Source organism: Theropithecus gelada, chromosome 10, assembly GCF_003255815.1.
Source record: "Theropithecus gelada isolate Dixy chromosome 10, Tgel_1.0, whole genome shotgun sequence".
Lineage (NCBI taxonomy): Eukaryota > Metazoa > Chordata > Mammalia > Primates > Cercopithecidae > Theropithecus > Theropithecus gelada.
Window position 1 is genome coordinate 13,150,985 of NC_037678.1, and position 126,788 is coordinate 13,277,772.

At 56.3% G+C, this 126,788-nt stretch overlaps 1 protein-coding gene across 2 annotated transcripts; it reads left to right on the forward strand.

Moving 5' to 3' along the window:
- The first annotated feature begins 13,902 nt into the window (after positions 1-13,902).
- On the forward strand, positions 13,903-101,868 carry ELFN2 (extracellular leucine rich repeat and fibronectin type III domain containing 2). 2 transcript variants are annotated; one of them, XM_025399628.1, is made up of 3 exons: positions 13,903-14,089; positions 23,526-23,676; positions 66,185-74,172. In XM_025399628.1, the coding sequence occupies exon 3, from the start codon at positions 66,615-66,617 to the stop codon at positions 69,075-69,077; it is 2,463 nt and encodes an 820-aa protein (XP_025255413.1). In that variant the 5' UTR covers positions 13,903-14,089; positions 23,526-23,676; positions 66,185-66,614; the 3' UTR covers positions 69,078-74,172. The 2 variants fall into 2 exon arrangements, 1 of the variants encoding a protein (XP_025255413.1); XR_003121498.1 differs by lacking the exons at positions 23,526-23,676; positions 66,185-74,172 and adding exons at positions 99,803-99,902; positions 101,543-101,868 and having other exon boundaries at positions 13,904-14,089.
- The last annotated feature ends 24,920 nt before the right edge of the window (positions 101,869-126,788 follow it).

Consider the following 126,788-nt stretch of genomic DNA (forward strand, 5'->3'; position numbering starts at 1 on the left):
AGCGGTAGGAAATTTTGGGGCAGAGGAGGTGTGTTTCTGCTGCAGGGGTTGGGGCTTCCTCACGTGACAACAAGCCTCAAGGTGGGACAAGATGGTTTCCTCAGTGGGCTCTGGCATCACCACCAGCATTCCAAGCAGGTGGAAGAAAGGTGGGGCCCCACTGGTTGTGTCTCATATCTTTTAAAAGAAAAGGAAAAAACTTCTTTAGAAATGCACCAGCTGCTTTCTGGTTAGATCTCATTGGTCAGACTGGGTCACATGGGTATCCTTAGCTGCAAGGGAGGCTGGGAAATCAGGAACCAGGATCTCCAGACTGGCTTAGAACAGGGTGCACTGCCTCCTCGAGGGTTCCATTAAGAGAAAGATGGGTTCGCTAAGAGAAAGATGGGGGATGTGCCTGCCACCCAAGTCTGATACGTCCTGTTCACCAGCAGCTTTGCTCACCTGCTAGTGAAATAACTGCTGGCATGCACATGTGACGATTATGGACCTTCCATACTGTTTGCCATGAATTTCAAGCACCTCTCCACCAGTAGTGTTACTTGCCAATAGCCTAACCTGTTTTCTCTGACTTGTCACTCATTGTGTGACTAGCTTTATAAGTGTCTTGGCAATAGAATGGCTTGTACCTGGCTTTTCTACACGGCATACCACTTTGAATAATACCTCTGTGCTTTTGGTCGCTTCTCTGCCTTTAGTGATGGAAGTCATCAATTTTGTACTGGAAAGTTTTATTTTGTACTTGTTCTAAAAAAATTCCAATGGTTCCCTGGAGTGATACCTTGTTTTGTAGGGGAAAGATGAAAACATTTCAAAGGCTTCCAGCCATCACCAGCCACCTGAGATAAGAGAGCCCACACTGGCCAGAGGTATGATGCGTCTCCTCTTTCAGGTATTTAGGGTTGCACTTTCTATTTTTACTTTTCTTCTTTGTTTGTGCAAAATCATACATTTCTGAACCAGCACATTCCACAGGCATATAAAAATCCTACTTACCACTTATGATTGTGTTGTATTCCGAATCATAGAATTTTTGTTAATATTTTCATCCCCACTTTGATGTTTCAACAACCATTTTGCCTTATCCATCCATTTTTGTCATTTGGGGCTTAGCACGACAGGAAACACATAGGGCCAACTCTGTGCTGGGCACTATTCTAGGTGGTTTTTTTTTTTTTTTTTTTTGAGACAGAGTTTTGCTCTTGCTGCCCAGGCTGGAGTGCAATGGCACGATCTTGGCCCAATGTAACCTCTGCCTCCCGGGTTCAAGTGATTCTCCTGCCTCAGCCTCCCAAGTAGCTAAGATTACAGGTGCGCGCCACCACACCCAGCTAATTGTTTTATATTTTTAGTAGAGATGGGGTTTCACCATGTTGGCCAGGCTGATCTTGAACCCCTGACCTCAGGTGATCTGCCTGTTTTGGCCTCCCAAAGTGCTGGGATTACAGGCATGAGTCACCACACCCGGCTCTAAGTGCTTTTTATAAATACTGTGGTGGTTTTAAAACATGACCCCAATTTTGGACACTCTTCCTGTTGATGGGTGGGGTCTATGTCCCTTCCTCTTAAATGTGGGCTGGACTTAGTGACTCGAGTATAATCAATAGAAAACAGCAGAAGTGATGTTTTGTTGTTTCCAAGGCCGAGTGTTTTCCTCCTGGTTCTCCCGGGATGCTTGTTCTGGGGGAAGCCGGCTGCCGTGTAATAAGCCCGGCTTCTCTGGTTCTGCTATGCTGCAGATAGCCACTTCAGTCACCAGCTCCAGCAGAGCTGCCAACCGATGGCAGGCATCAGGTGCCAGCTGTGCGGGCGAACCATCTTGATTGCACCCATCCCAGCTGAGCTATCAGATGATGGCAACTCCAGCAGACATCTGAGGCCAACTGCATGAAGACCCTAAGCAAAAACAACCCAGCTAAGCCCTTCCATTCTTGACCCGCAGAATTTTGAGCAAAGTAAAGCAGCTGTGCCTTTTTTTTTTTTTTTTTTGCACCACCAGAATTTCTAATTAGCAATGATCACCAGAAGACATAGAACTCATTTAATCTCCATTTCTCAGATAAAGAAATTGAGACCCAGAGAGATTAAGCCACTTGCACATGTTCTCATGGAAGAGATAAGAGATGAGTACAGTTGATTCTAATATTCTGCCTCTTGACAATAATAAGGCGGAAAAACGCAAAGTTAACAAGTAGTTATGCAAAACATGTAAAAATGTGCCAGCCAGGCTCAGGGCTGTTGAGAAATCCATTGTTTTTCTTTTTGTTTTTGGAGACAGGTTCTTGCTCTGTTACCCAGGCTGGAGTGCAGTGGCACAATTGTAGCTCACTGTAGCCACACCTCCTGGGCTCAAGTGATCGTCCCACCTCAGCCTCCCGAGTAGCTGGGACTACGGATGCATACCACCGTGCCTGACTAATTTTTTTTTTTTTGGTAGAGATGGGGTCTTACTGTGTTGCCCAGACTGGTCTAAAATTCCTGAGCTGGATGATCCTCCCATCTTGGCCTCCCAAAGTGCTGGGATTATAAGCATAAGCCATGGCATCCGGTTTCCTTTGGACCCATTTTGGATGGGTGGACTGTATAGTACACACAGCACCTTTAAGAACTGAGAAATTCCTGCAAAAATCACAATTAATTTCACATTTCAAATTTGCAAAACATCAGTAAATGAAATTCTAACAACCTTTCTTCTTTCATCTGAAACCTCCAAACTGCCCGGGGATCATCACAATTTTGAGACCGCACAGGGGAAGCTCTGACCCCTTAACTCTTAGCATTTTTAGGTCATGGAAGCTCAGAAGCTTCCTGGTGAAAAATATTAGAGCCGTAAAATTAAAGGACATCAAATTTAACTGTTGGATGCCCCTTGGAGTCCATCGCATCTAACCTTCTACCCAGGGCAAGACAAGAAAAAAAATGTGTGAGTGAAGCAACCATTCAATGTGATGGTCTGAGCAGCTGCGGCAGACAACTTGTGATTAACAAGGAACTGCAGAGAAAATATGGACATCAGATCACAGGGCTCAGGTGGTCACTGAGGCCAGGGACGGGGCCAGCCTCAAGGGTATGTAACCTGCACAGTCACTCAGGGCTTCCCACCTGGAAGGATCCCATGCTTGGTTTAATGCTCTGCTATTGCTGTCTTGAAATTCATAATAAATTTTTGAACAAGGAGTCCAGAGTCCAGTATTTTCATTTTTTTTTTTTTTTTTGAGATAGAGTCTCGCTCTGTCGCCCAGGCTGGAGTGCAGTGGCGCGATCTCCACTCACTGCAAGTTCTGCCTCCTGGGTTCACACCATTCTCCTAGGAGCCTCAGCCTCCCGTGTAGCTGGGACTACAGGCGCCTGCCACCACGCCCAGCTAATTTTTATATTTTTAGTAGAGACAGGGTTTCACCGTGTTAGCCAGGATGGTCTCGATCTCCTGACCTCATGATCCGCCCGTCTCAGCCTCCCAGAGTGCTGGGATTACAGGCATGAGCCACCGCACCCGGCCTAGTATTTTCATTTTTCACTGAGCTTCATAAAATCGGCAGCTGGTTCATTCTGGGGAGGTCAGGGGCTGGTTCAGGAATGACTGTTTCAGACAGGGGAGCAGGACAGGCAAGACCTGGGGGCTGGAAAACCCCACCCGTTTGGGAAGCAGTGGCTTGCCCAGGATCACTGGTCAGGAAGCGGTAGCACAGGAGTTTAAATCTAGGCCTCTCGGACTCCACGGCCTGTGGTCTTGTTTTTTGAGTCCAGGTTTTGCTCTTGTAGCCCAGGCTGAAGTGCAATGGCACAATCTCTGCTCACTGCAACCTCCATCTCCTGGGTTCAAGCAATTCTCCAGACTCAGCCTCCCGAGTAGCTGGGTTTACAGGTGCCCACCATCACACCCTGATAATTTTTGTATTTTTAGTAGAGCTGGGATTTCACCATGTTGGCCAGGCTGGTCTCGAACTCCTGACCTCAAGTGATCCACCTGCCTTGGCCTCCCAAAGTATTGGGATTACAGGTGTGAGCCACCTTGCCCAGCCTGGCCTGTGGTCTTAAATACTTTACTCTCCTGTCTCCTGGGAAGGACCTCACACCTGAGCTGCTCTTCTGACTATTCTTAAAATTGTGGCTTTCTCTTCCAAGAAGCCTTCCTGGATTGCTCCAGCTCAGTTGTGCTCACCACTCCCTCTTTCCTTCATTCTTCCCACGGTCCTCATGCCCGCCCTCGTTTCCTTTCCCCACTCCTCTTGGCTGGCATCTACCATGACTTCCAGGCCCCCAGGCCCATTCTGATGGGGACTCACCTCCCAAAAAAGAAGTCTTGGGCTCAGTTCTCTTGCTGCATACCGAATACAGACTCCATGGTACAGCTTTTTTTCACCTTCCAACTCTTAGAGCTGGGCTTCTGCCTCAGTTTCCCTGCCTAAAACTCCAATGAATTGTGGGATGATGGGAGTCAGATGGGCCTGGTTCACCCATATAATGATAAGAAGGCATCAGACAAGCCAGGCGTGGTGGCTCACACCTGTAATCACAGCACTTTGGGAGGCCGAGGCGGGCGGATCACCTGAGGTCAAGACTTCGAGACCAGCCTGGCCAACATAGAGAAACTCCGTCTCTCTTAAAAATACAAAAATTAGCTGGGCATGGTGGCGCACACCTGTAAACCCAGCTACTTGGGAGGGTGAGGCAGGGGAATCGCTTGAACCCAGGAGGTGGAGGTTGCAGTGAGCCGAGATTGTGCCATTGCACTCCAGCCTGGGTGACAAGAATGAAACTCTGTCTTAAAAAAAAAAAAAAGGCAAGCATCAGACAAACCCAAATTGAGAACAGTCTACAACATATCTGGCCCTTCAAAACTGTCAAGGTCAAGCAAAGCAAGCATAGTACAATAAACCGTCCCAGGCTAGAGGACTAAGGAGACATGATGGCTAAATACAATGTCATGTCCCAGATAGAATCTGGGAACAGAAAAAGAATCCGTGGAAAAACAGGTAAATCTGGATGAAGGCTGGAGTTTAGTTAATGGTAATGCACCAATGCTAATTTCTTAATTTTCACAAAGGTACCATGGTTATATAAGATGCTGGCTTCAGGGGAAGCTGGGTGAAGGGTATCTAGGAACTCTCTGTGCTATCTTTGCATTGGTTCCATAAATCCAGAATTATTTCCAAATAAAACCTGTATTTTTAAAAAGTCCCTGCACTGCTGCTGTTGCTGTTGTCTGGCCAGGGTCCCTCCCAGTTCCTCTGCTGACAGGTCCTCTCCCTGGTTACAAGGGCGGGGGTATCTGACCCAGGCTGGGTCACCCTGGCCACAGCGATTGGTTCAAGGGATAAGCATGTGACCCATGCTGGGCCAATCAGAGTCCTTTCCTAGAATTGTTCAGCTTAGAATGGGAAGAGAAGCTCTTCCCACTCTGGCCATGAATCTGTCAGGACGTAAGTCTGGGCCTGTGGAGGCTCCTGGTTCTCCTGCCGCAGGGACAGTGGGCCAGAGAGAACTAAAGTACAAAGAGAGGATGTTGATGCATTCAAGATGGCCTCCTCCTCCTTCCCAGTCTTCCTCAAGGCACCCTGCCCTGTTATGGGAGTCAATATATCACCTTTGAGTGTAATCCAGTTCAAACTGGTTTAAGTTGGGTTTCTGTCACTTACAACCAATGAGTCCTGGGGACTGATGACATGCTCTCAGGTTGTCATGAGGACATGGTGGCATATCTACAACCTGGCACAGGGGAGCCACCCCTACATGGTGAGGGGTCTTGTTATCCTCTCCAAGGAGTCTGGGAACTGCCCCGAACTCCAGCCTGCATGGTTGTGGCCCTGACACAGGCTCCCCTCCTGGTCCTACTCAGCCCCTGGTAGGAAGGAGAGGTCCTGCTTCAAAGGAGCCCGCTTGGTTCACAAATCCCTTCCCATCTCCAGGCCCTGCTCCAGCCTCCTCCAGCTCCTGGATGTGGGGAGCTGGGGTCTTGGCTGTGACCAGAGCTGGGTCTATGGCGGAAGAGAGGGGAAGTCCCTATTACTGCCCTGGCCAGGCCTGGCAGAACCAAGGCACAGCTAGGTGTCAGATGCCAAGGCTGTGCCAGTGCTTGCTCTGAGAATGAGTTGTGATGAGCCGTGTGAGCTGGAGTTCCATGGCCTCCAAGCATGAGGGCAGACGGAAAGTAGGAGATGAGAGAAAATGGGGAGATTTTGGAGAAACCAGTCAGAACTACCAGAAGGATCTCAGTGAGACCAAGGCCTCTTCTCTGGCCCGCTCTCACTGCCCCCTCCCAAAGCTTCCTCCACACCTTGCCCCTTCCAGGCGCCCTGCCTGCATGCGCCTCCCACCTGTCAGGCAGGTTCCTGGAGTGTCTCTTCTTGTGTGAAGATTTCCTTTGCCCAGTGCCCACCCCCGGCCCCCAGGGCAGAGTCGAATTCACCGACCTTCCTGCTCACCCGTCCGTTTCCTCTCCTCATGCTCGCCACTCCCTTTTCTTTTCTTCCTTCATTTGTTCATTCAGGCATACACTTGATCATTTTCCTTAGCAAATATTTTTGGAGTGCCGTCTGCATGCCAGACCCTGAGCACGCAGAGGTGAATGGGACCCACCTGCCTTTGCCTTTGTGGCAGCGAGGGAGAGAGGAGGGCCTTGGTTTAGCAGGCAGAGCTGACAGGAGCCCAGGTGGCATCCAGATGGCATCCAGGTAGTATCTGGGATTTGGGCCTGAGTAACTTGGTAGCAGCCAAACAAACCATCCCTTCCGCATGGAGTCTTGGGAATATATACTATGCACCCCCCTCCCCAGGGACCGTCAGTCCCCCAGATTCTACACTGAGAGAACCTCAGGAAAGGCACGACTCTGGGAAGTGACAAGTGATCGTGGGGCTAAGAATGGGGCTTTGAGCCTAAAATATCCCCAGCGTCTCGTGGCCACAGCCTGGCTGCATCAGCAGGAAAGCCTGGGGGAATCATCACCTCTTCTTCACTGTGTGAGCCTGGTTAAATTGCTTAGCCTCTCTGAGCCTCCACAGTCAAATGAGAATAACAGAAGTGCCTCGTAGATTGTTGTCATTATTCACAGAGACTTTAATTCATGTAGAGCACATGGCACCAAGCCTGAAGGAGAGTAAACACCTCCTTTTTGAGCTCTTATTATGATTTTAGGAAGAGTGTGGCCAGGCTGCAGAAAACTCCAGATGCCAGTGTAAGGAGCTGGCGCTTTACCCTATGGAGTCAGAGACTAGGAGCTTTTGAGCAGAAAAAAAAGAACATGAAGAAACCAGCCAGTCAGCTCCTTTCCAGCCCCTGCAGCATCTGGAACCTCAGAGCCAGCAGCAGGTCAGCAGTGACAAGCCCAGCCATGAGGCCGGTGACCTCTAGCTCCCAGGAGCTGCCAGCTGCCCCAGTTCCGGACCCAGGCAGCAGCCTGCCCCCACCCCCAGCATCTCCCTGGATGGAGCCAGATAGATGGTTTAATAATGCAGGCTGCCGGGTTGACCTCGTGGCCGCTGAGCCAGCTGAGGCTCTCACTCCACTCCCTCTGCCGTGGCTCCCGCAGAATCCCGGGACGGCAGACTTCCAGAGCTCCCTGCAAGGGTGCTCAGATCCAAATGGCAGCCACACAACAGTGCGGGGTGCAGTGGCCTCTGGCTAGGGGACAGGATAAGTCAGGCAGATGCAGAGACCTGAGCCTTCCTCCCTCGTCCTCCAGCTCTCCCTGGGGTTGTCTCAGAGGAGTCTCCTGGTTCAGAGAGCTGGAGGGGAGGCAATCTGCCGTGGGGCCGTACACACTCGGCAGATCCCACTTCTGTTGGAGCAGGCCTCGGGGTTGGGGGAGGGGTGGACACTCTCAGTCTGGCCCTTGCACCATTGGGTGGGGCAGTTCACCAGGACCCTCTCCAAGCACCTGCTGTGACTGGCACAGATCTGGATTAGATGGTTGAACTGGCTGAAAATGGCTCACCTTCTAGTGGAGGCAGCCGGTATGTCAAAAGGGTTACCCCCTATTGTCCTCTTGTCCCCTCCCTGTCTGACAGCACACTCCGGGGCTGCTCTACTAAGACTGGTGGGGAGGCAACCTGGCAAACCTCACCATCCAGCCATCTCAGCCCCAAGCCAGGCAAGCAGGGTGCCATCAGCACCTCTCAAACGGTTCTCTGGGGTCTCTCCCATAACTGGGTCTCTGGACCAACGGGCATCCACCTGGACACTTCAAAGTATCTCCCAGAGTGTGACCCTGGCCTCTGGTCCTCACAGGCACCCCCTCATTGGGGCCACACCCTTGGCCACCCTTGACTCTTGTCCAGACCTAGGGTCTTTACGCACATTCTTCATGCATCATTAGCCTTGAGCTGCCCTTGGTCCATAAACAATGAAGACCACAGGCTCTCAGAATCATGGACTCCCCGTGTTGGCCGCCACTCCTCTAGATCTGTTTTCATCTTTGCTAGTCTGCATACAGAACACAGAACTTCCTCAACTTCCCCAGATATAATTGATTGATCTCAAACCCACTGGCTCTTGATGGTACCTCCCTCCTGGGCTCCACCCCCTGTGTGGCCCCTCACTACAATGAACGGGTCAGATCCGTGGAACCAACAGGAAAGCAAAAATGAGTGTTACTTCTGAGGACAGGTCATAAGAGACACAGGCTTCCTACTTGTTCTCACTCTGGAGAAAGCAGCCGCCATCTGAGTGTGAGGACACTCAAACAGTCCTATGGAGAGGTCCACGTGACAAGACACAGAGGCCGCCCACCAACAGCCAGCACCAACCTGCCAGCCATGTGAGCGAAGCATCTCAGAAGCAGATCCACCAGCCCCAGTCCAGCTTTCAGATGGGTGGAACCCCAGCCAAACATCTTGACTGCAAGCTTATGAGACATTCCAAGGCTGAATCACCCTCTCCCAAATGCCTGACCACAGAAACTGTGAAGTAATAGGCATGTCTCTTTGCAAATTTAAGCCACTGAGTTTTGAGGTAATTCATTACAAAGCAATAAATGACTCATAGGAGAAACGCGCAGACGTTTCTGAAGGGAGTGGGGGGAAGGAGGTGGTAGGGAGACTGAAGTGGGGGGAGGGAGCTCATACTGTACACACCACAGCAACAGAATGTCCAAATCCTTTCTAGAAATACACGTAGTCTTCGCAACTAGGCTTCCTGGGGTGGGGGAAGGGGCTTCCCTCCACCTCTCCTTCCTCCTGACCTGTGGTCTCTTCTCTCTCCTACTCATTCTCCCCTAAGCCCCAGCATCTGACAACTACCTTCACCCTTGCTTGCCCTGACCTGTCGCAGTAACCAGAAAAACAGAACTCCTAGATAAGAGGGCCCACCTTCCCCAGAAGGCAGCTCAGCCCCCATCTCTTCCTAGTCCACTTCGGATGGTTCCGCCGTGGGCAAGCACCATGCTTTTCCTTCCAGGCCCATCTTTTTCTTCCAGGCTCTGTCTCACCACTGGCTCCTGTCCTCAATGAACTGATGTCCTCAGTTCCAGCACTGGAGGCACAACAGAAATGTGATTTTAGGTCTGGATCCAAAGGAGGAATGTGACACCCCGCACAGGCTCTGGTGTGTGTGTGTGTGTGTGTGTGTGTGTGTGTGTGTTTCTCTGAAAGAATCACTTAACCTAATTTTCTTAGCATCAACTCAAAATGCCACGGAGACCAAGTGAAAAAAATGTCACCTAAGTACAAAGGGTAAATCTTGTTATTCACCTTAAACAACGTACGAAGCTTTTAGCATTTCTGCGTTCCTCTCACTCTTCCTCCTCTGTTCTCTAAGCCTTGAAAAAAGGAGGACTTTCTGGAAAAAATGTCCTTCTGGTGACATGGCCGGGGCAGTGGGGTCATTTGGATGTGGGCCATGCTTGTTCACCTTGAAGATAAAGGGCACTTTCTGGTGAGCTGTCAGCCAGGGGCAGCTCCTGTGCACCTCTGGGAGATGGCCAAGCAGATGGGGTTCTGGGATGCAGGGCAGGGGCCCAGCCCACCCGGGTCACCTGGCACTGACATTTCGGGGATGGTTCTGCTCTGGCTAATTTTCCTACCCACGCGTCACTCCACCCACAGTGCAATTAGCCCACCTAAGGGCAGGAAGAGGTACCTGGATTCACATTCCTCCAAGACCGTACACGGTGGTGGAGAGAGGAGAAATTGGGGTGCTGGTAGGAAGGGGGGTGGATGCTGTGTGCCTGGAAGAGAACCTCCTCATGTCTAGATTTGTGGCTTATTAATAAGAATAATGTGTGAAAATGACCCTGCACAGTGCCTGGCCCTGAGTGAGCCCCTGACACATGGTTGCTACTTGATAGAGGTGACCAAGTGAAGAATAAGTTGGGGGAGGTGGGCACATAGAGAATGAATGATGACATGATGTGATGTGTGCTGTCATTGAGGCCTCCGCAGAGTGTTCTTGGAGCCAGTGGAGAAGGAAGTAGCTCAGCCAGCTCAGCTTAAGAGTGGTCAGGGGAGGCTTCACCGAGGAGGTAGCCTTCAAGCAGTACCTGAGGATAGGTAGAAAGTAGACAGGTACGGAAGGGATCTGAGAGGAGGAGAGGCTTCCCACGTCAATGGAACAGGATCAAAAGCACAAAGGTGTGAAGATGATGCGGTGAGAGATTTGTGGCATAGTCTGGAAAGGGCAGATCTTGGTGTTGCTGGGACTCAGAACATTTGTGGGGTGATATTGAAGATGCTGGAAGAGTAAATAAGGACCAACTGCAATGGGCCTTATTTGGGCAAGTTAAAGAGTTTGGATTTTTGGTAGGGCGCTGTGGCTCACACCTGTAATCCCAGCACTTTGGGAGGCCGAGGCAGGCAGATTACCTGAGGTCAGGAGTTCGAGGCCAGCCTGGCCAACATGCGGAAAACTTGTCTCTACTAAAAATGCAAAAATTAGCCAGGCATGGTGGCATGTGCCTGTAGTCCCAGCTACTCGGGAGGCTGAGGCAGGAGAATCACTTGAACCTGGGAGGTGGAGGTTGCAGTGAGCAGAGGTTGCACCACTACACTCCAGCCTGGGTGACAGAGAGAGGCACTGTCTCATAAATAAATAAATAAATAAACAAAGAGTTTGGATTTTATCCTGTAGCAGAGAGGGCTTACCGCCCATCTCTGTTTATTCCTGAGGCAGACATCACCAATCGATCATGCCATTTTCTGCAAAGGGTGAGCACCTCTAGGCAGCTGCTGCCAATCATTCGTCATGAGAAAGAGAACATATTTGCTTCCCTGCACAGGCTCTGGGGAGCTATGGGAGGGTTTAAACAGATGGGTGATGAGGGAGTTTGTTGCAAGTATCCAGGTGACGGCAAGGCTGGCCTGGGACAGTGATTGTGGGAATGGACATGTTACTGCTCATGTTTGTCTCAGTCTTAACCATCCAGCTAAAGATTCCAGGCATCTCCTGAGCTCCCCACTTCCCGCATCCCCAGGTCCTCAGGGTTCCCTGTGTGCGTGTGTCTCTCTGTGTGCGTGCATTAGGTCTGTCTGGGCTTGATTTTAGCAAGGAGCTTGCTATATGTCTAGAGCTGCGCTATTTCACATGGCAACCACAAGCCACATTATGGCTATTTAAATTTAAAGTAATAAAAATAAAAATTAAAAATGTAGTTCCTCAGCCACACTAGCCACAATTCCAATCACTCAATAGCCACATGCAGTTAGTGGCTACTGTCTTTGACAGTGCAGACGTGTATCCTTTCCACTATGGTCTAGAGAAATCCCGATCGAGTGTCTAGATGGTGTGGTCCACTATGACCCTCAGGCCAGGCCAACTCCATCTTCTATATGGTGGCAGAAAGTGAGCTAAGAGCTGAAACTCTTGTCAATGCACATCTGCTCAGTAAAAGCAAAGTCTCCAAAGGGAGATTGTTAGACCGTTTTAGAGCTTCAAACCAACTCTGAGCGAATCCAGCCAGACCTGGAGGTCTCCAGGGAGAAGGGAGCAGCCGGCACTGTGCTGGGGGGACTGGCTGCTTCTGCTATATTCCTTTCACAAAGGAGTAAACAGGCGCAGAGAGGGTTGTGGCTTGCACTCTGGAAGATGACTGGGAACGTCTCGGAAACGGAGCCGTAAAAGGTTGTTTTGCCACTTGCTGCCTGGTATTCTTTGGGGTCATCACTGCTTAGTTCCTTGGGCAGGAGCGGATTAGGTGGCATCTGCCAGTGCCCATCTCAGAAAGTGTCTGGGCCTGAGAGCCACAGGGGGGCTGTTGGATTGGGGAGCACGCTCGTTTCTCGAGGGATCCGCCAGAGGGCGCAGAGGCCATTGTGTTCCGCCTGAGGGGCTCTTCCGGCAGGGTCTCGGAGCTGGGACCCTGCTTCTTGCCCAGCCTTGCGGGGGTTACAAACCATGTGTTGGACACCGCCCCTGCCCTGTAGAAGGGCTCAGTTTAAAGGGCAGAGACAGCGTATAGCTTGCTTGGGTTTGCAGCGAGGGACCTTGAAGGATAGGTAGGAATGTGCCAGGCAGCCTGGGGTGCAGGTGGGGAACGCCCAATAGTCCTTCTCCATAACCCGGAACAACCAGTGGCCTGTGACCCAGTGCTTGGTTGCCCTCCCAGCCCCATCCTGGGCCGTTCCCTGTTCTTAGTTGACAGGAGGGAGGAATTTCTGGACAGACCTTCTTTCTGCTCTACTAATACCCAACTCCGTGGAGTTCCCTGTACACACATACAAAGCTGTCTCATGCCTCTGTGCCTTTGCACATGCTATTCCCACAGTCCGGGACACCCTTCTCCTCCTTCTTCAGCTGGCCAACTCCTACTCATCCATCAGGATTCAGCTCAGGCAGTGGCTTCTTCTGGGGAGTCTCCGTATTCCAGACCTGCATGAGATGCTCCGACGGGGAGTTCCTGAAGCCTGGACTTCACTTCTGATGTGCAACACCTGAGAACAGGCGCTGGTGCATGCGGTCCTATAAAAGCGATGGAGAAGTACAGGGCCTGCTGGCGGCAGGCCTCCGGCATGCAGCTCGCAGGACCTCGGGAGGAGGTGCCTGACCAAGCACCAAGGTATAGGCCCCGGGTGCCAGAGCTTCTTGCATATTCCACCGCCTCCTCCTCCCCTCAGCATACACCCCTTTGCAGGTGGCAAGGGGCTTTAGGGTAAGGGGTGGGGAACTGGGCCTCTGGAAGGCTAATGAAGCTTCTCTAGGCTGCAGATGAGCCCAGTATCTCTTGGACCTACTCCTGGAGAGGTGGGGAAAGGCAGTGAGCGCCCTGGCACAAGGTAGGGGAGCGTAAAGTCTAATACTGTCTGCAGGTTCCCTGTGTAACCTTGGGGGAAATCACTCCTCTTCCGAACCTCAGTTGTCTGGCCTGTAAAATGGGAACGCAGCAGCCGCACTTCCCCAGTCGCCAGCGGTTGAACGCGGGACCAACCAGCAGGGCGCAGGCTGCGGGTCATGGAGGTACAAGGCGGAGAAGGGGCCCATCCGCGGAGGCGGAGTCCAGGGGGACGGCGAGTCCAGGAGCACCTCCGGCGGCCACGCCGCAAGTTTGCCCCCAGCTGTTGAATGCGCTGGCGGAGGCCGGACCCGGACCCGGACCCGGATCCCGCGGGGTGAGCAGCGCAGGGGGCCGGGGCGGGGACTGGGTGCGCCTGGCCGGGGCTCGGGGCTCCGCGGGGCCGCCGCCGCCTCCCACGGCGCTGCAGCTGCAGCGGCGGCGCCAGGCGCGGCCCCCGCCCCGCGGGCGTGTGTCTGCGAGCGCGCGTGTGTCCGTGGAGCGTGCGGCCGGCTCGGGGGCGGGAGCGGGCTTGCTGCGGAAAGGCCTGCTGAAGGCGCCGGGCGCGGGCGGGCGGACGGACAGACGGACACTGCCTGCCGCGGTCCCTGACGCGCGCCGCTTGGCCCCTCCCGGACGCCCTCCCCGCCGAGGCAGAGGCAGAGGCGCGGCGGCGGGGAGGAGGGGGCGGCGGCGTCTGCGCACACACGCGCGCTCCCAGACACACACACAGACACACGCGGGCCACCCCACGGCCACGCGCCACGCACCCCGCACCCACACCCGCGCTCACACTCACATTCACACACACACTCACACTTACACGCGCAGGCCCCGCGGCCGCCGCTTCCCGGAGGCGGTGCTTGGCCCGGATCCCGGCTGGGGCTGGGGTAAGTGAATTCCTCCGGATCCGAGCGCCGCGACCGGGGAGACGGTGGGAGTCAGGGCTGGAGCCGGAGAGTACCCCCTCCGTCAGTGGGGGTGGGGCTTGGAGAGGGGCACGGAAGGGGGGATGAGACGGGAAGAGCCACCTCCAGTGTCTCCTGGGTCTGGGGATCCCCGTGAGACCCCCGGGGGACCACCCTGCGCGAAGGAGGTGGTGGTGGCGGTGGGCGGAGGCGGTGGGAGGACACCGAGGACGGTCGGTGAGGAGAGCGTTTCTGGGGGTGGTGCAGAGGCTCGATGGTGGATGCTGTGCCAGCCGGTGCCACATTGCACCTCTCTGCCCTCATCTTTTCGAATCGGGGCCCTAATCCCCCTCTTTCACGGGGTGCTGTCGGGTCAAGGCATCTATCCTCTAACTGGTAAGAGGGGTTGACAGGGTGGATGTCTTCTAGGGAAAGGGGGGGCCAGGGTGGGGCTTGACGGCGGTGGGGTTGGTAAGACCAGAATTGGGGGGTGGGGACCCTTGCAGAGGCGCTGGCCAGGGACAAGGAGGGAGGCAGCCCCGGGAGGTGGCATAAATCGCAGAGACTGCAGCTCTGGCAGGGCCGGGGCCATTGCCGTGTGTGTGTGTGTGTGTGTGTGTGTGTGTGTGTGTGTGTGCTTGTGCCAGCGTATGTGTGTGTGTGCATGTGTGGGCTCCAGCAGCTGTCAGGGGAGGGGGAGCGGGTGGGTGTGTTGGCCGGTGGGGCGCCGTGTGCATGTGGGGAGGATTGTGCGTGCTGTGTGTGTGTGGTGTGTGCGTGTGTGTGTGGACAAGGGGTGGACCCTGCTCTCCGTCTGTACACACACAAGCGCACACACGCACACTGTCAGTGACCAGGCAGGATTTCCTCGCAATGTTTGGAGGGAAGAAAGCTGGTGGGTGGGGGTGTGTGTGTGTGTGTGTGTGTGTGTGTGTGTGTGTGTTCGCATGCACATTTGGGGAACTTGTGTCCAAAACAGAGGCCACCAGGCCGTGGTGTGTCAGGTGTGCCCAAGGAGGGAGACGAGGGGACAGTGGTGCTGACCGTGCACTCAGCTGAGGAGGAACGTGGTACTCGGCACTTTCTGCAGCTCAGGGCTCTGTGCTATGCCCCTTCCCCCTGGACTCCTCCCACCCAGCAGCTTTGGGTGGAGGGCACTGCCTTGGTCCCTTGCTGAGACACAGGTGTTGGGCTGGAGTGTGTGTGTGTGTGTTTGGGCTGCGGCTGTCGCTGTCAGCAGGCCAGGCTGTCAGAGGCAGAAAGCTGGAGGGAAGGGGGCGCTGGCAGCACCTGGAGGAATGTGGTGGAAGCTGTGGGGCACGGACTGCCCGGCGCAGTTACTGAGGGGCGTTTTAATATGCAAGCTGCATCACGAGACGGGACTGGGAATGTGTGCGTGTGTGTATGTGTATGTGCACGGCTGACACCCCTCTTCTCGTGGCCCGTGGACACTTGTGGGACGTGTCACGTCTGGGCCATCAGCAAAGCATGTGGGTATTCACATGTGTGCAAATGTGTGTCCCGTGAGAGGGGTGCACAGGCAGGTGCTGTCCTGATGAGCCGGGGGCCCTGCAGCTGTGTGGGTGGGGAGGTGGGTACCTCTGAGCCATCAACCCCTAGGCAGGAAGAAAGAGGGTTAATTGTGGGGACATCAGGAAAAAGTATGTATGTGACGTCAGTGAGAACCTCAGGTGTGACATAAGCTCCAGGCCGCAGGTGACATCAGCGGGACAGTTTTGTCGGGGGTCGCTCTCCCCAGCCAGAGTGTGTGAGTGTGATGTTAGGGGAGTGTGTGTAGCCGGGTGTGGTTATGTCCCCTGTGTATGAGGGGTGGGAAGGGGAGAGGGATGGAGGCTTAGGATGCGTGGTCCCTCGCAAGAGGCCCCCTTTCCCAGCGTCCTGAGTGGGCATAGGACCCTTTTTCTTAAGTCCTGCCCCCTGAATAGTGCACCTCACCTGCCCCGATGTGCTACAGCCCCCCCATCTGACCCCCCCAGTCCCTGTTTTCCTCTTCATCCCAGCCAGCCCACCACCTCTGGGTGCATGTGCTTTAATGAGTGTGTATGTGAGTGTGTCGGTGCATGTGACAGTAGAAAATGGCCATAGCCAGGGAGCCTGAAACCATTGGTTCGAATCCCATTTTGCTACTTTCTGTGTTTTGTGATTTAAGCATTCACGTCGCCTCTCTGATCCTCAGTGTCTCCTCTGTAACATGGGGTGGGGGGTTAGAGAGGTGAATGGGGGTTAAGGAGACCATGGGCCTTGTGGGGGGCAGGTGCTGGTGCCTGGCATATGGTGGGGACTCAGTCCACGTGAGCTCTGTCCTCTCACCTGCTATCCCCTCAGCCCAGAGCAGCTGCTTTCCTGTTTTGGTTTAAGTCTAACTTTGCAAGGGACTTTCTTTTCTTTCCTTGGATTTCCACAACAGTCCTTTGAGGTGGGTGAGTTGGCTGCTATTATGTGGGTATTTGACAGATGAGTAAACTGAGTTCTGGAATAAGCTGTCTGTTGATTTAATGTGAATTCCCACCCCCCACCCCGCCCCTTCAGTGGCTGCAGGGAGACACAATTGATTAGCCAGTCCCTTCTCAAGGGGTACCTTCATTTCATGGAGAGATATGGAGCTATGAGGAATTGGGGGTGGGGTGCCAGGTGATGAGCCCAAGGCCAAGAGGTCTCTGGCTCGAGGAGAGGCTGCTCTTGACTCGCAGGTCAGTGCTCTTTTGCTCTTTTACCCACAAGCTCCAGAAATAGTTAAGGTGATAGAAACGGGCACACCCAGCAAGCCTTCTCCAGAGGGGCATGTCTGGGGCGGTCACTGGGGGCTCCATGCCTATTCCTCAGTGTTCCCTGAGGTCTTGTAGGATGCCTGTTTTTGGCGCCAGAACTGGATTCCAGTGACACCCCTGCCGCATCTGCATCCTGGCTGTGTGTGACAGGGGTGAGCCTCTCCTGTCTCGGTAAGAGGGCGTTGGCAGCTTCCCTTTTGGGTGTGATGAGTGACTGTGAAAGTGTGACAACCGCGTGCGGGGCTGGGAGGCACACGTCGCTGCTTACCCTCACCTGCTCCCGCCACAGTGCCTGGGGGCCAAGCTCCTCTCTCTTGGTGCCCCCACCCGCCCTGTGTTGTGACGTGTGCTATGTGGAGTGGATGGCCGAGAAGTAGGATTGCCTTGAAGCCTGAGCCTTCTTAGCAAGTCAGACCTCTTCAGGAGCTGTGTTAATAGTCTAGAAGGTTAACCCAATCCTCTGCCTCCTGCCGTCCCAGTCCAATCCCTGATTAAATTAACCTTCTCTTGGCTCAATTACCACCTGGGGCAGAGGCATTGACATTATTACTGGAGATGGTGTCTGGGGGTTGGAATAATTAAGCCCCCTCTCCTTCCCCCAAGCTCTGCAGACAGTCCCCAGGAAAGCCCCAGAGAAGCCCTGAGGACTGAAGAGCCACCTGGGCAGGCTTGCTTATGCCTGGGGTGCCAGAGGAAGGGTGCTGGCTGCACGATGCTGCTGATTGAAATAGTAATAATTATAGTGATAATAATAATAATGACATCAGCTAATATTATTGAGCCCCTACTGAGAGCCAGGCCCAGTTTGAAGCTCTTTGTGGGCGGCATTCGTTTAGTCCCACAAAAGCCAGCTGCGGTAGGCGCTATTATTGTTCCTCATTTTGAAGACAAGAAACAGAGAGGTTACAGACCAGTCCAGGGCCACACAGCGATGGAACCAGGACTGGAACCCTGAAGGGAGACTCTCATATCAGTACCACTGGCGGCCGAACTCCTTTGCCAGGTGGGCCTGGAGGCCTCTACATCTTGGCATACCCCTCTCACTGAAGGCCCTTTCTGGGCCTTGCTTTGCTTACCTGTAAATAGGTCCAGTGACCCTGCCCTAGGGAAGCGGGGGTGGGGGACGCCCTTTGCTTTGGCTGCAAGAAGAGACAGGAAAGGAGGGGCCTCGTGGGTGGTGCCTGCATCTTAATCCCGCCATCCCATTCCTCCTGCGCCCCTCTCCCACAGTGATGGGACACCCCCAAAGGCAGCCCCTCGCTCCCTGGCCCTCCCACAGTGCCTCGAACAGCAGCGCTTGGAGGGCTCCCCCGGGTGATGGTGGGGAGGCTGCCGCAGCGTCAGTATCTTCCTCAGGTCCTGAGTCTATTGCAGCCTCAGCTGTGGCCCCCTGGACTCCCCACTTCTTGACCATCTTGCCTGTGGAAAGGGCAGGGGCCCAGGCTTTCTCCAGGGCTCCAAATCTGACCTCTTTTCCTCCTCGGTGTGTGACCTGAGCAAGTCACTTCCTGTCCCCGAGGCTCAGTTTCCTCAATGTGAAGTGGGGACAAAAGTACCCAATTCTTGGCTGGGCGTGGTGGCTCACACCTGTAATCCTAGCACTTTGGGAGGCCAAGCAGAAGGATCACCTGAGGTCAGAGTTCGAGACCAGCCTGGCCAACATGGTGAAACCCCGTCTCTACTAAAAATACAAAAAATTATTCGGGCGTCATGGTGCATGCCTGTAATCCCAGCTACTCAGGAGGTTGAGGCAGGAGAATCGCTTGAACCCAGAAGGCCAAGGTTGCAGTGAGCTGAGATTGTGCCACTGCACTCCATCCAGGGTGACAGAGTGAGGCTCTGCCTCAAAAAAAACCTCCCCAGTAGCTGGGATTATAGGCACGCACCACCACACTCGGCTAATTTTCATTTTTTTAGTAGAGACAAGGTTTCACTATGTTGGTCAGGCTGGTCTCGAACTCCTGACCTCGTGATCCTCCCTCCTCAGCCTCCCAAAGTGCTGGGATTACAGGTGTGAGCCACCGTCTCTGGCCAAAACAACAACAACAACAACAACCACAAAACAACCAAAAAACAAAAAACGAATTCTTAACCCTTCTGGATTGTCCTAAAGGTCGTGCTAAAGGTTAGGTAAGAGAAGAGCACGGGTATAACATCCCCTGGCATGCGGGATGCCATTATTTCCCTCCCCCTTCCCATCTGCCCCCTCCATTCATTCTTGGCTTCCTGGAGGGGGTCTGTACTGTGTGTACATGTGTCTGCTTCCTTCCTACCCTTTTCGCTCTCTGCTTTTCACCCTCTAAAGTGCATGGGAACTGCTGGGGGGAGCCTAAGGATGCATGAGAAGAGCCTGGGTGCTGCCAGCCCGCACCCCCCACCCACAGCTGGAGTGGGCAGTGGGGCCAGGAGGGGCAGGCTGTGTCTTCGCATGTCTGTGTGTGCGTGACTGTTTGTATACACTGGTCCCCACCTCTCTCAGGGGGAAGTAGGGATTGAATCCCAAGGGCTGCCTGACCAGCCTGCCGTGGGCCTAGTCCCAAGACTCAGGCCTGACTCAGTTTCCCTCCTTGGCCTGTCTATTATCCCTCTCCCCTTACAATTGTCCCTGAATCTTGGAGAGACAGAGGCTGTGGGGTCAACCTACCTGCCTCCCTCCCTTCCTGGCCCTTCTCATTCCCCCAGGGGATTTCCTACATCTGCCTATTTCCTGTCTATTTCTCCCACTGCATGTCAGCTCTGCGCAGGCGGAGACTGGTAGGCCCTCAAAAAATACTTATTAAACAAATTCCTTTCATCTACATGCTACCAAGGACGGATCGCTGCATTTTGCATTCAGACGGTGTATGCATGCACACCCTTATTAGCATGTTTCACCCAGGGAGAAATGCTGGGCCCCAGGGCTCAGGCAGGAACCCCCAGAGAGGAGCCCCTGCCTGGCAGAGCTCAGGGCCCTGGAGGAGAGGTGAGACATGGGAACCTCTGACAAGTGTCCCGCATGGGGTCTGCCCACAGTAGGGCTTGCTTGACAGGTGATTCTTGTCCCTCTGTGACCTGACCGAGAGGGGGTTGCTGCTGCAGGCTGGTGACCAGGTCTGGAGTGAGCCTCCCGGGCGGGGCTGGAGAGGTTGTGACGACTTCTGCTCTGGGGTCTGCAGAATTCCCTCAGTTGTGCACCTGCTATGTGCCAGGCATTGAGTAAGGCACTCTCTGTTATCTTGTTTAATTTTGGCTGGAGGATTGTGAAAGAGGTCTTGCCTGCCCCTGGGTGGGGGCGTGCCAGATGGAGTGACCGTGTGAGTAGGGTCCCGGAGGTGGGGAAGCCCAGAGTGGATTTTGAGAAAATGAGTCTGGACGTGTAGTTTGAGGATCAACCACACGGGACCATCCATGCTGCACCAAGAAATGGAGTAATATCCTTTTTGTCAGGGAGCATTAGAGTCTCTGGGTGTTCGTTAAAATGCAGATTCTTGGGCCCTGTCCACTGAGATTTTGATTGGGAGAGCGGACGAGGGGCCCAGGAACCTGCAATTGTAATGCTTTCCGGAAGATTAATTCACTCACATTTGTTGGTTGGATGGCAGCTGCATGTTCCTCGGGGTCTCTGAGACTCCTCCCAGAATCCTCCGGAGCCAGCAAAGCCATCCTCATTTTCCAGAGGAGGAGCTTGAGCTCAGAGAAGTGCCTAACCTTCGGTGCCACAGCAGCAAGACAGGGGCCCATACTGACTCATAATACTGGCTAATCATCTTCCGTGTTCGTTGCCTGCTGCTCTAAGCCTGTTTAAGGAGTCCCTCATTAAATCCTCAGAACGCCCCTCTGCATCATTCCTGTTGCACAGATGAGGAATTGGAGGCAGAGTGTGCGGTCACGGGTTCGAGGCTGCACAGTTGCTAAAGCTAGCCACGTTAGCAGCCTGAAGTGCGGTCCGGATGAAGTGGGGCTGGAGCGGGCCTGTCCCAGCACCTTGAACAGGGCGAAAGCCCTCCGTCTCCCTTCCTGTGGAGAGAGGGCGCTGGTGGAGCTGAGCTTGCGGCTGTGCACGTGAGCAGAGGCCAGAGGCGGAGGTGGAGGTGAGGGCAGAGAAGCGGCGAAGAGGGCGGAGAGCAGAGAAGACCTCCTGGAAGAGGCGACGCACAGCCGCGTAGCGGTGGCTCGATACGGTCCATCCACTTGGCGGAGGCAGACCTGGGTCTGGCGGGCGGCGGGGCTTGTCCGTCCTGAGGGCGTACGGGGCAGGTGCGCGATGGCGGCTTGGCCGGAGGAGGGGGCGGGCGGGAACTGCCACGGACCTGGCGTGGTGGGGACGGGAGCGCTCGCTCGCAGCCCCGCCGGGGCCGCACCGCCACCCCGCCCCCCGACCCCGCCGCGCTCGCCACCCCTGCACCGTCCTCCGCAGTCCGCTGCTCTTCGAGGCTTCCCGTTCCCCGCGGCCCGCCCCGCCGGCCTCCGGAACTTGCGCCCGGCTGGCCCGGCCGGCCGGGCTTTCCGCCTTACTTGCCTGTGTTTAGAATTTGCATCCGCAACCCCTGACGCTCGCAACCAATTTCGAAGCCTCTGGGCTCTGCTAGGTGCCCGGGATCCGAAAGCGGCCGGCAGGAGCGGGGGCTGGCGGCGGGGCCGGCCGCGCTGGGCAGGGGTACAGGGGGAGACCGGAGCCGGGACCCGGAGAGTTGCTGGTGAGGGGCTGTGTGTGCCAGGTGAGTGTGGACGGCATGGGGAAGCGCCGCGTGAACTGCCCTGGGAGCGCTGTGGCGTGCAGGCGTGGCTGGCTGGGGGTGTGTTGGCACATGTGCATTGGCACGTGTGTCCGGGAGTGGTTCCCTGTGTGTGGGCATGCTTGGGGCATGTATGTTTTGGCGTGTGTCTATGTTGGGGGCCCTGTGCCCCTGGGCACGTTTTTCTGGGTGTGTTTGGTGAGCCTGGAGTGGGGCAGTCCATGGTGCCCCTGATTCGTGCGTCTGTGCAGTGGCCCCATGCATTTTGGCACCAGCGTGGGCCTGCGCGTAGGGGAGTGTGTCTGTGTGGGGCGCCCCTGTGTTCTGGTTCAGCCGTGTGCAGTGAACCTTGGTCTCTAGGCACGCAGGTGTCTGGGTCTGGGATGTGCGTTTCTCTGCGTTCCTGGGAAGTTCTCCTGTGTGGATTCTCTCTGGGTGTGCTGCGGGAGGGCTGGTGTGTGCGTGTGTGTGTGTGTGTGTGTGTGTGTGTTTGGGTATAGCGTGTGCCTCTGGGGTGCTTTCCCATCCCTGCTGGCTGAGGGGCTCAGGGTCAATTGTGTGCTCCCAGCTAGGCCTGGGAGCCTTTCCTGGAGAAAGCCGGCCCTGCTAGTTCTCTCTGCCTTTGGGTAGGGGTGAGGGAGTTGAGGCAGTGTAGGGGGTGGGGGAAGGGAGGCCCGAGTGTGTGTTTATTTTCCATCGGGCGCCGCTGGCTGCCAGCACTTGGTGGGTCTATGTTTGTGAATGGCAATGCCGAGGGGGCTGAGGTGTGAGCCCCTGCCTGCGGGGGAGGGCCAAGAGTACCATCTGGGCTGGTGGGGTGCGGGGCCGGACCGGGAGAGGGGCCTCCTCGGGAAGGGCTGAGTGTCTGTGTGCACGTGTTTGCGCAGATGGAGGCGAGGTTCCTCGGAGGCCGGTCTGTCTGGGAGCGCCTGTCTGTGCAGGTGGAGGTCAGCCAGGTACTGTGCTCTTAGCCTGTGTGTGAGCCCATATGGCGGGAAGGTGGGCCAGAGGCATTACACCTGGCTGGGCACAGGCTGGGCACATCGGGGAAGGCGTGTGCCAGTCCTGGCAGAGTTCTGAAGAGGAGAGGGTGTGCCGAGGTCGAGGGTGTCTTTGTTCCCTGGGGCCCGGCTGATGATGGGGTTGGGCGGTGTTGATGATCCGAGTGACCAACAGGAGAGTGGAGTGGTGGGCACGGAGGAGGCGAAGGCTGTGTGGGGGCACTGGGTGTCAGGGGAGTGTGAGAGTGTGTGTGCATACACACGTGGGTGTGACATGTGTGACCGTGGCTGTGAGTGGGGTGTGAGTCTGGGATGTGACTTGGGAGGCACCTCCAGGCTGTGGAGCCCAGTAGGGAGTGTGGGACAAGGTGGAGGGGTGGGAGTAGGGGCCCCCTGGTTCCCAGAAAACTCACTCATCTGTGCGTGCTCCTTCTGCCCAGCGGCTTGAAGAGCCCCTGTGGCCCCTGACCTCTCCCCTGACCCCTGAGCCCATGGGTTATGATGGGAAGCCTCAGCCCTCCATCCCTCCTGCCTCATCATCCTTCTGTCTCTACCTCCATCTCTTCTCCTCTCCCTGCACCATCTCTCCATCTCTGTGCCTTCATGTCTCTGCCTCCATCTCTCTCTGCATCTCTCCATCTCTCCCCACCCAGTCTCCCCCATCTCTCTATCTCTGTCTCTCTCCATCTCTTTTCCATCTCCCTCCATTCTTCCTCTCCCTTTACCTCCTCTCTCTGTCTTACCCTGATATTCATTTGTGGTATATTCGGTTGCCATGGGAAACCCAAGAAAGAAGTGAGTGTACCCTTCAAGACTTCAGCATTTTTCCCTCCTCCCTCCCTCCTGCTGTCCCCCCTCCCTCTCCTCCCCTTCTCTTCCCTCCCTCCCCTCTCTCCCCCTCGCCTCCCTGCAGAAGGAGAGGACCTGGGTGAGGAGCTGCTGCCACCCGGGCTGGGCCAGGACCTGAGATCTCATTGCTCCTGCTGCCGCTGCTGCCTGGGGGACCTTTCTGAGACCCAGGTCGGGGACAGTGCCGGAGGGGCCTCCTCTGCTGCAGACATCTGGTAAGGACAGGGTCCTTTTGCCTGTGTGTGTGTTGCTGTCTGTGAGCATAGCTCACATGACCCGGCCTTGCAAACCTGTGATGTGGCCCAGCCTCAGGCTTCTGTGTGTTCCTTCCTGCGGGCCCGGCCCCTGCCCCCAGCCATGGGCACCCCTCCCACCCAGCTTTCCTTCCATAGGGCCTGTGAGGCAGCCTCCAGAATGGCAGGCCTGTTGGGGGCTAAGACAGGCCCACCGGGGAGGGTGGGCAGGAAGCCCCTATTGGCTCAGGGACCCCAGCTCCTGCCCCATCACCCGGCAGAGAGGCTAAGCCAGGCCTAGTCTGCACCCCAGAAGGGCAGGGGGCATCTGTACACCTGCTGGGGGTGGACAGCCAGCTTGCAGGGGAAGGCCTGGGAGAACGTGGTGGGGGTCTCTCTCAGGTGGGGGTCTTTCCATTGTAGAGAGAGGGGCTGGAAGTGAGCTGGGAGCAGGGGAAAATGCCAGCGGAATTGATATGGGGCCTGATCCTATGTCATTGGATTTTGGAGGCACAGGGAGAGCTGTCTGGCACTAGGAGGCCGCAGGCAGGCAGACAGGCAGGCAGAAGGAGCTGCTCCGTCCTGGCTGGGGCTGGTGGCTGCCCTGGAGAGGAGAGGAGAGGCTGGGGCTGTCGCTGAGGCTGTGTTGGTGGCGGCCACGTGGAGGGAGCTGTTGTCCAGGCGGCGCTGAGTGACGGTGGTTGCCGTGGCGAGGGAGCCGCCTCTGTGGCATTGTGGTCTCCGTGGAGAGAGGAGGAGACAGAGGAAGGAGGCTGGCTGGCTGCGCACAGTGTTGGTGGTTGCTAAGGATAGGGAGGTGCTGTCTCCAAGGTGCGGTGGTCCCCACGTGGAGGGGCTGTGGCTGTCGAGGTGTTGGAGGTCCCCAGGAAAGGGGTAGTGATGGGTGCCCTGGAGGGGGCTTGTGCAGGGTGGTGGGTGCACCCCAGAGGATGGAGGAGGTGTGGTGGGGGAAGGGCTGCTGCAGGGGACTTGGTGCTGCTGTCACAGGCTGAAGTGGGGGTTCTTGGTGGTGGAGGGGTGGGGAGTGAGGCACAGTGGGCGGGTCTGTGCTTATCTTGCCTGCCCTGTGGAGGGACTGGAGACCCTGCTGCACCAGCACATGCTTGCTCTGAGCGCCTCCACCCAGCCCTTCCCTCCCACTTCTATGGCCACGATCTTCCCACCTCTGCCTCCTTGAGCCCTCTCGCTCCCCAGGGCCTCTGGTCACATAAGTCTCTCCTCTGGGCACATGCTCCTTTCTTGCCCCCGAGTGACTTTGTCCCCATTCGTCATGCTTGCTGAGGACCTGTTGACCCAGCGCCGTTCTCTGGGGGGACCACATTGGTACCTGCCTTTGAGGAATCAGACAGGGGAAGTGACTTGCCCAAGGTCACCCAGCAGGCACATTCTGGGGAGCGTCTCCCTCCCTGAGTGCCGGACTCAGCAGGCCTAACTCCTTCCCTGAGCCTGTCTGTCTGATCCCGTTGAGTCCTCTCTCTCCCCCCAGTCCCCAGGGGTTCTCCTGAAGCAGCATTTCATTCAAATACTAACAACAGGAAGCTGCATAGGAGAACAGCAAGTTCTGGGTTTGCAACCTGGCTCTGGTTTTTACGGTGGGGGACCTCTTGCCTCAGTTTCCCCCTCTGTGAAATGGAGATGAGGCACATGCCTCCTAGGGTGGCTGTTATTTGGGCTCCTGGATGTGATACCCTTTGTGTGGCTCCTGGTATGTAACAGACTCTCAGTAACTGGGAACCACCACCACCACCACCACCATTATTCCTTTTTTTGTTTTTTGTTTTTTGAGATGGAGTCTCGCTGTGTTGCCCAGGCTGGAGTGCAGTGGCATGATCTCGGCTCACTGCAACCTCCGTCTCCCAGGTTCAAGTGATTCTCCTGCTTCAGCCTCCTGAGTAACTGGGACTACAGGCACGTGCCACCATGCCCGGCTAATTTTTTGTATTTTTAGTAGAGATGGAGTTTCACAGTGTTAGCCAGGATGGTTTTGATCTCCTGACCTTGTGATCCGCCCGCCTTGGCCTCCCAGAGTGCTGGGATTACAGGTGTGAGCCACCGCACCCGGCCTACCATCATTACTTTCAAAAATCGTTTTAAAATGATTTCCTGACGCGCGCGGGGAAGCCAGATCTCACTAGAGTTCTGTGGCATTGTACCTTTCCCCATGACCCTTAGTGGTGGGAGTATGGTCCTGAGTTCATGGTAACAGGAACGGGGCCGGAGAGGCAGAGAGCCTCCTGACAGACACATAGTGTCCCGGTGGCTGAGCCAGGATGGAGCCGGGTGTGGCAGGCTCCCTGTCTGGTACTCCTTTCCAGCCTGCCCCAGGGCCTGTGTGTGCACTTTCATCAGGCGAGCCCTGTACCCCAGGCGTTGCCTGAGCCCCTGGCCACTGGTCTCCTTTGTGGGACTTGGGTGCTCTGAGCTGCTCAGCCAGCCCTGGCCTAGGCCACAGCATGCCAGGCATGTGACTGGTGGTGCCCTGAGAATAACCGAGTCGGGGGAAGCCTGTCCTGTCTACCATTTGGGCATCACCAGGGGGACAGGCCAGGCAAGGGACTGAGGGTGATGCCCAAAGAAGGCCATTTGAGAGGCCTGGGAAGTGACAGGTGACTGTCTTTCAAGTGACAAAGGCCTGCGTTCAGATCCCAGCACTGCCACTTTCCTGACAGCTGCCATTGGGCATGTTTCTCCACCTTTCTGGGCCTCAGTTTCTTCACCTGTACAATGGGGATGATAAGAATCCCTACTTCACTTTGCCAGAGCAAAGCCAGGGGACAAAGTAAGGCACAGTGCTTGGCACTGGGAGATAATCTGGGTGGCAGCTGCTAACATTTCAGGGTGACCTGGGAAAGAGGAGAGAGGGCTGTCCTGGTGGGCCTCAAAGGGCAGGCTCAGACCTTGGTTCATGCTAGAGATATTCTGACAGGCTGAGGTGTCTTGGGATGGGAAGGGGGAATGTAGTGAGCGCCCTTTGTAGGTGAGACTGCCCAAGGCTGCCAGGAGCATGGGGTTTGAGACCACTAGAGTTAGGTTCATGTCTTGATGCTGTTGTTTATAGGTTATAGGATCTTGGGAACCTCAATTTTCTGACCCGCAAAATGGGAGGACTATTAATAGAAGCAGAGTTATTTTAAATGAATGAAGGAATGTGGAAGAGACCTAGGATGCACTTCAAGCTGCATCACAACCTGGCTTCCAGAAGAGGAAGGCAAGGAACGAGGGGTTTGTGGGGTTTAGAGTAATAATGCTCACAGCTGCAGTTTATTGAGCATCTACTATGTGCCAGGCATTTCCCCGCAGGCTCTAGCTCTCATTTGATTCACTGGCCTTTGGCCTTGCTGTTCCTTCCGTGCTCACTGCCGCTCCCCTGGCTCAGTGCATGGCTGTCTCCTGTTCTGGTTAACTGTCACCTCCTCAGGGAAGTCCTCCCTGACCACCCTGTTCTTTGCCCTTGGCCTCCTCCCTCTGGTTTCTTAAAACCCTTAACACAACTTGATGCTGTTTTATTTGCTTGCTTACTCTCTGCCCTCCCACTGCTATTGAGTATCAACGCCCTGAAGGCAGCTTTTTTTTTTTTTTTTTGTCTTGTTCTCTGCTCTATCTCAAGTACCTTGAGTGGGGCCTGGCACATAGTAGATGTTCAATAAAATTGTGGGCCTGCATGGGTAGGTAACCCCACCAGCCACCCTGGGAGGTTAGTCTTGTTATTCCCATTTTACACAAGAGGACAGTGAGGCCAGGGAGGCCTGGTAAGTTGCTGTGGGTACACAGCAGGATGTGAGTGGCAGGCCTGGCATTTGACTCGAGGTCTAGTGCTGTCTGCTGCTGCTGTATATATACCACCTTGCGGGGAGGCCTTGCGTTTCAGGCTAAAGAACTTGGACCTGACTCTGGATGCAGAGTCAAAATCACAGATTGTTAGGGAATGCTTGTGCCATAACAAACAGCTTTTGGTAACAGCCTGAATTGTCAAAAGAAATCAATCCAGATGCTCACTAGCTGTGTGATCTCAGGCATATGACTTAACTACTGTGTACCTCAGTTTACTTGTCTGCAAAATGGGGATAATATCTAGGCTGGCTTCTAGGAGGCAGTGGGCTTTGAGCTTTGATTTGCGGGCTTGGCTGTGAGGCCTCCTCCTCAGTGTTGCCATTAATGGGCTGTGGGATCTTTTTTTTTTTGAGACAGTCACTGCAGCCTTGCAGCCTTGACCTCCTGGATCCAAGTGATCGGCTCATCTCAGCCTCCTGAGTAGCTGGGACTACAGGCACATACCACCATGCCAAGCTAATTTTTTTTTTTTTTTGGTAGAGATGGGGTCTCACTGTGTTGCCCAGGCTGGCTGTGGGGTCTTGGGAGCCTTAACCAGCCTCGTCTTAGGAGACTTCACTGCCGGCTGTAGAGGGATTTGAGACTTTGATTTTGGAATAGGCAACATTTTAAGTGCCTGGGACAGGTCATTTTCTACCTTGCCAGCCTGTGCCCTCTCACCCCCACTTCTGCCAGCCCCACCTCTTATGCCCCTGGGGCAGAAGAGGGAATGGAGAGAGAAAAACCGGTTTGGACTGAGCACCTCTTCTGTGCTGGAAATTTCTGCCTGTACCCCACCCCATCTGTGGCCACAGCAGCCCCTGCAGCATGGGGAGTGTCACACCCACTTACAAACGACCAAACAGAGGCCTGGAGAGATTCTCTTCCCGGGTGCAGAGCAGGGATTTGGACCTATGCTCAGAGGTTGCCGCCCACACTGTGTCAGGGGAAGGGAGAGAGGAGGAAGTGAGGAGTGTGGTTAGGGGCGCCTGACCCAGGCCCACTCCTGGGTCACCTGGGGAGGCGGGCTGCTGGTCCCAGCCCTGCCAGGACGAGCTTAGAGTGCCGGGCTCCCAGTGCCAGAGACTGGACCTGGAGGGGCTGTGGAAGGGACAGACCGCTCCGCGAGCCTGACTGCCCACCCCACTGGCAGCAGCGCCAGTCCAGGGAATAGATCTGGCCTTGTGCATGGTTGTCCTGGTGCCTTACTCAAGACCCCATTTGTTTGGGGAGGAGAAAGGGGGGTCTGTGGTGCCCAACAGAGGTGGGATTCATGGACAGGGCCCGGTGGTGCGGGGGTAGCCTGCCTGGTACTGGCCAGGCCTGGAGGAGCGCCAGGAAGAAGGGAGAGGAGGGGCTGAGGCGTGGCCTGGAGTCCTGCTTGGCCCCTTCAGGCAGAGTCCTGCAGTCGGGTAGGGGGCTGGCTGTGTGGATGGAGGTGCTGGAGGAGGGAGTCCTGGGACTTCTTAGTCTTTGGGAACGGGAATGCCCTGTCTGAGGGAGATAGAGCCTCAATTCCCAGGAGCCCCAGTCTGAGGGTGGAGGCACTGTGGGTGTGCTGGCCTCAGTTTGCTTTCTTTCTTTTTTTCTTTTTTTTTGGAGACGGAGTTTTGCTTGTTTGGCTAGGCTGGAGAGAAAGCTGAGATTACAGGCGCCTGCTACCACGCCCAGAAAATTTTTGTATTTTTAGTAGAGACTGGGTCTCACCATATTGACCAGGCTGGTCTCGAACTTCTGACCTCAAGTGATCCACCTGCCTCGGCCCCCCAAAGTGCTGGGATTACAGGTCTGAGCCACCGCGCCCGGCCTCAGTCTGCTTTCTGAATGTCGGAGGAGAGATGGTCCACTGAGCGGAGGTTCGAGGAGCTCTGGGAAGACTTTTGTTTTTTGGAAGAGGCTGTCCCTGAGGACTGGGAGTGGTTGGGTTGGGGCAGTGGCTGCAGGAAGGTCTGTTTGGTGGTGGGAAGTGAGGCATCTTGAGTTAGATCCCATGCCTGAGTGGTCACAGGTCCCAGTCTCAGTTTGCTTATCTGTGAAATGGGGATACTGCCAGGCTCCTGGAGGGGATGGAGTGAAATAGGATTGGAGATAAGAGTATATTCACACAGTAGGCCCACAGGGTTGCCGAGGGCTGCGTGGTAGGGCCTAAGGAGTTCTAGAAGCTACCGAGAACCCATAGCCCCATCCCTGTCTCCACACTGGGTCACAGCAGCTCAACCTGCCCAGCATAGGAGGTTGGGTGCCCTCCGTGCCAAACTGGGAGGCAGAAATGAAGGGATGTCGGGCCCCTTCCTGTCTCCCACTTGCTGTGTGAGCCTTGCTTGTCTCACATTCTCTCTGGACCTCAGGCAAAGGACAGGCCTTGTCCCGGAGGACACTGTTTGAGGTCTGTGGGGGCACAGACCTTCTCCGCTTCCCCTCCTCACCCGGGGCTGGGACTCAAGGATGGAGGTGGGGGCTCTCCAGGGACCCCAAGCATCATCCTGAGAGGAGATGGGCTGCAGAGAGGGGTCGGCACTGGGGTGCCCCAACGGCAGTGGCTCTAGAGCCCTTGATCTAAGCAGAGCTTCTGGGTGAGGCCTTTACTGCCCCTCTAGACACTCCTTGGCTTGGGGGTGGCAGGTCAGAGTGGAAAAACTCCCAGGTTGCTGGATGGGGTGACACAGTGATCAGGCCCATGGGCCCAGCTGTCAGTTCCCGATTCTACCCATGGCAAGTTGCCCCACCTATGTGTGCCTCAGTGTCCTCACCCGTCAAATGGGAATGAAAGTAGTACCCACCTCCCAAAGGTGACTCTATGAAGCGCTTGGCGCCATGCCTGGCGTGCGGTGAGCGTTCAGGAATGCTAGTTGTGGGCTTGTTTCTGGCTTTCCTGGTGGTGGGAGCAGGGAGGCAGGGCTTCAGGGGCCATTCTAGAGTCACCTCTGAGGCTGCTGGAGACAGGCTGGGGCCTGTGGAGTCCCGGGTCTGGGTGCTAGGTCAGGAAATGTGGGGGTGTCTGCCTCTGTGGCCCCTCCTGCTGCCTGCTGAACAGGATGTCGTGGAAGGAGCCGATGGGCTTTGAAGTGGACGCGTGGGTTCCATCCCAGCTCATTCATATTCATTCATCCCCCGCTGGCCGTGGGGCTCTGGCCCGATCGTGCTCTGAGCCTCGGTGGTTTCGTGTGGTAGAATGGGATCGGGGCTGTGATGGGGATTAGGTGAGATGAGGCAGGAAGACGGCAGTATCCACGCCTGCGGTTTCCGGTCAGTGCGCGGCTTGTCCCTCTCCGATTTGGCGCTGGGGCTGATGGCAGGGGAGGGAGGGGCTTTGGGAGTGATTTCCCGGCTGGGTTGAGATGGCAGCTGACCTGGACACTGTCCTCGGGACCATCTGGGGAGAGGGAAAGCGGGGCCTCGACAGGGAACCAGGACCCCGGAGGGCTGGAGGGTCGGAGCCAGCAGGTCTCCCACTCACTGCCTGCACTCGTGGGCAGGCTGCAGCCCAGAGAGGTGAGGTGCTGGCTCGGGGCCACACCGCAGTGAGTGGCCAGGCTGAGGGTGGAGCCTTGCCTGCTCTCCTCTTGGGCACTTTGGCTTCCGGCAGCCCCTGGGCCAGTCTGAAGTGGCTGCTCTGAGCAGGATCACCCTAGGGCCTGAGCTGAGCTCATTCGTTCTGTTTCTGTCTCACTCCATGTCTCTTCGTCTCTGTCTACCCACCCGTCTCTCTGGCCCTGCCCCGTCTGTTTGCCGCAGCCGCCTCTCTCCCTCTCAGGCCGCGGGAGGGAGCTGTCTGGACAGAAGCTGGGCGCGCATGGGCAGGTGTGTGTGTGTGTGCGCCCTCGTGATCTCTGTGCGCTTGCCATTTGCTGGGTTTTGGGACACGTACATGTAAAACAATGTGCAAGTATACAAACCCCCTTATACCTGGGGAACTGACGCATGCTCTCGGCGTGCACAGCAGAACGGAACGGGCCACTGCCTGTTCCCAAGGCCTCCTCCCCAGAGGCTGTCACTGGCCCGTGTTTCCTGGCACCTACAAACACATGTACACCATCTGTTCTTACCCAGGAGGGATTCTCCTCGCAGCTGGCCCTGCAGCCTCCTGCGGCCCCTGACTGCACCCTGAGCACCCTCCTCAGGAGTGCGGCAGGACCTGGGTCCTAATCCACCTTGGAATGGGCTTTCCTTGAAAGGACATTTCCCTGTTGTGAGTGCCTGGGCCGTTTGCACTTTTTCTACTTTCACCGACTTCAGATCTGAAGTGTCCGACTTCAGAATCAAGCTCCTCTGACCCGGCCGGCTGTCCTGGGGCATGGGTGGGCTGGTTTGCGGGGATCTGTTTCTAAGGCTGAGTGTGGACGTCTGGGCTCCTCTCGCTCTTGGCTGAGCAGTTGAGGCAGGAGCCCATTCTGGCTGGGATTCCTGCCTGCGGGCTCCGTGGGACCTGGGGAAAGGTAGGGTGTGGGGGTCCAGGGCCAGGACCCCTGGCTGTCTCTGGGGACAGACTACCCAGGGACTTGGAAGGCGGTGCCGGGAGACCACACTATTCCCTGCTGTTCTCCACCTGCTGTGTTCCAGGATCACTGGGCATTGGGCTCCTTGGGGCTACGGGGAGCTGTTTCAGGGCCCAGGAGCTTCCCAGTGTCCTTGAGTGCCCACAGGAGTGCCAGGGCCTTCCGGAGCTGGGGGTGGGGCTGGGTAGGCGAGTGCAAGGCCCAGAGGAGGGAGGTGCAGGCGATGGAGCAGGGTCTGGCCCCTGGCCTGTGGCTCTCATCCCTTTAGCCTTCCTCACAGACTGTCTTTCCTGCTGGGGGCTGAGCCTGGGCCAGTCCTGGCATGTTTTTGTTCCCTTGGCCAAGCTAGAGATTCCTTAATGCTGTATGGAGAGAGCGCTGGACAGAGAGTCCTGAGTCCAGTGTTCGAATTGCAGATCTGTCTCTTACCTTCTGTGGAAGCCAAGGGTCAGGCCATTCACAGAATCAAAGGGAATCATATCTTCCTTTTATCAACAACACTCAAGTCACACCATGTGCCAGGCACTGTTCGAAGAACTTTATAGAACTTAGCAAAATCCTCACGACAACCCAGCAAAATAGATACTATCACTATCCCTACTTGACAGATGGGGAAACTGAGGAACAGAGAGGTTAAGGATCCTACCCACGGTCACACAGCGACTCGGTGATGGAATCAGGATTTGAACCTGGCCATCTGAACCTGACTGCCTTGCTGTGTTGGGTACCCTTGGCAATCCCTGGAAGGCGGTTATTGGGCAGGGCTGGTCCAGGCTGGTCCCCTGGTTTGAGCCTTGAGAGTGGTCCAGGAAGAAGGTCGTGGCACATGGTAGGGGTGGCAGTTTAGGATCAGGCCCAATTTGAGTGCCTAGCTGATCATTTACTGAGTGAGTGACTTGACCTAGCGGAGCCTCAGTTTCCCCATCTGTAAAACAGGGTAACAGCCCTTCCTTGGCAGGGCTGTTGTGAGAATTCCATGCAGTGAGGCTCAGGTGCTCAGCACATGGGGGGCCGCTGCGAAGGCCCCATGACCAGGTGCGAGGGAGGCAGTTCAAGGGACGCCTGTGCCAGCAGAGCTGAGTATATCTCCTGGAGTGCGGACCCCAGAGGCCGTGATTGGGAACTGATGGGCCCTGGGGCATGTGATGCCCTGCCCCTCTCATTATCAGGCACATACCTGTCTACCTGGTATATCCATCGTGCAGCTGGACCCAAGACTGGGGACATGGTGGTCATCTGTGTGTGTTTCTGTAAATGTGTGGGCCAGACCGCAGCCCCTGGGGGATCACGCAGACATTCTCATGCACACACTCGGCATGGAGAAACTCGTGAGAACTCCCGCTTGTGGGACCGAATCAGCCTTGGACAGTGTCTCATCCAGCTCCCGTGCTGTGTGCATGAAACAGAGGTCCAGAGAAGGGAGGGGGTTGCTCTGAGGCCCTCTGTGAGTTGGGATTATCTGAAGTTTAATTGCTAGGTAGGGCGTTTTCTTTTCTTTTCTTTTCTTTTCTTTTTTTTTTTTTTTGAGACAGAGTCTGGCTCTGTCCCCCAGGCTGGAGTGCAGTGGCGTGATCTCGGCTCACTGCAAGCTCCGCCTCCCGGATTCACACCATTCTCCTGCCTCAGCCTCCCGAGCAGCTGGGACTACAGGCGCCCACCACCGCGCCCGGCTAATTTTTTGTATTTTCAGTAAAGACGGGGTTTCACTGTGTTAACCAGGATGGTCTCGATCTGCTGACCTCGTGATCCATCAGCCTCGGCTTCCCAGCGTGTTGGGATTACAGGCGTGAGCCACCGCACCTGGCCGCTGGGTGGGGCCTTTTCTAAAAAATGCTGCCATGAGCCCTACCTGCAGTGGCCCCGATGCTTGCCCACATCCTATGGTTCAGTTCTCTACAGAGCATTTCCCTCTATCTGCCAATGCCAAGGCACTTGTTTCTTGATTTTCATGTTTACTCCCTGGCTCCCCCATCACCGTGAAAGCACCGTGAGGCCGGGGACCTTGTCTGTCTTGTTCACGAATGTGTCTGTGGTGCCAGCACAGAGCCGGCTGCATGATAGTAGGTGCTCGATAAGCATTTTTTGAAGAATAAGTGGCCTTGTGGTCACGTCTGAAATGATTTCTGAAAATCGTGCCCTCCAGCTCGCTCATGGTACAGTCTGAATTTCAGAGGGGCAAGGACTTTCCCAGAGCCTGAGCAGGGAATTGAACGCAGGCTTCCTGGCTCCCAGTCCCGAGCCCTCTTGTTCTGTGTGCTCATGTACACACACGACACACACACACACACACGCACACACAAGCACACACACATGCACACACCCAGTAGGCCATGATCCAGAAGCTTCCCTCTGATCATTGCTCAATTATCCAGCCTCAAATTGTCCATCTGTCCTCTTGGCCAAGGCCATGGGCTGCATGCCTACTGGGGCACCTGTTCTGGGCCTCCCCCCAGCCCGTGGCTGCCCGGAGGATGGGGCGGGAACCCTGGGAAGGTGGGGCTGTCCGGGTGACCACGGGCACATTCCCTGCTTTGCCCAATGGACTCTGTCTCCTGCTTCTGACCACGTCTCCTTCATCCCACCCTGAAATCCCACCTGCTCAAGCCTCCCGGTCCCCCCGCACCACCACCCTCCCATTGCTGGGCTCTCAGGCTTTAGGGGAAGGAGGTGTCATTCTCAGGGACCAGCTTCCCCCTCAGCCTCCCCCAGGAAGTCTGCCCTAATGCCCGGGAGGATGGTAATTAGTATGAGGCAGGCTGATTAGCTCAGAAATTAAGTCTTTGTTTCCCTCGCTCCCCAGTTTCCCTAATTGAGCAGATGCAGAGCGGGGGATGGGGAGGGGCTGCTAGTTGGTCACGGGGCTGGGGCGCACACGCGTGGCTGTGTGGTTGCTGCAGGGATGGTGGGAGTGGGGGTGGCATGGATGGGAGGCACCGTCTGGAGGTCCCTTTGCTCTCTGCCCTTTCCCTGATGGAGTAGTGCCAGGGAGGGCCACCTGGGGGTGAATCCCGAGACACGCAGCCCTCTGGGGTGTGTGATTGAGCTGACAGGCACCACACCCCGGCACTCTGTTGTGAGTGCTTATATGCAGTCATTCGTCCCCGTGTCCAGGTCTTCATATCCAATCACCGATCATAACTGCTGTCACTTGTTGAGCACCTGCTCTGTGCCATCACTGGACTGGACACCTTTTAGGTATCTCCTCGTTCAGTCCTCAAGACAAGGGTGCAGATAGGGGACGCTTGCTTTTTATTTTTCATTTGTTTTATTATTTTATTTTTTGAGTTTCACTCTGTCGCCCAGGCTGGAGTGCAGTGGTGCAATCGTGGTTCACTGCAGCCTCAACCTCCTGGGCTCAAGCGATCCTCCCATCTCAGCCTCCAGAGTAGCTGGGGCTACAAGTGCATCTCACTATGTACAGCTAAGTTTCTAAACAACATAGCTCTCGCTATGTTGCCCAGGCTAGTCTCAAACTCCTGGGCTGAAGTGATCCTCCCCTCTTGGCCTCCCAAGGTGCTCAGATGACAGGTGTGATCCATTGTGCCTGCCTAGGACCCCCTGTTTTTTCTAAAGGGAGGAATGTGGGGCTCAGAGAAGTGAGATGACTTGTCCAAGGTCACACAGTTCGGAGAGGCCAGGAAAGGGTTCAGATCCTGGCAGTCTCATGCAGCCCTGTCTCAGGCTAAGGGGACTGTTTGGGCCGGGAAAGGGGATCCTGTGAACACATGGTGGTCAGTCCAGCTCCTGGATGCTAGGTTGAGGCCTTTGTCTTTCTTGTCTGTTGTTCGAGCATCAGCACATCCCTCTTCTTGGGTCATTGGGAGGAGCAGTGACAATAAGTGTAATAATGACAGCAGTGATGAATTATTTAGTGCTTGCTGTGTCCCAGGCAGGTGACCCATGCCTGACATGTTTTCTTTTTTTTTTTTTTTTTTTGAGATGGAGTCTCGCTCTGTCGCCCAGGCTGGAGTGCAGTGGCCGGATCTCAGCTCACTGCAAGCTCCACCTCCTGGGTTTACGCCATTCTCCTGCCTCAGCCTCCCGAGTAGCTGGGACTACAGGCGCCCGCCACCTCGCCCGGCTAAGTTTTTGTATTTTTTAGTAGAGACGGGGTTTCACCGTGTCAGCCAGGATGGTCTCGATCTCCTGACCTCGTGATCCACCCGTCTTGGCCTCCCAAAGTGCTGGGATTACAGGCTTGAGCCACCGCGCCCGGCCGCCTGACATGTTTTCTTATTTCATGTTTACAATGACCCCATGAGCCGTGGGGTTGATACCTACGCTATCCCCATTTTACATTTTAAGAAGCTGAGGTGGCCGGGCACAGTGGCTCATGCCTGTAGTCCCAGCACTGTGGGAGGCCGAGGCGGGTGGATGACCTGACGTCAGAAGTTCGAAACCAGCCTGGCCAACTTGGTGAAACACCCTCTCTACTAAAAATACAAAAATTAGCCGGGTGTGGTGGAATGCACCTATAATCCCAGCTACTCAGGAAGCTGAGGCACAAGAATCACTTGAACCCGGGAGGCGGAGGTTGCAGTGAGCGGAGATCACACCATTGCACTCCAGCCTGGGCAAGAGCAAGACTCCGTCTCAGAAAAAAAAAGAGCTGAGGTTCAGGGAGGTGAGGGGCCTTGTTCTGGTTCCACAGTTGGTAAGTAGGGGACCCAGGATTCAGCCCAGGGCCTGACGCCCAGCCCTTCCTTCTTGATCACCACTTCATGTGGTCTATTACACATGTGAGGTGCCTGGCACATAGTGGGTGCTAAACACAGGTTAGTGTCCTGACCCCCCTCCCTGAAAAAGCAGGTAACTGGAACTCCTGTGTCTCTGGGGCTCAGCTAAGGATCTGGACCCTCCTCACAACAACTTATGTGGTAGGTATTGCTTTTATTCTCATTTTACAGGTGGGGGAGTTGAGGCTTAGAGAGGTGAAGTGACTTACCAAGGATCCCATAGCTGGTGAGGTGTTGGGTTCAGGCTTTGAATGCAGGCGGGTGTGGCAGGCTCCTGAGCACCAGCATCCACTCCCCGCTACACCTGTCCCTGAGCGCTGACCCTCCCAGCCCGGGTGTCAGCTGCTGCTCTCGGGCCAGCATCTTAACAGCTGTGTGCAAGGCATGCCTGAGTCTCCATCCTCTGCTGTCACCTGCCTCTGGCTGTAGGACATTGCGTGTGGCCACCAGCTGACTGGTCACTTCTTTGGGGTGTTCCTCTGACCCCTAAAACTCAACTGGTCCCACCCGGGCTCTGCCTCTGTCCTCCTGCACTGCTATTTGCCCATTCTCTGAGGCTCCCTGTTCCAGGGCAGGCACTACCCTCACTCAGACACCCTCCCAGACCCTGGGCAGCGTCCCTGAACTCCCCGCTTGGTCTCTGTCTTCATCCTGCCCGACTCTCTTTTTTTTTTTTTTTGAGACAGAGTCTCGCTCTGTCGCCCAGGCTGGAGTGCAGTGGCCGGATCTCAGCTCACTGCAAGCTCCGCCTCCCGGGTTCCCGCCATTCTCCTGCCTCAGCCTCCCGAGTAGCTGGGACTACAGGTGCCCGCCACCTCGCCCGGCTAATTTTTTTTTTTTATTTTTTAGTAGAGACGGGGTTTCACTGTGTTAGCCAGGATGGTCTCGAACTCCTGACCTCGTGATCCGCCCGTCTCGGCCTCCCAAAGTGCTGGGATTACAGGCTTGAGCCACCGCGCCCGGCCCTGCCCGACTCTCTTAACCACGCCTGACTCAAATCTGCCTTCATGTGCCCACCCTGCTGTCTTTGCCTGCAACAAGTCACCCTCCAGGCCCGTCTCATTGCAGCCTCCTCACGGGCTGCTGGTGCCATTCCCGCCCCTCCGATGCATTCTGAACCCTTCCATTGGTGGCACCTCCCCAGCATGTCGCTGGTTCCCCACTGCCCTTGGGCCAAGATCCAGAACCTTGAGATCTGCAAGGCGATGGCTCGGCCTCAGGCTCCCTCTCCTTCTGACGTTCTATATCTTGATCTCAGTTCTCCTGACCTTGTTCCAGTTCCTCAAAAGTGCCACCTTCTGGGTACCGCGTACATGGTTCCCTCGCCAGGATCACCCTCAGCAAAGCCTTCCTGGACCCCAGGACAGATGAGGCCCCTCAGATGTCCCTGCACTGGGGACGTCCCTCTCTTTCTCCCAAGAGCCCTTTAAGGAGTGGTGTTGGCCATTTTGCAGATGGGGAAGCTGAGACTCAGAAGGCGAAGCTGGCAGCCAAACCCAAGGCTCTCTCATTCTGGGGCCTGTGGTCTCCTTGGCGTGTGCAGGTGTGTGTACACATGTGCACACACGATGGGCACCGCAGATGGCTGTCTGTGTGAGACCTCGTTTGGGCTGAGATGATGATCCTCGTTGGGGAGAGGAGGTCCAGGTGGTCTCTGGGTGCCTGGCCTGCCTTTTCTGCCTTTCCCTGTGGTGGGGGTGAGGGCATGCTATATGAATTTGGGGCAAGTGTCAGCCCCTCGCTGGGCCCTGAGGTCGCAGCCTCCCAGGCCCTCTTGCTTCTCTCCCTTTGCTTCAAAACAAACACGTGCGAGCCCAAACCACCCATCCAGCCAAGGCACAGATGGAGTCAGAATTAATTAGTGCTGTTGCCAAAGCAACCGGGACCCAGACCAGGATCCAGTCTTCTCTCGGCCCACCCCCACCCTCCAACCCCTTGCCCCGCCTCACATGGCCCCGCCCCTTAGGGGCCTGGCCCCACCCTCTGCCCTGGGGATGCCCCTGGAGACTTCTAAATCAGGAAGGTGGTGGTCGGGTTGTCTAGGAGCTGGGTTTCACTCTGGGCTTGGTGGGACCTTGGGCAAGTCCCTGCAGTGCTGGGAGCCTAGCTTTGTTCTGCTAGGATGGACAGGTGGACCTGCCTGAGGGTGGGGGGGTGGAGCATCATGGAGTGATACGTCATGGAGCACTTGAGACTGGTGACAGAGGGAAGAATGAAAGTGGCCTCAGCTTGGGGTGTTGTTGGAGAAGATGTAGCTGGTAGTAACTGGGATAGGCTGGGGCTGTGGCTTTTTCTGCCAGCAGGAGGGGGCAGTTGTAGGCAAGTGGGGCATAGTCTCTGGCCCAGGCCATTCTTGGAGGTGTGCTTAAGCGGAGGATGTGGAGACGACCTGAAGGAAACAGGCCCCCTCTAACCCCCGTCTCCTATACTTCAGAGTCCCCAGTGCTGTGCTTGGTACACAACAATGCCACCCTAGCTTGGCATGCCTTGGGTTGGCTGGGACGAGGCCCCGGGCACGCTCTGGCTTCTGCTCAGTCTTCTGCCTGGTCCTGGGAGCCACCGAGCCCCTGGAGGCTGAACACCATCTCTCCTGCCACCTGCGTCACTGGCCATTTATTTGCTCCTTCAGCTGCTGGGGAGGCTTCCCTCAAACTGTCGTGGTGGCGCAGGGGCTCAGGAGAGAAGACAGGCTGGGACTGGTGGCTACACTCTCGCCTTGGCTCCACAGCCCCTTCCTTGGGGACTGTGGGCAAGTGGCTGCCCCCCTCATGAGCCTCAGTTTCCTTTTCTGTCAGCTGGGCCCAGTGATGCCTCTAATGAGATCACCAGTTGGAAAGGCTTTTGAGAGGCAAGAACTAGGGGTGGGAGACTCAGACGCTCACCAGGGCCGGGTCATTGCAAGGTGCATGTCTGGTCTGTGTAGGGTGTGGTGGGGCCTGTGGCAAACTCCAGCGGTCAGTTTGGATGGCATCAAAACTCAAATGTGTGTCAACACTGAGTCTGCCAACAAAACCGAACCACAGGCTGCCTTTGGAGCTGCCAGCTTGCCCCGGAAGGCAAACTCTACAAATGGATTAACTGGGGGATATTTAACTCTTCTTTACATAATAACAAGGGCTAACATTTATTGAGGGTTTGCTCTGTGCCAGAGACAACTAAGCACTTTACTTGGATTATCTCCTCTGATCCTCCTAGGAACCCCAAAGCAGGCAGGGTGCAGCTACCGTTCCTACTTTGTAGCTGAGGCAATTAAACCACAGAGAGGTTAAGTCAGGAGCCCATGGTCACACAGCTGCAGAGGAGGGAGCAGGGCTCACTCCTGGGCCTTCTGATTTCTTATCTGGGGCTTCTTCCTTCAGCCTCCCTGGGGCAGGTTGAGGCAAGGGCAGACCCCATAGGCAGGGAAAGACAGAAGACGAAGATGGCCGCTTTTCCCTTGTCGCCAAGGAGGCTGGGGGCAGGGAGAGGAGAAACAAAATTAAACAAACGAAGGGTGTTGTGGAGCTGGGGAAGAATAACTTATTTTTTATGGGCTTGTTAACATTTGTGAAGTTAAGTAAGCAGGAATTTATACCCCTCGTTTGCATGCATTAAAGGGAGGGCTGCCGGGGCCAGCTCAGTTACTGGGAAACCTCAGACGCCTCCCAGGGTGGCGGCCCCCAGGCTCGCATTAGGCAGCTCCTGTGCAGGGATGGTTTGTTTGGGCTGTTTCTAGTCATTTCAGCAGGTCCAGCTGGGGCCGTGTTTCCTGAGGGCCCACCGTGTGCTTGGCATTGGTCTACCCTGGCTGCGGCCTCCTCCCTGCCTGCTGGGAGTGGAGCAGCTGGCCTGAGTCCCATCACAGTGGCTTGGCCCTTAGTTCACCGGCTGAATGTTCTAGAAACTGTTCCAAGCCTCCCCAGGGACCTGAGAATGTGCAGGAGGTCCCATGACCACCAGTTTTGCTGCCAAGAGCTGTGAGACCTGAGGCATGTTGCTCTGGCTCTCTGGGCCTCAGTTTCCTCATCTTTAAAATGGGGACAATGACAGTGTATATATACTGCCCAACTGCGTGTCCCCTTCTTAGACACTGCCCACCTGAGATGACACTGGCTGGTTGGGAAGCTGTGCTCCCTTTGCTAGTTGACCTGTGTTTTTGGAGATGCTTTGTCTCCAATAGACCTGAGAGCTTGGTGTCCCTTCCTCTGGAAGACCAGGCAGCCCCACCTGGCCTAGGCCCCACAGTCCCCACACGTTCCACTTGTAATTCCTGCTCCCCTGCATGACTGACTCCCTTGGGGCTGTGAACTTCCTCAGGGCAGTGCTGCATCTGTTGAGGTCATTGCCAGTCCCCTGCACCTGCCCCAGGACTTGGCACAGAGCCAGGACTTGAGACGCGGTGTGAAATGAATGAGTGAAAGAAATACTTAACCTGTGTCCGTTTTCGCCACTTAGGGATTACGAGTCCCTTCCAGGTGTGTAGTGATTAATGGGTTTGAAGGCACTTTCAGGCTAATGCCCTCATTTGATCTCCACCTTTAGATCCCCCTACAAGAAGGCAAGGCAGGGCCTGTGTTCGGCACGGACTGTCTCACGCTTTTGTTTGTTCAAGGAAACCCTTGAACTCCTGTTCTGGGCCGGGTGCTGGGACCCTGGTGGGGAGTGAGGCTGTGTCCTTCCCTCCAGGGACTCAGGGGCTGCTCCCAGCAGGCGTGCCCACTGAGGGTGGGTGGGGAGGCTGAGGGGGCCTTGGGGAGTCCTGGCACTGTTGCAGGCCTCGGGCTCCCATCTGTCTAATGGGTGACAGCGAAGAGGTTTAAGCTCTCCCAGTTCTGCCAGGCTGTGGTTCTTCGTTGTCAGGTTTTGTCACCAGGCACCTGCTAGGAGGCCCTAAGATGCCAGGATGGCTTTGCCCCAGCCCTGCCCAGGCAGCCCTGGCCCTCCAGGTGGCTGAGGTGCCCCTCAGGCACAGGTGTGCGGGCCTCTGGGGGTGGGGGGAGGAGGCAGCTGCCCCTGCTGCTACCCTCAGGCCCGCGTCAGTGGGGGCAGCTCTCTGTCCACAGTGGGAGTCTGCCTGTGGACAGAAGGTGAGGTCTGATTGGATCGGGGTGGGGTGGGATGGGGGTAGACAAGAGGGGGTGGGTCAGCATCTCTGAGTGGAGTGGAGGGTGGTTGAGGCCCCTGACCTCGGAGGATAATAACCCCACCTTCCCTTACATTCTTCTCCCTTGCACCCCCTTGCCCCTCCCGGTTTCCCGGGGACCTGCTGCATGGGCTGGGGACATGGAGGGCCTGGTCTTCGGAGGCAGGGAGGGGGTGGTTGCAGGCCTCACCCTGTATCTTTGGGCAGTTGTTTCCCCTGTCTGTGCCTCAGTTTCCTCCTCTGTGCCTTGCGGATGATGCTGGTTTGAGGGTTCAGTGAGTGCTGAGGAAGCATTTGGTCAAGCTCTGCAAGCCCTTCCTTCTTTCATTCACCAGGAGGAGCAAGGCGGCCATGGCGGGGAGGTGGTGGCTGGAGCGAGTGAGTGAGGTGGGAGGTGAAGAAGTGAAGTCTGGGAAGATTTTGGATACTATTCCAATCTCATGGGAGCCAGCAGCCGGTGAGGGCAGAGGCTGGTGGCCCAGGTGGGCTACATGGGGGGCTCGGTGGAGGTGGGAGAGGTGGGCCAGTGGTCTCCGTGGTCGGTGGAGGTGGCAGAGGTGGGCCGGTGGTCCAGGTGTGCGATGCGGGGGGCTCGGTGGAGGTGGGAGAAGTGGGTCTCCATGGTCGGTGGAGGTGGGAGAGGTGGGCCGGTGGTCTCCGTGGTTGGTGGAGGTGGGAGAGGTGGGCCGGTGGTCTCCGTGGTCGGTGGAGGTGGGAGAGGTGGGCCGGTGGTCTCCGTGGTCGGTGGAGGTGGGAGAGGTGGGCCGGTGGTCTCCGTGGTCGGTGGAGGTGGCAGAGGTGGGCCGGTGGTCCAGGTGTGCGATGCGGGGGGCTCGGTGGAGGTGGGAGAGGTGGGTCTCCGTGGTCGGTGGAGGTGGGAGAGGTGGGCTGGTGGTCTCCATGGTCTGATGAACTTGCTTGCTCTGCCTCCAGGCACTCAGGGGTGGCACAGGAGGGAGCGTATTTCCTCAGCAGACAGTTCTCAGGGAGCCAGTATGGGCCTGGGCGTGAAAAGAATCCGTGCCCTCAGGAAGCCCACCACAGGGGCAGACTTGCCGGCCAGTCCTTACAGTCCTTACAGGGTGGCTGAGGCCTGGTGGGCTGGAAGGTTTCCTGTAGGAGGCAGCTTTGAGTCCCGCCTGAGAAGCAGCACTCACTGGGCAGGGATGGAGCAGGAGGATACTCCAGGCCTGGGAATCTCAAGGGGAAAGGCCAAGAGGTGCGAAAAGCCTCTCCGAGTTCAGAGAGGGGTAAGAAGCTCAAGTGCCCATGTCTGGGAGTGGGAGGGAGGATCCAGGAGTCTGGGGAGGAGGCCAGCGGCCCCTGAGCTCCCTCCGGGCCAGGAGAGGGCTGGAGGCTGTGTCTTCCAGCAGCAGGGAGCACGTGTGTGTTTGGGAACAGGCCATGTGGATGCTGTGCTGCAGGAAGGAGCTGGTGGGGGGAGCTGAGGAATCGGGGGGCATGTTTCTTGGAGGTGCTGTTCTGGGGTGGGGCTGGAGGTGGGAAGGTGGATAGGGCAGGAGTGGAGGTAGGGGCCCAAGCAAGGGAGGAGCCTAGGAGATCCCGCACCAGCTGGAGAGGTGTACATGTGTGCACACGTGACGTGTAGATGCGTGCGTGTGCACACCTGCGTGTGTGAAGCGGGGAGCAGTTTGTCCGGATGGTGTTGGAGGGCACATTGCAGAGACAGGGCCCAGCCGGATCACGAGAGGCCTAAACTGTGGAGCAGAGGAGCTGGGGAGGCACCGGAGGCTTCAGAGCAGGCCGGCGACGTGACTGTGCTACAGGAGGCTTCCTTCAACTGCTCTGCAGAGGATGGGCTGAGGCAGGGTAGGCGACAGTCAGTTAGGAGACTGCTGTGCTGTGCTGGGGGGTTTTACTGGGGTCGGGGGAAGGGGCCAGAGAAGAACGGGGTGGTGGAGCCCAGGGCAGCTCAGTGGAAGAGGTAGCATTTGATCAGAATGTAAAAGGGGAGAGGTTTGCTTTCTGGAAGTGGAAGGAGAGACACAGCAGGTGGCTGGAACAGTCCCTACAAAGGCTCGCAGGAGGGAGAGGCCAGGCTGGGGGCCAGTATATTCAGGGGCCTTTGAGGAATAAAGGGCAGGTTGGAGTCAAAAAAGAATGTCGTTTAGTGAGGCCCTCCGTGTGCTCGGCACAGTCTACCCGGGACTGAGCGCTAGCTCTGCCACCCACAGCTGCCTGGTCTTGGGTAAGGCGTTTGACCCCAGCACCTTCATTTCATTGTCTGTCAGATGGGGACCCCGTTAGACTCAGCCTCACGGAGTCACTGTGAGGATTAGATGAAATAATCCACCTGCAGCGTGGCCTGGAAGATGTTTGGCCGTTATTGGCTGTGTCCTTACCATCTCATTTAACACAGCAACCCTGCAGGGTAGCCTCGCATCCCCGGGGTCTGGTGAAGACATCGGCTCAGAGAAGCTGCGCAGGCTGCCGAGGCCGCACATCTGGGAGGGGAACCGAATAAGGGTCTGAATCCAGGTTATGAGGACCCCAGACTTGGTGTTCTTTCCCGGGTGCCCACAGCCTCCCAGAACGCCTGTAAAATGCCCAGCCCGATAAACTCGTTTCCCTCCTCGCGCTTAGGAAGCTCCTGGATCCAATGTAAGAAGAAGCGGGCAGGAGACCAATGCCGATATCTGGGTTCAGGTCTGCTGCTTGCTCTTGGAGCCTCAGTTTCCTCATCTGGAAGTGAGAGCCCCATGTCCCCTGATAAGGTCACACGAGGCTCCCACAAGGCCAGCAGTGTCAGCTGACCTTGTGGTCTAGGCGAGGCTCCTGGCAGGGTCTCTGTCCACGTTCCTCCCCTTTCTCTGTCCCTCTGCACCCGCCTGACCAGACTGTCCTGAGGGCAGGGCCAGCATGGGGGCCATCATACTGGATGGCTTCCTGATGGTCACAGCAGCCAGAAGGAGCTGGGAGGCCTGGCTGTCGTCAGTCATAATGGGCACACTCAGAGTGAGTGGAGACGGAGGCCAGCTGGGAATTACATGCCTGGGGGCCTACGTGGTTCTTTTGCTTTTTCAGTTTTTTCACTCCCTGGGTGCCTTCTCTGTGCCAGGCTTCTCACTGAGGGCACAGAGGGGACACAGAGGGGCACGCCATCCTTCCTGACCCTCTGGAGGGGACACAGTGACCCTTCAATGGGATGCAACTTGGAGCTGGTGAGCATGGGGATGCTGTGGAGTGGAGTGGTGAAGCCAGACCAGGGATTCAAAGCAGGCTTCCTGGAGGAGGTGATGCCCGAGCTGAAGCTGGTAGGAGTTCACAGTGTTAGTGGTCACTTACCAAGAAGGAGCTTAGTCTCTGGCCCTGGGGCTGCAGGGAGCCCTAGAAAGATTTTGAGCAGGAGAGACAGCATCAGAGCTGCCCTGTGGAAGGCTCCCTCTGGCTGGAAAAAAAGGAGATCCCTGTGAGGGACAGGCAAGTGATGATAGTGGCCTGTCCTGGCATGGACTTGGAGGCTGGTCTGATCTTCATCTTCCAGTGGGAGAGGCAGGAGTTGATGGGAAAGCTGGGATCTGTGGCCTGAGCAACCAGGCAGGCGGTGGTGGCCATGACCGAGTGCGATCTGAGCAGCCAGGGGCATGCATTTAGCCACCCTGGAGGAGAGGGCAGACGAGGGCACCACAGGCCAAGGACAGAGCTTGGAGGAGCAGCGGTGGTTAATGGGTCTGGGCAGGAAGGGGGCGCCTGGAAGGGGAAGGGGCATGGCTGGGAGGCCGTGGGGCTCAAGGCTCTTGTCCTCTCTGGGTTCAGTTTCCTCACCTGCTGCATGACAGGGGCCCTGGATAGTGCTAAGGGATCTACCAGCTCTGACCTCCTTCAAAGTGCCCCAGAGGGTCTGAAAGTAGATGGCACAAGGTGTGCCAGCCAGGGGATCCTGGCACCCAAGCAGCTCTGCTCCTGGGGTTTGGAAATGAGTCTGCTAACAGAGTTGGCTTCTGCAGCATTTGTTGAGCCTCTTCTTCATGCTGGCCTCATGTTGGGGGCTGGGGACATGGTGGGGACACAGCCCTGGTCCCACCCTTGGGGCATGCAATACAGAAGCACCTAGAAAGCCAGGAGTGTTGGCTCACTTTCGGCAGACCCAATCTGAAAATTCAAGCTTTTGATGAGGAATTGGAGGCTGATACTTAGTTTATAAAATAATTCACAGGAAGCTTTCTTTAAATGTTGAAGTCTCCGGTGCATTTGTCTGCCTGTAAGTTCCTGGCTTGTCTTTGTCTTTTCCACGGCGTGCCTGAATTCCTAGGCCAGGTGCTCATTGGATGTAGAATGTCTGGTTAGCTGGGTGCAGCCCTTCCAGGGGTCTCCAGCCCTCTTGGGTGGTAGCAGGTCCTCAGAGGTGCTGAGCCTCTCACTTAATCACCAGCTTCGTGTCTAGGGGCTCAGCTGTGTCCATGACCCTTGTCTGGCTTCCTGTTGGCTCTGTGGTGCTTGTGTTGACAGCAGACAGAGACCTGTACCCTGCTTGTCCCCTGAGCCCTGAACAGGTGGCTCCCTGCCCCTCCCACCCTGGGCCTCCCTTGGTGATGCCCTACACACCAGACACTACTTTTGCAGGTCTTTGCAACCCACGGTGCCAAGCCCAGAGCCTGGTGTGTAGAGGGCCCATGGGTGCACGGGTATTGTGCCAGTGCTGACAGGATCTCCGGGTTGTTTTGTCCACAACGCCCCCCGTGGGTGAGGAAGCCAAGGCCCAGGTAGAGAAGGGCTTTGCACCACTCCTGGCTGCTGCAGAGCCAGCCAAGGGGCACTTCTCTCCCCCAGAGTGCCCCTGACAGCAGAGGAGGCTGGGAAGGAGATCTGGGCAGAGCTAGAAGGGGCAACACCTTGGTGTGTCTCAGACCCTGTCCCTTCTTAGCTGTGTGCCTTTGGAAAGTGGCTTCACTACTCTGGGCCTGACCCCTCGTGTCTCAGATGGGTAGAAAAACAGTGCCCGTCTCGCAGGGCCGTGGAGGGGGTTTCATGAAGTGATTGATGTAAATGCCTACTTGGGGCTGGCGTGTGGTTGGCACTCGATGGATGCTGCTTGACTACTTCTAGGACGTTTCTTCTGGTTGCCGGAACCAGGCACAGGCAGAGCCAGGTCTGAATCCCAGCCTCGCCACTTACCAACTGTGATGTGGTGAGGCCACTTCGTCTTTCTGAGCCTCCGTCTTCTCATCTGAGAAATGAATCCAACAATCTTTATTTAATTTAATTTTTTTTTTTTTTTTTTTTTTGAGAGAGTCTCAGTCTGTTACCCAGGCTGGAGTGCAGTGGTGCGATCTTGGCTCACTGCAACCTCTGCCTCCTGGGTTCAAGTGATTCTCCTGCTTCTCAGTCTCCCGAGTAGCTGGGATTACAGGCCTGTGCCCCCTTCCCCAGCTAATTTTTGTATTTTTAGTAGAGAGAGCGTTTCACTATGTTGGCCAGGCTGGTCTTGAACTCCTGACCTCGTGATCCACCTGCCTTGGCCTCCTAAAGTGTTGGAGTTACAGATGTGAGCCACCTGCCCAGCCTGATAATCTTTATCTTGACATCCTGTAAGTTCGGGGGAGGGTGTTGAGTTTGTGGCAGCCAACCTAGTGCTCAGTCCCAGGCGAGGAGTGAAGAGGTCTTCATTTACAGCGTATGAGGCACTGTTGACAGTCACCACGGCCCGTGGGATGAAATTTTTGTCTGCACTCGACGGAGGCATTGCTTTAGGCTGTGGGATCGCTCTGCGTACTGTGTGCCGGGGGTGGAAGCTGCAGGGGAGGACTCATTGTGTTGGCCACTGCGGCCCCCGACGGTCCAGGGCGGGCCGGACACTCACCAAGGAGTCACCCTGGGAGAGGTGAGGCTACCCAGGAGGAGGGCAGGAGGGAGCCTGGAACAGGTGGCTGGACCAGGCCCTTGAAGGGCCTTGACCTTCAGGAGAACATCTGGCTTTAGCCTGGGAACTGTGGAAGTGGCTGAAAGGGCATTAAGAAAGAGGCCTCGGTGAGTCCACAAAAGACAGCACCCGAGCTGAGCAGAGGAAGGGGAGGACCTTGGGGCACACTAGAGACCCTGGGAAGTGGTTCTGCCATCCAGACAAGCTTGGACTGAGGGACAGCAGTGGACACGCAGGTGTGTGGCCTGGAGAAGCGTCAAGATGGATGGGAAATGAAAGACGAGGGGAAGGGTGGAGTCAGCGTCAGATGATGAGACTGAGGCACAGAGAGGTTAAGTAAGGGGCCCACAGTCACACAGCCAGTGGGGCCAGGAGCAAAGCCTCCCTCCTGGCATCTGTAGGAGGTGGCAGCTGGGCCTGTGGACATCAGTCCTGGCCCTGCGGCCTGGTGTGCATGTTGGGTGGAGGCGGCAGGCAGGTCAGAGCCAGCAGGAGTGACGCTGGCAGTGGCATCATCTTGTTTCATTTGTGGCGCTGCTTAGCACCAGGCATAATGGAGATGGATTGGGGCATCTGCCAGCGAATGGGGGACCCATTCTGTGTCGCCTGCCGCTCCATTAGGCAGAGATCGGGCCTATAAAGGAAGAGCTTGGGAAGAAGGTGCTGGAAGGAGCCAGGGCAAGAGGGTGGCCGAGTGCCGGGGCCTCCTGGTGGCACATGTGATGGGGACGCCCTGAGGACCCCGAGTGAGAGAGGCCTGGGTGCAGAGCCAGCTCCAGCCTTGCTTAGGGAGATGACTTGACCTCACTGGCCTCAGCTTTCCCATCTGTTAAGTGGAGGTTGATCTAAGGATGGGACAATGTGGGACTTGGCGCAAGGCCTGGTGCATGGTCCAGGCTCAGTAAGTGCTGGGTGCTATTGCTATTACTGTTGTCATCGTCGATATTATTGTGTGGCAGTTGGAGTCCAGCAACTGGTTGGGGGGTGTCAGGTGTCTTCTCTGATTTGGGATGTTTGTCATCGTCTGCCCAAGCCCAAGCTCAGTTAGCTCAGAGATGCCGCCCTCGAGATGATGGGCCAGTGCCAGGACCTGAGGCCCACAGACTGCAAAGCCCAGGCCCAGGCCCAGGTGCGAGTGGAGGCTGTTGATGGGGGAGCGTAAGGAAAACCCCAGAGAGGATCGACCTCTGTTTTGCGGAGGGATTATGTGAGTCCAAGAAAGACATGCAGAGAAAGGACAGAGGATGAGACAGGGCCACCTTGACGAGGCCGGGTGGTGGTCAGATACCATCCTTTGCCTGATTTTACCAGGTAAACATGCAGGAGGCTCAGAGAGGGTGAGGGCCTGGCTCAAGGTCACACAGCAGCTGTCACTGGGAGCAGGCCTGCCAGCTCCGGGGCCTGGGTGCTGTCCCCCTCTGTGAAGGAGGGGTGTGATCATTTATCAGGGGAGTTTAATAATGAATGAAGTTGAAGTGTCTTTAATGCAGGCAGCAGGACTGAAGTAATAAGGGACCCTGTATTAATTCGGAAGTTAATGAATATGCAGGTGTGTCTGAATGATTAATGGAGCTCCTGAAGGCCTTGGAAAGGGGTGTGTGAGCTGTTGCTGATGGAAATATGAATATTACATACATCTGGGAAGTCGGATAAACTGGGGAACAGATGGGCATTAACCAACCAGAGGGTTCTAGCAGCCACTGAGAGTGGAACATACAGATATGTGGGGGCAAATATACAGTGGCGTGGGGAGCACGCTCACTTTCTTGCAATGTGATCTTGGGGGCGTCACTTAATCTCTGAGAGCCTTACTTCCCTTATCTGCAGAATGGGAAGAAAAATAATGCCTGCTTCTGGCCGGGCACGGTGGCTCACGCCTGTAATCCCAGCACTTTGAGGGGCTGAGGTGGGTGGATCACGAGGTCAAGAGATGGAGACCATCCTGGCCAACATGGTGAAATCCCATTTCTACTAAAAATCCAAAAATTTAGCTGGGTGTGGTGGTGCGTGCCTGTAGTCCCAGCTACTCGGGAGTCTGAGGCAGGAGAATTCCTTGAATCTAGGAGGTGGAGGTTGCAGTGAGCCCAGATCGTGCCACTGTACTCCAGCCTGGGCAATAAAAAACTGGTTCCTAGTATCCTGAAGATGAAATGTGAGAGAATCCCTTAACAAGGGTGGGCTCATTGTGAGCATCTCACAAACACGGGTCAGCCTTTTTAGAGATGAGGGCGGAGAATTGGTTGAGGAGGGCCAAGGAAAGTGTAACAGTAGCAGTTAAATTCCCTTAAGGTGGACGGTGCTTCTGTTGCACTGACAGCGATAAGGAAGAAGAAAGATGAATGGCCCTTTACAGTTTATAAAGGGGAATCGCTCATTGGTTATCCTTTTCCTCCTTGCAGCAGCTACGTGGGGCGGAGGAGATGGTTCTTGGGGAAACCAAGGCTCTGAGGGGGCCGGTCACTGCCCATGTCACCCAGCCAAGCGAGGGCAAGAGTTGGGCCTGGGCCCAGGTCTGCATCCCTTCCCCCTGAGTCTCAGAGGATGTGGGATGTACGCACTCCCTGGGAAGGGCCTTTCCAGTATTTGCCAGGCCTGGGGCTGGGGACAGGGTCATCTCCCAGAGCTTCAGTTTCTCTCCCTGTCATGTAAAGGTCTGTCTGCTGCTCGGGGTTGATTTGAGGCTCTGATGAGGAAGTGGGACGCTGTCTGTTCACCTATGCTTGGCCTTCGGGGAGTCCCAGACACCGTCCTTTTGATGCGCAGTCTGCTGCATCAGCTGGACTTATATCTGGGGAGTCGTGGGCACCGGGCCACTTTAGCCGTGGGCTCTTGGGCATGTCTCTTGTCGTTTCTCAGCCTCAGTTCCCTCATATGACAGTGTGGCTGCGATGTGTGAAGTGTGCAGGGCCTGGCACACAGCGGGTGCCAGTGCGGTGTGCTCCTCTGTCCCTGGGCCCATGTCATGGCCTTGTGCGTGGTGGCTCTCTTGTGTTCCCAGGGTGATTTTCAGCCATGGACGTGTACAGAGAGCCTGCTGGGGATGGGGCCGGGCCCTGGGTTTACAGGGTGAGTGAGACTGTCCACACTTGGTCCCTGTCCTCTACGAGGCCATGGTCCAGGCAGAAGTTGGATGTAAAACCAGTGTCCCTGTCGTGCGACCTGGGATGGGCGTCAGTAGCCGGAGGATGGCCGCCACACAGCCTTGGATGGATAAGGAAAGACACGCTCATTCATCTCCCTGTCTTCCCCACCAGAGCCCCAACCAGACGGCCTGGCTTTGACTATGAGTCCTCCGCTTACCGGAGGCAGTGCCCACAGAATGGCTGTTTGAATGAAGAGGGAGGGAATGAATGAATGGCTGCCTTCTAGGCTCCTTTCTCTGCCTCTTCTCAGCTCCAGGCCGGTGAGCAGGGGCATAGCCAAGCCCCTCACCTGATTGTCTCAGGGATCCGGGGTGATCCTGTTGTACATCCTTCTCTTCTCCCAGGTCTCTGCCTGGGCCTCCAGGGCCTCCCCCTGGGCCAGCCTGGCTGGGTTCAGAAAACTGTGTGTTGCTGGGTAAAGAACCTTCTGGCAGTCATGGTCGGGGAGCAGCCTGCTGTTGACAAGCAAGGAAAGCGAGGCCCAGAAGGGAGAGGGGTGGCGGGAGGGGGCAGGGCTGGGGTTAGAGCCTCTGTCTTGACTGTGCCAGGTCGGCTGCCCTGCAGTGTCCAGCCCGGCCATGTATTTATAGTCTCTACTGTTCTAGATTAACACCCAGGCCTGCCCAGGCCTTTGCAGCCTCTGGATCTGAGGACGCCTTTGAACCCTCTAGGGGGCTGTGGAATCAGAGCTCACCCCCATGGGGAGGGGTGAAGGCGGCTTCTCACCCTTCCCTTCACGGCTCTGGGGCTCACGCTGGGCCCTTTGCCTGCAGAATCTTTGCCAGCCTGGGTGAGGGTTGGGCCACCCTTTGGTGGGTTCAGCTTCTTCATCTGGGGTTCATTTTCACGCCTTGCCTCCTTCTGGCTTGGCAGGGAGGCCGTGTGTACAGCATGAGATCAATGCACGGGCTGTGTGGCCTTGGGCAAGGCAGGCCCCTCTCCAAGCCTCAGTCTCCTCATCTGTAGAATGGGCATCACTCGCACCCGACTCTCCAGTGTCTGGCACTGGGCACTCCATGCTTGTGAGCTGGGGGTCGCTGTTTACACTCCTCACATCTCTCTGGTCCTCATCACAAGCAGTCCTCAGAGCCTGGAGGGACCGGAGTGTCATCTCCATTTGACAGATGAGGCCAGTGAGGCCCTGCCGCAGCGTGACTTACCAGAGCCATGCTGCCTGTTGGGGCAGAATTCAGACTCATCTAAGTCTGAATGTTCCAGCTTCCCAGGCCCCCTCCCCAGGGCCCGTGGGCTCCTTGGGGCAGGCCAGGCTTCTCACCCCACCAGCTTGGTTCCTACCCTCTGGTCTTGGGGAGAGCTCCACTAACTCTATGCTTTTCTTACAGAGCAGAGACGACTGGCCGCCCTGAGCGCAATTCAATTCAACAGACATTTACTGAGTGCCTACTATGCGCCAGGCCTTAGGCTGGGCACTGGGGGAGGGGCGCAGAGAGGAAGATGAGGTCCTGTCCTCAGGTAGCTCCGGGCGGGGCGGGGCGTGGAGAAGACAGGCAAGGGCTAAACAGCTCAGCACCGGGAGAGAAGCTGCTTGGCGGGCTGGACGCAGCAGAGACCTGGGTTCAAGTGCATCACTGGAGAGCTGCTGTTCCTCATCCGTACCTCAGTTTCCCCACTTGTAAAATGGGGGAGATGATCTCTAGGACCCATCCAGGATTCCAAGGGCTATACCTCGGGGTTGTGGGGGCAGAGCAGGGGGGTCACCCTGCAGAAGGGAGATCTCCAAAGGTTTCTCAGAGGAGGAGGCATAAGGTCTGGGCTCAGGGGATGGGGACAGGTGGGAATGGGTCCTAGGGTTAGGACCAGCTAACGGCCAGTGAGTAACGGCCTGGTGGACGTGGGTGTGGGCATGCCCCCAATTCCATAGGGTTGCGAGAGGACGTGGTGGGGTGTGAGCTTAGAGAGGGAGAGAGGGGTTCTAGGGCCATAGGTCGGGGCGTGACCTCTATTCTGGGGCCAGTGGGAGCCATTGTAGGCTGTTGAGGGCGAGTCCGGAACAGCTGGTCCTGCTCTGTCTCACCCTCTTCTCTCTCCCTCTCTGGGGCACACTTCAGGATCACATTCCCATAGAACCTTGCAGCCGTGGGGCCTTGGCAGCTCCTGCACTGTGTCAGGCACTGTGTACGTTAGTCCTCATTGCGGCCCCAATTCACAGAGAAGGACGCCGAGCTTGGAGAGGAAGCTCTTGCCCAAGGTCACGATCTGACTCCCAGGCCCCCCATGCTTCTCCCACTACCTCCCACTGAAAGGGTTCCTGTTCTCTGTGACCTCTCCCATCCTGGGGACCCCCTCCATAAAGCCCTGGGGGGTGCCTGCCAAGGGCAATGCAGTTGGGTTTGGAGGGCGAGGTCAGGAAAATCCCAGATGTTAGCAGGACTGGCTTTCTCCAAGACCTGAGTTTCTGCCCTAGCAGCCGCCCTCTGGGATACAGAGTGAGGCGGGGCTCCTTCCCACTTTACAGATGAGAAGACTGAGGTCCTGAGAGTCATGTGGCTAGTCCAAGGTCAAACTCAAGGGAGTGACAGCCTAGGCTAGAAGCTGGTCTCTTTATTGCCCAACTGAGGCTGGAGGGAGACTCAAGTCCCCCTGAGATCTGTGCAAACGCTGACTCCTCCCCGGCCTCCCCAGGGAGCAGAAGAGCCCAGCACCGGAGTCACAGACCTGGTTCAAATCCTGGTTTTGTCTTTTGCATGAACTGTGTGATCTGAGCAAGTCATGAATTACTGGGAGCCTCGATTTCCTTATCTATATGAGGGTGGCGAGCTGGCCTCCTTCACTCAGCCATGAACAAATATTTATTGAGCACCTACTGGGAGAAGCAGGACCCTTCCTCGGGGAACTCAGTCCAGGGGTAACAGCAGCAGTTATGATTCTGGTTGTGATGGAGGAAGGGCAGGGGGCTGTGAGGACCCACAGGAGAGACCCCAGCCAGGTGGGAAGAAGGCAGGCAGGTAGGAGGGCAGAACAGGCAGCGGCTCCCGCACGACCACGTGGGTTGGGCTCTGGATGCTGTTGGAATTTTCCCAGATCAGCCTGAGCCAATGAAGACTTTTCGGCAGGGAGTGCCATGCTCAGGTTGACGTTCTAGAAAGCTCGTCTTCTGCTGGGTGGAGGGGGCATGGAGTGGGGAGGTAGGGTTGGAGGTAGAGAGACCAGCAGGAGCAGTAGGGGGAGGAAGTGGCACCAAGGCGGGAGTAGGGGCAGGTGGGGAGGTGTGGGTGCCTCTCAACAGGTCTGGGAACTGAGAGAGAAGCAGGGGAGGATGGGGAAGGGGCTGTGGGAGATGAGTCCAGTCATGGAGGTGGACATGGATGAGTGAGTTTCAGGTGCCAGAGAAGGGCCCACGAGGCAGCTGGGTACGGTGGTTTGGGTGTGGTCAGCCTGGGGCTGACATTAGAAGCCTTGGGAGGGGTTGAGGGGCTCTTGGGGTAGGGGAGGAGGAAGCAGGTTTGAGAAAGGCAAGGCAGTGAGCAGGGACCAGGACATCAGGGGAGGCCACTGCTTAGCGTACAAGCAGAGGAGCCCGAGGGGCTGCAGCCTGGGAGGTCACGGGAAAGCAGAGCTGCAGGTCCCCAGCCCAGGAAGGAGGTGGTAGGACTTAGGTCTGCGGGGAGATTTCAGAAGGCGACGTGTCAGGCGCTGTGCCTGGTGCCGGCGCGGATGAGGTGCCCAGGAGGGTCAGCTCCTGCATCTTTTCACCCAAAGGCAGAAGTTTAGTCTATCCCTTACCCTCCTGAGGAGGACGAGGCGGCTACAGAGGGGAAGGTGTTGGGGAAGGAGGAAAAGGGGAAAAACATTTGCATGCATGACAAGGCTGAAGTGAGGGAGAGAGAAACGGGGAGAAAGAGGATAAGAAATTACCATACACCAGGATCTTGTTATTCAAGCTAATTTTCAAAGGACCACAGCTGTCACACTGAGATAATTCGTTAATTATAACAGCCATTGTGCTTTGGCAATGGGAGAGAAACCGAGGCCGGGGAACAGGCTGAAGGTGGGGGTGGGAGCAGGCTGTTGGGGGGGCCTGGACTTCAGAGAGAGGACAGGGACAGAGACAGAGGCAAAGAGGGGTGTGTTGCCGTCAGGACTGAAAGGAAGACATTGTCAGGCCAGGCCCCATCCTTCCTCACTGTCATTGTTGCGGTGGGTAATGAGGTCCTCCTGCCTGCCTGGCATGTGCCACAGTGCCACGTGCCAGGCCCCCACAGCGATACCTACAGGAGGCAGCTTCCTGCAGCTGTGACCCTGTCCAGACCCTGGCCTGTGGCCATCCCCTCCACAGCCCTCTGAGCTGGTGCCCTTCTTGTCCCACTTTACGGAAGAGGAAACTGAGACCCAGGAAAGATTAGCTTGCCAGGACCATGCGGGTGAGGTGGCCTAGCCTGGATTCCAGCTGAATGTGGACCCTGCACTTTGGCAGCACATTAGGGAGGTCCGGTCTTGGTGGACTGGCCACGCGGAGTTGGTGGACGCAGGAGCTGTCACATAGATAGCCTCACGTTCGGGCTGTGGTTTCTGCCCAGCCGGCAGTCCTGGGGCGGCCCTCCCCGGGGAGTTTCCGGGGCTCGGTGTCGACCCCTCTGCACTGACAGAGCCTCCTTGTTCTCTGATGTTGCAGCTGCAGGCCCCCTGTGGCCTCAGAGGCAGCCATCAGTCTGGCCTGGACCCTCCCACCTGCTCTAGAGAAAGCTGGTCTCAGGGCCGGGGGGAGGGAATTTGGGCCACCCCAGGTAGTGTCCATAGTGACCCCTTGCGACTGCCTGGTTAGAGGTTCTGAAGCGACAGAAGCTGAGTGGGCTGTGGCCTCAGGAGGGGTTTCTCAGCCTGGGCCTAGAGGGCTCCAGGACCCTGGGTGCTGGGCCCTGGTAGGGACGGGCTGGGGCGTGGCAGGCAGGTGTTCCAGTCCCAGGTGAGCAGAGTGAGGGGATCCTAAGTCCGTGGGGAGAGGGGTGGGACCAAGGAGCCATTCCAGAAACCCCAGGGTCCCTTGGTGAACTGTGGTGTGGCTTCAGGACCTCAGGTCTCCTGGTGTCCACAGCGGCCATGCCTGGAAACAGCACCTAGGCTAGGTCAGCTGGCAGCGTTCTGTGGGGTGGGAATAATGTTTGGGAGAGGGTAACCCCCAAATCCCAGTAGGAGCCCCAAACTTGACCCAGGCAGGGTTGTTGGCAGTGGAAAAGTGGGCCCCACAGGGTGGCAGGTGGGCCTGGGGTGGCTGTGTGGGAGCTCCCTTGGCTTGGGGACCTCTCCCCAGTGGGGCTGCTTGCAGCCAAGGGGAAGCTGTCGGAGGGTCAGGACAGCTTAAAGTCCTGTAGAACTGGTGACCCACAGAGGCCAAGACACAGGAGACTTTTAGGACTAAATAAATGGTAGATACATCCTAGAACCCTTGAACCCCAGACTCATAGTTGGAGACCTCCCTCCCTGAATGACAGATCCACACTGTTAGTATCCTGGTGCTAAAACCCAGGAGCCGTGGGTCAGGAGGATAGGGGACGGGGCTCGAGGTCAGGCAGGGGTCAAGTACAGGAGGCAGGGATTGGGGCATCCTTGGGTCCCAGGCTGAGAGGCTCGCAGGAATACCCCTGACAGACTGGGGTTCTACTTGTCCCCACGCTGGTGTCCCCTTGTTGCTGACCTCATAAACTCCAGTGTGCGGGGGTCAGCTGGCCACCTAAGCCAGAGAGGCAGGGAGGAGGTTGGACGCCACCCCGGCCGGTGCCACTGCTGTCCCTCCAGCGATGCAGACCCAGGGAAGCCAGATCTTCCCTGTATCTCAGTGGATTCCAGAAATGAGAATTTTTGAAATAAAATCTGCCAAGTTTTCAATATTGGCAACTGATTTAAAAAAAAAATGTGAAAACCACCATCCAGATGAAACAGGATCCCACAGCAGCTCTTGAACAGAGCCTGGGGCCGTGGAGGCTGGAAGCCACTGCATAGCAGTTGTGAGGCCTCAGTTTCCTCATCTGCAAAGTGGGAATAGTGATAGTGCTTTTAAGACGTTTAAAGTTGGCCCAGGATCAAATGAGTTCATATGGGAAGTGCGGAGGCCCAGCTGGTGCAAGCACTGAAGCCTCTTCTCATCTTGTCCGTGGCCGCCCATCCCTCCCCGGGCTACCTCTCAGGGGGCTTCGCTCTCCGCCACTGGAGCCTCCACTTCCCCCTTGGGGTCCCCACATGCACTGCCCCTGTCTTGGGACAGCCCTGAGGGTGCTGGAGGGCAGGGAAGCGTCCGCCCCTTGGGACCCTGGAGGAGGAGCAGGTGGAGGAGGCAGAGCCAGGAGGGCGGGCCTAGCCGGCGCCTGGTACATAGTAGGTGCTCCATAAATGTTTATTGAATGAATGAATGGAGGCCATGCAGGCAGAGGCAGCCGTGCTGCGCAGGCACTGGTGAAAGAGCGGGTCCAGTGGACACTGGTGAGTAGTGCCCAGGGGCTGCAGCTGAGGGGGCCAGCAGGGGCCGGTCGGGGAGGCGAAGGTCAAGTCGGGAGAGGGCAGGGGTCAGATGGGGAGAGGCCAGGGGTCAGGAGTGGGAATTGGCGTCAGGTGGGGAGAGGGCAGGGGTCGGGAGTGGGAATTGGTGTCAGGTGGGGAGAGGGCAGGGGTCGGGAGTGGGAATTGGCGTCAGGTGGGGAGAGGGCAGGGGTCGGGAGTGGGAATTGGGGTCAGGTGGGGAGAGGGCAGGGGTCGGGAGTGGGAATTGGCGTCAGGTGGGGAGAGGGCAGGGGTCGGGAGTGGGAATTGGCGTCAGGTGGGGAGAGGGAAGGGGTCGGGAGTGGGAATTGGCGTCAGGTGAGGAGAGGGAAGGGGTCGGGAGTGGGAATTGGCGTCAGGTGGGGAGAGGGCAGGGGGTCGGGAGTGGGAATTGGGGTCAGGTGGGGAGAGGGCAGGGGTCGGGAGTGGGAATTGGGGTCAGGTGGGGAGAGGGCAGGGGTTTGGAGTGGGAATTGGGGTCAGGTGGGGAGAGGCCAGGGGTCGGGTGTGGGAGGCAGGGTCAGGTGGGGGAGGCAGGGTCAGGCAAGGGCAAGTGGGGAGTGGCTAGAGGTCGTAGGGGGTGAGGAGGTGGGGTCAAATGGGGTGAAGCCAGGGGTCAGGTGGGGGAGGTGGGGTCAGGTGTGAGAGGCAGAGTCCATGGAGGAGGTGGGATCCAGGGGAGGAGAGGTAAAGGCCAGGCTGGGGAGAGAGCGGGTGAGGGAGGCAGTCTCGAGTAGCCTGGAGAATTCTGGGAAAGCCAGGAGGTGGGTTTTTAAACACAGGTCATCAGTCATCCTTGGCTGTGGGACAATCCTGTCCCCAGGTGCTTGGTGGTGGGTGGGCTGGGGTGGGGGTTTGCCAGGGAGTGGGCCCTGCTCACAGGCCGTGCGGTTACAGCTGCCCCCAGAACCAGGCTCAGGCCTCTCCTGTCGGGCCATGGGGTGGTTTGCCAAGGCCAAGCCCTTTGGTAAAACCCTTCACCCCCTGCCTCTCTCCTTCCACCAAGGCTTGGACACGGAGTAGGTACTAAAGATGACTGTGGCACCCTGTGAGCAGGGGAGGCACGGGGACCAGGTGAGCCATGGGGGGTGACATGGTGGGCAGGTGACAGGGCTTTGGGGTGGCTCAGCAAACCAGAGACATGCGTGTACTGTGGTTTTCCTCCAAACAGATGAGGAAACTGAGGCCCAGGGAAGTGAGGTGCTGACTTGCCCGAGGTCACACTGGGCCCAGCGGCCCAGCCCCAAGCCCCTTCTTTGGCTGAGGTTACGCCTGGAGATGCGCGTCCCAAGCACCAAGGCCTTGCAGAGCCCCTGACGCCTTGGCTGTCAGCTGTTGGTGCTGTGTCATTCTTGTTAAGCTCTTTTGAGTAAGAAGGCAGCTTAGTGAAGGGGAGGCAAATCTGTCTGCCCCAGGACCAGACGCATAGTAGGTGTTCAGGGAATATACGTGGAACGCGTAAGAAACATGGGCAGTGTGCGGCTGCTTGGGCCTCATGCCTCACCCAGCCCAGGGCTAAACTACAGGCAGGGCCCCTCGCCCGGGCCTGGTCCCTGTTTCCCTGTGACAGATGCAGTCATGGCCTGCTCACCCTGTGCAGGATGACACAGAGCCCGGGGCAGGTGCCAAGGCAGTGAGGGGCAGGAGCCAGCTCCCCCGGGACCCAGAGCAGCTGCTGTGCAGGGCTGAGACTAACAAGACATGATTGAATGGGGGTGGATGAACACCCAGCACCTTGGAAGAGACCTAAACAGATACTGCCCAGAGCTGCCCGAGGACCTTGAGAGGGCACCAGGGCTGCCTGGCCGTGTGTGTGAAGGGGCCTGGGGGTTTGGTTGACATCTAGGACAAGGTGAGGACATGACGCTGGTCCCTCCTTACTGTCGCTGCATGAACAGAAGCAGGGAGCCCAGCCGAGGGAGGTGGAGGCCTCTGGAGCTGATCCTGCTCCGAACGCATTGGCACTGGTGCTTGGTTCCAGGCAACACATTGTAAGAGGGACCTTGACAGTAAGCATGACCCGGGCAGCTGTACCCAAGGGCAGGAGGCACTTGACACCACAGCATAGAAGAGCAGGTAGAGGACGCGGTGCTGTTTAGCTTGGATAAACAGAGCGATAACAGACCAGCAGATGTCAGAAGGGTCTTTATGGGGTACTGGCCTTGTCCCTAGTGGCTCCAGAGAGTAAGGTGGCAGCCATGAACAGAAGCACAAGGAGCCAGACTTGGCTTTGTAGTAGAAGAATTTTCTAGCAATCATAGCTGTTCAAGAAGGGAATCAGGGCCGGGTGCGATGGCTGGGTGTAATCCCAGCACCTTAGTAGGTGTAGGTGGGTGGATCACTTGAGCTCAGGAGTTCAAGACCAGCCTGGGCAACATGGTAAAGCCCCATCTCTGCCAAAAATACAAAACAATTAGCTGGGCGTGGTGGCGTGAGCCTATGGTCCCAGCTACTCAGGAGGCTGAGACACGAGAATTGCTTGAGCCTGAGAGGCAGAGGTTGCAGTGAGCTAAGACTGCCGCTGCATGCCGGCCTGGGTGACAGAGCTAGCTAGACTCTGTCTGAAAAAAAAAAGAAAAAGAAAAGGCCTGGCACGGTGGCTCATGCCTGTAATCCCAGCACTTTGGGAGGCCGAGGCGGGCGGATCACAAGGTCAAGAGATGGAGACCATCTCTATTAAAAATACAAAAATTAGCTGGGTGTGATCGCGCGTGCCTGTAGTCCCAGCTACTTGGGAGGCTGAGGCAGGAGAATCACTTGAACCCGGGAGGTGGAGCCTGCAGTGAGCAAAGGAAAAAAAAAAAGGAGAACCAGTAGCTTCAGGTGGGTGCTGAGAGCCCTGTCACTGGAGGTCGGCAGATGACGGGACATCATCTCCCAGGGAGGAGTCTTGGAAAGTCTGCTGCTTCCACGAGCTCAGGCTGGCCTGGGTTCTTGGCTGTGTGGTCTTGGGCGCATCACTGCACCTCTCTGAGTCTCAGTTCCTTGCCTATAAAATGGAAGGCATAAGGAGGGTGGTGAGGCCAAAAGGAAGGCTCGGTACATTTTGTGCCCCATCACAGGGAGGCTTCTCCCTCTGATATTGAAGATTCTGACTCAGTGAAGTCAGGGGCTCCAGGATCTCCCTCGCATCCCTAGCCTGGAGCTCTCATTCCACACAGCACGTCCCGAGAACCTGCTGTATGTCTGACCCTGTTCTAGGCATGGGGGTTACAGCAGGGAACAAGGTCAAATCCTGCTTTGCTCTTCTGGGGATGGGGCAAGGCAGGGCAATGATGAACTAAGTGACATCAGGTGGTGCTGGCTGCTGTCAGGGGACTGAAGCCTGGGTTGGGTGAGGAGTGAGTTATCTCAGACTGGGGGGCCAGAGAAGGCAGGGGTCAGGGGTAGGGAGCGATTGAGCAGAGATCTCAGTGAAGTGGATTATGGGGATTCTGGGGGAAGAACATTCCAGGCAGAAGAGCAAAGGTCCTGGGGTGGGAGTGTGCCTAGGGGTTTGAGGAGCGCAGCTGGCCTGGAATCAGTACTTCCTGATTGACGGAAACATCGAAGTCTCTCGAGGCTTGTGGACAACTCCCCCTTGCACCTTTCCTCTGACAGGGGCAGAAAACCCAGTAGACTGGTCCAGTGTATGTCCCGCCCCTGCCATGGTCCCAGCTCTTTGGAGGGAAGCCAGGGAGGAGAGAGCCTTCGTCTCCTCATCTGTACGATGAGGCTGACAGCGCCAGCTGTGTGGGGTTGATATCAGATTCAAGGAACGTCAAATGTCAGGACACAAAGGAGCATTGGACAAAGGGTATATGACTATCTTAGAGGCCAGGAGACTGAAGCCCAGAGGAGTTAGGGAATGTGCCTGATGTCACACAGCTCAGCATTCGATCCCAGGACCCTTCCTCGCACCATCCATGCCCTGAAGCAAGGGCTCATTGCGCTGGAAATCCAAACAGTTAACTTACCAAATGGTCATTCCATGGCGAAGGTATAATCCTCCCACTTTACAGACGAGGAACTGAGGCCCAGGGAGCTCCAGGCGGTGACAAGACCAGTGTTCAGACCCCCGCCTTGAGTCTCTTCCCCAGGGGGTGGCAGACTTTGTCCCTGAGGGCGGAGTTCCTGGCCTGGTGCTAGGGTTCCAGCAGTGAGGGGTGAAGCGGCTGCCTGCCTGAGAGATCTGGCTGGGCCCCAGAAGTCCTCCATCCTCCTAATCCTCAGTAATGGCATTGACACGGACGGTGACAATGACACCTCCGGGAGCCTTGGCCAGCCTGGCTCAGGGAAGAGCCCGTGCCAGGGCTTATGAGCTGCTGCAAATGAGATTTCCCTGGCCAAGCCTCACGTCCCTGCTCCTGGGAGGCCAGACCGAGCTTTCCCCACCTGCTCCTGGAGCTGACGGGTGTCCCTGCAAGAGTGTGGCCACACAAGTGGGAGCCTGGGGTGGTGCGTTTGTGGGGCCTCCTGCCCTGGACTGAGCGTGTGTGTGTCTGTCATGTCTTGGGATTTCGGGGGAGCCGGGTGGTACTCACCTTGCCACATGGGGAGAAACTGAGGCTCGGAGAGGGCCTGCAGCTCACCCAGGGTCTCACAGCTGATGGGACCTTCATCTTCCCTGCTGGCCTCGCTCTGTCCACCCTCTCATCCACCCTGGGGAGTTAGCCCAACCCCCTCAGCCCCTCCCACACACCACAGTGCAGTGGGGGCTGTTCCCGGGTCGGGGGTCCAGACGCTCCTCTGACAGGGAAGCTTGGGAGTCAGCCTATAGTAGGGGGCTGAGAGGACGTGACCCCGAGGTTCAGCGAGCTTGAGTCCAGGGGAACCCTGATCTTGGGTGATGAGGGTTGTGAAGAAATAATGATAAAACCCCCGTTAACAACAGCGGCTGTCGTTCACAGAGGCCAGGCACTGTGCCAGGCTTGCCCTCTGAGGGCGGCAGGGGTGGGGCTGATCCAGGACTCCCTTGTCTTCTCAGTTCTGAGTCCAGAGAGGGGCCCGGGACCTTGGAGCACCCGGGCGGAAAGGACACAAACCCAGCGGGATCACTGGGCAGCTGACTACCTGGAGAGGGGAGGCATTTGCCTAGAGTGACTCTGGGGTCTGCGGTCCTGCCCAGCTCTGAACTGAGACCCCTGCACCACCAGCTCTGCCCTCAGAGCAGCAAGGGCTGTGGGGTCTCACTGACTCTCCTTTCTGCCCACGAATGTCCCCATGAGAGGGGATGTCATACAGCATGCAACCTGCAGACCAGGAGCCCCCGATAACAGCATGCACCCTGGCTGTGCAGCTGTTTCTTCTGTGGTGGAAGGAGAGAGCGCCCCTTAAAGACAGCTGCTGCTGGGGCACTTGGGACCTGAATGGGGAAATGCTCTAGGGGAAGGGTCCAGTCAGGCCAGGGTGGACTGCTCTTTGCTGGAACACGCCACCCCTCAATGCCTGCATGGCTGCACCCCTCCTGGGCTGTGCCACCAAGGCTCTGGGCAGAAGAGGCCTCTGCGCCCCACAGCTGCTTCCGCCGCTCCCCCTTCCCTCTGGGCTGGTCACAGGCTGCATTCTGGTGGTTCAGCCAGACCAGGTGTCAATTGTCTCCCTGGCCTCTGGGCCGGGGGAGGGAAGCAGGTGCCCGTGTCCCCCGCCCACCCCATCCATCATCTAGATAGCTCACTACCATCGGTGCCTCTGTCTCAGACGCGCTTTCTCCTTTTCTCTCCTCCTCTGTCTGTCTCTGCTCGGCTGTCTTAATATTTTTGCTTTTACACCATTCTCAGTGCTCGCCTCCTCCCTGCAGCGCCCCCCTTCTTCCCGTCTCTCACCACCTGGGTATGTGGGGTGCTGCCCTGTCCCCCTTGCTGTGTGTGTGGGAGGACCACCCTCATGGGAGGAGGGGAAGGGCATGACTTTGGCCATGTGACCACTGGACCCTCAGCCTCAGATCTGAGAGGACAGGCTGGCGTCCCCACCCTCCACACCTTGAGTGTGTGAGCAGCTGGGCCAGGGGCCAAGTGCTGCTGTCAGCGCCTTCTCTGCCTCGGCCTCTCTGTTCCTTCCGTGGCTGCGTCAGGTCTCCACGGGTGGCAGGCAGGCAGGCAGCCCGGGATGGGGACCGGGCAGCTGATGCACCTGGGACAGGGCGATGGGAGCCTCCTCCCAGCTCCATCTGAGTCACGGGGGTGGGTGGCAGCTGGTTCCAGCCCAAGCCATCCTGGAGACCAGGAGGAAGAGGAGCGAGGACCACAGACAGGTCACCTTGAGGCTCAGGTGGGCAGAGCTCCGAGTGGCTGGGGTTGGGGCACGGAGGGCCTCTGCCCACGCTGGACTGTTTGGGAAGAGCTAGTAGGGGGGCTAGCTCCCCTCCCACGTGGGCCTCTTCTCCCACGCCCCTCCACACTCAGCGTCCTCCCATCCTTCGGCAGGGCCTGGGCTTTCCCAGGGCTCCAGACGGCTTGACTTTGCCCAATACCCTGGGTCTGGCTGTGGGGATGCTGGTTTGAGCAACTCAGATGTGAAGAGAGGGGCTGGAGTTGCACGTAGGCACACACACGTGTAGAACACACAGAACACACATGTACTTAAACATGCCAACTATAACATAGATGGGTGCTTGCATTCCCTGGGATGTCCCCGACACACATACCTTCCCGCCCCTCCACACACAATCACATACCCCCGCAGCGGATGCACGGGATGTGTGCACACGCGCCTGCCCGCACATCCTTGTACACGTCAGCACACCCCTGCATCAGCACTCTGAGCCACCTGCGTGTGCACCTGCATACAAATGCGGTCCCCAGACATTCCCCGATGAGGAGGAGGGACTGCATTGGAGCAGACGAGGGTCCTCTGACAGGCCGGCTCGTGGATCTCTGAAGTGGCAAGCAATTCCAGTACAACCTTGCTACCTGTGGGAGGGGAAACTGAGGCTCAGGAATAGAACTGGCCTGGGGTGCCCTAGGATCCGGTGGCCATGCTGGAGGGGTCCAAGGTCTCTGCAGCCCTGAGACCTTTGCATAGCACAGCCAAGGACAGAGCTGCTGTCTGCTGCCTGGGCACCCCTTGCTGCCTGGCTGCCTTGTGGCACCCCCAAGCTGGTTCTGTAGCGACTGGGGAGGTGTGAGGCTGGCCTCAGAGGTCCAGATCATCACAGCCTCTGACATAGCGTCAGCCTTTAGTCCAGTGGACGATCTGGACTCCCTGTTCACCTCTCACCATCCCCACCTCGGACTTCCTGTGGGATTAACCCCGCCTCCGCACCCATTTCCCTTTCCTCTGTTCCAGCCCTCTGGGGCTCAGTGCTGTAAATTGGTTTTGCTTTAATGGCAAAGGTTTAAAAACTGTTTTAAGTGCTCTTTCCTGGACTTTCCCAGGAGGAGGAGGAGAGAGAGGCAGAGGTGGCTCTTGTGAAAAGTCTCTGACTTTCTGTGTCCAAGCGTGGATTTCTCAGACCTAATCTTCACATCCCTGGCCCCTGCTGGGCTGTTTCCATAGTTGAGAGCACAGGGTGGGGGCTGGGGCTGGGGTCTGTCCAAGGGGCTGTGTCCAGCTTGCTGGGCAACCTGGCCAAATCTCTCCTGAGTCTGTGGCTCAGTTTCCCCACTTGGAAAGTGAGGGTTGATGCAGATGGGCTGCTGCTGTGACCCCCGTGGTGCCTCCCTGCCCTTCTGCATCTTGGAAATGGGCAGCGTGAGTCCCCTGCTGCTTCTCCCCCATCAAATGGGCCGGAAAGGGACCCACTTTGTAGCTGTGGAAATAGACTCAGAAGATGTTGTGGTTTACCTAGCTGACTGGGCTGAGTAGATGTGGGGCTCCAGGCTTCCTGACTTCTGGCTTGGGCTCAGTGCCTTGGGAACCTTGATCCTGGTCCAGGCTGTGCTGTGTTAGTTGGGGCAAATCTCTGTCCCTCTCTGGGCTTCTGACTCTCCAGCCATGGAAGGGGAGCTGGGCCTCAGCCATGCTATTCCAGAAGGCTGGCCCCCTCCCAAGGATCAAGGTGTGCCAGGGAAGGCACTTTGGGGGAGATGATACTGGGGCACCTCTGGCCTCCCAGAGGCTTGCCTTTCTTTCCCTTGCCTCTGCTCTGCCTGTGCGGTGAGCTCTCCCCATGCCCTCCCACTGTGGGAGACCCTGGCTTCTGCGTCCCCCTGCTTGGGGGGCCCCACAGCTGCGATGTTCTACTCCCCCTCCCCCATGGAAGCTGAGACAAGGGAATTATTTTTGGAACAAGAGCAGTTACACAACAAATGAATTATTTATCTTTGGGCCTGGAGGAAAGGAGGCATTTTGCTGGGCTTCTTAATTCTTTATCTGGATTCAGGGGTACCCGCTTGGGTACGTGGACATGTGTGTATGCGCCTGCTTGTCGTGTGCAGATTGTAGGTGTGCTCGTGTGTGTGTGTAGCTGTCTGCGTGTGCATGCCATGGAGGTCTGGCTCATGTGGGGGCATGTGGGTCTCTGTGCAGCTGGGGGGATGAGCGTGGTCTCCAGGGTGCTGGGGGGTGTGTGTCTGCACCTGTGCCCACCTGTTTCTCTCCGGTGTCCCTTCTGTGCCCATGGTCCTCAGACTCTGCCCCTACTCCCACTATTCTTCTGTCTCCCTCCATCCCAGCCCCTGGGCCCCCTCCTGCCTCTTGCCGCCCACCAACCCCGCTTCTTTGATGTAACAGAGACCCCGGAGTGCTTGCTGGCACAGAGGCCCTGGGACGGGGTGTGGAGAAGGGACGGGGGGACTGCGCTGGAGCTTGACAGGGCTGCTCTGAGCCCTCACACTGATCTGTCACCCACTCTCGATGCTGCCTTTCAGGAACCAGGTGCAGATGGGTCTCTTCCTTCCTGCCCCCATCTCCCTCACTCCCTGCTCAGTGCGGCACTCTCCAGCTTCCTGTGGGAATCGTCTGAAGTTCTGAGCCCGGAAGCCAAGGAGGAAGACGAGGAGGAGGAGGAGGAGGAGGGAGAGGAAGTCAAGCCCTGAGAACTCTTGCACCTTCCTAGCAGGAGACAAGGAGCAACCCTGCCGTGGGGCCCCCAGCCCCAGCCAGGCCTAGTGCCTGCTGTAGCACCCTAGAAGGCCCCCAGCAGTTGGCACTAGCTGTACCCACCTTGCCTGGGGCCCCCGTGCTGGGGGTTGCCCCCAAGATGGTGGCGGCCCCAGGGAGGACTGTACTGCCAGCCCCAGTCTCTGGCCGCTAGGCACCCCCTGCCTTGCCCCGGCCCCTCACTCCAAGGCCAGCGCCATGCTGCGCCTGGGGCTGTGGGCGGCGGCGCTGCTGTGCGTGTGCCGGCCGGGTGCCGTGAGTGCCGACTGCTGGCTCATTGAGGGCGACAAGGGCTACGTGTGGCTGGCCATCTGCAGCCAGAACCAGCCGCCCTACGAGACCATCCCGCAGCACATCAACAGCACCGTGCATGACCTGCGGCTCAACGAGAACAAGCTCAAAGCCGTGCTCTACTCCTCACTTAACCGCTTTGGGAACCTCACCGACCTCAACCTCACCAAGAACGAGATCTCCTACATCGAGGACGGTGCCTTCCTGGGCCAGTCGAGCCTGCAGGTCCTGCAGCTGGGCTACAACAAGCTTAGCAACCTGACGGAGGGCATGCTGCGCGGCATGAGCCGCCTGCAGTTCCTCTTTGTCCAGCACAACCTCATCGAGGTGGTGACGCCCACCGCCTTCTCCGAGTGCCCGAGTCTCATCAGCATCGACCTGTCCTCCAACCGCCTCAGCCGCCTGGACGGCGCCACCTTTGCCAGCCTCGCCAGCCTGATGGTGTGTGAGCTGGCCGGCAACCCCTTCAACTGTGAGTGCGACCTCTTCGGCTTCCTGGCCTGGCTCGTGGTCTTCAACAACGTCACCAAGAACTACGACCGCCTGCAGTGCGAGTCGCCGCGGGAGTTTGCCGGCTACCCGCTGCTGGTGCCCCGGCCCTACCACAGCCTCAACGCCATCACCGTACTCCAGGCCAAGTGCCGGAACGGCTCACTGCCCGCCCGGCCCGTGAGCCACCCTACGCCCTACTCCACCGACGCCCAGAGGGAGCCGGACGAGAACTCGGGCTTCAACCCCGATGAGATCCTTTCGGTGGAGCCACCAGCCTCGTCTACCACGGATGCGTCGGCAGGGCCCGCCATCAAGCTGCACCACGTCACGTTCACCTCGGCCACCCTGGTGGTCATCATCCCACACCCCTACAGCAAGATGTACGTCCTGGTGCAGTACAACAACAGCTACTTCTCCGACGTCATGACCCTCAAGAACAAGAAGGAGATCGTGACGCTGGACAAACTGCGGGCGCACACGGAGTACACCTTCTGCGTGACCTCGCTGCGCAACAGCCGCCGCTTCAACCACACCTGCCTGACCTTCACCACGCGGGACCCCGTCCCCGGAGACTTAGCGCCCAGCACCTCCACCACGACCCACTACATCATGACCATCCTGGGCTGCCTCTTCGGCATGGTGATCGTGCTGGGAGCCGTGTACTACTGCCTGCGCAAGCGGCGCATGCAGGAGGAGAAGCAGAAGTCCGTCAATGTCAAGAAGACCATCCTGGAGATGCGCTATGGAGCGGATGTGGATGCTGGCTCCATTGTGCATGCCGCCCAGAAGCTGGGCGAGCCTCCCGTGCTGCCCGTGTCTCGCATGGCCTCCATCCCTTCCATGATCGGGGAGAAGCTGCCCACCGCCAAGGGGTTGGAGGCTGGGCTGGACACGCCCAAGGTGGCCACCAAAGGCAACTATATCGAGGTGCGCACAGGCACCGGTGGGGATGGTCTGGCTCGGCCCGAGGATGACCTCCCGGACCTCGAGAACGGCCAGGGCTCTGCTGCAGAGATCTCCACCATTGCCAAGGAGGTGGACAAGGTCAACCAGATCATTAACAACTGCATTGATGCCCTCAAACTGGACTCGGCCTCTTTTCTGGGAGGCGGCAGTGGCAGTGGGGACCCGGAGCTGGCCTTCGAGTGCCAGTCCCTCCCTGCAGCTGCTGCCGCCTCCTCAGCCACTGCCCCCGGGGCCCTGGAGCGGCCCAGCTTCCTTTCACCTCCCTACAAGGAGAGTTCCCACCACCCACTACAGCGCCAGCTGAGCGCCGACGCGGCCGTGACCCGCAAGACCTGCAGCGTGTCGTCCAGTGGTTCCATCAAGAGCGCCAAGGTCTTTAGCCTGGACGTGCCCGACCATCCGGCCACCACAGGGCTGGCCAAGGGCGACTCCAAGTACATCGAGAAGGGCAGCCCCCTCAACAGCCCGCTGGACCGGCTCCCACTGGTGCCGGCGGGCAGTGGTGGGGGCAGCGGCGGGGGCGGGGGCATCCACCACCTGGAGGTGAAGCCAGCCTACCACTGCAGTGAACACCGGCACAGCTTTCCCGCCCTGTACTACGAGGAGGGTGCCGACAGCCTGAGCCAGCGCGTGTCCTTCCTCAAGCCGCTGACCCGCTCCAAGCGTGACTCCACCTACTCACAGCTCTCCCCCAGACACTACTACTCAGGGTACTCCTCCAGCCCTGAGTACTCATCCGAGAGCACGCACAAGATCTGGGAGCGCTTCCGGCCCTACAAGAAGCACCACCGGGAGGAGGTGTACATGGCCGCTGGTCACGCCCTGCGCAAGAAGGTCCAGTTTGCCAAGGATGAGGATCTGCATGACATCCTCGATTACTGGAAGGGGGTCTCGGCCCAGCAGAAGCTGTGACCCCCCTTCCTCCCTGGTGAGGTCGGAGCCAGAGGGCTGGGGGCCCTTTGGGGGAAGGGTCCAGGCGGCCAGGGCGGGGAGCAGACTCGGGGGCCGAGGCCCAGGAGAGGACGCACATGCAGACCCGCACGCACACACGCACACACACACCTGACCACCACCCGACTGTGAACAAACCAACATCCGACAATAACGGACAGGAAAACAGAGACACATTTTCCTTAAAGTTTACAAACTGATACCGAAACCAGTCGTCTACTGTGCTGCCCAGGGACTCTGCTGGGGTGTGCAGGGCCGGGGGCCGGCGAGGGGAGGAAGGAAGCCAAGAGAGGGTGTGGGGTCTGGGGGTCTGGGGCTAGAAACAGGTGTGGGGACCAAGAAGGCTCGGGTAGAGAGGGACTGAAGCCCCTCTGGGGTAGGGAGAGGGTCCCCTTCCAAGCTGTGGGTCAAGTCACCTGCAGATTTAGCATTAGACAATGGGCAATGTCTCCTTCCACTTTAGAGAGGGGGAAACTGAGGCCCAGAGAAGGGAGTTGACAACCCCAGGGTCACACAGCAGCTTAGCCTCAAGTCCCCCAACTTCCCAGCCCAGTCCTGTCCCAGACCCCCTGCAGCTCCCTTGTGGACCCCTTCCCGCCTTCCACCCACCCTACATCCCTTTCTGAAGTTCTCCCCTTGGGGCTGAGGGACTTGAGAATCAGGCAGTGCTTCTTCTTCCTAGAAAGCCACATGACAGTGCCCCCAGAACGTGCAGCTGTGATTCAGAATCCTGGGGGGCTTTTGCCCCCTACGCCAGCGCCCAGGAGAAGGGAGAGGGTCCTGTTGACGGGAAGGGAGCCGAGGCAGGGCGACATTCCACCAGCCCACTTCAAGTGTCTTCCACGTGGCCTGGGAAGAGTAGGGCGTGTGGCGGGCAGGCCAGCTACCAGGACATCTCAGGTGCAGGTCCCCGGCCTCAGCTTCTCTGGTCCTCCGAGACCCCTGCCCACTGCAGAAGGGCAGCGGTGCACTGTGATGCCTGGGGGGCTGCAGGGAGGAGCTGTCATGGGGGACTTCCTACCTGTCCCCATGGCCTGCGTCCCCACCTGCCCGACCCCATCGTGGGATCTCGGCTCCTGTCTCAGCTGCCCACCCGGGGAAGGAGGGCTTTCTTACCCACCCACTCTGGGCTGCTCATCCAGGCCTGGCCCCCTGGCCAGAGGGGCTCCCATGTTTCCATGGCAATGGCCACTCCCCTTTTTCTGACCCCCCACCCAACATCAAACAAAGCACAAACAGTGAGGCCCCCACCCAAGAGGGGCGGGGAGCAGGTTGGGTTCGTGGCGCCCTGCCCCCTCCCAGGCGGCCTCTGTCACCATGGTAACCCTGTGCCTGGCAGTTGGTGCCCAGAGTGACCGTTGGGCTCTGGGGTTCTCTGTCCGTGTAGGCGGTGGCAGAGGGTGGTGAGGGAGGCCCAGCCTGGCAGCAGCTCCTGGGGCCAGCTCTTTTGGGAGGCAAATCTGGGGTCCTGATACTGGGGTCTTGACCAGTCAGGATGCTGATGGGCTGATGTCCATCATCCTTCACCTCTGGGTGGGAGCTGGGCCAGTGGGGTGAGGGAACGCTTGTACTAGCAGCTTTGCCTGCCTAGCAACGTGTCCCTTGGCTCCCACCCACCTCAGCATGGGGGGGCCTTGGCTCTCCCCACGGCCCTGCCGGAGACCTCCAGTCTTGGGCCTGTGGCCCACATGGGTTTCCTGAGATTTGGGGAGTGTGACTGAGGGGTGAGGGTAGGCACTGGAGTGGCACCAAGACTGGCACTGTTGGTGGGGAGGGGCTCTGACCAGGAAAGCTAGTGCCATCCCCTAGGGGACCCCAACGACCTTCCTGCTGGGGGCAGGGGGTGGGGGAGGACAGCAGAGGGCTAGGAGGCTTGGGCTCAGCTGAGCACCTCTCTCACACCAACTTTGGGTGAACAAAGCCCAGGGCTCACTTTGAGAGTGACGTTTGCAAAGAAAAGACTGTTCTCCCGGGGCGAGGAGGGGAGGGGGCGGCATGGATGCGCGGAGCAGACCTCCCTCCCCCGGCCCCCAAAACCTGCCCCCCAACCCCTCCTCACACCCAGTCGGCACAACTGAGAAAAGCAAGCAGGCAGAGAAGCCAGGGGTGTGAGGAAGCAGACTCCCTGTTATATTTGCATGACGATTTTACTGTATTTTTCTGAGCAAACATCTGTCGTGTATGTGCCAGTTTGTCCAGACTCCCCCACCCCCTCTCTGATGCCCTCCTTTCCCACATTCCGTCTGTTGTGATCTGACGAGCAGCTCTTGAAACCCAGGGAGGGGTCAGCTCTGCAAAAACAGACCCAAAACAGGTGCCACCAAGACACAGCCCTGCCCCACACCCACCTTCTGTGTTTCGAGCATTGGGCCCAAGTGCCACCTCCCTTCCTCCCTCCCTCCTTTGCCACCTCCCTTGTCCCTAGTTCCTTCCCCTCCTCCATGCCAGGGAGGGCAGCCCCAGGGAAGCCTCCTCAAGGGCTTGTGTCCCGGTGGAAGGGACTGTCTGTCAGTCCCGCTTGTTCCCGTTTTGCAGATGAGGAAGTCAGGGCTCCCAGACAGGGGCCTGGTGACTTGGCTGGCCAGCTGGGGTGGAGGATCAGTCACACTGCTGAGTATAGGAGGCCAGGAGCTTGAGGCTTCTTGGGAGGCTTCATGCAGAGGCTGGGGGCTTTGAGAAAGGAACCCGTGGGAAGAAGGAGCACGCCTGGGGTGGGCCCCAGGGAGGGTTCCCGGCAGCAGGAGTTGGGGGCCCGTGCTTGCCATTTCCCCATCCTTCCTGCGTGAAGATATCTATCAAAACCTCAGACTCTCTGACTGCGGGGACAGGGGCCCTTCTAAAGAGCAGGACTCTGATCATCCACCGGGGGAACTGGCCTTGAAGACCCAGTTCACGTGGTTCTTTGTGAGGCCGAGCAGGGTCTAAACTCGGGTCTCTGGCCTCCCGGCCAGGCCAGAGCCCACCCCGAGGCTGGCCTGCATCTGTGTCCCGCATCCTGCTCAGGACGAGTTTTTCCCAGGCAGGCAGGAAGTATTCACAAAACGCTGCCATGCAAGGTCTGGGTTTGTGATGGTGATGAGCATGGTGGAGCTGGGCTGTGGTCTGGGGCAGGCCAGCAGGGCAGACACCAGGAGAGGAGGACGGGGGGCCACAGGGAGGGAGGGGAGATGAGGGCTCGGTGGAGCAAGGGGCCAAGCTGGCTGGAGGACATGTGGGTGCTGCGCCCTGGACGGAAGCCTCCTGCCTTGGGCCCGAACGAGGTCACACCTGGGCTTGCCTGCCTCTGTTGGAGAATCTCCTCTGAAGCTGTTTCTGGGAAGTAGCATGATGGATCTGCTCCTTCCTGGAGGGCACAGCAGGTGCAGCTAACCCTCCGTTGGAGCTTATGGCCTTCCAGAAGCAAAACACAGAGGTCTGGAAGGAAGGCAGGGAAGCCTGGTTGGTGGGGAAACCTCGTCACAGGTCCCGGCCTTGCTTCTCCCCACGGCAGGAGGAGTCTCTCTCTGCCCACCAAAGATTCCTCACCTGGGCTCCCTTCCTGGGGCAGTGCAGGAGGCCTGTGGGGGCAGCCTGCGTCCAGGCTGGGGAGCCCGTGTCTGGGTAGGTCTGGGAAAAGGGCTGTCAGGGGAGTGAGGAGGGTGGGAGTAAAAAGACCCACTTGGGAAGGCCAGGCCTGGATCGCCCTCGGGAGGCAGCTGGGGCAAGGCAGCAGCAGTGGGGAGTGTCAGGCTGACTGAGAGTCATCCATGTTCTCAACTGGAAGTTGGTCGCCTGCCCCACCCCCTCCTGGAAATTGAACAGAGAGGGGAAAAGAAGTGCAGAGAAGGAAAGGAGAGGAAAGGAAAGCTAGAGTCAAGAAACGAGGTAGCGACAGTGCTAAGGCCCGGATGGCATCAGGAATGAGGGACAACAGTGACAGGTCCCGGCTTATAAGGGGCCTAAGTGCAGGGAGGGGATAGACACAATGCTCTCTAGTGACTGGTGCCTTTTACAGAAAATTAAAATGGGTGATGGGGTGGGGAGGGGCAAAGCTGGTCAGGGAGCATCCCTTGTGGGATGGGGGGACAGGGAGTCAAGCTCTGAATGACAAGAGGAGCCAGAAGGGTGGGTGGGTGAGTGTGAACACAAGACTGGAGGGAGTGGGGTTGTAGTGGCTGCCTGCCCCCCAAGCCCCGCCTCTGTCCCCTACTACTCTGCCCCTGCCCATTCCTGGCCCAGCAGAGCCCCCTTTCCATGAATGTGGATGGGTGGGGCAAGCCACTGGGGAGCCTGGGGAAGCTCAGCCCTGAGGGGTTTACTTTGCCCGTGGAAGCCAGTGTGAAGGTTGGGGCAGCCTTGCCCGACCCCATTGCCATCTCTCCTCTCTGACGAGGTGGCTGCTCCGGAGGTGGCTGAGCCCCAGGAGAGGGGACCTCCTCTAACTCTCACGCTCAGATTCCATCCCGACACACTCCCCCACCGACCCTGGGTCCTCCCACCTCTAACACAAAACCAGGGTCCATACTGCTTGCCTCCAGAGGCAGCCTCAGCCCTCACTAAAGGTCAGGCAGTCCTGCCAAGCAGGAGGGAGAGGAAGGGGGTCCTGAAGGGCGGGCAGGATGGTCTGGGCCTGCTCCTCCTTCCTCCTGCCCCTCTGCCACTCCACACTCCAGCACAGGGCTAGGACAGGGGCTTGGAGTTCCTGCAGTGGTGGCCACACTTCCTTCCCTCCTTCCCTCCCTCCCTCCCTCCGTCCGGAGCCGCCAGTCCCCAAGTTGGCTGTGGTTGGGCACCTGGTTTGGGTCCTGCAGAGCTGGGCTCAGGCCCTGGGCTCTGAACCTGTGAACCCTTGCTGTGTGACAAACCTTTCCTTCCTCTGAGGGCCTTGAACCCTCTCCTTTTCTTCTTTTGGGGGTGGGGGTTAACTTTATTTTCTCTTCCCTATATCTGCCTCTCTCCCTCCCCTCAATTTCCTGTTTTAAAACTGAATGGCACGAAATTGTTTTCCTCAACTCGGAGATTCCTGTATGGAGAGAATCAATTTCTATATTTGCAATAAATTTCTTATTTAAAGCTACAGGGCCACGGTCTATGCTGTATTCCTCCCACGTTGCACTGCCATGACCCTCGGTGCCCTTTTCCCCATTTCCCTTCCCACTGGAAGCCCCACTCATGGGGCTAAGGCTTAGTGGACGGCGGGGGTAACTGCCTGCGTTCAAGGAAAAAGAAGGGGGTCTGCCAGAGAGAGGGGGCCAGCGGGAAACTCAAGTCCAGGGTCAGTGTGCACCCAGACGCTATAGCGTCTGATGGGTGGGGAGCCTGATGACCTCCCTTCCCAAAAGCCTAGACATCCCTCTGTTGTGTACTCTCACTCAATTTTCTGCTGCCCTGGCCTCCCACACCCCGGGATTCAGAGCACTGTACAGGGAGGCAGGGCCATGTGGGGACATTCCTAGACTTCAGCTGCTTCCCAGGAGAAAAGCCCCGAGTCAGTGACCACAGTCTCTGAGGTCAGCCTCTTTCTGCCCCTGTCTCTGGTGGGTCCAGTGTCTCTGTAGGACCCCACTGGTCCTCCTCCACGCCTGGCCTGAGCAGCCTGTCTTGGGCCCCTGGCCCACCCCTCCTCTGGTGGCCTCCCACCATCTGCTGCCATTCTCCACGGCTGGGAAACGATCCTCCATGGCTGGGAAGCGATCCTCTCTGGTCCTTCGGGGTTTCTGCTCCTTCTCAGATTTAGGAGATGCCTTGTGTCTCTGGTCAGGCTGAGGCACTCAGGTCAGCGTCCAGTGACTGCAGGCTGAACCGCCCAAGCCTCTGTTTGGGGCCAGCCTGGGGCCCCGCTCCCAGCCCCAGCCTCCTTGCTTCCTAGAGGCAGAGCCCACCTACCCTTTTCTCAGACTCTTCTTCTCCAATTGCTACAAAACTCTTCTCCAGGAAGGCCTGGATTCACCCTGGTTGCTATGGGGTATTCTAAACTCTGTGGGTCTGAGCTATTCCCTGATGTCACCCTGTGGCCTTCAGCCCAGCCCTAGGTCTGCAGGAGCTGTGTCCTAGTGGCTCTGGCGGCCCACAAGTCTGTCCTGCCCCCGCCCCCCCCGCCCCGGCTATCTCCATTAAGAGTTGGTTGTACTCTGGGTACCCTCTGGGATGGCCCAGAGCCTGAGGCTGCTCACCTTCTACCGCCTGAGCCCCAGCTGGATGCCTGTCCCTTCCAAGTGCCCTCACACAGGCTCAGTGCAGCCGTCCCAAGGGGGCCACAGCCAGCCAGGGTCCCTCCTTTGCTCTGCTTCCTGCCAGCCCCAGGCCGCCTTCGTGAGGGAGGTTTCAGTGTGAGCCTGCACCAAGGGAGGAGGAGGAGGACAGCGGTACACATTTGTGGGAAGCACAGAGGGGTAGGCCCTGGACCCTGACAGACTCTGTCCCCTCAGGCCCCTCAGCCAGGGCTGCCCTATGGTCCCCAGACCCAACCCTGGGCTCCAGGAACCCCTGCTCAGCTGCCTGCCTGTCGCACTGGGTCCCCGTTCTCTTCATCAGCAGGAGCTGCTTCTGTTGAAGGACTCATTCTACTCCTCAGGAAACTTAAGAGGTGATCAAAGTGGTCCACGAACCTCGGGAGTCCAAGTCCAGGCCCTTCCCCTCGGCTGCCTCAGCCGGCCTTGGGCGGGGGGAACCCTGCGGCCCCTGGGAGTGTGGAAGTGTCCTCCGGGATGGCTTTGCTCCAGTGGGTGGAGATCCGGCCAAACAGTTCTTACTCAGGCTTAGAAAGTCGCTTTTATTCCTTAATGTTACAAACGCAAACACCCTTGCCTTTTCATTTCAACTCAGAAGTGATTCTGTTTCTAAACAGAGCACACTTAACACACGTGTTTTGGGGCTTTGGGCTAATTTTGGTCCTGTTTACAAAGGCAATTAGGGAAATGTCCTTAGCTACCCCCCACTTCATAAGTGTGGCATATCTGCTTCCCTTTCTGCACACTTCAATCATTTGAAAACCGAGCAAACGCTGTGAGCCCATACATTTTCACCCGTGCTTGCATCTTAACATATGAGCCATCACTTAAAACCCCAATTCTGAATTAATGCCTTACAAATAAGCATTATTTATTTGTAAGTGCTCAAGGACATTGGCGAATATCTGAAACACTGCACAGGCTCAGATATCGTGACACAAAATGTAGACGACAAAAAGGTGACGTTATGGCATAAACGTGTAATTTTTTCTGGGGTGAAGGGAAGTTCCTCCATCTGTTGGACGAATGTCTCGAAGTGTGGCTGTACCTTGTGGACAATGTTGGGTTAAAGCTGCTCTGTCGGCTGGGCCCCAGGAACTGGATATTTCAGGTGGGACAAGGGTCTGGGTGCTGTAGACAAGACCATTGTTGCCAGGGGCACCCCACTTTGACACGTTCTGTGTCATGCCTTCTAAGTGGGGTGCTCTTCCCAAGCCTCGCCCAAGGGCTCAACTGCTGGTATATAAGTTCTTCCTCCTTTTTCTTCCTTCTATTTTTCCAAGATATCTGTAACTCAGACTTCACTGACCACCCAGCCCTCTCCAGCCCGGGCAGGCTTCCTTCTCCAGCTTCTTTAATGTTCTTCCCCGTAGCAGGGCTCCAAGGAAGCTAGGTGTCCTCAGCACAGCTCCCTGGGCTCTGCTGGGGCTTGGTTTGAAGGAGTTGACAGTTCCAAGGTGACTCTGGTGACCCTCGTAGCTGCTGGGCCAGGGACTTCCTTTTCTCTTTAGTCGTTTAGCTGAATATTCCCCTCCCTCAAGTTCCCCCTGCCTTAACAACTACAAATGTTTTCCTTCCAGAGGTGTGCCTAAAAGAAGCCCTTGTGGCTGGCTGCAGGGTTTAGGGCATCACTGCGTCTCACTGGTTCTCAGGGTCTCCTTTAGTCTCTGAAGGCAGGGCCCCAGGCACTCAGCCCCAGGCCCAGCATCTCAGAGGCTGGCCTCCTCCTGCTGCTGTCATTAGTGGGTCCAGGGTCTCTGTGGGATCCACTGGTCCTCCTCTGGGCTCAACCTGGGCAGCCTGTCCTGGACCCCTGTCCCACCCGCTCCTCTGGTGCCCTCCCACCATCTGCTGTTCATTTTGTTCACAGCCAGGAAGCGCTCCTGCTCCTTCTCAGATTTAGGAGATGCCTTGTCTCTCTGGTCAGGCTGAAGCACTCAGGCCAGCATCCAGTGACCTCAGGCCTAACGGCCCAAGCCTCTGTTCGGAGGCAGCCTGGAGCCCACTGCCCAGCCCGAGCCTCCTTGCTTCCCAGAGGCAGAGCCCACCTGCCCTTTTCTCAGAACTCCTGTTCTCCAACTGCTACCAACCCCTCCTCCAGGAAGGCCCCTGGATTCGGCCTGGCTTGTTATGGCTTGCTTTAAATGAACTCCCTCGTTCTGAGCTATTCCCTGTGACTGGTGTCACAGTGTGGCACTCATCCCTGGCCTATGTCTACAGGAGCTGTGTCCTGCTGGCTCTCGTGGTCCATGGGGCTCTCCTGCTCCCTTTCTGCATCCATGGGAGTTGGCTGAACTGTGGGGACCCTCTGGGATGACCCAGGGCTTGGCCCCTCACCGTTTTCCTGCCTGGGCCCCACCAGGCCCCTGGCCCCTCTGAGTGCCCTCACACAGGCCCAGTGCAGCTGTCCCAGTGGGGCTGTGGCCAGGCCAGTCTGTCTTGCTCTGCACCCCCAGCTCTTTCCTGGCAGCCCTTGTGCTTTTTCCGGAGCCCCTCATCCCTGAGGTTGCCCCGTGGCCCTGTGCCTGGCCTTGAATCCCAGGCGCTCCTTCCCTGCTGCCGCCATCACCCTGGCCTCCCTGAGGCTTCCATCCTGTTGGTGTCGTGAGGTTGGGCTCTGCAAGCCCCTTTTTCCAGGAAAGCCTTTACTGTCTGCTCCTTGGCCAAGGGAGACTTAGGTGATCTCTGCTGGCTCAGGTGTTTTCTTCACATTCTTCCCAGACTGTGGGGCTGGGGCATCCAACTCTGAGTTCTGCCCTTGGTCTCACTTTACCCCAGTTCCCCTGGATTACAGGTCCCATCTGCAGCTTCCTGGTCTCTGCATCTGAGGACTCCCACATGGGGAACTGGTTGGCCCCATGAGCCACCTTCCCAAGGCCCTTTGTCTGCAAGGAAGGAGACCTGATGCCAGGTGTGCATTGGAGGTGACAGTTCTGGCCTCCCGCTGCTCCTTGTTGTCCAGGCTGCTCTTGGCCTTGCCACGGTGGGAGCTCAGCCATTGCCCCCTCCCTCAGGCATGTGGGGACATGTCAGGAAGCTAGGGCTTTTCTGTTTTCCCCACCTGGCTGGAGGGTTTCATGACTTGACTCCTAGGGCCCAACCTCCAGTGGACGCCTGGGCTGCCTCTCCAGCATACGCTGGCAGCCCCTTCTCTTTCCCTAGGCCTAGGGCCCCAGCCTGCTGTCAGCTCTCCCCTCTCCTTAGCACCAAGCCCACCACAACACCCATTCCTACCCAGTCCCCACCCTAAAACCCCCCTCTCTCGCGGCCTCCTCTAAAACCGCCCTCACCTGCATCTCAGACAGTGCATCTTCCGTCCTCCCGGTCCTTGTCAAACGAAGCAAGGTCACATGTAAAGGAGTTCCCAGTGGGGTGAAACTCCTCCAGCAACTCTCGCATCCCTTGATTTCGATAGCTCCCAGAATCTGCAATGGTCCAGGGGCGAAAACTCACCCATCTACCCCTCTCTCTCCTCACTTTTCAAACAAATTGTATGGCCCAGTCCCTGTATATTAAGCACCATGGCTGTGAATATATAAACCTCAGTCCGGGGTCTATTGCAGAGAACAGAATTCTCTGTAACTAATTTAAGCAGGAAAAAAATTCACAAGAGGAAACCAAGAGGTGGATGGAATTGTCAGGAGGGCTGCAGACCAGACTCGAGGGTGGCCTCTTTGGACTGACTTGTAAAGTAACTGCGCAGGACTGGCCCACCAAGGAAACTGCCGCCTGTTTCTGCTTAATGGGGCTGCTGAGGGAACGAAACGGTCCCTTGAGGGGCCCTGGGCTGCTGGTGCCGGGATCACAGCAGCTGCATGGGTACCCCCTTGGGTGCCAGCAATGGGCTGTGGACTCTCATCCTAGTGCGGGGACGATGGCGGTTGAAGCATCTCTCTGCCTCACTGCCTCCTTCCCAGGCTCTCAGAAGAGCATCTGATCTGCAGAACCCAAACATCTGTCCTGCAGCTTTAAGAGGATTTGGCAGGGTTGGGCTGATGCCTCACATCCGGGGCGTGGACCAGGGTGTGTTCATTTCTTCAGCAGCTCCGTGAAGTAGGGGCTTCACCCCTGCTCAACACTTTGGGGGAAAGACTCAGAGACAGTAATTGCCCCAAGCAAGCACAGAATACCCAGAAGAGCTGGAAGGAGTTCCAACCCACTTTACTCCCAAACTTTGCCTGTTCCCCCTAGAGATCAGGGCCCAAAGACCTGAGTCCCAGATCGGGCATGGCCAAACATCCCAACTTTAGGCTAGTGGAGTGTCGAGAGACGCCAGCCATACAATAATCCCGGGGCCTGTGGCGGCCCTGTCAACCCCTGCATCCCCTGTCTTGTTGCTAAAATTCTGGTTCCTGCTGAGATACCTGCTCCAAATCCTTCCTTTAAAGATGAGAAGAGTGAGCCTCAAAAATAAGGGTTGGAAGTGGGGAGAGCCTTCCTGTGGTCATAGGAAGCATGACCAGGGAAGAGGAGGTCATATTTGCCAGTTATTTCTATTATAACCCAGAGACGGGAGGAGGAGGAGGCAGGCGGGACCAGGGTCAAGGGGTTCCCTGCCACAGGGCATGTATGTGAGAAGGGTCTGCTCTGACTCCCTTAGCCTCCTGCTCTTCCCCACAGGCTGATGAGCCTGCAGGGCCCACGGGCATTCCCAGACACTTTCCATTTGACCATGCTCCAAGCACCTGGGATGCCAGGATTGACTGTCCAGTGGGGTCCTGGGCATGTTTCCAAGGCCTGTCCTTCCCAGGGTGGACCGTGCCACCCATGTGGGCACTCTTAGGCATGAGAGATGACCAAGGAGTAGCTGTGTGTGGGAGTTATAGGCAGAGCTTGAATGCGTGGGGTCGTGGTCGCTATGCATGCCCGTGAGATCCTTTAAGTTGTGAGATAGTGCTGTGGGTGAGAAGAGGGTGTCCTATGGGCCAGGGAATGGGACTTGACTTTCCATAGGCCACCACATTCAGGGAGGTCAGGAATTTGAAATTCAAACCTGTTAGAGGTCATCGTGAAGGTACATTTGTCAAGGCAGGCGGATATTCTAACAGTTTGTTAGCTGAATGGAGAACTTTTCAGTATTTAGACACACAGGATTTGGGCTTCCCTTTGTACTCATGCCCGGGCCTGGCAAATACTAGGGGGAGGCCTGGGCTCCGGGTTAATGGGGCCTGGGGATAGAAGTCAGATGGTGTGGGATGAACCCACTGCTTGGAGGAAAAGGCTATAAATGGAGGAAAAGGAAGAGGAGGTGGTTTTGCTGTTTTGTGTCTGGGCAGGAGCAGGGTGGGCTTGGAAGGCTGCTCATAGAGGAGGGAATGACCCCGTGGGGACTGGGGAGGTGGACGGGGAGATGGCATCACTTGGGCTCAGGAGTTGGGTGGGGCTGGCAGGAACTTCTCCTGGGAGTGGGAGGAAGGCGGGATGGAACCGGCTACTCATGGAAGGCAGGAGAAGGGGTAGGGAGGAGCGGGGCTCAGAAAGTCACTTTACATTTGGGGTATCTTCCTTTTACCCTTTCCAGCTAAGTAAAAAGCATATTTTTTTCTCTCTTCTGCTGCTCAGCAGCATTGCATGGCCCCATTGCTTTTCCTAGTTTCTTGCTCTGAGGGTCAACTCACAAGTCTTCTTCTAGGTGCCATGTGAGGCACCAGCCCTGGCTGGGGCCTGCAGTGGAAAAGCCTGAAGGAGACAGCACCTCTGTCTCTGGGGAGCTGCCGGGATGTGGCTGTCCTTTAGCTGTTTATTAGAAAGGTCCTTTGATATGCTTCAGGTGAGGGTTCAATGCGGGAAGTAACCCTAGGAGACAGTGGAGCCTCGAGTGGCTCGGTCTCTGCTGTAAACACCATTCCAGGGGGCACAGTCCACCCATCACATAGCACTAGAGGGGAACGCTGCGCTTCACTCTGCCCACTGCAGTGAGGCTTCTGGGCCATCTTGGTTCTTCATCTCCATTTTTGTTCTGCCTTGTACGAACCTCTTCTTCGTTCTGCTTTGTTGCCTCGTGGCCAGAGCTGCTCTTGCCTCCTGTTTTGCTTCTGTATATTTCAGTTCCTGCAGCTCCCATTTCCGGTCCATGGCCCCTGCTTTCCCAGCTCCTTTCGGTCTAAGGAACTTTCTGACTTTAGGACCTGAGAGTGGAAGTCTCCCCACTGAGTCCCCATTGACAGCTGCTCATCGACTCCCCTCAGTCTGTCCCTGAGCTGTCCCTGTGCCAGCCGGACAGAGGTTGCTAAGCGGGGGTGGAGTGGGGTGTACAGAGATACGTGGTCCACGGCTCTTACCTGGAGGACTTCACTGAGGGACAAGTCACCCACTGTGTGTCTGCACTGTGCTCACACGCAGAGCTTCCAGTGACACCTCACAAGAGGGCCATGAGGTAGGCATGAGGCCATTTGATTTCTGCTGTACTCTTAATGAGGGAAAGGTAGTTATTTTTACCCTCCATGTATGGACCAGGGAACTGAGGCCCAACAAATGCTAGTTAACATAGGCAAGGCCAGGCTGCCCACTCTCCCTGACTCCAGGGGCTCATGTCCCCATCCCAGGCCTGGCTGCCTCTACACCCGTAAATCCATGATGAGACACCCCAGGCCAGGCTATGAACATAGGGCTGGATTGACCACCAGGGTCAAGGGAAGGAGTGTGGTTGAGGTAGGAGATGGAGACTCAACTCTAGACCAGATTGAAGAGTGGCTAAAACAGGAAGAGGCCCTGAAAGCACCTCTCTCCAGAAGTCATGCCCACCACCAGCACCATCAGTTTTACCTGTGTCCATAGCAATACCCGGAAGTTACCACCCCTTTCCACGGCAGTGACCCGGAAGTTGCCCCCCCTTTCCATGGCAATGACCCAGAAGTCATAGCTCCTTTTCTAGAAATTTCTAAATAACCTGCCCTTTAATTTGCAGGTGATTAAAAGTAGATATAAACATGACTGTGGAACCGCCCCTGAGCTGCTGCTCTCAGCACACTGCCCGTGGGGTAGCCCTGCTCTGCAGGGGCAATCACAGAGCTGTAACACTGTCGTCTCCGTAAAGCTGTTTCTTCCACCACCAGCTCACACTTGAATTCTTTCCTGAGCAAAGCCAAGAAACTTCCTAGGGTAGGCTCCAAGTTTGGGGCTCATCTGCCCTGCCCCATGGTGGTCAGGCACTGGGCCTCGAGTGCTCCTCCGAACTCCAGAGCTTCAATTTCCACCTCTGTGAAATGGAGTGAGCTACACTTGCTTCACGAAGCTGCATCGAGGCACGGAAGCCTTGAGAGCTGAGAAGCATTCATACCGTGGCCTGGCCCAGGTAGAGGCCGCTGAAGAATGTTGGCTGAATGAAGGAGGCTGCGACAGTGTTGCAGATACAGCAATGGAAGCAGATGTTTTGTTCAAAAGAAATAGGCCCCATAGAGGGCCGAGAGCCAGGAGAAACTCCAAGTGGGGTAAAGGAAGAGGGGAGTGGCAGTGGCCTGGCCAGGGAGGCCAGGGGAAGGCTCCCAAGAAGGACCAGGCCCGTCAGAGCAGAGCCGAGCCCCTTGTGCTGAGGGTCAGTGACAGCGACCTCACACCATCTGAGCCTTTCTGAGATCCAAACTCGGGAATTACTTCAACTCTTTCCTCTCCTTCCCTTCCTCCTTCCTTGGATTACATCATGGAGTCTTACAAGTTATATTTTCAATTCTCTGCAGGGTGGCCTTAATCCAGGTCTCCATCTCTCACTTGGATTCCTGCCACAGCTGGAGACAGTCCCGGGGGTACTAAAGTGTCGACTCACTGATTCCCTACTTAGTGCACTCCCCCAAGTCTCAGTGCTTCCAATACCAACATATGGATATATGTTGGTGACTTCCAGCCCCATGTCCATCTCAGTTAGTCCTGCAGCCCCCAATCCTCCTGCTTCCTATGTAAGTGGCAGTCCCCTGCCACTCAAGCCAACATGATGGGTGGTTTTTTGGAGCTAGTCTCCACCTTCCCCTCATCTCATACTGACCTGACCTTGAAAACTCATCTGAATCTGGCTGCTCCTCTCCATGTACCCATCCCCTCTGGGGTGCAAGCCACACCACCCTTCACTTGCGGGATGATAGCAGCCAGTGGGCCCACATCTGGCTGTGCCCCTCATCTATTAAATCATCTCACAGGCTCTTCCAGTCATGCTGAGAAGGTCCATCACCCACTCATGCCTCTGGATCTTGGCACCCGCCAGAAATGGTAGTCCCACTCCCCCTGCCAGTGATTGGCTTAGGAATGGCCACGGAACCCAGTTCCAACCAGGAAGAGGAAATGGGCAAGGGAAGGAAGGGATATCATAATCCTCCTCTAGAAATGGTTGTATCTAATCGGGATGCAGATGCCTGAAACTCTGCAGTGTAGGAAACACTAGGGCCCGCTCTGTGAAATATTCACATGTCCAAGTGGAAAGAGAACAGACCCTGTGGACTGAGGCTCGCCCCGGGGGACCTGGACCTGCGTGCCTCTGCCTTTTCATGTGAACTGATGTCTCTTGCTTGAACTCACTTGAGTAAAGGTTTCGTGCCACTTGTAGCATGTGCAGATGTAACCATCAACACAGAACTCCTACTTCCTGGAGACTGTGGGGGATTTGAACTTACCATAGGTTCACGGAGTGACAAAGCTGTTTCTAGGGCCGATGCAGCCGTGGGCCATGTGAATAGAATCACGGGGTCTGGGCTGGGGGAGGTGAGGGTTCTGGGCTCTCCCGTACTGGCCAGACTCCACCTGGAGAGGCTACGGTCAGTCCAGGGTGACTACGCCAGCAGGGAGGTTGACCTGCCAGGTCCATCTGCTGAGAATGATAGCATGTAGAAGGGCTGGGAAACCCTGCCATGCAAGGAATGCGTGAGAAAGTGGGGCTTTTTCTCCTGGCAAAGAGAAGCTGGTGGTGGGACTTCATTTCGGCTTCAGACGCATGCAGGGTGATGTGTGGAGGGAGTGGCCATGCTCATGCTGCTGACCAAGAGGAAGTCAATGACAGTATAGAGTTTGTCAACAATTGAGGACAAATTCAAACTTCAGTAGGTATCATTCTCACCCAGGGAAGTTGGTAAAAACACAAAGGCCCAGGCCCTGTCTTTCAACGAGCCTGGGCCCCAAGTTATTAGCACTCTAGGGGGTTTTGGGGCACGCCAACATTTTTGCAACCTCTGACTCAAGGGAAAGAAGCCCACATTTGTGAGGCATTTAATGTGAGCCAGGTGCTGAGCTGGGCCCATCACTGTGGCTCCCATTTGATTTTGACACAAATTCTTAGAGCCAAGCACTGCTACAGATGGTTTTGGGAAGTGTAGTGAGTTTCCCATGAGAAGTGTGGCTAAAAATCAGTAAGAAAAGGATGATTAGTGTGAGAGGAAAAGGAGAGTAGGAAAAGAATTCTTAAATGAAGAAATATAAATGGCCAAGAAACCTATGCAAAGATACTCCTCTGTTGTGGCAGAGATCACAAGCTGTTCTCCAGTGTCCACCTTCCCTTCTTCCATAGGAGCAAAACCCTTGATTTTCGGTCAGGCATGTGGTCTATTACTAAGACACTCCCATCTAGCATGAGGCTCCGTGCTCAAGTTCTGGCCAATGAGAAGTAGCAGATTCCAAGAATCATCCTAAAAAGGCAGCTGACAGGTGTCCCTTATTTCCTTTTTCTTTATCTTTTTCTTGTGGCTGGAATATGAGACATGATGGTTGGGGCTCCAGCAGCCTTATAGGGCGGTGAGGAGACCTTGGGGACAGAGATCACACACAGCAAAGTAACAAGAGGAGGGGTCTGGGTGGCCAAAACCATGGAGTGCAGCTGACATGCCAGATCTAGACTGCCGTCCTCCTGATTTTACTTAAGCAGTAAATGTCTGGCTTGAGTCTCCGTTATTTGTTCCCGTGCCTATTCCTAGCTGATAACAACAAAGAAATACAAAACAAGACATGAATTTGCCAAACTCCTGATCACTTTTCACTCATGAGATTGGCAGAAACCTAAAAAGACGATGATATTGTTAGAGACAGTGCAGTGCTGTGGTTAATATCCCTCCTGCTCTGGACTTACCAGCTGTAGAAACTTGGACAAAGTGTGTAACCCTCTGTGCCTCAGTTTCCTCACCTAAAAAATGAGTGTCAAACCCAGTACTACCCCACAGAGTCATTGTGAGGAATCGGCGTTTAGAATAGAGCCCCGTACAAAGCACACATAAGTGTCTGCCGTGACTATTACTATTTAGCTGGCATACCTGAGGTTGGTGTGCAGGTGTAGAGGAAAGACGCTCACGCCTGGCCAGGAGTGTGAAATGTAGACAGCCAGAAGGCTCTTGCTGTTTCAAAACTTTCAAACTACATACAAGAATCCCCCCAGGGTGCTCCCTCTAACCCAGAAATTCCACCTCTAGAACCCTGAATCCCTTGGGGCCAAACGTGTTTCAGATTTTCGGAAGCTAACTTGATGCATATGCCCCATCCTGTGTTACTCTTCCACGGGGTCTGGGCGTGCCCCATACTGTAGACCCTCTGGGGTGTTCAGCCCACCTCAAGTGCATCTGGGGAATTCTGGGGAGTGAATGCCCTTGGGGTAGCCCTCAGCTGGTAAAGCCCAGGGGCAGGTGGGTAAGTGCCCAGCAGCCTCTAGTCCTTCAGAGAAGCACCCCACATTGCTCAGGAGGTCCTAGAGAAGTCGACTGCTCCCTCCTGCAGTGCCCTCTGCAGTGACCTCCCTAACTACCCTTGTATTATCTTTTCCCGACCCACATCTCACTCTCCCTGGTTGCTCCCTCCTGGATTCTGGTGTCACCTTCCAAAAAACCACCTGCACTCAAGTCCCGTCTCAGGCTTTGCTTTTGGGGACCTTCACCCAAGACATTCCCCTGACCAAACACATTATTTCTTCAGCAAGCTGCACACATAGCACAGAAAGTGGGATAAACAAAGACGCTGAACACTCTCACATCAATCTGGGTCAGGTTTGCTGGCAAATAGGTAAAAGAAAAGGAGTATGGTTCCGGTTCTGGGAGTGTTTGGGTTTCGTGGCTGTGGAGATGGGACCGGACTGCATTCTGCAGAGCACAAAGGCACCCTCTCTTGCTGAGTTCACTCGGTGTGAGTGGAGAGGCTCCCGTGGCCACGGACTGCACTCAGAAGGGCCCGAGACCACAGCAGTCACCAGGAATTGGGCCCTCCAGGAGCTGACACTTGAGGGTAGAAGATGTCTGATGGGGCTTCTGGCCAAACTTGGGAAGGAGAGCTCTTGGGTGGGGAGACAAGGCCACAATCAATGGGTGCTCAGGGGTGGCCCCGCTGCACAGGTGAGGTCTGAGAAGGGACTTGACAATGAGAGGAAGCCTAGGACGCATGATCCGAGGCAAAGAAAACAGCAGATGCAAAGGCTGCCAGGTAGGGCAGGGGTTTGAAGAGGAGGAGCAAGGAAGCCAGAGAGGAAGGCGGAAGAACTGGCTGGTGGGAGGATGGGCACAGGTCACACGGGGCCTGAAGAGCTACGTTTCTAGCTTAGAAGAACAGCTGGTATACAGAGGGACTTCCAGCCCGCGGGCACCGCCATCTGATTTGAGCCTCTGGTTTTGTTGTGGGCATAGATGGTGCATTTTCGCAACAGGGCAAATGCGGAACCGGCACATGGCGTTTGCTGCCCGCCTGGCTCCCACACTGCGTTTGTCCTAATGATACCCGTGGCTCACCGCACCCTACAGGGGCCTCGGAAGGAGAGCCAGCGCCACCTCCACCTCCACCTCACCACCACGGCAGGGGCTCCTGATGGGTCTCAGGGTGAGCACCACCCTCTGCCAGTGACAGGTCAGGTGTGGGCAGTGACCAGTCTCAGCCAATGAGACATCAGGGAGAGCCCGCAGGTGGCCTCGGACCCCGCCAGCCTGGATGCGGAGGCCGACCTATGAGTCTGACTCGAATTGGGGAAGAGCAGAACACACAAGGGGCCGATGCTCACCCTGCTCCCTGCCAGGCCGCACTGTGGATGGGCTTGTGGCCCGTGTGAGGCTGAGCAGGGATTTCCGTCACTTGTAGCAGAAAGCCTCCCACTGGCTAGTGAGCACAGTGTCCATCCCAAGGGACAGGCTGACAGGCTGTGGCTTGTCCCCGTCATGGAACACAGCAGTGCGCTGAAAAGAATGAGGGGGTATCCTCCCCTCCTGAAAAGGAACCAGCGACGAGAGATGTCGTCTCTTCTCAACCAGGGGTCATTTTGCTCCCTAGGTAGGTTGCCAGGTTGAGGAAATAAAAATGCAGGGCAGCCGGTTCAAGCTGAATTTCAGACAGTGCATATTAACTAGATGTCTTGTATTTACTCTGGCAACCTTACCCCCAGGGGACATTTGGCAATGTCTGGAGGCATTTTTGGTTGTCACTGGGGATGGTTAGGTGCCACCAGCATCTGGTGGGAAGGCACCAGAGATGCTGTCATACATTCCACAATGCGTAGGACAGCTTACGAAAAAAAAAATATCTAGCCTAAAATGTTAGCTGTGACAAGGGTGAGAACTCCTGTATTAAATGAAAGATAGCAACAATTCCATAAGATATGGTAGGATCCCATTTGTACGTCCTGTATTTATTCTGGCAACCCTACCCCCAGGGGACATTTGGCAATGTCTGGGATTGTCACTGGGGATGGGTTTGTGTGTGTATGTGTGTTTCTTTTTTTTCTTTTTCCATACCCAACTAAGCCGTACAATTGCATAGAAAAAGGTATGGAAGGTCACATACCTAAGTCATGTGGGGTAGCGAGTGGTCATTCCTTTTACTCTAAATACCTTCTGCAGTATATTATTATTTGTGAAGTTAATGATAATTGAAGTGAATATACATGTGTATACACACATACAGAAAGCATGCCAATCAAAACAATAGATATTACACAAAGTAAACACAACCATGGCACGGCCTCCTGATGAAGATGAAGAACATGGCCAGTGCTCCATGAGGCCCTTCGCAGCCCTGCCAGCCTCTCCCTCGAGGGCTGCGAGGGGAACTGCTGTCCTGACTTCCAACCTGCTTTGGGCCCCACGTGAACCGAATCCTGCCCGACGTCCTTGTTTGAGACCGGCGTCTTTCCCTCAGCAACGTGTCATGATTCATTCATGCGGATCGGAGCAGCGGTTGGATCATTTTCATTGCTGTGAAATACACCACAATGGGTTTATGCATTCAACCGTTGATGGACATTTGGGTTGTTTCCCGTTTGGCAAGACGATGAAGAAAGCTGGTATGAGCATTCTTTCACACGTCTTTTCTTGGGCATATGTACTCGCTCCTGTTGAGTGTAAACCTAGGAATGAATCGCTCAGTCATAGGGCAAATGTGTGTTCCTCTTTCCCAGACACCATTCGAGTTTCCAAAGTGCTTGCAGAGGTTTACACTGCCATCCACCAGAGATGAAAGTTCCACTTGGGCCGCTGCCTCCTGGCCAAGCCTGGCTAGGTTGTAGCTTTTGCGTTTTACTCCCTCTGGTGGGTGTGCAAATTGCTAATCACTGTGATTTTAATTTGCATTTCCCTGATGATGAAGCTGAGCACTTTTTCGTATCTTTATGGGCCATTTGATTGTCCTCTTTTGTGAAATGCCTATTCGGGCCATTGGTCCATTTTTCTATGACGTTATCTCCGTTTCTCTCATTGATTTGTAATTAAGAGTCCTGTTGCAAATATCTTTCCCCACCGTGCGGTTTCTTGCCTTTTCCTTCGCTTACAACGCTCCACGCTGTCCTGGACCCTAGCATCACCCAGGCCTAGGTAATAGAAGGCTGGCCTTTGTAAAGGGACTCAAGGCTGAAAAGGGAACAGACACTCTTACCATAATAAGCTACAGGCTGAAAAACAGCCGGAGGTGAATCTTTGCCGTGCGAATGGTCTGGCTGTCTTTTATAAAAGTAACTCGATCGGACAAGACCCCATGAGGGCCTCTGCTCCTCCCCACTCCCCTTTCCCCGAGGACCTAATTCCCCACTGGGTCAGTCGCGGAACCAGATAGAGCTGGGGACTCACGACGCATGCTGAAGACTGGATACAAGAGGAGGAAGGACTTTGGTGGAGAGAAGGAATCAAAAGGAACCAAGGTATGCAGCTCGGGGGGCAGCGGAGGTGAGAACTTGGGAGGGGGTTCCAGGAAAGGGCTTACTGCTCTCATGGGCAGGACACATTGAGAAGATCCCATCCTGTGGTCTCTGTATAGGCCAGAGCCACTTCTCTGCCTTTCTATGAAGCCACTTTGCCCCTTGCCTGAATCACTGCAGCATCCTCTTTACTGGCCTGCTTGCTTCAGCCCTGGCCGTCTTTCACCCCCATCTGTGCCCAGCAGCCAGAAGTAGCAAGATCGTTAAAAACGAACATCAGAGTGCATTTCTCCTACAAAGCCTCCAGTGGCTACTTCTTGCCCTCAGAATGCATCACAAACTCCTTCCAGGAGTGGCCATTCAGGCAGGATGTGATCTGGGTGGGAGAGCCTCCCCCGCCACTTTCCTGCCCCAGCCACACTGGCCACGTGTTGCTCAAACAACCACATGTGTTCCAGCCTTAGGGCCTTTGCACTTAGTGCCGCCTCCATCTAGAATGCTATATATACCCCAACTTTGCCATGCCAGCTTCTTATCATTTTGGGCACATCTCAGGGTCACCTCCCCCGCGGCGTCTTCCCTGAGCCCTCCGATCTGGCCCTACCCTGGGTCGGCATCCCCTCACTCTGTTTTCTTTCCTTCATGCCACCGGCCACTCTGAAATGAGCTATTTTTCTATTTTGTTCGCAGAATGTGAGACAAGAGGACTTGCTGGCAGGGTCCGCTGCTGTGTCCCCAGAATCCCAGCATGTGCCTGACACACAGCAGGTGCCTGATTGATAGTGACGGTTCCCCAAAGGCTGCTGGAGTCACCTCTGGGAGTCTGCGCGGGCTCCACCCTCTGGGGAGGTGTGCTTGGTAGAGGACAAAAAGGCTACTTGTTGGGGTTACCTTAGTACGTGCGTGAAGAGTAAAAAGTAATAATAATCAAAGAAAACGATTGAGTTGAGTAAACCATTGGCGTCCTTGACCCTTGCGGACTTACGGCACCCACAGGGTAGGGCATGGGGTCCGGGAGTGAGGCGTGTGTACCTTCCACTTCCAGAGGGGCACCCTCTTGGGCTGCCTGGGATGAGACCAGGTGGCGCTGGTGGCCATGACGTAGGTTACCTGAATGCCCACCGGCCCTGGGTGGCTCCCAGCTCTGAGTCGGGCAGCCCAGTCTACTCGGGGGCCAGGCAGGCACAAAGATGAGTGAGGCAACTCCCGCAACAGAACAGGAAGGAGAGAATCTGCTAGAAACTGGAATCCTAATGCCCTGGCCCAGAGCCATTCCCAGTGAAAATAAAAACAAGATTTGAAATGGGCTGCCACCAGAGCAGGTTAGGAGTGACCCCACAGCGGCCCTCTGCGTTGGCTAAAAAGCTGATGCGTCTGGGGGTCACACAGCCTGAGCGGGGAGGGCTCCGAGGTGGAGCCTCGCTTCACAGACAGGTAAACTGAGGTCTCGAAAGGAGGCCTGGCCAGCATGCAGGTGTGGAGTCCCAGCCCAGTGCTCTTTCCTCCAAGCCTTGAACTCGGGGATGGTCAGAGGTTGAGAGGGTAGGGGAGCATGGGGAAGGGGCAGAGTGAGAGGAGCCTTTGGGGCAGTGAGAGGAGGCTGCAGGCCTGGCAGGATGAGAGCAGTGGGAGGGTGCCCCCACTGGGAGAGTCAATGCCAGCACCCGGCACCTGTCACTCGAGGAGAGGTGAGGGAGGGGGAGGAGGGCAGGGCTAGGGCATTAGGATTCCAGACAGCTCTCGACACCCAATTTTCCAGCTGGGTGCCCTAGCCTGCTCCCTGAGCCTCCTGCCAGAGCCAGTCTAATTGACGGGGAGAGAGGAAGCTGCTGGGGGTGGGGGCAGGAGAGGAGAGGAGCAAGGGACTAGAGAACAGGAAGAAGACAGAGAGGGAGGAGGGAGAGAAGAGAGAAGAGGGAGAGGAAGAGATGGGAGAAGGACCCGGAGGAGAGAGGGGAGGAGAAGGAGAGGAGGGGGAGGAGGGCGGAGAGGCAGGCAGGTGGCCACTCAGCCCAGGGGACTGCAAGGGAGGAGGGTTGACTGTCTGATGCAGCTGGAAGGGAATCAAGAAATGGCACCCCTCATTTAAAAGAGGAGGAACCGGGCCCGGAGAGGAGAAGCCATGTACCCGGGGTCCCGCGGCCCACTGAGCCAAGGGCGGGATTAGAGGGCAGAGCCTGGTTTCCTGACTTCCAGGCAGGGGAGGGAGATGGAATGGGGCAAGGGGTAGGGGTGGGGAAGTTCTGAGAGGGGAGGGCCCCTCCGAGGCTGCTGGAGGTGGGGTGAAAGGAGACTGCCTGGAGGCCTCGGGTTGTGGGGAAGCAGCACCTTGCCTGTCCCGCCTCCCGGCACCCCATCTCGGTGGCTACCCACAGCCAACGTGGAGCAGGGATGCCTGGCACTCCTGACACACTCTGCCAGAGCTGCCGCCCCCCACCCTGGGGAGCAGATGGGAGTAATCAGCGCTAATGACAGGACTGGGGGCTCTGGGGTCACACACACTCTCAGACCCCCAGGGGCCCAGGCCCGGGGAGGGGGAAGGGGCTGGCGGGTGGGTCTAGGGGCCTGCAGTGGGGAGGCAGGGAGGAAGAGGGGATAGGTCCTGGGGCTGTCTCTAAAGCCTCCTCAGCAACGTGGTGTCAGAAGTGGGCCTGAGTGAGTGGGTCCCTCCCCTCACCCCCTGGGTGGTCAAAGCTCACTGAGGTCACCGAGTCCCCTGCAGCCGCCTGACAGTGTCTGCTCAGTCAGCTGCACACTGTGTGCCAGAGGGACCCTCTCAGGCTGCAAACTCAAGTGGCAGCAATTGAGTTTGCCTCCAGGAGCAAAACTGAATCATTTCCTTGGCTCCCACCCTGTTCCTGCTGCTACCTGTTTATGCTGCTACCTGGCCCCTTCTAGGCAAACTCTAGATAAACTCGGCCCACATGGGGGTTTCACTGTTGAATCGGGTTCTCCTTGGATCCGCTCACTCCTGGGCATCGTGATGCCAGCTGTGGGGCTCCCTTCTCCGACAAGGGTGTCTCTGGGTGCTGTGTCCTTTGAGCCAGCAGCCCTCTCTGTCCCACAGCCCAGGCAGCCTCACACCCTGTTCCCACTGCCTGCCAGGACCAGGTGCCGCTGCGAGCACTCACCGCTCCCCGCTGCCTTGGCTCCCCGATCTCATAGGGGGCATCTCTCGGGAACAGGAGCCTCGCGCCCACTTACCTCTTGACCGTCCTCGGGGAATGCTGGCTTTTAGGCCTTCTGTGCCTGGGGATTGGCTGGAATCTCCTTCCAATGTTGCTCTCTCTGACACAAGTTTCAAATTTTTATTTCAAATTTCAAAATCTGAGCCTTAACTTCCGTGGGCACAACCCTACCTTGAAAGCAGAAGCTGGAATGTCCGGGGCTGGAGGTGTAAGATGGTGGTGGTGAGGGTGGGGTGTAAACCACGGCGTGGGCTGACGAGTGTGCCCTGCAAGGCCCCACCTGCACCCCCCACCCACCCAGTGCCTTCTCTGCAGGGCAGGGCAGGGCAGGAGGAAGGGGCTGGCAGATCTGATGTCCCTGGGGGAGGAGGGGATGCAAAGGGGGTCCCTGTGCTGGGGCTTAGCCTGTGCCAGGCTGGGGGTCAGATTGTGTGGCTGTAGGAAGGAGCAGACGCTGGAGGTGGGTGTGGGCAGGGCCCCTGGGGGGCCTCTCAGGAACCTCTAAACATCCTTGAGAAGTAGGCCGGGCTGCCCCAAACTGGGGCAGGTGCAGGGAATCTGGGCCGGGGGCACCGTGGGTCCCCAGGGCTGGGCCTTGTGCACTGGTGCCTCTCTACCACCTGCCCCTGTGGGGAGAGTCCAGGGCAGGGCCACCGGGCCACCTCCATCCCATCGGCCTCTGGCTCTCACAAGCACACGGTCCTTTGCCACCTCTGGACTGCACGACAGATAAGTGGTGGGGCTGGGATCTGCACTCAGGCCTCCTGGTGCCCGGGTTTGGCCTCTTTCGGGTGTATCACATTGCCGTGGGGAGCAGGGACCCAGGACTGCCCATCAGAGTCAACCAGCCCAGCCCAGGCTAGTGCCTGGCATGCAGGACAGATGCTCTGTAGAGATCGTGGACTGCCCTGCTGACATGTAAAGCACCCAGCATGCAGTAAACGCTCAGCAAATGGGAAACCAGCTTGTGGGTAAGTATGTAAGATGGGTAGACACAGACCTCCCCAGCCCCTCGGGCTCACTTCCTACCTCATCTCCTCCAGGAAGCCTCCTATGATGCCACCTCCACCAAGCAAGCAATCTTATTTATGATCTTCTCCTGACCCCTCATGCTCTGCTGTCCCGCTGGCAGGGTCCGATTGACCTCCACATCCTCTCCCACCTTCCCGCTCCCCAGGTCCCCTCGAGTGTCACATTCCTCAGATAGGACACAGATTGGTGGGCTCCGGGAGCTGAGGACAGAGAGAGGGAAGGGAAGCCCCTGAGTATCCTCCCTGGGACAGCCCCTTCTTCAGGAGAGAGACACCCAGACCATGGGGAAGGGTTTGGACACAGGAGCCGTGCTCCGAGGTCTGGTCTGGCCCGGGGTCAGGCCTCACCTTCTGGACCTTGCTTTCCCCTGCACTGCCAGGGGACTGGCCAGCTTGGAGACACTCCAGGAAGGCTGCCCCTCCGTCATCTGGGGTCCTGTGCCCGCCTCAGCCCCGTTTCTCGTCCTTTCACATCTCAGGAAGCCCTCAGTCCTTCCCTGCCCCCTAACACAGGGCACTTTGTTTCTCAACCCCGCAGCCACACCTGTCTCCACGGAGCCTGGAAGACCCTTGCTAAGACTTCTGTGAGAAGGAGGCCTTGTTCTTGCTGTCTGCACAGTGCCCTCACCTGGCACCCCCAGCCCCAAGGGGTGTTCTCCCCCAAGAAGATGGGCCCTGCTCTCCTCCTTTCCCAGCATGAAGGCCAAATACCTCATACATGTGCGCACGTGTCTGTGAACTTCCAGCCTCAACATGGCCCACACCGGCCTCTGCCAATAGACTTGGAATGAGGAGGGCATCCCAGCTGGGCTCCTGAGGTTGAGGACAGCCAGAGAGGAGAAGGCTTGGAGCCCCAAGGCAGAGACCCAAGACCTAAGGTGGGAGAATCCCCGGGGGTAGAGTTCAGCTCAGCAGAACGAGGGACTCCAGTCTTCACAAGAGACCAGAGATGGGCAGGTGGGAGTGAGCTCCCCAGCCCTGGAGGTATGCAAGTGCAGGCTGAAGAGCTGTAGGCAAGGATACTGTAAAGGGGTTCAAATATCAGAGGGGTTGAACTAGATAGAATTTAGGGCCTGTTCTATCCTCCAATCCAAGGAATTTGGGGGTTCCCTGCCTTAGTATGTCAGACATTATGACTTTCCCAGGAGCCCATCTTCATAGTGAACGCTTGAATATCTTCCAGATACAGAAGAATGAACTGATAATGAGAGACTGCAGCCAGTGATGTGTGTGTGTGTGTGTCTGTGTGTGTGTGTGTTCTGCCACCCAGCACCTGTACAATCTTGTGTGAGTCCCTCAACCTCTTAGGTAAGCGTGTTTATCTATGACATGAAGGGGTGCGGCTGCAGGCCCCAGGCACAGTCCCAGCAGCTGCCCATCCTGTCAGGGGCTGCTGAGGCAGAAGTGACATGGAATGCAGAGGTGCTTCCACGGCCAGAGGTGTGGGTGGTTCTGCCCATGGTTTTGAATGTGATTATTGTCCAGCCAGGTAATCGGGAGCTCGTGAAGCTTCTTGAGTGAGGCAGTGATGTCTGATTATGAATACCTGCTTCAGATTTGGAAAGAACCTTTGGAAAGCAGTGGAAGTCAAGCTTTTCAGGAAATAATGAAGATGGGAGGCCGGGCGCGGTGGCTCACACCTGTAATCCCAGCACATTGGGAGGCCGAGGCGGGCGGATCACCTGAGGTCAGGAGTTCGAGACCAGCCTGGCCAACATGTTGAAACCCCGTCTCTACGAAAAATATAAAATTAGCTGGGTGTAATGGCGCACACCTGAAATCCCAGCTACTCGGGAGGCTGAGGCAGGAGAATCACTTGAGCTCCGGAGGCAGAAGTTGCAGTGAACTGAGATTGTGCCATTGTACTCCAGCCTGGGCAACAAGAGGGAAACTCCATCTCAAAAAATAATAATAATGATAATGAAGATGGGGTCATTCCAAGAGCAAGATGCATTAGGGCGTGGGACAGAGACAGAGAGCTGGGGGTGGAGAGAATCCAGCCATACCCTGTTCCTGCACTGCTGAGGGGACTGGGGACTGGAGGCATCCACGGTGTTTCACTGAGGGCTGTGTGTGTGTATGTCTTGGTGTGTACAGTCCGTATGCATGTGTGTGTTTCACAACATGTGTGTGCTGCATGTGGTGTGCACATGTGTGTGTCATACAGGAGCCGTGCCTCTCTGTGTGCACCTGTTTTCTGCTGTCACAGCAAGAGAATGAACACAGGCCCCTAGCTTCCAAGCAAGGGCAGAGGAATTCTTTATTTCCATGGCTTTCCCCGGTGATTAAGTCTCCAAACTTTTCCTCCACCATCATTTCTTCAAAATGAAAAACCAAATTATATCTCCAAACAGCTTGGAAATCGATTTCTTTCAGAATGAACTTTTGGAGAAGAGGTTTCAAGAAGAAATAAGAGGAGGAAGGCAGGAGGGGTGTGTGGGGTGGGGACAGAACAGCTGCCAGGGCCACCCAGGGCCTGGGTTGGGAGGGAAGGAGGGGCGGGGTAGGAGGTGCTGGAGGCCGGAGGGCACTCTGGACTCTGAGTGGGTGGGGAACCTGCTTCAGCCTCACCCCACCCGCTCCTTGGCCACGGCCCTCAATGCCAGCCTTTCCTGGGGTCTGGTCTGGGAGGTCTGGGGAAGTGCCCAGCGTGTGCACAGGCAGAGCTCCTCCAGGCCAGAACAATAATAGACTCTCAACTATAAACCCAGGCGTGATGTGGCCGCCAAGTTTTGAGCCAGGCACTGGGCCAAGTGCTTTTCCCGAATTATCTCCCTTAATTCTCACATCAACCTCGGGCCGGTGTTATCATCCCGTTCTAATGACAAAGAAACCAAGAATCTGTGGCCCAGAGAGGTTAGTGAGTGTTTTTGAGAGCGTAGTGGAGAGGGTTCCAGGCAAGGGTGGATGGGAAGTGCTCAGTACTGCTTCTGGGGGCGGTTTGGGGTCAGCAGATGTCAGGGCCAATGGGGAAAGAGGGTGATAGCAGAAATAAACAATGGGACAAAGAAAACACCCCCTGCTGAGGGTAAAAGCAAGGAGGCCATGGCCTATAATCCCAGCACTTTGGGAGGCCGAGGTGGGTGGATCACGAGGTCAGGAGATCGAGACCATCCTGGCCAACATGGTGAAACCCCGTCTCTACTAAAAATACAAAAATTAGCCGGGCATGGCGGCGTGCACCTGTAGTCCCAGCTACTCGGGAGGCTGAGGCAGGAGAATTGCTTGAACTGGGAGGCAGAGGCTGCAGTCAGCTGAGATTGCGTCACTGCACTCCAGCCTGGGCGACAGAGCGAGACTTCATTTCAAAAAATAAATAAATAAATAAATAAATAAATAAATAAATAAATAACAAAAATAAAAAACAAGGAGGACATGGCCCTTTGCAGGGGAGCAGGTGTGCCTCAGGGCTGTGGAGCACCTACTGTGTGCCAGGGCGTTTGACTTCCTGGCAGGAATGTTATTAATGCATGCTATGCATAAGGAACTAAGTCTCACAGAAGTGGAGTGACTTGCTGAGGTCACACAGATAGGGAGAGAACCCAGATCATCCTGGGTCCAAAGCCAGCACATCACTTCTCAGCGTCACCAAAGCCGGCACATCACTTCCCAGCGTCACCTTGCAGAGCATCTGGGAAGGCTTCCTGGAGGAGGTGGCTTCTGAAGATGATGGGGAGGGAGGGGCAGAGAGGAAACTGCACAATGACATCCAAAGAGGAGAAAAGACTGTGGATGACGAGGAGGAGGCCAGTGTGGCAGGATGCAAGGTGCACACAGATTGGTGGGACCAGAGGGGAGCACAGGCAGGTAGTGGGCCAAGTGGATCTCTGTGATGGAGGCAGCGCCAGGTGAAGGGGGACCCAGAGGAGACAGGCCTACTCTGCAGGGACTCTCAGGAGTGTGGCCCCACAGGGACAGTTACCTCGGCTGGCTCCTGGTGGGAGAGTGGTGCTGACAGCAGGGAAGAGAGTGGGGAGGACCCCCTGGCAGAGCGGGGGGGAATGTGTGCTCTGGGCATGGAGGCGGCATGGGATCATGATGCCCATTGGAGGAACTCACCCCTCAGTGCCCCCTGCACACCTGAGGAGCAGGGTGAGGGCAGACGTGGACGGGGACGGGGTGCCTGTGGCAGAGGGGACGCTCATGGTGGTGCCAGGACAGGAGAAGCAGTTTGCAGAGGTCAGCCTTTGAGGACTGTGGATGTCAGCCATGCTGGGGATCGGGCTTCCCCTAAGGTCCACGTGCATGTAGCTTTTGTGGAAGGGGGGTAGTGATAGTGTGGCCACAGTGGGTCACAGCGTCCCTCTCCTCCTGCCACATCAGAGGCACCAGGATGAGGGCCGGGAGGAATGTGTTCCCAAGAACCGAGGCTGGCACTGGGCCAGGACCAGGAAGGCTGCCTGTGTGGGGACAGCAGGGGGCGCTCTGGGCGCCCTGAGCCTGTGTCTTGTTGCCCCTCCTGTCCACTCCCAGTGCCCTGTCCACCTGGTGCTGAGAGCCGGCGACGCTAGGGGTTTGGGATGGTGTCAGGGCTCCTGGGTGATGGTGTATGTGTGCGTGTAGATTTGTGTGTGAGTGTAGGAGGTATCTGTGGGAGCAGTGTGTGGAGGACTTGTGTGAGTGTGGTAACTGGGCTGTGGCGGGGGGGGGGTGGCTGCCACCACTGTGTTGTAGGTGGGTGTGGGCAGGGTGGTGTGGGCAGGGGCATGGGCAGGCGGGTGTGGGCAGGGGGCATGGGCGGGGGCGTGGGCAGGTGGCATGGGCAGGCAGGCATGGGCAGGTGGGTGTGGGCAGGCCAGCATGGGCAGGGGGGCGTGGGCGGGGGGACGTGGGCAGGGGGGCATGGGCGGGGTGACGTAGTCAGGGAGGCATGGGCAGGTGGGTGTGGGCAGGCGGGCTCGGGCAGGGGGACATGCCTCCACCCACTGCCCTGTCCCACTCCCTCTCTGACAGAGGCCTGGCTTAAGGGATCCAGGGGAGGTGTGAGGGGCGTAAGGAGCAATAGTGTTGGAGGAAACTGGGGAAGATGAGGGCCAGGAGGCTTGGGAGAGCTGGAGAGGGTGTGGGGAGGATTAGAAAGGGTTTGGGAGCTGGAGGGGCTGGATAGGACTCGGGGGACTGAAGTGGGTACAAACTGGAGATGAGTGGGGGAGGCTGCGGTCCGGGAGGGTGGGTCTGGGAGCCGAGGGGTGGGTGCCAGCCAGGCACGCTCTCTGCGCTCCCTCCTGCTGGTGGCTGGCAGCCTGGTGGGTGTTGATCATCCTCACGGCTGAGCAGCGGGAGCACTGGGGAGGGAGCAAGACAAGCTCGGCTCACAGCAATGAGGGAAGCTGGCCAAGGTGGAGGCGGAGGAGGCGTGAAACCAACAGTGGAGCCCAGGGCGGGGGCTGAGAGAGAGACAGAAACCTCAGACTGGAGGCAGCCTGGAGCGGGAGAGGCAGGCATCAGCCAGCAGATGGGAACCCTCACAGCAGACCAAGAAATGGGCGGGTGTGGTGCCCATCTCCAGGTGGGGAAACTGAGGCTCAGGGAGGGCAGGTTGTCCCAAAGCCACCCATTCGGAGCCCAGGGGCATAAGGGTGGGGGAGCAGGGAGGAGTGGACCTGGGACGCAGACCTTTGCAGCTGGGGTCCCCACCTGCCTCACTCATGGGATTCCTTGGACAGAGGAAGGAGCTGGGCTGAGGGTTCAGGAGCCTGTAGTAGAGTCTCTGCCTTCCAGTGTCCGCCCTGCTGTGGCCTCACTGTGTGTCCTTGGCAAGTTTTGGTCCCTCTGAGGGCCTCAGTCTCTCTGTGAAATTGAAGAGGCCTGGGACCAGACCATCTGCCATATTCCTTTCTGTTTCTGTGACTTGAGCCCCAGGGTAGCCACCCGCCAACATTCATGGGGTGCCGAGTGGGCCCAGGTAAGCTGTCCCTTAGCTACTGTGTGACCTTAGGCAAGGCTCTCAGGCTCTCTGAGCTTCAATTTCCCCATCTTCCAATGAATGGGGGCTTGAAACAGACCTACCTATCTGGGCCTGGCCTTGGGCAGCCCTACCCCCTCCCCTCACTCCCTTCCCCTCCCCTCCCCCCTTCCCTTTCCTGTGCCCCCCTCCCCCACCACACCTTGTTCCCCAGCTCTTGAAGCTGAGCCTCCTCAGGGGCCCACAGACTGGCTCTGATGAAAGGTTCATCATCCTTTCTTTGTGCAGGTGACAAATTCTACCGCCAATAATCACTTGTGAAAAATCAACAGTGAAGCCCAGCGGCTCCCGGCCTGGAGAAATTTGAGTGGATTTCCGGAACAGCAAGGTGGAAAAAACCCAGGGGCAGCAGTGGGACCCAGGAATGGGGGGGCCTGGGAGGGAGGGCTCCGCTCAGCAGAGCGCAGGACCGGGCTGCACCTCGGGGGAGGGCCCCACTGTGCCCCACTCCTCCCATCGCATCAGGAAGCCTTTGCATAGGATGATCCCTCTGCCTGGAATGGCCCTTCTTCTCCCCCTCCTCTGCAAGAGGACAGGGGGTGTGCAGGAGACACCGGGGAACAGGTGCTGCTAGAGGGAGGCTAGAGAAAGGGCAGTAATGGCAGAAAGGGGCAGATGGGCCTATTCTGAAGGCCCTAAGCTGAAATGCTGGGGAGGAGCTGGATCACTTGCAGGACAATAGGGAGCCATGGAAGGTTTTTGAGCAGGGGATGGATATGTGGAAAGCTCTGCTTCACTCGGCTTGTCCATGCCTCTTCAAGTCTTCAGGGGAAGACTTGCTCAGTCTCCAGGGACCCAAGCCCTCATCCTTTCTTGGAAAGGAGTGTAAAGAATGCATGGAGGTGCGGCGGTGATGGGGTGCGAGGGGACAGGTTGGGATGACTAACGCAGATGGTAGGCCACCCCTGTGCCTGTCTTATATCAGGGTCAGGGCTCCTACAGGGCAGTGCAAATGGCGAGTGGGTGAGCCGGGCTTGGAGCCCAGGTCTGTCTGACCACAAGGCCGCAGCAGGAGGAGGATCCTGGTAGTGACCTGCCTGTGAGAAGAATTCCCCTAAATGGTCTCATTTGTGCCTCTTCTTCATTCTGAGGAGGGACTCTGTCCTCACTGACCCATTTTGCAGACGAGGAAACCAAGGTTCAGAACTGTCAGGGGTTCGAGTTCACCAACGAAACCAGTATTTCTGGCTTCTGAAGCAGTGCTTGGCACATGGCAGGTGCTTAACGAAGGGATGGGAGTCAGGCTTTGAGGCTTTGGACTCCAGAATCAGTTCTCTCCAAATAGCACCCAAGAGATTTCTCGGAGATGGGGCTGTTCTCAGACAGTGTGAAAACCCCAGAAATAGAACTTTCCGGGAAACCTTCAACCATCTTGGAAACATGGCCCAGTGAGGGAAAGTGGCTTGCCTAGGGCTACATAGCACACTAGTGACAGAGCAGGGACCAGGACCCAGGGCTTTAGACTCTCCTTCCTCCTCTAGGCCCAGGCTGGTGAGCACAGTGGGCTCAGCCCAGAGCTGGAGAGGAAAGGCAGGTACTGCCAACCTAGTTCCGACCTCCACAGCTGCACAGGAGGGCCTGAGACAGGCAAGGAGAGAGGATGGCTGGCCATAGTGGTGGAGCAGCAGGACTCCAGAGGGGACAGCAGTAAGGTGGGAGGGACTGAACTCCTTCAGCTCCTGCCCTACACCACTGCCGTGCGAGCCTCTGAGGCCCACCTGACCCACTCAAGACTGCACCGCCCCTCCCATGCTGCCACATCGCCACTAAGCACACAATATCCATGGTGACCCCTGCCCCCTGGCTGCTGGTGAGGTCGGTGGGTGCCCCTCATGGTCCGGCTCATTTGCTCTCTCTCCCTCTTTCTCTCCATCCCTCTTTATCCCTCCCCTTCTCCCTCCCTCTCTCCTTCTCGCTCTCAGTCCAGTCTCTGCCCTGCTGCCCTCCATCCATCTAGTTCTCTCCTAGACTTCAGCTTCAGACAGACGTGGTTTGAAAGCTGCAGCCCCGGCCTTCCTCAATTGTGTGACCTTGGCTATGCCCATGTGCCCATTGCCTCACCTGGGCCTCACTTTTCTCATCTGTACCATGGAGTTGGCACCCCTGGCTCTGGCCTCAAGGTTTGCCGTGCCTGCAGAGGCCCCTGAGCATTCAGCAGGTACTCACTAAGTGGGAGCTGCCAGACGCAGAATGTGTGATGGGAATCATTGGATGCGGCCGCCTCTCCACCCACCCGCCACCTGACACCGCCTCCTGGCTCTCCATCACTGCCCAGGAGTCGGGCAGCCTCCCCGCTCCCTGCTATTTCTTCTCTGGAGCTTCCCAGGAGGTTAATAGCAGCTTCTCACCAGGATATTTGGCTTTTTTTTAGGAATCTCCTTGCCTCTTTCTTCTCTGTGAGGATATTCTCAGGATGGCTGTGGCAGAGAAGGGAAGGAAGGAGACTCTCTAGGCATTTGCCAACTAAGAGGGGCACTTAGGAGTAGGTGGGGTGCCAGTTCCAGGCAGGACTTGGGGCAGACAGTGCCCTGTTTCCAGAACAGCTCCCAGTGCTGGGCTGGGCTGGGCTTAAATGCAGTGGGAGAAGCTCAGGGGTGGGGTGGGGTCACAGGCTCCACTTGGTCATTTGAGTATGGGGGTGTCTGTGAGCCTGGTGGGGCCTCAGTCTCCCCTCCTGGAAGGTGGGCCTGATGATCTATGCCAGCCTCTAAAGGAAGGGAAAGAGTTTCGCTGAGCTGCAGGTGGAGGTGCAGACAAGGTGAGGGGCTGGAGTCAGGGGAGGCCAGCAGAGCGCCCAGGACCCCTCTGGCTCCACCCCAGGTCCTTGGGCTCCACCTGCTCTCAACCCTGTCCTGAGCTCAGGAATGGTCCCAGGACTGAGAAGGAGGTCAAAACTCTGCAGCCCTTCCACTACTACTTCGGGGGGCTCAGCACAGCTCCTCCGGGCTCATGTCCCCAGGCCCTTCCCTGGTGTGACCCCCCCAACCAGCCCCGCACAGGAGGGGAGGTCCACCTCTTATGTGTGTGTTTTAAATTGCAGTAAAATGTACGTAACATGAAATTGACCATTTTAGCTTTGTAAGTATACAGGTCCATGGCATTCGGTACATTCACAATCCTGTGTGGCCGTGACCATCATCCATTTCCGGGGCTTCTGCATGATCCCGAATAGAAGCTTGCACGCCCTGTGCCACGCCCCCTCCCACCTCAACCCCCCGTAACCGCTGGTCTTCGTCTCTATGAATTAAACTATTCCAGGTACCTCCCATCAGTGAAATCATAAAATATATGTTCTTTTGCATCTGGCTTATCTCACTTAACATAATGAGACAACCTCCTCTTAACAGACTAGTAAACTGAGGCACAGAGCGGCTACGGGACTCTCTCTAGCTGTGCGCCCCTTCTCACCGCCTTTGCACCTCCTCTCTGTTCTGCCTGTCCCTGTGAGGGTGGAAGTATGCCGGACATGCCCACATTTCACTGAGGAAGAGAGACAGCGGCCCCACGGTGCTATGAGCCCCCAGGATTAAGATCTCCAAGTTTGGTGCTCACATATTCAGGGGAGCCACACAGCACTGCCCAGGAGAGCCCAGGGCCTGAGCCGGGCCAAGGTTTAATGGGGAGCAACCAGGGACCGCCACGCCTCTTTTCGGGTCCCAGTGCCTCTTTTCTGAGGGTGACTCTGTAACTAGGCCCTGAGGGTTGCCTTGGGCTATGCTGACACCACGCTTCCTCTGGATTGTCTGGGTAAGGGAGGGGACAGGAGTGGAGTCAGCAACATGGCCCAAGAGGCTGCCCAGGGCAAAGAAGAACCTGATAAGGGACTCTGGCCTGCAGGTGACCCACACTGCCTGGCACAGCCTCCACCCCCATGCCCTGCTGGGCCTCCCAGGCTCAATTTGTGTGTGTGACTGGGGAGGGCCAGGGTGGCTGGGAAGATTTTAGGATATGGGAAACACATTTATTATGCTTTCAACGTAAGCCTGGGGACCCAACAAAATCAGGCATCTGGTAAGGGAAGGGAAAATGAAAGATCTTTCCTTGGCCCCACTCACCTTCTTACGCTAATACTTAAGACCTTTTGAGATCTGGCCCAGTTCATACGTCCATCTGGCAGTCTTGTCCTCCACTCCTTGATCTTTCCATGGAGTCATGCATTCGGTAAGTATTGACTGAAGACGCCTCCACCCAGGCACAGCGTCAGTCTCTGGAGCCACGGCTGCAGCTGTGAGGAAGACAGATGTGCCCTGATGTTCCTGGAGTTCCTGAGCTGGGGTCCTATGGCAAAATCCAGCATGAAGCAAATAATCAGATGATGCCTAAGTACAGGCAGTGCCCAGGGCTTTGGGGGAGCCAGGGCCTTGTGAGGGATGAGGAAGCAAGTTGGATGAAGACTGGGGGTCATGGAGGGCGCCGCTAAGAGGCTGCTGAGCAGAGGGGTAGATGGAGCCAGCCAGGCAAAGGGCTTCAGGAAGATCAGTCCAGGCAGGGGGAACAGCATGCAACATGTCCCGGAGGCACCAAAGAACTCAGTGAGTCTGAGACACCTGGATGTCAGGCAGCGTCGGCCATCATCAGTGAAGAACAGCTGGGGCAATGGGGCCAGGGACTGCGCAGGGGTCACTCACTCAGGACTCAGGGCCAAATGAAAATAGAGTTGGAATGGGGGCGACTTACTATAGGGGATTGGAAGCGTTAGAAGGGGACAATGAAGGCCTGGCGCGGTGGCTCATGCCTGTAATCCCAGCACTTTGGGAAATCCCAAAGAGGTGGTAAAACCCCATCTCTACTACAAATACAAAAATTAGCCGGGCATGGTGGCGCACGACTGTAATCTCGGCTACTCAGGAGGATGAGGCAGGAGCATCGCTAGAATCCCGGAGGTGGAGGTTGCAGTGAGCCAAGACTGTGCCACTGCACTCCAGCCTGGGTGACAGAGCAAGACTCAGTCTCAAAACAAAAACAAAAACAAAAACAAAAACAAAACAAAACAAAAATGAAAGGGACAATGAGATCACAGGGTAGTAGGAAAGCAGGAAGTTGCTGCTTCCTGAGGCCAGGGGGACAGAGGGAGGAGGTGGCTTTGCTGGAATTTCAGCACCATGGAACCAGGAGGAGCAATTCTGGCAGCAGCTGGAGCCCTGGAGGGTGTAGACTTGGCCAGAGCTGTGCCCAAGGCAGACAGAGAGGGGTAGAATCCCCTGGCGTTGCCTTTCCTCCTGCCCTCCAGGCTCTTCCCAGCTGGGTTCCAACTGATTCAGGAACCAAAACAAGGCCTGTGTGGCCTGGGAGAAGACACTTGCTTTGAGCCTCAGTTTCCTCTCCTGTTAAAGGGAGCCATCAGGCCGGCCTTGCAGGTCTGTGGTTAAGGCAGGGATGTTTCTCTGCCTGGCACTGGGCCCCGGCTCAGCCCTCTTGGTCTGCAGAACTTGCTATCACTCCCCTGCCTTTCTGGGCTCCTTGTGTCCAAGGGGCCCTGAGGACTCAGAAATGAGTCAGATCCTGGCCTCTAGGTTCTCCACTCACTTGGGGGCCAGGCTGTGGTTGCAGACTGCGTAGTTCTCTCACAGAAAGCAGGCAGGTGGGTTCCCTTCACTCCAAACGGAGCGGAGAGCACAGGTTGAGGTGGAGGCTGGAGCTTCAGAAAGGAGGCTGCACCTGCAAGGCCAGGGAGGACCTCCTGAGGGCTCTGAATGTCAACCTGTACTGCATGAACTTGATCCTCAAAGGGAGGTTGGGGACAGGCCTGGCAGGTGTGCATTGGGAAAGCCCTGTTAAGAGCCAGCACGTGTCAAGTGCCTTGAACTGTGCATCGGGGATGGTGGCCTGGAGGCAGGAAGACTAGAGAGGGGGTCTGTCTAGGGGAGCTCCAAGACTCCCCTTGGACAGGCTTTCTGGGACTGCAAGGGTGATTCCCTTTTTCCCGTCACGGAACACGCCTCCCTGTCCTTGAGCCCCGTTCTGAAAAGGTCCCTTATTCCTGGGCCAGCCCCACCCTGCCCTGCCTTGAGGCCACATCTGCCACACCCTCAGCCTGGCCTACTGATAGCTAGTTACTTGTTGCTGTCTCCGGGGACCTTCTTGTCAAGACTGTGTCGTGAAAGGGGCGGGGAGGGGAGGAGCCGAGAAGAGGGGGATGGGCAGGCCAGAGGTTGGAGGTGGGAGGGAGTGTAGGCTGATGCTGTGCTGGGCTGTGTGTGTATGTTGGGGGCGTTTGTCTTGGAGGGGCATGTAGAAGGGATTCCAGTGGTCCAGTAGGGGCTTCACCCATCACTTTTTAATTTTTATTTTATATATCTTTATTTTTTTCGATACTGAGTCTTGTTCTGTCTCCCAGTCTGGAGTGCAGTGGCGAGATCTCCGCTCACTGCAACCTCTGCCTCTCAGGTTCAAGCAATTCTCTTGCCTCAGCCTCTTGAGTAGCTGGGATTACAGGCGCCCACCACCACGCCTGGCTAATTTTTTGATTTTTAGTAGAGATGGGGTTTCGCCATGTTGCCCAGGCTGGTCTTCAGCACCTGAGCTCAGGCAATCTGCCCGCCTCGGCCTCCCAAAGTGCTGGGATTCACCACTCCCGGCCACACCCCTCTCACTCCCAACCCTTTCACCCATCAAAGGTTACACTGGGACCCTGCGTCTGTGAGGTAGGGAGATATCTGAAGCTGGACTGGGAATCCCCTCCCAAACGGGATCCTGGGGACTTGCAGACGGCTCGGTTGCCCCCCACTCTCCATCATCCCCATGGCTCCACCGCAGCCCCGCTCCTCCGTCCTGCGTCCAACCACCCTCCGAGGGGATGGGGGAGGGGTGCAAGGGGCTTCAGCGCAGGGAGGGGCTGCAGGGAGGGGGAGGCGAGGTGGGTGTGAGGCCAGAAGACGGAGGGAGATGGGGAAGGAGAGGGGGACCCAGAGCAGCGGACAGCAAACCTAGTGAGGAGCGACGATCAAAACAGGGGCGGTTCACTGAAACTTCTGTGTCTGCTGGCTTCACACTATCTGGCTTAATCTTCACCAATATTATTCTTAAATTTTAGTTTTGTAAATGTTTGTATTTTATTTTGTTTATTAGCTGGAATTGCTAATGCATTTACACATTTGAATATTTAAGAGGTGTGTGCAATACCGAGTCTCCCCGCACCCTTTCCCCAGGGACCAGGCTCCCTCCCTGGAGGCAGTCAGCTTCGCCAGCAACTTCCCTCCTCTTCCAGGCTGACTGCGCAGACAAGCAAACATATGCATCGAAAAGCAAATACATACACATACATTTCTCCCTTTTTAACCCATTAAAGGCTGGCATTCCATCACCAGAACCTTCTCACTTCTTTTTCCACTTGCCTACTTACTAAGGCTCGGAGAGGTTAAGACAGTCTTCTAGAGTCACACAGCGGGGGTGGAGAGATGGGCGGTGACCGCAGTCAACCGGTGGAGTGGGATGGAGGGGACAGGATCAGTTTCCGGCAAGAGAAGCGAGAGGAGGCGAGGAGAGAGCGGGGAGCGGGGAGGAGGACGGAGGCGCCGGGCGGGGCGTGGGGGATGGGTGGCCAACCGGGCGCAGAGACTGGAGTCGGGCGGGAGAGGGGAGTCGATGAGGTGCGGAGGCAGGCGGGTTCCTGCTCCTGCTGCCCCCGCCCTGGCGGATGCCGGTGGGACCTGCGGCCACCGGAGCCCATGGCCCTTCTCCACTCCTCCTATCCTATACTACCCTATCCAAGGCTGGGGTGGGGGCTTCTTCCTGGATGCCCCGCTCCGCCCCCGCCCAAGTTCTCTGACAGAGTCTACAGGTCCTCACTCCCTTCCCACCCTCGTTTCCAGCCTCTCAATCAGGCCTGGGAACGGGCGATGGCGAGGCGGTTCTGGGCCTGCCCTAACCCTCTGAGCTAGGACCTGCCATCTGTGAAATGGGTGCATAGTGTGTGGGGGTGGGGCGGGGGTGACTCGGCCTTGGCCGTTCGAGGTTTGGGGACAGCTCGGTGACACCGGCCCCCCACCCCCATTTGATGCTCTCCCCAATACCCAAGTGCACTCGCCCCCCTCCCCGCTACTCCCCGGCTTTGGGGAGGGGGTGGGTGACAGTCTCTGAGCATCGGCGGCCCTACCGATCCCCGCCCCGTGCCCCCTTCCCAGATGCTCCCGGGCCGACGCCGCAGGTCCGGGCCAGCCCGGAGCGCCCAGGCGGGACCGCCGCGGGCAGCCTGCGCGTGGCTGAGCTTTAATGAAGGCCCCCGCGGCGCCCGGCTAATGAGCTCTGGGCCCGGGGTGCGCGCCGCTCCGCTGGGTCTTCCGTGCACCGCCGGGTCCTAAAGCGCGGCCACTACTGACCGACTGTGGGTTCGATTCCCAGCCGAGACGTTTCTGCTCGATTCCGGGGGGAGCTACCTCCCCGAGCCGCGCTTTGCTCACCTGTAGGAGAGGTAGAGGGAAATAAGATAGCCCTTCTTAGGATGGTGGAGTGGCTAGAAAGAAGCAATCCACGCAGAAGGCTTAGCTCAGTTCCTGGACTTAGTAAATGCTCAATAAATGTCTGCCATTGTTATTATTATTTATTATGCTTCCAACTGGCCTGGAAGGAGGGTTCCGGAGCCTTGGAGAGACCTCAGTTAAATCCCTAGCCCCATCTTTATTTTTAGAAAGGAGTAACTTGCTCAAGACCTACAGCTAACATTGTGGAGGGAATGCGGTTCTCAAGTAGGAATTCTTGACTAGAACTCTCAGCAACCCTTCCTCTCCATGACAGTGGGTGCTACACCCCTGTTTCCCTTCACTATGTGCGTTTGTTCACCTGCTTTTCTGAAATGTCCAAACTGGAAGGGTTGTTAGCTATCTTCTGGCTAGCATCTCTCACTTGCTGTGTGATTCTGGGCTAGAGGCTCACCCTCTTGGGCCCATATTCACACCTGTCAACAGAGAGGACTGCACTAGCCTGGCAGTTCCCAAACCCCAGCTACACGTTGGAATCATTTGGAGAGGCTTTTCATCATTTTAATTTTTATTTACTTATTTATTTTTATTTTAAGAGACAGAATCTCACTATGTTGCTCAGGCTGGTCTTCAACTACTGGCCACAAGGGATCATCCCCACTTAGCCTTCTGAGTAGCTGGGATTACAGGCATGAGCCACTATGCCCAGCTTGGAGAGCCTTTTAAAAATGCCAGTTTGGCTAGGCGCGGCTCACAACTGTAATCCCAGCACTTTGGGAGGCCAAGGAAGGCGGATCACTTGAGGTCAGGGGTTCAAGACCAGCCTGGCCAACATGGTGAAATCTCATCTCTACTAAAAATACAAAAATTAGCTGGGCGTGGTGGCAGGTGCCTGTCATCCCAGCTACTCAGGAAGCTGAGGCAGGAGAATCTCTTGAACCTGGGAGGTGGAGGTTACAGTGAGCCAAGGTCATGCCACTGCACTCCAGCCTGGGCCACAGAGCAAGACTCTGTCTCAACAACAACAACAACAAAAAATTCTGGCCCCTCCCGAGAACCCCCAGGGGAATCTGCAGCCAGCTGGGTCCTGGCCCCGGGCCTGTGCCTGGGAAGCACATACTTTCCAGCTATGACTGTGAGCCCCTCCCCAGCCCCTTCCTGGGACAGACGGGGACCCTAAGAGCCAGAGGGGGGAGATGTGTAGCAGAGTTGGAACTAAGGGCCAGGTATCCAGTCCTCCAGTCTCTGCTCCCACTAGGATTCCTGCCCAGCCTCTGTCCACTCCGAAGGCTGGAATGAGAATCTAATGACTGTGTGCAGGGAGAAGGTTGGGGGCAGGTGAGGAGCAGGCAGCCTGGACCCTGCCTCTAGCAGACAGCCCCCGTCCCCTTGTCTGACCCCATGGTTGTCGGGGTGCTGCCTCACTTTTCTGAGCTGACAATCGTAGGGTCTCTTGGATGCTCCCACATACTTCGAGTGCCCACAGCCCCGCCATGGGGTATGTGGGAAGGAGAGAAGCGTTGGTTGCTGGGGAGAGGGACGGCAGGAGTGCAGGAGCGGGGCTCAGCTGTCTACGGCCTTGGAGGGCTTATGTTCTTGTCCTGGCTCCTAAGAAGGAATGGTTTGGGAGAGGAACTGATTGAAATGTACTTTGCGTTTCTGGAAATTAAAATAGTCAATTTGAGAGCATGGCGGCAATTAGTGTTTAATCATGGGAGGATAGAGCATGGGTGGCTGTGCCTGAGCTGGGGAGGACGGGTGGGCTGATTACGCGTCCTGCTCCCTGCTGGGGAGGCTGAGTCCCATTCCTCCCCCTCCCTAGGACAGATTAAAGGTGTAATTTGATGAATCAATTTGTTTTCTAGAGGAGAGAAGGGGGAAGCAGAAATCTGATAATAGCTGGAAGCAAGTTGCTCCATCCTGTCCTACAGGAGTCATCATTGGGGAGCCAGGGGTGGGGGGAGGCAGACCCAGTAGAGGAGGCCTCAGTGGTGTCTTCCTTTGAAGTCATGCACACCTGAGTTCAAATCCTGGTTCTGCCATTTACCAGCTGCATGACCTTAAGAAATCCACTTAACCCTCCAGTTCCTCATTTCTAAGAGGGACAGCCCAGCAGGGTAGCTGGGCTAATATTTACTATTAGTCAGTGTGCCTTCTGCGGTGTCTGGCACTTAGTGAGTGATCTGTAAAGGAGAGAGGATACTGGGGGTGGGGAGGGGTGGGGCTGAGACAATTGACCCCTGCTAGGCTGGGCTTGAGGTACATGACCACATGGTTCCCTGTGGAGCGCCCTGTAGGTCCCAGCAGACACGGCACCATAATGGAAGACTTCTAGGCAGAGGGCAAAAGCTCCAAACAGCAGGCAGCAGCATCCGCTGCGTGGTGGCCAGGAGCTGGTCTAGCCTCCTCCTTCCTTCCTTCCAGAAGTCTCCCCAGCATCCTCAACCAGGTCAGGTCCCCCAGCATGACTCCACATCCCTTCAACTTCCCTTCTGCAGCCCTGTGAGTGCTGGGGCTGCTTGCTGTATGTGGTGGTGGGCACCTGGCATGCCAAGTCCATAGCAGGCACTCTGTCAGTGCAGAGCTGGGCACTTCTGGCCCAGGGTGACAGGCTTTGTCTGGCTGGAACAGGGCTGGGTCAGGGTCAGGAGAGGCTGGGCTGCAGCAGAGACAGCTCAGGTCTGAGTCAGACAGACCTGGGTTCAAATCCCACCCATCCCTCCCAGTGTCGGGACCGGGGGGCAAATTGCTCCCCTTCTCTAAATCTCATTTGTAATTTGCTTTCCTGGGCTGGTTATTAAGAATAGTAGCATTTGTCTTCTGCCTTCTCCTCACAGGTGGATGCCTTAGCTCCCAAGGGATGCCTTAGCTCCCAAGCTCTGGCATAATTGGGGCAAACCTGCTTGTATCACTAAAGCCCTGAGATTCTCCAAAGAGAGAGCATTTTCTTGGGGTGGGGTCACTACTCCAGGGACCCCCATGATTTTTACAGGGTTCATTCCCATAGAGTACGGGAAGAGTATGGGAAACTATCCAAGGGATAGTTTTGGGTACTGAGAAGGAACAGGGACAGGGAAGGTGGCCTCCCTTTTACTGAGTACCTACCAGGCCCTGTGTTAAGCTCCTATGCACTCTGACTCCTCTTCACTCCCTTGTAAGGCAGAGTAATTCTTTGCATTTTCCAAACAGAGAAACTGAGGCTCAAAGAGGTTTCCTAGCTTGCTCAGGCTCAGCAGCGAGGAACCAATTGTTGAACGTGGGGCTGTGTGACTCAGAGCCTGGGCTCTGTCCAATCCCAGCTGACAGTGGGGGAAGGAGGGGCCTGAGCGGGAGGCTGCAGCTGGGCGTGGGTGGGCAGGTGGGTACGCAGGCCCATAGATGCTGGCTAATGGGCCCTGGTGGGCCAGGCGCTAATGGGCCCTGGAAGTGGCAGGCGTAGATTTAGTGGGAAGGCAGGTGCTGGCTGCAGCGGGCCAGAAACTCTGCTGCCTCTCCTTTCCCTGCCCCAGTCCTCAGGCCAGGGAGGAGCGGGGAGGAGCTGGTGGCTCAGGGAGGGGGCATGCGCCTAGCTTTGCCACTGACCCTACAGCTGGGTCTCAGCTTTCCCTTCTGCCCAATGGGTGAATCATTCCCTCCCCTCAGGTTTTGTTCTGAGTACCAAGGGTCATACCCTATGGGAATGAACCCTGTAAAAATCAGGGGGGTCACTGGAGTAGTGACTCCCACCCCAAGAAAATGCTCTCTCTTTGGAGAATCTCAGGGCTTTAGGGATACAAGCAGGTTTGCCCCAATTATGCCAGAGCTTCCCTTTTCTCCTCCCCGCCCCCAACCCCTGGCAGTCCTAGGTGAGGGACCGCACAGCCAGGCCTGAGTGGGTGGGTAGGTGGCGCTGGCGCAGCCAAGAAGTGCCTGCTTCTGATTGGAAGGCTGGTTTCCATGGCGACCAATTGATTGCCCGAGCTGCAGACTCAAGGGGAATGAGCAATGGGGCCTTTCTCCCAAGCTTCGCTGCTCAGCCTTGGGCCTGGAGGCCAAGGCAGGGGTGACATCTATGTGTCCTTTCGGGGACAAGGGGCCTTCTAGGGAACAGAAGGGCACCTCAGCCCAGAAGCCACCATTGGGCACCTGCTGTGTGCACATTCTGAGCTAGCAATGGAACAGGAGGAGGGGACCTAGCGTTCATGAAGCAACTACTATGTGAAAACGAAGCTACTGGGACTAGAACCTGGCCCAGTGGAGTTCCAAGCCTGTGAGCTTAACCACCAGGCTGTGATGCTCGTCCATGCTGCTTGTGAGGACTAAGCACATTTATGGGACGCCAGCAAGCCACCAGACTGTAACCCCGCTCACAGCAAGCTCTGAGGGTGAGGGAGAGACGGTCATTGCTGAGGGAGGTCAGGGCTGGAGAGAAGGCTGGAGGAATTAGGGAGGAGGATTAAATGTTTGGGGTGAGGGTAGGGAAAGAAAGGCATCCTAGGCAGGGCACTGGCTTGGGCAAAGGCAGCAAGGTGGGATGAGCTGGCCATGTGGCAAGAGTCAGCCTCTCAGCCTGTCGTGTCGACTTCAAAAGGAGGGGCGGCCGTCTCTCTGATTGTTAGCTACACAGGCCTGTGCCAGCCACATCCTACCTCCCATCTTACCCCTTTCCCATGCCCGCCTTCCCACCTATTCTGGCCATTCTGCCTCCCCCTCACTGGGGCCTGGGTGAGTCCCTGGCCCTCTGGCCACAGGGGTCCCACCGGCCAAAGGAGAAGGCTGGCACCAGTGGCGCTGCCTCCAGGACTTTGGCAGGGGATGGCTTCTCCCCCTCCCCTTCATGGTCCCTTCTCAGATTCCTTCTTCTTCTTTCTCTCCTTCTTCCTTTTTCCCTGCACACCCCCCCTCCACCCCCCCTCCACCCCCCCACCCCCTGCCGCCACCAATATTCTTACTCTCTTTTCCTGTCCCGGGGGCGATTTTGTCTGATTGATTGCCCAAGCAATCTGAATTGCCCTGAATCAGAAATCTGACTGGTCCCTGCCCCAGCCCCATCTCCATTGTGAACCCCATCCTCTGGTCCCACCCTGCCCCTGCCCTGCTCCCTGGCTCCTGCCCAGCCTGGCTCTGTCCCTTTTCATCCCAGACTCTCACTTGGCCCTTGGTACTCAAGACAAAACCTGAGAGGAGGGAGTGATTCACCCATTGGGCAGAAGGGAAAGCTGAGACCCAGCTGTAGGGTCAGTGGCAAAGCACTGGTCTGCTCCTACCCCTGCTCTGCCCTGCCTGCCCCGTCCCTGTCCAGCTCCTCCCAAGCCCTGGCTTCATCTGAGCCTCTGCCACAGTCTTAGGTTCCCCGATGGGCTCACTTAGGTCCTGGCCTCATTGTCATTCTGTTCACACCAGCATCAGTCGCTGGCTGCAGGCACTGTCGGAGGTGAGGGGGAGAGAGAGAGGGAGAGAAAAGAGGGTGGACAGAGAGAGGGGGGAAGAGAGAGAGAGAGAGAGAGAGAGAAGGTTGGGGCAGGTTGCGGGGAGCTCTAGGTCGGCTCTCTGAGCCTCCTCTCTGGGCAGAAGGATTGTGTACAGGCTGGAACTAGCTGTCCATTATTGAGTACCTACTGTGTGCTAGAGAGGTAACAGCATCTTTAACCCCACAGCAGCCCCAGGAGACAAGTAAAGTGGACTCTTCCTCTTTACTCCAAGAGCCGAAATGACATCTCTATAGTAAACATTGGCAGGATTTATTCGGGACCCAGGTCCTCCTGGTCAAACCCCCTACTCACTGCCTTCTGCTGTGGGATTTGGGAAATGTAGAGGTAACTCGTCCCTACTGCAGGCGCCCCTGGATCCCTGAAGCCCTGTAAGATCTCCAAGGATGGCCAGGGCCCCCACAGGCACAAATCGGGGTAGGCTGAGGAGGATAAACAGGGAGGGGGAACTGCATGAACGGAGGCTTGGAGGTCAGGACTGCTTTGGGAAGACCGTGTGGGAGACACAGCTTGAGACAAGGTTGGGAGGTGAACCAGAGCCACTTCGTATAGGGCTTGAAGACTTGAAGACCAGGCTGGGCCTTGACAGAGGGAACCTGGGAAGCCTCTGACAGTTGTTGAGCCAGGGAGGGAGATGATCCCAGCTGTATTAATTCCTTCCTTCCTTCATTGACTCATTTATTAAAAATTTATTGTCTTCTCTGGGCCATGCCTTTGCTGGGACTGGTGATTCAGAAATACTAGTCATAGGCCAGGGACGGTGGCTCATGCCCGTAATCCTAGCACTTTGGGAGGCCGAGGTGGGTGGATCACTTGAGGTCAGGAATTCAAGACCAGCCTGGCCAATATGGTGAAACCCCATCTCTACTAAAAATACAAAAATTGGCCAGGTGTGGTGGCGGGCACCTGTAATCCCAGCTACTTGGGAGGCTGAGGCTGAAGAATCACTTGAGGTGGAGGTTGCAGGGAGCCGTGATCATGCCACTACACTCCAGCCTGGGCAACAGAGTAAGACTCTGTCTCAAAAAAAAAAAAAAAAAAAAAAAAAAGAGAAATACCAGTCACAGTTCTGGTCCTCAAGAGGCTCACAGGCTCACCAGGAGAAACTCATGCATATTCATAAAGGTACCAAAGTTCCCCTGGTACCAAGATAGCTTTGTATACTGGGGCAGTGGAAGAAGGGGCAGAGAGCTGGAAAGGCTTCATAGACTTAGAGGGTCAAGTAGAGGATGCAAAGCCCATTGGATTGGGAATAAAGAAGGTTCCAGGCAGAGGAAACTGAATGGGCAAACACCTGGAAGCTTGATACAACCTGCTGGGCTCAAGGAAGTGCTAGCAGTTTGGGTGTTTGGTGGAGGATGGTGGCCCAGCACCTGTGCTGCACTGGGGAGCCAGGGAGGAGGCAGGCCACCCTGGCTACAGAGTCGGGGATGAAATGAAGAGGGGGAGCAGGGAGACCTGGAAGGAGATGATGGAGGCCAGAGTTGAGGGAATGGAGAAAGACTGCAAAGAATCCACCCATCCATCCATCCATCCATCTAGAAAATGTTTGCTGAGGCTGGGCACGGTGGCTCACGGCTGTAATCCCAGCACTTTGGGAGGCCAAGGTGGGAGGATCACCTGAGGTCAGGAGTTCGAGACCAGCCTGACCAATATGGTGAAACCTCATCTTTACTAAAAATACAAAATTAGCTGGGCATGGTGGCGCATGCCTGTAATCCCAGCTACTTGGGAGGCTGAGGCAGGAGAATTGCTTGAATCTGGGAGGCAGAGGTTGCAGTAAGCTGAGATTGTGCTATTGCACCCCAGCCTGGGCAACAAGAGTAAAACTCCGTCTCAAAAAAAAAAAAAAAAAAAGAAAGAAAATGTTTGCTAAGAACCAGTGTGGGGCAGGGACTGTGCTGGGTGCTGGAGGTGGAACTGGTCAGGCTGGGTCACTGACTGGGGAGGGCGGCTGGAGGCCAGGTTGATAAGCTTGGAGTGAGGACAAGCAGGATGAATGGGGGCAGGGGATGAACATCTTGAGTCCAAGGTGCATCCACCCAGGTAGCTGTGATTTGGGATGGGGAGGCAGCAAGCAGCAGGGGCTTGGCAAAAGTCAAAGGCATTTCTTTTTCTTTTTCTTTTCTTTTTTTTTTTTTGAGATGGAGTCTTGCTGTGTCACCCAGGCTGGAGTGCAGTGGCACAATCTTGGCTCACTGCAACTTCTACCTCCTGGGTTCAAGCAATTCTCCTGCCTCAGCCTCCCGAGTAGCTGGGATTACAGGCATGCACCACCACCCCCAGCTAATTTTGTATTTTCAGTACAGATGGCATTTCTCCATGTTGGTCAGGCTGGTCTCGAACTCCTGACCTCAGGGGATCCATCCGCCTCGGCCTCCCAAAGTGCTGGGATTACAGGTGTGAGCCACTGCACCTGGCCAAAGGCATTTCTAAGACAGGTGTTTCCAACTGTGCTCAGGGCTTACCCAGCCTTCACTTCATCCTCACTTAATAGCATTCCCATTTGTCCAGGTGAGAAAACCGAGGCGTAGAAGCTTCATCATTGCCCCATTAGTGCAGGGATGGGTAAAGCTTTTCTGGGAAGGGCTACGTAGTAAATATTTTTGACTTTATGGGCCATGCTTCTTGGTCAAAACTATTCAACGGTGCTACCATAGATGGAAAGCTGCCACAGACAGTACCAGAAATAAGTGGGTGTGGCTGTATTTGAATTAAAAATGTGGATGAACATGGAAATTCAAATTTCATGTAATTTTCACATGTCAGGAATTTCTTTTTAATATTCAAAATTAGCAAAAACCCAGCTGGGCACAGTGGCTCATGTCTGTAATCCCAGCACTTTGGGAGGCCAAGGAGGGTGGATCACCTGAGGTCAGGAGTTTGAGACCAGCCTGGTCAATCTGGTGAAACCCCATCTCTACTGAAAATACAAAAAAATTAGCTGGGTGTGGTGGCAGCCTGCAGTCCCAGCTACTTGGGAGGCTGAGTCAGGAGACTTGTTTGAACCCAGGAGGAAGAGGCTGCAGTGAGCCAAGATCATACTACTGCACTCCAGCCTGGGCAACAAGAGTGGAAACTCCATCAGAAAAAAAAAAAAAAAAAAAAAAGAAAGAAAAGAAAAGAAAAAAAACCATGCTTGGTTTCTGGTTGTACCCAAACTGTTGATGGACAGGATTTGGCCTAGGGGCTGTAGTTTGCCCACCCCTTGGGGGATGGTTGGGAGGTGGCAGAGCTGGGGTTCAAACTAGGTTCTGCGTGTCCACGGGCTTCTGGACCAGATCAGCTCCAAGTGTGTGCCGGACCTCAGCTCCCTTGTCTTTCCCTTTCGGGTTTGTTCTCCCATCTTGAGATGCACAGAGCATCCTGCTCCTAGGCTGCCCATTTTGGGCAGGAGGCAGCGTGCCGGGCAGGCCACGGGCTCTGAATCCCCCAACTCAGAAAAGGGTCCCCGCTCAGCCACTTGCCAGCTTGGAAGGCTGGAAACCTCTCCAGGCCTCAGTTTCCCCACCTGTAAAGTGGAGCATAGTAGATAACTCACCCACAGGGTCGCTGTGAGGCTGCAGTGAGAATGTACCTTGAAACTTCTCCCCACCCCGCGGCTGCCTCAGTTTCCCTCCCCCCTCCTTGCCTCTGAGCCTGGTCTACTCCTGCACCGCGGCCTCTCCCACCTCCCCACACCGCCGTCCCCCTCTTTAATGCAGAAAACGACATCCTGGGTGTCTCCCAGCTGCCTCCTGCGCACCGACGGTTTCTCGAAAGCTTTTAAAAACGAGGCTCCCTCCAGGGCGGCGGCAGGGATGGTGGGGAGGGGGGCGCCCACCCTCGGGAGCTTCCCCGGTGGGCGGCGGCGGCCGCTCCCAGCCTTTTCGGGAGATCTATGGCTGATTATAATGGAAATCAGGCCCCAACAGAGCGACGGGGTGGCGCGGGAGCGGGAGGCGCTCGGTGCGGCTGAGACGCGCGCAGGACCAGCTCTGCCAGCCAAAGGAGCGGTGTAGGGGGAGGGGACGTGGGAGCCTCCCGCGCTCCTGGGACACGCGTGGCCTGTTCTGGCCCGGGTGCCCGGGTGACACTGTTCCCGCGCAGGGCCGATGGGCTGAGCTGCAGCCAGAGGGGCTGGGGGTCGCGCACGGAAACCTGGGCGCCCAAATCTCGGAGTTCATTTCCGCCGGGCCCTGGGCCCTTGATATGAGCGGTGCTGGATATTTTCAGTGCAATCAAAGGCAAAAGCAGTGGGGTTCACGCCACCACCTCAGGAACAGAATTGGGGCATGTAATGAGCTCAAGCCCTGTGTACTGGGCGCGTGTACTCAGCGCCCAGCACCGACCTCCGGGCGCTGATCTAGTTAAATCCTTCCCTTGGGCATGGTCAGGCCCATTTTACAGATAAGACGACAGACACCCAGAGAGGCAAAGCTCACACGGCCAAAGCAGTCGAGGAGAGACCTGAGCCGGGAGTTGTCCAACTCCTCTGGTCAGTTCTTACACCTTCGGTCATCCTGTCTCCAAACTGAGGATGACGCCTTTAACCTTCCAGCAGCGCATCCAGCTCTGGCCTGCCCTGTGCCTCTCTGCGGGGGGACTCCACAGATGGGGAGAGAGACAGCGTGGCCAATACTGGGAAGAGCTGAGGGTGAGGGGTTGTCCTGGTGCTGAGGGGCCCTTAGTTTCCGACTATGCCTTCTATCACCACCACAGGGTTTGAGATGAGCCAGGATCCCCCACCCCCACCACCCCTCAAGGTGCAGGAGATCTCATCATTCAAAATCCATTTCCTTTGTATTGTCACATTCTGGACAATCTAAGCTTAAAAGTGATAGAGAAAATAAAAATGGGTAAGTCAGATGGATTCAGCCACTCTGAAAGCCAGAAAAATGGCCCCAGCAGACAGGTGAGCAACAGCTTTGGAAAAATCTCTAGCAATCAAGCACGGCCATGGGGGTTTATCTTTGCTCTGTAATGAGCCCAGGCAGACAGAGAGGAAAGGCAGAGAAACCCGCAGGTGAATGAACGGGCAAAGGGCAGGAGCAATGATTCACACTAGAAAGGAAACACAAATGCTTAACCCTCACAGGGAAAAAGTTCATTTCCACTCAGATATGAAAGGAATACATATATTAATCAATGCAATTCCATTCAAACTCACAAATATTTTAAAACATAAAGTTATTTAATCTACCACTGAATAACTGTAACTAGCTTTAACTGAACTCTTGGTTACCCTGGCAGTCCATCCTCCCAATGGCTCCAATTCACAGATAGGAACCTAGGCTAAGAGAGGCTAATTGCATAATTTGCTCCAGGTTAGACCTCTGGTGAGTAGCTGAGCAGGGTCACCTGTCCTGTGACAAAGCGGTGGCATCTGGCCGGGCGCGGTGGCTCATGCCTGTAATCTCAGCACTTTGAGAGGCTGTGAGGCAGGTGGATCACCTGAGGTTGGGAGTTTGAGACCAGCCTGATCAACATGGAGAAACCCCATCTCTACTAAAAATACAAAATTAGCCAGGCTTGGTGGTGCATGCCTGTAATCTCAGCTATTTGGGAGGCCGAGGCAGGAGAATCGCTTGAACCCAGGAGGTGGAGATTGCGGTAAGCCGAGATCGAGCCATTGCACTCTAGCCTAGGTGACAAGAGCGAAACTCCGTCACAACAAAACAAAACAAAACAAAACAAAACAAAACAAAACAAAACAACAAAGCCATGGCATCCGTAGTTCTCAAGTGTGATTCGGAATTTGGAAAACAGCCGCATCAGCATTGCCTGGGAACACATTCAAAATGCAAAGGTTGGCTGGGGGCGGTGCCTCACGCCTGTAATCCCAGCACTTTGGGAGGCTGAGGCGGGCAGATCACGAGGTCAGGAGATCGAGACCATCCTGGCTAACATGGTGAAACCCCCGTCTCTACTAAAAATACAAAAAATTAGCCGGGCGTGGTGGCGGGCTCCTGTAGTCCCAGCTACTCGGGAGGCGGAGGCAGGAGAATGGCGTGAACCCGGGAGGCGGAGCTTGCGTGAACCCGGGAGGCGGAGCTTGCGTGAACCCGGGAGGCGGAGCTTGCAGTGAGCCGACATTGCGCCACTGCACTCCAGCCTGGGCGACAGCGAGACTCCGTCTCAAAAAACAAACAAACAAAAAAACCGCAAAGGTTAGGCTTCACCGCAGCCCTAATGGATCAGAAACTCTAGGGCTGGGGCCCAGCAATCTGTTTTAAGGAGCTCTCCAGGTGAGTTGGAGGCTACAATTAGAGAATGACTGCTCTGGGCTCCAGGAGAAGGTAAGGAAAGCAGGCACAAGCTTCTGCTGCAGAAGGCAAGTTGTATGGGTCCAACCGTTTTGAATTACATATGGACAACAGGTATTGTGAGCCTGTAAACGGCCACCAGTGGCACCTCTGAGAAGCCACGCAGACATGGCTTTATCCATGGAGGTATTTAAGACAATGTATTTATAAACATGGAATACTGGAAACACTGAGTCTCCAGCAATAGGGAACTGGGGACAGAAACCTTGGTTCATCTATGAGATGGCTGCTGTGCAGTTTTGAAAAGTGAGTGTGTGAAGGCCACACAACGTGGTACGATAGGAGCAGACAAGTCCTCCTGGGTTGCACAGGACTTTCCCAGTTTTAGCACGAGAAAGCCTGCGTTTTGAAAAACTCCTTGGTCCTGAGAAAATGGGGACAATTGGTCACCCTAGCCATAATCGGCACTAGTGCCGCACACCAAGTATTACTGTCCTCCCATGTTGCAGGGCCGGTGGTAGGCTGGTATTTCATCTCCCCTTGCAGTGAGGTAGCTATGTGACATGTTTTGCTCAATGCAATGTGAGCAGAAGCGGTGCGTCACGTCCAGACAGTGCTCCTGGCAATTCATGCCAGGATGGCACCTCCTCAGCCTCAGTCCCTGAGTGATTATGATAAGCAGAGACTCCATGCCAACCCCTCCCCTGCAATCCCAGGGCATAGGGTGTGAGCAAGACATAACTTCTTGTGGTGTGTGAAGCCACTGAGATTTGGGGATATTTGTTGCCACGGTGTAAACTAACCTGTCCTGGCTGGTATACATGTGGACATCCGGGTTTCATAGTCTTAAGGCTTAAGTGTTAGGCCGGGCACGGTGGCTCACGCCTGTAATCCCAATACTGTGGGAAACTGAGGCGGGCGGATCACCAGATCACTTGAGGTCAAGAGTTCGAGACCAGCCTGGGCAACATGGCGGAACCCTGCCCACCTCCAGTAAAAATACAAAAATTAGCCGGGTGTGGTGGCACATGCCTATAATCCCAGATACTCGGGAGGCTGAGGCAGGAGAATTGCTTGAACCTGGGAGGAGGAAGTTGCAGTGAGCTGAGATCATGTCACTGCACTCTAGCCTGGGGGACAGAGCGAGACTCTGTCTCAAAAAAAAAAAAAAAAAAGGCTTAAGTGTTAAGGTTACAAAACTGCATTTGCTGTATCATTGCAGAGACATAACACATAAAGTGTAGAGGTGTGCTGGAAATATTCTGAAATGTTTACAAAAATATCAGGTAGAGGAATTCTTCGTCTAGTTTTTTTTTTTTTAAAAACTTTTAGGTTTGGGATACATGTGCAGGTTTCTTACATAGATCAACTGCCATGTGAGTTTGGTATACAGATGATTTTGTCACCCAGGTGACAATAGGCATAGTACCCACCAGGTATTTTTTTCTAATCCTCTCCCTCCTCCCACTCTCCACCCTCCAGAAGGCCCCAGTGTCTGTTGTCTCTCTCCTGGTATTCATGTGTCCTCATTGTTTAGATTCCACTTATACGTGAGAATATGCGGTATTTGGTTTTCTGCTCCTGTCTATGTTCGTTTGCGTAGGGTAATGGCCTCCAGCTCTAGCCATGTTGCAACAGAGGACATGATCTCATTCGTTTTTTGGTCTAAGATTTTTCTTCCTCTTCATTGCGCTTTCCAATTTTCTGCAATGAGCATGTTTTATTAATTTTTAAATAGGGGATGTTTTCTTAAAACATCATTTCTTTGGATCAAAGGTTGGTCCCCTCTGGGCTCTTATTTATGAACTAAAAATCCCTTGGGGGAAGGAGAAAGAGAAGAATTAAGCTTTAGCTTCAAAGGATCAAAGGGACTGGAAAGGTCACAGAATTAATCTTCCCCTTCTGCCGGAGCCTTCCGGCTGGTGGGTCCTCCTGGCCTTAACAATCGGATCAGATGCCTGTTCCTGGCTGTGTGACTCTGGGCAAGTCACAAGCTCTCCGAGCCTCCACATCCTCGTCTGTTAAATGGGAATAATCCTGTTTACCTTGTGGGCTCTTGGGAGGATCAGATGAGATGAAGTATGTTCTACAAATGCCAGCGCCTTCTGCCTCGGCCTTCTTCGTGGAGCCTCTGTGCTGGGTGATTTAGGGCTTGTCCCTGAATGTCCGTGAACTTTGGTTTCCTCATGAAAGAACAGGAAGGATGCTTTTATAGGCCAGGGCATTTCTGGATGGGGCTGGAGGGCCCCGTACAGAAGCTGAGAAGGATGGAAAAGGCGAGGGCTTGTAGGCCTTGGCGTTCAGCAGCCGAACAAAATCTTTGAGCTGGCAACCCCAGACCAGGAAGCCACCCCACCAAAAGCCAAATTGTGAAACCTCTGTAGTCTTAAAGGAGCCCTCGGGACAGGGGTGGTCAGGGAGGGCTTCCTGCAGGAGGAGAGCTGGCAGGATGGCATAGACAGCCCCCATTACCTTCCATGCTTCTGTCCTGTTCAGAGTCCTTGATCTCAGCCCTCTCGAGGGAGACTCCATCAAGAACGTAACAGTGACAGCTAATATCTGCTGAGGGCATGCAGTAGACCAGGTTCACCTAATCTAGCGTCAGTCCACACGGTGCCACTTTGGGGTAGGACTTGGGGAGACTCACCGTGGAGAAAAGTTCGCTGGGTGAATTGGTAGCGGTAGAGGCTGAGCCCGATCTGCTCCGGAGGAAACAGCTGTCCTTTCCTTCTCCAGGATGAAGCAGCCACGGGGCACAGCTCTTCCAGTCCACAGGGCCACCCAGAGTGACCCCAGTTCCTTGCTGCGCTTGTGCATATGTCTGATATCTAGGGTGATATCAGACATATGTCTTGGGGTGCCTGGAGCAGTCCTGGTTTGTGCCTGTTGTCCTGGCATCCCCTGAAATCCAGATTCTAGCACTCACAGGAAGGGCCTATTATGGATGATGAGTTTGTGGCTGCCCTGACACAGGTTTCAAATCAAATGGCGCTGGTTCCATGCCGGCTCAGGTCCTTCTTGGCTGGGCCAGATCGAGCCTCAGGCCCTTCTCTGTAAAGTGAGGATAGTCACGCCTGCTTAGGGAGTGCTGGAAGGTTGGAAGACAGCACGTAGTGGGAGGTGCTGGCCTTAGTGAGTGCTCCATGGTTGGTGGCTTTAGCCATGACATATTGATGCTGGGCATGGTGGGGGTGGGCAGGGGTGTCCAGGGCAAACCTGGGTCTTTGTGAGTTACTTTTGAGGGTCATGTGCTGTTAAGAACCCACACACTTGGATTGGAACCCAGGCCTGCAGGTGGACCCCAGGACCCAGGTGCCTGCCAGTATACACCACTGAGCCAAGACTAAATGGCCAAGAAGCGGGAGGGGGTGGAATCGGGTAGACAGGGGAGGGAGGGAGGGGCAAGTGGGAGAGGTGGGAGGGGGGAGAGGAGGAGGAGATAAGAGGGTGCGGAAGAGGAGGTGGGAAGGGCTGTCTGCTGAGCCCAAGGCCCTTGTCTAACTCGCAGTTGAAGGTGTCCACGGGGAGGTCCTGCTGCCCCTCTGACACAGTGTGACCTGTTCACCTCTCCTCTTCCCAACTCCTTACCCTGACCTGCCCTTTGCTGGGCTGTTTTGGGGAATGCTGTCACCTCCCACAAGTCTTAGTCCCGGAGGCCCGTCAAGCCTCTTTCCTTCTGTTCAGCAACCGCTCTGTTCCTCCCTCATCTTCTCTAGCCCCCTATGGCCCACCTAGCCTCCTTAATCCATCCCTTGAGTGGTGGATCTGAGGGGCTATCCCCAGACGGCCTCCAGCAGAGTCTCTCTCCTGTTTTGAACCCTTCCCTGGCTCCCGTCATCGTTCTGGTAAAGTCACCCATGCAGGCTGGCCAGTGTGGCTCCACTTCCGTTCCATTCCAAGTCCCGCTATTCCAGGCAGGCCTCCTCCAGGCCCACCAAAGAATTCACCGCTTCTCAAATGTGCCAGACTCCTGGGTGGGGGCTCCGTGCTTCGGTCTCCCCAGGCCCCACAGCCCCCCTTCCCTCATCCTTACTGTCACTCCTCACCGCAAGGTCATTTCTTCCTCCTCTGCTGGCCCTGCCTGCAGACCAGATTCGCCCACGTTTCTCCAGAGCCCAGCGCCCGGCCTGGCACTGCCACGGGAAGAGCTTGTTCTCCCCAGCGAGGCCCTGCGGAGTCTGGCTTTTCTCCTGGAGGGTGGTTGGTGGATCTCGGGCAGAGGAGGCTGTGCTGTCAGGAAGAAGCCGAAATGGATGGGACAACATTGCCAGACAGGGAGGGAGGTGGAGCTGACTCGTGGGGACGGTCCAGAGAGGGTCCGCCACTGGGCCAGGATCACATGGCAGTTGAGGACAAGGTCAGGATTTTGACCCAGATGTGTCTCACTCTCCGGCTTCATTCTTCAGCCATTCTGGGTGCAGTCTGGAGAGTTGGGGGGCATGCAGGTGTGAGTGGCTGGGTCTCTGGTACCCCTCAGAGGCCAGGCTCTCAGGACACTTGGGGTAGGAGGTGGTCCGCCCGGAAGGAGGGGCTGGAGCCTGCCAGTGTCCTGGTGGGAGCAGGCCTGTCTTTGATGCTCACCCTTGCAGACCCCTGCGGAGGGCCTGAGTCATTGCTGAGCCAGCAAACATATTTAGCTCCTTTCATGTCTGTAATAAATCAATTTCTCCAGATCTTTCACACCTGCCACTCGACTTGGGCTGCCTGTCCCCCTTTCCTGTCCCCCGGCAGCTCTGTGTGCCAGGCCTCAAGATGGAGGGGCTCCTCCTCCCCAGGTACCTGGCAGGGGCCCACTCTGCCTTCTCCAAGCCCCGCTGCCCTGGTCTATTCCAACCCACAGCCTTCTGTGCCCAGTTAGTCCTCCCTCAGGCTGGGGTATCTCCGTTCAGCAGCCACATTACTGGATGTCCCACTCAGAGCTTCATGCAGCCAGAGCTGCGGCCCCAGAGCTGCAAGGATCCTGCCCTGTGCACGCAGCTCAGTCCCGGCCGGCACCCAGCCTCCCTCAACCTTGCATTCTTTTGACCCACTGGGGCTTGTGTTTGGGGCCCAAGGGAGTTCCAGAAATACCTTGCCTTGATCTGCATCCTTGTCCTGTCTCCTACTGGCCCCACTGGCTGGAAGGCTCAGGCCTCCACTTGGCTTATCTTTCCTAAGCACACCTCTTCCAAGAAGTCTTCCCAGATCTCCCCCACAGCCCCACTGCTCACATGAATCTTTCCCCCTCCAATGGCCCCAACTCCATGTTTTTGTAGCTGCATGAATGCATGCCCATAGTCTGCCTTATGATCATAATAATAGCAGCACGTAACATCCCAGGAACTGCCCAACGCTGTTGTTAGCGTTTTACATATATTTAATTATTTCTCTTTTATAGATGGGAAACCTGAGGCTCAGAGAGCTTAGGAAACCTGTTTAAGACACAGGGGAGAGGTGAGCCTTCACTGTGGCCCTCTGGGTGGCTCTTGCCGTTGCCACCCCCACCCCTGTGCCCTCTCACAGTAATGGCTTTCATGGCACCTGCTCATCTTCCTCCCCTGCCATCCCTCCCAGGGCAGGAGCTGTGTTGCACTGGGGCCTGAGACCCTCAAGAGCCCCTTTTGCATGTGGAAGTCCCCGTTCAAAGTTTTCATCATGGAACTCACCTGGCCCAACCCCTCAGGGAGGAAAATCCCATCTAGAGAGGGTAAGCAACTCGTTCGAGGCCCCACAGCCAGAAAGCAAGAGTACGAGAGTCTCCCAGTGCCAGGTCCGATGCCAGCCCCAGTGGGGTGACCGTGACCAGCACGGGTGGCAGGGAGACCCATGCTTGTTTGTGTCCATGGGTGTCTACTGGGCTGCTCGAGCCCTTGGGTCCTGGTAGATCAGGTGCCTCCCCCTTTAGGATGTCCAGGCCAGGCCTCTACTCTGGACAGAGATCCCATCCCTGCAAGGGACAGCCGGTCAGTCCTGGGACCCAGTGTGGCTGCAGCGTTGAAACCTCTTATCCACGTGTGGTGGGAGCCCCCTGCTGACCAGAGCAAGGAGCGGCAGAATGGCAGGAAGGTGAGCAGAGACGCCCTGGAGAGACTCAGGGGGCCAGCGAATCAGAGCCCAGCTCTTCACGCTCCTGGCTTGTGATGTGGCCTCTCCAGGTACTCCTGCATCTCCTGGAGACACCAACGTTCTCATAGCCCTCGAGGCCTCTGGACATTTGCACCTGCTGATGCTGAGACCCAGAGGGCCTTTTATCAGTTAACTTCAGGTGAACTAGCAGTTATTATGCATCTATTGTGTGCTGGGCACTGAGCAGGTGCATAGTCTGGCCCACAAAGAGCTCGCAGTTCTGTATGGGGCAGACATGAAGTGAGCTCACTGCATTATCAGGTGTGTGTCCTGTTCCCGGCCTGGCTACCAACACTCGAGCACCCTCCTCAGAGAAGCCCCCCCGGATTGCCCTCTGCCCAGCCCAGCCCAGCCCTCCACTGCCTGCTCTGCCCCCTCTGGAAGAGCGTGTGTTCAGGACTGCAGGGATGTGAGTCCTATGCAGGCAAGGATTCTGCCTTGTTGCACCAGTGTCTGGGACAGTGCCTGGCACACAGTAGGTGCTCCACAAACATTTGTGGGATGTACAAATAAATGAAGGTTATTGAATTCAAGCTCCTCTATTACCCGCCAAGTGATCCTTAGAGCAGCAGTGCTTGCACTCCTCCAGCAACAGGGAACGTACTACTCACCTCCCGTGGCAGCAGGCTCTTTTTCTCTTTCTTTTTCCTTCTCTTCTCTTCTTTTGAGTGTCACTCTGTTGCCCAGGCTGGAGTGCAGTGGCATGATCTCGGTTCACTGCAACTTCTGCCTCCCAGGTTCAAGCTATTTTCCTGCCTTGGCCTCCCAAGTAGCTGGGATTACAGGCACCCACCACCATACCCTGCTAATTTTTGTATTTTTAGTAGAGACGGGGTTTCACCACGTTGGCCAGGCTGGTCTCGAGCTCCTGATCTCAAGTGATCCTCCCACCTCGGCCTTCCCGAGGTGTTGGGATAACAGGCGTGAGCTACCACGCCTGGCCGGCAGCGGCTCTTTCTATCTTTAGACAGCATTGCCT

What these genes read in the sequence shown, in the direction of transcription:
- ELFN2 (XM_025399628.1), top strand. Translation starts at nt 66,615, where the DNA reads ATGCTGCGCCTGGGGCTGTGGGCGGCGGCGCTGCTGTGCGTGTGCCGG.